This window comes from Oryctolagus cuniculus, chromosome 8 (genome assembly GCF_964237555.1).
Source record: "Oryctolagus cuniculus chromosome 8, mOryCun1.1, whole genome shotgun sequence".
Taxonomy (NCBI): domain Eukaryota; kingdom Metazoa; phylum Chordata; class Mammalia; order Lagomorpha; family Leporidae; genus Oryctolagus; species Oryctolagus cuniculus.
In genome coordinates this window covers 31,762,761-31,906,939 of record NC_091439.1, presented here as the reverse complement: position 1 = coordinate 31,906,939, position 144,179 = coordinate 31,762,761, and the positions used below count along the sequence as shown (strand labels likewise).

Genomic DNA, 144,179 nt, shown 5'->3' with positions numbered 1-144,179 from the left:
TCTCTTTGTCACCTTTGCTTTCAAATAATATTTTTTTAAAAAAAGAGCATCTGGCTAATGTTCTTTAGAGCATTTATTATTCTATGAAAATAATGTTTACAATCTGTTTACTTATTTATTATCTCCTCCTAAGAGAATGGAAATTTTCTGTAGAGGAATGAATTAAGTGGGGTGGAGGAAGAGAATATTTCAGAACTTGACCCCTTGCAGAAACATCAAGCCCACTTTTGAGTATAAATGAATCAATTTTACATCCCCTTCAATGGATAATGGATGATGGATAAAGAAAATGTGGCATGTTTATGTGATGGAATATTATTAAGTCTTTAATCCTGTCACTTGTGACAATATGAATGAACCAGTAGGAAATTATGCTAAGTACAATAGGTCCAACACAGGAAGACAAAGTGTTCATGATCTCACTTCACTTGGACTGTAAAAGAGCAATACTCAACGATGCAGACTAGAATGCTCTGCTAGGGCCTGGGGCAGAGCATGCTGAGGAGGTACCTTGTTTCAGCTAAGCGGGATGAGTAAATCCCTAGAGAGCATGATGCCTATGAATAATAATACTATGCAGTAGTCTCTCCTTACTGACGGCTTCACTTTCCATACTTTCAGTCATCTGTATGCAAATGACATCTGGAAATATTAAATGGGAAATTATGGAGATAAGCATATTTTTTGAAAAAAACATTTATTTTATTTATTTAAAAGTCAGAGTTATAGGGAGAAAGGGAGATATAAAGAAAGAGAGATCTTCCATCTGCTGATTAATAGCCAGGGCAGCATATTACCAGGGAGCTGTATAGGAAGTGGAACAGCTGACCTTGATTGAGTGCCCATATGGGATGATAGCTTCACAAGCTTGACTCAATACACCAAAATATCATCTCCAACAAGCATGAGTTTTAAATTGGACCACATCCTTTGTGGCATGATGGAATCTTGTGCAGAACTGCAGTCCTGTCCTAGATGTGAATCAGCCCTTTGTCCAGTGTTTCCCACTACATATGCTACCTGCCCACTAATCACTAACTAGCTGTCTCAGTTATCAAGTTGCAGCATTTTTTAAAGATTTATTTATTTTACTTGAAAGGCAATTACAGACACACACACACACACACACAGAGAGAGAGAGAGAGAGAGAGAGAGAGAGAGAGAGAGAGAATATCTTCCATCCACTAGTTCACTCCACAAATGGCTGCAATGGCTTAGGCTAGGACAGGCTGAAACCAGGAGCCTAGAACTCCATCTGTTTCTCCTATGTGGGTGGCAGGGGCCCAAGTAATTGCACTATCCTCTAATAATTTTCCAGGGAGCTAGATGGGAACAGCTGGGACATGAATGGGAGCCCTTATGGGAGATGCTGGCATTGCAGACAACAGCTTAACCCGCTGCACCACAATGCCAGCCCTGACTGTAGCATTTATTTTACTTCATAATGGCCCCAAAGCACAAAAATAGTAACCAGGAAATTCAGATATGACAAGGAGAAACCTATTATTTTTTTTAACTTTTATTTAATGAATATAAATTTCCAAAGTACGACTTATGGATTACAATGGCTTCCCCCCCATACCGTCCCTCCCACCCACAACCCTCCCCTTTCCCACTCCCTCTCCCCTTCCATTCACATCAAGATTCATTTTCAATTATCTTAATATACAGAAGATCAGCTTAGTATACATTAAGTAAGGATTTCAACAGTTTGCTCCCACACAGAAACATAAAGTGAAAAATAATAGATGATTTTTTAAATGATGATGAAATCAGATCAGACCTATTGTCATGTTTAATCCCAGTGAGAGTCAAGTTGGGAATTGATAATTTCTTTTTTTTTTTTTTTTTTACAGAAGATCAGTTTAGTATGCATTAAGTAAAGATTTCAACAGTTTGCACCCCCATAGAAACACAAAGTGAAATATATTTTTTGAGTACTCGTTATAGCATTAAGTCTCAATGTACAGCACGCTAAGGACAAAGATCCTACATGAGGAGTAAGTGCACAGTGACTCCTGTTATTGACTTAACAAATTGACACTCCTGTCTATGGCATCAGTAATCTCCCTATGCTCCAGTCATGAGTTTCCAAGGCTATGGAAGCCCTCTGAGTTCTCCGACTCTTATCTTGTTTAGACAAGGTCATAGTCAAAGTGGAGGTTCTCTCCTCCCTTCAGAGAAAGGTACCTCCTTCTTTGAAGACCTGTTCTTTCCACTGGGATCTCACTCACAGAGATCTTTTTGCCAGAGTATCTTGGCTTTCCATGCCTGAAATACTCTCATGGGCTTTTCAGCCAGATCTGAATGCCTTTAGGGCTGATTCTGAGGCCAGAGTGCTATTTAGGACATCTGCCATTCTATGAGTCTGCTGAGGAGAAGCCTATTATAATAGATATGTATGTGTAGAAGAAAAAAACTTGTGTGTGTGTGTGTGTGCATGTGTGTTTCAGAATTTCTGTGGCTCCAGGCACCCACTGGGTATCTTGGAATGCATCTCATGTAGATAAGGACTAATTACTAATTGTGTAGTTGAGATTTTCTAAAGCAGTCAACTTTAAATGTTTCACCATGTCTAGAAAAATATAGTAACTGTGTGAGGTAATTGACATATTAGTTTCAGTGTGGTAATCATTTCACAATGTGCACATATATGAGTATCATATTATACACCACAGTCTTAAGGCATGTACAATTATTATTTGTCAAAAATAAAAGTTCACAAGATGAGGAATCTAATAAATTTCATATTCTCAATTACTAAAAATACCAAAGGGAGAAATGTAAGTATTTATAGAATACACAAAAATACTTTAGTGGTGTTCAAATGCTTAATTTAAAAAGTAAGCCCATTTATGATTAAATCATTTAAGGAATTAATTACTTCTAATTTCTGGAACACACTTTCTTTAAAATGATTCTACAAAGTAACTACTCCTTCTGTCATTTCCTGCTCCTTCTGCTTTGTAATTCACGGCTCTCCATTCCACACACAGTTCATATATTACCTGATATAAGAAGTACTTTCTGGCCTAGAACAATCTGATTCAGCTATCTAGTACTATGAAATAGACATGTATGATCCTCAAAGCACTTTTGTTATTTTTGTCATATAAAATACAAGTTAAAACATACATATATGCAACCATTTTGATAAAATGATAGACTTTCATTTTTTATAGTTGAATAGCATTCCATTGTGTGTGTGTGTGTGTGTGTGTGTGTATTTGTATCATTTTTCTATCCATTCACCTGATGGTGAATATCTTGGCTGATGCCATATTCTGGTTATTGTGGATAGTGCTTCAATAAATGTGGCAATGTAGGTATCTCTTTGATATAATACGTTCATGTGGTTTAGATATACACTCAGCAGTGGGATGCATGGGTCATATGGCAAGTCTATTTCTAGTATTTAAAGAAATATCCAAACTATAGGGGCCAGTGCTATGGTGCAGTGGGTTAATGCTCTGGACTGAAGCGCTGGCATCCCATATGGGTGCCAATTCGAGACCTGGTTGCTCCACTTCCCATCCAGCTCTCTGCTACAGCCTGGAAAAGCAGTGGAAGATGGCCTAAGTTCTTGGATCCCTGCGCCCGCGTGGGAGACCCAGAGGAAGCTCCTGGCTCCTGGCTCCTGGCTTTGGATCGGCACAGCTCTGGCCATTGTGGCCAAATGTGGAGTGAACCATCAGATGGAAGACCTCTCTCTCTCTGCCTCTCCTCTCTCTGTGTAACTCTGACTTTCAGAAAAAAAAAAATATATATCCATACTCTTTTCCACAGAGGATGCACTAATTTACATCCTTACCAACAAGAATTCCCTTTTCTCTACATCCTCCTCAGAATTAGTGGTTCTTTCTGATAACAGCCATTTGTGACAGGCTCTTGAGGTGACGTAATTATAACTAGGATATATGTTTCCCTGATTGTTATAGTGAGCATTTTCATATATTTTTGAACATTTTCATTTCTTGTTTTGTAACTGTTGAGGTCCTTTACCCATTTCTTAGCTGGACTAGTTGTTTTATTGTTGTTGTTGTTGCGTTTTTTGAATTGCTTATGTATTCTAGTAAAATGAGATGGCATAAAAATATAAATACAGGACAGGTGCTTTGGCACAGAGGGTAAAGCCATAACCTGCAGCTCCGGCTTCCCATATGGGTGCCCATTCAAGTCCCGGCTGCTCCTCTTCCAATTCTGCTCTCTGCTGTGGCCTGGGAAAGCAGTGGAAGATGGCCCAAGCACTTGGAACACTGCATCCATGTGAGAGACCCAGAAGAAACTCCTGGCCCTGCTCCAGCCATTGCAGCCAGTTGGGGAATCAACCAGCAGATGGAAGACCTTTCTCTCTGTCTCTCCCTCTCTCTGTCTATAACTCTACCTCTCAAATAAATAAATAAATATTTTCTTAAAAAAAATACAACCACGGGCTGGCGCCATGGCTCACTAGGTTAATCCTCCTCCTGCAGCGCCAGCATCCCGTATGGGTGCCAGTTCTAGTCCCAGTTGCTCCTCTTCTAGTCCAGCTCTCTGCTGTGGCCCGGGAAGGCAGTGGAGGATGGCCCAAGCACTTGGGCCCTGAACCTACAAGGGAGACCAGGAAGAAGCACCTGGCTCCTGGCTTAGGATCGGCACAGCATGCTGGCCATAGCGACCAGTTGGGGGGTGAACAAATGGAAGGAAGACCTTTCTGTCTCTCTCTCTCTCTCATTGTCTAACTCTATCTGTCAAATAAATAAATAAATAAAAATACAGCTACCACATGTCCTCCCCTACAGGTGGGAGCCAAAATTAAAAACAAAAATCAGAAAAGCAAAAAAATACATGTGCGTAGCAGTTTTGTTGCAAATAGTGCTTTGTCAAATATTGTTTTTAATCTTTGTCAAATTAAGAATTATATGCTAGTTTAGTTTTTTAAAAAACAAACACAGAGCCTTGTGTTTCAATGAATATGGTTGATAGTTTGCTTTGCTTATAACTAAAAGGTATCAAGACTGCAGCTTCCATTGAAAAACCAGTAAATGTGTAAATATTTTAAATGAAGTGAGAAGATGATACAATTTCCTAATCCAAATCCAAGTAAAAGTAACACCCAAAGGGGCCGGTGCCACAGCTCACTAGGCTTATCCACCTCCTGCGGTGCTGGCACCCCGGGTTCTAGTCCTGGTCCGGGCGCTGGATTCTGTCCCGGTTGCTCCTCTTCCAGTCCAGCTCTCTGCTGTAGCCCGAGAGTGCAGTGGAGGATGGCCCAGGCCCTTGGGCCCTGCACCCCATGGGAGACCAGGAGGAAGCACCTGGCTCTTGGCTTCGGATCAGTGCAGCGTGCTGGCCGCAATGAGCCGGCCGTAGAGGCCACTTGGGGGGTAAAGCAACAGAAAAAGGAAGACCTTTCTCTCTGTCTCTCTTTCTCACTGTCTAACTCTGCCTGTGAAAAAAAAAAAAAAAAGTAACACCCAAAGAATTAAATTACTCCTGAAGGTAATTTTGCTACGAAGATATTTTCTAATTGAAGGAATTTTTCAATCAAGATTTTTCTGCTTTAGAAGCAAAACAACAGAAACCAAATTCAGAATAGGTTCTCTATGGGCTCTAGAGTGGAGATATATTTAGCATAAATGCGGGATCCCTAAGGATATCACTCTTGTACTATATAAACCAAACTAAGTGGCTCCACCACTCATTACCAGGTGTCTGCAAGGAAGTGTCTTACCTTCAGCAAATCTGCAGGCAGGAAAAACAAGTTCCATATAAATTTTAGCTAACAGACTTATTCATTACTTTGGCACAGACCATGTCCTATTAACTTGATATTTGTAATAATCTAGTAAGTAAAGTTCACAGAGAGATGGAAAATATAAATAGATAGGGTAAAGTACTCTGCTGAATGTCACAGAGCTAGCAAATGGCAGAGTTAAAACCATCCAAAGCAGCAATGCTTCTAAACTATTAATCTGCCTCCGTGTTTCATGTTGATGCCCCTGATATCACTTGAAAATTCTGATTACCAAATTCATCAAGAGGATGAGTCCCTATCCCCCACTGAAAGTTCTCATTGCCAAATACATATTTCAAGGATGTTTCCCTATACTTACATCAGCGTTTATGGAATTAGAATGTCATAGCAAGGATGTGGGGGGTGGTACTTAAGATGTGTATTGACTTTCTTTCAGAGCCCATGATGATTTTCTTCTGCTAAATTAAAAGACTATACATTATATAGATAACATTTACAAAATAAAATGCTCTAGTTAAGATAGTTGAATTAATAAAACATTAAAAATAGAGGACATATTAGATATCTGATATTTTTCCATTTTATAGATAGATATCGATAAAACAATGTATGTTAATATACGTACACATGTGCATGCACAACATTTGCTGAGTGTAATCACAATGCTTTTAAGGATGTCATACTTTTGTCCATATTTTTAAGAGAAAAATTCTAAATCTGTTTTAGGGGAATCTATTAGTAGGAACATTCCAATATGGATATGTTCTTACAGAAGAACAGGAAAAGGATAGTCTCTGCTGTGCTAAATGACGACCTTACTCATCCTCACCAAAATATGTGTTCACTTGGACCTCAAATAAGAAGAGTTCCATTACACTGGTAATGGGAAATAATGCCAGTCAAGAGATTTTAATCTGATATTTCAGTATTTTTAAGATTTTATTTATTTTATTTGAGAGGTAGAGTTACAGACAGTGAGGGGGAGAGACAGAGAGAAAAGTCTTCCTTCCATTGGTTCACTCCCCAGATGGCCACAATGGCCGGAGATGTTCCAGTCTGAAGCCAGGAGCCAGGCACTTCCTCTCAGTCTCCCACATGGGTGCAGGGGTCCAAGGACTTGTGCTATCTTCCACTGCTTTCCCAGGCCATAGCAGAGAGCTGGATGGGAAGTGGAGCAACCAGGTCTCGAACTGGCACCCATATGGGATGCCGGCGCTTCAGGCCAGGGCATTAACCCACTGCACCACAGCACTGGCCCCTATAGTTTAGATATTAGAACCAGTGCCCACACGGCGCTGCAGGTGGAGGATTAACCTACTTACTGCGCCACAGCGCTGGCCCCCTTTAATTCTTGTGCAACAGAAAGTGAAGGACAAGGTGTTGTAGCTGTAGCATATTAGACATGTCAACTGTTGAATATCTCTTTCATGCAGGGACTTCTCCATTTACCTTGGTCATGTTTACTTGAACTTTTCTTTAAATGACCTTGTCGTGGCAAGCCAATGTTCACAACTCTTTAAGATAGATAGATAGATAGATAGATAGATAGATAATCAGGTAATAAATAAAATTAGATACCAAAAGAAGATTTTCTCAGTTTCAATTACATATTTACTTTATGTAAAAAATGTTTACTGCTCATTCCTAAATCCTAAGCTTTGAGTTTCTTGCTTGGGATAAGACAAAAATAAAGCTTCCTTGGGGAATTCCTAATCAGGTAGAGAAAGCAGATATCAGGCCTGTGATAGGTACTTTGCTTAGGAAGTACAGGCTGCTATGAAAGCAAATAACACGAAGTCCTAACAAGGCTAAAATTCCTAGAAATTGGTCTTAAAGGGTACTATATGAATTTAATCTGAATGATGAATAGCAGTTAGGTACCGAGAAGGCATTGCTGAAATGGAAATAATATATATAAAATCTGCAAACAAAATGTCAATATGCTTTTCTGGAAATAAAAGGAAAACAAAGTTCGTGTGGAGCACAGATAAAAGGGGAAAGAAATCTAATCAGATAGGATGCATCAGGCCAGATGATTTAAGATACCAAGTCATGTTAATGATTTGTGGTATTATACTAAGCATAATGAAATGTTTTTTAATCATTTTGATTCAAGAGCTGATATATGATAGATCTGCATTCATCAAAGATCACTGGAGTTTCACATCATAAATTGATGAAAAGATAAATAGATGATAGATAGATAGATGGATAGATGATTGATAGACAGACAGATGACCAGCCACAAAGCTACTGGAAGGGCCAAGTTAAGAGTTGAGTATTGGCACTGGAGGGAGAAAAAACTGGAATAGATTCAGGGCTAACCTAGAGCAAGAATAAATTAGTATGGTGTTCATTTAGAAGTAAGATTGAGATAGGCTTGATGAAACTAAAAATAAAAGTATTAACTTTGGATAAGAAGTGATTCTTCCCTCTCTTATTCCCACTCTTACATTTAACAGCGATCACTTTTCAGTTAAGTTTCAGCACTTAAGAAGAATTGTGTATTGATTACAGTATTCAACCAAAAGTATTAAGTAGAACAAACAAAAAAAAATACTAAGAGGGATAACATATTAAGCTGCTCATCAACAGTCAGGGTGAGGGCTGATCAAGTCACCGTTTCTCATAGTGTTCATTTCACTTTAACAGGTTTCCTTTTTGATGCTCAGTTAGTTGTCACCTATCAAGGAGCACAAGTGGTATTTGTCCCTTTGGGATTGGCTTATTTCACTCAACATGTGCAATTCGGGACATGCTCAAGCTGACTTACCTCAAACGGTAGTTAGAAACATACCAGGGGATTCGAATTCAATCCCATCGAGGTGGCATGTACCAATGCCATCTCACTAGTCCCAGTGATCAATTTCTGTTCACAATTGATCATAATGATAGGACTAAGAACCAAAGGGATCACAGAAACAAGAATAGTGTCTGCAAATACTAGCTGATAGAATAAAAAAGGGAGAGAATGATCCAACATGGGGAGTGAGATACACAGCAGACCCATAGAATGGCAAATGTCCTAAACAACACTCTGGCCTCATAATCAGCCCTTAAGGCATGTGGATCCGGCTGAAATGCCCATGAGAGTATTTCAGGCATGGAAAGCCAAGACACTCTGGGGGGAAAAAAAAATAAATGAAAGATCTCTGCGAGTGAGATCCCAGTGGAAAGAACAGGTCATCAAAGAAGGAGGTACATTTCTCTGAAGGGAGGAGAGAACCTCCACTTTGAATATGACCTTGTCTAAACAAGATAAGAGTCGGTGAACTCAAAAGGCTTCCATAGCCTTGGAAACTCATGACTGGTGCATAGGGAGATTACTGATGCCATAAACAGGAGTGTCAATTTGTTAAGTCAACAACAGGAGTCACTGTGCACTTACTCCTCATGTAGGATCTCTGTCCTTAGTGTGCTGTACATTGAGATTTAATGCTATAACTAGTACTCAAACAGTATTTTTCACTTTATGTTTCTGTGTGGGAGCAAACTGTTGAAATCTTTACTTAATGTATGCTAAACTGATCTTCTGTATATAAAGAGCATCGAAAATGAATCTTGATGTGAATGGAAGGGGAGAGGGAGTAGATAAGGGGAGGGTTGCGGGTTGGAGGGACGTTATGGGGGGGAAGCCATTGTAATCCATATTCTGTACTTTGGAAATTTATATTCATTAAATAAAAGTTAAAAAAAAAAAAAGAAGTGATTCTTCCACTGAAAGAAGTGCTAACTGTAAAAGGTGATAGAGATGGTGGCATTTGTTGGTAAATCCAAAGAGCTTGTTAGATGGTTTATATTTTTTCAGGGAAGTAGAGAAAGATGATATTAGAAGCATATACAGGCCGGCGCCATGGCTCAATAGGCTAATCTACTCCACCTAGCGGCGCCGGCACACCAGGTTCTAGTCCCGGTCGGGGCACCGGATTCTTTTCCGGTTGCCCCTCTTCCAGGCCAGGTCTCTGCTGTGGCCAGGGAGTGCAGTGCAGGATGGCCCAAGTGCTTGGGCCTTGCACCCCATTGGAGACCAGGAGAAGCACCTGGCTCCTGCCTTTGGATCAGCACAGTGCCCTGGCCGCAGTGCGCCAGCAGTGGCGGCAATTAGAGGGTGAACCAACAGCAAAAGGAAAACCTTTCTCTCTGTCTCTCTCTGTCTCTCTCTCTCACTATCCACTCTGCCTGTCCAAAAAAAAAAAAAAAAAAAAGCATATATGGACTTAAAAACCAAAAGTGATTAAAGAAGCATGTCTAAATTTTAGCTCCTTATTTCTGCATTGCGCTGGAGAGTTGGTAAGTGAAAGGAATTAGGGAAGCTACAAGGTTAGACGTGAGAGAGTCAAGGATCTGAAAAGTAGATTGATGTATAGAATTAACAAGATTAGTATTAGTACTTTCGATGGACAAGATTATTGTTAACAGAGGGCAACATTTTCAATAAAGTGGTTGGTACTATAGATGCATATGATAAAAACATTTACCCTAATATTATGTGTGCAAAATGGGCAAGGGTTTTTAAAGTGTGGATTAACAGCAGCAAGGAAGCTGCTGCAGGACTGAGAAGGGCATTTACCATGCTGCTTGCCAGTTATGTGCACAGAGTAGAGAAGAACAAACTCCACCAGGAAGCTAAGCAGGGAAGTAGTCCCCTCAGGATACAATAAGAGTTTTGTTAATACAATATAAGAAATGTTAGTTGAAGAAATTAAAGAGGTAAGAGCCTTCATTAATCCTGAGAAGTGAGTTTAGAAACAAATAACAATGCTAGCCAATTTTGTAATTAGATTATCAATTTTTGCTTAACATTTTATTTTGCCACAAATACAGGTGGACACAGCACTTTATCAAGAGGAATATAACCTATAGTATGGGTATGAACCCTTTAGTGAAAAATATGAACTCTATAACTTTTGTTGTTTTGTTTTTCAAATAAAAACCAAATCCCTTATCAAATACTACATGAGATAATATGTGAGAAAATGGGTTTTTATAGCAAAACACCAAAAGATATAAAGCATGTGGCTGCCACAGTCTGGGGTGATATACCTGGCCGACTGGTGATAACAGAGCAGGTAAAGCATATAATTTACTTATATGAACCTTAGACAGCGAAGTTTCTGATGCAAAGGTAAAAGCTTTTGGCTTTCCAATCTTCACAGATTTAGTCAGGTACTGATCATTCTTCTGCTATCAGTAACTAGTATTAAACACTACATGCACTTGGATTTTTACACTCAAGTAGAGTGCATCAAAGATCCTTTTCTCCTTTCCCACCCAGTGTTCAAGCTTACATAAGATATCATTACTGAAATTATAAATATACTACTCATTATTTAGTAATAAGGGCATATTTTCTATTGGGCTTTAATAAAAATACGTGGTAGATACCAAATATGCTATATATCTTGCTTTTAGTTAAGCGAGAAATGTTGTAGAGCTAGGAGTTCTTATTTTCCCATTTAGTATAAGAACAAGATGTGAAGGTAAATTATGATGACTACAATATTTTTTAAAAAAATTTATTTATTTATTTGAGAGGCAGAGTTACAGATGGGGGTGAGATAGAGAGAGAGGTCTTCTATCCACTGGTTCACTCCCCAGATGGCTGCAGCAGCTGGAGCTAGGCCAATCTAAAGCCAAGAGCCAGGAGATTCTTCCTGGTCTCCCTCATGGGTGCAGGGTCCCAAGCACTTGGGCCATCTTCCATTGCTTTCTCAAGCCATTAGCAGAGAATTAGATTGGAAGAGGAGCAGCCAGGACAGGAGCTGGTGCCCATATGGGATACCAGTGCCACAGGCAGGGGCTTAACCTACTATACCACAGTACCGGCACCAGACTACATTCTAATTTTAAATAATTCTCCAAATTTCTACTAATAATATAATGCTGAACTTCATAAAATCTAACTTTTAAATAAATGCATTGCTTTATTTTTGTTGAATTTTTTAAAATTTTATTTAAGGTATATAAGTTTCTATATTTCATAAGTACAGATTTAGGAACATAGTGACAGTTGACATATTTATATAACTTTGACATTTTTCTAATTTTCAGATAAATATTCTGATGGAAAAAATTAGCACTGATACTTTAAGCCATCTGCCTTATATAATCACAAATTGTGGGTCATTTATACAGAAAAAATTAATGACGGCCGGCGCCGCAGCTCACTAGGCTAATCCTCCGCCTTGCGGCGCCCGCACACCGGGTTCTAGTCCCGGTCAGGGCGCCGGATTCTGTCCCAGTTGCCCCTCTTCCAGGCCAGCTCTCTGCTGTGGCCAGGGAGTGCAGTGGAGGATGGCCCAAGTCCTTGGGCCCTGCACCCCATGGGAGACCAGGAGAAGTACCTGGCTCCTGCCTTCAGATCAGCGCCGTGCGCTGACCGCAGCACACCAGCCGCAGCGGCCATTGGAGGGTGAACCAACGGCAAAGGAAGACCTTTGTCTCTGTCTCTCTCTCTCACTGTCCACTCTGCCTGTCAAAAAAAAAATTAATGAAGACTATTTTCCACTGTATTTTCTTTTAAATTTTTAATACTTCTATAAATTTTAGAATTAGTATTTCAAATTAGTTCTAGTAATAATACTCACATTTGATAAAAATAAAAAAAAACTTAAACAATTCTAATTCAAAAATCTTTGAGAGTCTACAGTGTGCAAAGCACAATGAAAGATACCGGAATTACAAAGAATCAAAAATAGACAGATTGTAATTTCCGAATATTTGGAGTTTATATTCCAGTAATAGAGGATATAAGTAGGAACACTAAGTTATGAAAAGTGCTATAGTAAAATGTATATATGAATTAATGTTTAAAAATAGGTGGTGTATGGTGGAGACACAAACATGTAGTAGAAAACTGAGCTTAAAGCATAAGTAGGAATTGAGCACAGAAAAGCACAACTATTAAAGCTAGAACAAAGAGAAAAGGATTTAAGAAATAAAAAATGGAGATGATAAGATGTGTCAGTTTCCTAGAGCTCTCACAAAGTAGGTGGCTTAAAACAACAGAAATTTACTCTCAGCCCTGGATTCTGGAAACCTGAAATCAAGGTGCCAGTGGAGTGGGTCCTTCTGAGGACTCTGAAGGAGAAACTATTTTGAGCCTTTCTTCCAGCTCCTCCTGACAGCTGGCAATGTGGGGTATTCCGTGGATTGTAGATGCACCACTACAGTGTCTGCCTGCCTCTTCACATGGCATTGTCTGTGCAGCTCAGCCTCTTCCTCTACAGTCACCACTAATACCGGCTGGGAGACCTACCCAACCCCAGAGTAACCTCACCCAATTACAACTGTGACAACTCTATTTTCGAACAAGATCACATTACAAGTTGCCAAGGGTTAAGGCATCAATGCATCTTTTTGAAGGTGATACAACTAAATGAATAACATGAGAGTGAGGGTACTTCAAAAAATTTGTATAAAATGGAATTAAACACATTTATTTTTGTGCAAATTGTTTTTTAAATCTATGCATAATTCATCCATCACATGCATTTTTCTTGAATATAAGATGCCTCTTCTATGCATGAATTTCAAAATGTTTGCACCAAAATGAATTTATCCTTTAATTCCATCTTCCATGAGCTTTTTGGAGGACATTTGTACAAGAGCTAACATTTATTCAGTAGCAATGAAGCATTATGTATACATTAAGTATTTTACATTCACGTTATCATTGGTTGTTAATATATTCTTAGTTTTATGTATTTATTTTCTAACATCATTGAGAGAGTTAAGTGGGGTAGTCATCTTTCACACACCAAAGCCAATAAAAAATCCCATATTTTAGCCATTATGCTTTCCTGCCTCCCCAGTAATCCAATTTAGTTAGATCTATGCATGGCACATGGCAATAGAAGAGGTAAGTAAAGAAAGAATGGCATATCTGAAAAATATGATGGAACTTGTACTTTACTTGAACATAAGCATACATTGTGTGTTAATGATGATAATCAGATACACGTTTTGTTTTAAAAACTGGTAGAAATATGTACCTCAGTTTTGGCAAGGAGTGATGCAATCAAGCCCGCATTGCTATGGAATAGGAGACTACTTGATGAGAGTTATAATTAAGAGGGTGCTTCAAAAAGTGTAAGGAAATTTTTGAAATCCATACATAGCTTTTTTCATAATGTGCATTTTCCATAAAGCTTTCCTTGTACACTCATATACATTACATAAGAAGAACAGCTCAATGAGAGATGCCAAGTTTAACAATCTAAACCATGTTATTATTTTTTGTTTGTTTCTTGTTTTAAGATTTATTCATTTATTTGAATGCAGTTACAGAGAGGTGGAGGCAGAGAGAGGGATAGATATAATCTACCTCCATCCTACCTGTATCTCTACCTGTATCTCTCGATTGCTTTTCTAAGTAAATAAAAAGAGACTAGCAAAACCTTAAAAAAGAAAATGTTTTAAATCCAATGAAAAAATAAAGCATTAATAAGAAAAAGACCATTGGTAAAATAAGACAGAAATTAGTCAAAAATATTTTGAATCTAGGTTTTCATAATAAGCTAACATATCTAATATTGCATAATATTTTTTGCCTTTCCTACATATTGTGTGTTATGGTATCCCAGAAAAAGTTAATAGTTAGATATACTGCAATAGTAATGTGTCTACTAAAATGAAAACAATACAGATAATATGGCTTATATTTTGATTGGTGAATATTTTAATTTCTATTTCAAATATCAAGAAAATATAACTTGTCATATTTTCAAAAAGACTATGTGGATATAATGTAAGGTCATTGTATGAAGAAATAGAAAAAAGGCTGAGTTACAAAACTAATTTTGTTGTTCATGTAGTGATTTCCAATATTGCTTTTGACACATCCTAAAATGAGATAGTTTCATTTCAGTTATTTTTCACAATCCTAACCTATTATCTTCCCATGGAATCTGTTGTAAATAAACTATGATGCGAATTTTATAATATGAATTATTACACCAAAACCTTAATATCATTAGGAAATATGAGTAGTTCTCAACAGTGTTTATGATGTCCAAATTGTTCTACATATAAATCTAACTCTTAAAAACCTACAAGGTAATATGTCATCTCAATTGTAAAATGACATAGGATGATTAAGTTGATCAACGTTACACAGCTAAGTGATACAGTAAATTTTTAAACCCAGGTATCAGTAATATTGCAGATCAAGTCTCCTAACAGTTTGGAGCTAAGGGTTCCTTTTCTGTTCTCTTTTTTGCTGTGAAAGTCAAATTCAATAAAGAATCAATAAGGACAAACTTAGGTTTGACATTGCTGACATCCAATTCCATAGTTAGAGGACATATTCTGGAGATTTGGAAATGCAGAGGAATGAGACACTGTCATTTTATTTGCCTGCCTGTCTCATTCAGATTCCCAAACCTGATAGTTATATACATAGTAACTTTTCTCTACTCCTATCTCTAATTATCACAAAGGGTTTCACAGAATTATAAAATAACAGTAATTTGAATTTTAAACACTTAAAATAATTATGTGTCATATAGCTTTTGGGTACAGAAAGGAACTTCACATGATCAGATGTAAAGTTGGAAGTTTCAGCCCATCCAAAATGCCAGGAATAATTACTACAAAATTTCAAGCTGAAATTAATGAAAAGCAACACTTCTCCCATTATATTTGATAGAGTAATTTGCAGGAATCATATAAAGTTTCCATTCAGTGCAAGAACTCTTTTTAAAATTTAGTACAGAAAGTGTTTATAACAGAACCAAAGTCCTTTGGCAAGATGTTTAAATAGAGTGTAATGCTTAAGCCAATGTTCATGCACTGTGACAGGAGTCTTCATTTGATATGTACTTTGCCATTCATTTTCTAACTGGAAATATCAATATGGAGACTTTATCATGCATGACAATGTTCAAAAAATGTTTATTACTTCTTTTAATAGCAACATATCTTGAAAGGCTAGAATAAACCATTCAAATGTCCTTATTATAAAATGTAGGACTAATTCTTTGACCTATTAATTCTCTTGTGTTTAGAGTACATTGTGTGGGTTCAAAATGTTTGAACTTGTAAGTATCCTGCCAGTTCTGTTTTTTTCAACTCTAAAAGGCTATTCAGTACAGGGAAAACTTAACCTCTCAATGGAAATATGAGGGAACTTCAATTTCAAATCCATGCATAGTTTTTTCATAACGGACATTTTTCATGAACTTTTTGAAGATTCATTTTATGCATGATTTCAACCTTTTCTGCACCAAAATAAACTTATGTTTACTTCCATTTCCCATAAAATTTTTAAAGTCACCTCCTATAGTAATGTAAGCTAAAAGACTGGAAGAATTGTACCACAGTACTTCTGACTTTAGTGTCAATACATAAACAACTCCGAAGTTGTCACTGCTGCCCTCACAATAGCAACAGTAACAAAGAGGAAGAAATAGAAGGACAATGCAGTTTCTTAGCCGTATCAAAGAACTGGTGTTGCAGGGTAAAAAGTCACTGAGATACTGGGGAAGAGCCATGGATCCACAGAATCACAAGTAAGATGTGCTGACGTTGAACAGAACCCACTGAAATCATAACTGGTAAGACAATTAATGATAATAGTTAATGGCGATTTTAATAAAATACTGGAAGTTAAACACGAGCTAATATGAGAGTGAGAAACTTCGGGGTGGGAGACAAATTCCGAGAGAAGCACAGATATATTTGTGGGTCTATTTCCAGGAATACCCCGTCATCCCATTTCTCGCAGCGGAGAGCCAAAACTGATGCCTTTGGCTCTGACAACAGTAGAGGAAATCTAACCTATTCTGAAATAATTCGAGAGCAATCTCCATCACAAACCTCTATGCTCCAGAGGAAAACACATTTTCTGAGCTGTGCTACCCACAAGGGAAAGACATTTGCCTAACCCCAGCCTCCTCTAGGCTTCCTGTGTCTCCTAAGGGGAGAAAATCCTAAAGAACTTGGAATTAATCATAAGATTATACACTTTCCTTGCCACAATTTTTTATGATTCATTTATTATGTCAGAGTTACAGAGAGAGAGAAGAGAGACAGAGATCTTCCATTTGCTGGCTCAATTCCCAGATGTTCGCAATGGCCAGTTCTGGGCTAGGCTGAAACCAGGAGTCAGGGTCTTCATCCAGGTCATCCCTGCAGTGTGCATGGGCACAAGGACTTGAGCCATCTTCTGCTGCTTTCCCAGGCAATTAGCAGGGAGATGAATTGGAAGTGGAGCAGCTGGGACATGAACCAGCATCCACATGAAATACTGTTGTTCCAGGCAATGTATCAAACGTTCAAGAAAGAAATAATATCCATTTGACACAGTATTTTCATAAATAATAAAAGAGGTCAACAAAACAGAATAGAGAATTCATAAATAGCCAAAAATTAAATATGCACTTATCACTGTATAAAAAAATTAAAAATGGACCTTATACCTAAATGCAAAAATTAAAACAACATTTTTAGAAGAAAATATTGGAAGAAATATTTTCCATTCTTGTTAGGCCATTTATTTACTGTGATATCAAAGTCACAGTCATATACATATATATATATATATATATAATTTGAACTTTATAAAATATTGGCTTTTATATAATTTGAACTTCATAAAAATATCTGCTTTTCAAAAATTATGGCTAGGAGAATAAAAAGACAAGCTATAATCTGATAGAAAATATTTACAATTATATATATAAAGATGGGTTTTCTTCCAAAATACGTATATAATATGTAACAATAATTAAAAAGAAAGAAAACAACTCAAAGAATAGATGGATAAAATATTTGATTAGATACTTTGTCAAAGAAGGTATACTGATGGCAAATACTCAAATAAAAAGATGTACAACATGACTGAGAAAGTGAAAACAATAAGATATCTTCACAGAAATATTAGAAAAGCAGATTAAAGACTGACTATTGCAAGGATTTGCAAGGACTGAAGGAACCAGAACTCTGGCACATGCTGGTGGGAATGTAAAATGGTACCACCACTTTGGAAAATGGTTTGATAGTTATAAAGTTGAACATCTATCTCATGATTCAGTCATTCTACTCCCTGGTATTTCCTAAGAAAAATCAAGGCATATATCTATACAAACTGTCTTATGCAGATTTTTATAACATTTTTTTTGTTTTTTATCTCCAAAACTGGAAATGATTCAAATGTATATACTTGCATAAGTTGAAAAATACATTGTATTCTACACATACAATGGATTATCAAATAGGAATAAATGGAATTAATCCTTAATATACAAAAGGGCATTCTCAAGAAAAGTATGTTAAATGAAAGAGACCAGATAAATATACTGTATGTTTTTACTAACATAAAATTTTAGAACAGTAGTTACCTGAGGATGGGGCAAAGGGTTGGAGAGGAGGAAGGAGATGCTACAGGGGTATGATGAAATTTGGGAAATAATGGCTGTGTTTAGTATCTTGAGAGTGGTGATTATTTCACAAGAGTTATCTGTACTCCTTTCAAATTGTACACTTTAATTATGTGCCATTTATTGTAAATCAATTATACCTCTATGGTGCTTTAAAAAATACTTTGACAGGGAATTCCCTTTTAGTTATAAATCTAATTTTCTTGTCCTCTTCGTAAGATTTATATCTTGGAAGAGCTGGTCTTTTCTTTCTGTATTTCTTTCTTCACCTGTGCTTATCCCTCAATCCATGACAATCTGGCATCAGCACTCAGTTTCTGTCTAAACTGATCCACTAAACTAACTGATGCCCTCTACATTATTCAATACAAATTACTTTTTCCCTTTCTGTCTCACGTAACTCCTGAAGAGCAGTCAACCTTGTTGTTCATATCCTATCTTCTTCAAACACTGTATGAATTTCTACTATAAAAACATTTTCATGAGATTTGTCAGCCAACATTGTTCCCTCCCCTTCTCCAGTAGTGACTGAGTCGTCTTACCCTATTGATTGAACACTGCTCTTCTTATGGATTAGTGTAGCTCACCTTTTGTTCTGTCCTATAATCTTCATTTGCCTTTTTTCACTCAGCTTCCTTCTATTGCAAATTACTCCAAAATACATTTTCATACCCTAGAAATCTCCTCTGAATTCTAATCACATCCGTCCAATATGTCATATGATATCATCACTTGGACACACAAAGATAATTCAGTTATTCATCATTTGCTTCTATCCACTTTGTTCTCCACAAAGTAGGCAATGAGAGGTTTTAAAAACACAAACTTCATTTGCCACCCACTCCTTAAATCACATCAGTGACTCCCCAATGATCTCAGGTTGAAATTTAAGTATTTAGCATGACCTAAAACCTAATCCTGCCCTTGCCTGCTCGTAGACCTCATCTAATATATTCTGAATATATTACTCTTACTCAAATTATTTGGACATTGATTTCTCTCAAAGAAAGTTTTTTTTTTTTTTTTTTTTTTGACAGGCAGAGTTAGACAGTGAGAGAGAGAGAGAGAGACAGCAAGAAAGGTCATCCTTCCATTGGTTCACTCCCCAAATGGGCGCTAAGGCCAGCGTGCTGCATCAATCTGAAGCCAGGAGCCAGGCGCCTCCCCCCGGTCTCCCATCCAGGTACAGGGACCAAGAACCTGGGTCATCCTCCACTGCACTCCTGGGCCAGAGCAGAGAGTTGGACCGAGAAATTTTTAATATGCTTTTCTCACCACGTGCAACTCAGCACAAGCCCTCCCTACTTTCCATCTTCTTGGACTGTCTTCCTCACATCTCAGTTTGACTGACTTCCTGTTACTGGATCCAGAAGCAGCCTGTTTCTTTTTCTCTTGGCATTTTGAATATGATTGGATCATAAATGTATATATTTGCTTTGAGGCTACTTTACTCAACCAACCTCAAAGACCAACTGTGGCTATTTTATTCATTTTTGTTTACTCATTGCCATGTACAGTGTTTTACACATGGAACAATAGTTATAATAGTAATATGAATTAATAATTTAATATTATATGAGCTATATCAAGAAAATATCAGAGTTAACCCTTTTAAAAACTCACATAGGATATTTAATAGTACTTGTATAGTTTAAATAGCACAGGCTTGGAGATAGTGTGCCTGATAAAAGTAAGCCTCTACCAGTGCTTTAATGTGTGACTTTAAACATTTTATTCAACCTTCTGAGAATAAATTTTCTCACCTCTATGAGAGTGTAATAATAGTTCTGCCTTGAGGTGTTGAGTACATTAAATCCAATTATGGAAACACATACTTCCAGTGAGAACCTGTAGCATTGCATACACAATGTTTTAAATATTATTACAAGGATGTATAGTTGACACAGCAGTTAAGGAGCTGCTTGTTATGCCCACATGCCATATTGGAATGGGTTGGATCAACTCCCTGTTCCAGTTCCAATACAGCTTCCTGCTAATGTGCACTGTGGGAGGCAGCAAGTGACTGCTCAATCACTGAGATCCCTGCCAACCATATGGGAGACCCAGAAGGAGTTCCTGTCTCTTGACTTTGGCCTGGCACAGTGCTCACTGCTGCAGGTATTTGGGGAGTAAGGCAGTATTTAGAAAATACTTCTCGGCCGGCGCCGTGGCTCAATAAGCTAATCCTCCACCTTGTGGCGCCGGCACACCGGGTTCTAGTCCCGGTCTGGGTGCCGGATTCTGTCCCGGTTGCCCCTCTTCCAGGCCAGCTCTCCGCTATGGCCAGGGAGTGCAGTGGAGGATGGCCCAGGTGCTTGGGCCCTGCACCCCATGGGAGACCAGGAAAAGCACCTGGCTCTTGGCTCCTGCCATCGGATCAGCGCGGTGCGCCAGCTGCAGCGGCGGCCATTGGAGGGTGAACCAACGGCAAAGGAAGATCTTTCTCTCTCTGTCTCTCTCTCTCACTGTCCACTCTGCCTGTCAAAAAAAAATAAAAAAAAAGAAAGAAAATACTTCTCTCTGACTCTATCTCCCTGTCTTATTCTGTCATTCAAATAAGTAAAAATAAAAACTTTAAAAGAAATATCATTACACATATTAATATATTTAAAGAGAATAAGAGACAATCATTCTTTCATAATTTTCAGGAAAGATTTTTTTAAGATTTTTATTTATTTTATTTGAGAGGTAGAGTGACAGACAGTGAGCGGGAGAGACAGAGAGAAAGGTCGTCCTTCCGTTGGTTCACTCCCCAAATGGCCACAACAGCTGGAGCTGCGCCAATCCAAAGCCAGGAGCCAGGAGCTTCTTTCTGGTCTCCCATGTGAGTGCAGGGGCCCAAGGACTTGGGCCATCTTCTACTGCTTTCCCAGGCCATAGCAGAGAGCTAGACTGGAGGAGGAGCAGCCGGGACTAGAACCAGCACCCATATGGGATGCTGGCACCACAGGCAGAGGATTAACCTGCTGCACCATGGCGCCAGCCCCCAGGAAAGATTTAAGTAAATAAAAATTGGTTGTGCTTTGCAATGATAAATGCTTCCCCATAAGTAAATAACTGATAATGTATATTTTCAACCATTACTAATGGTGTTTTGATGCATGTATTCAGACAAGCAGATGAAACAAATGTTCATGGAACAGTAACAAGACTGCCATTTCCTTGGCCCTGGAGTAAAAGTTGTGTGAAATTTTAATTAATACAGTACTCCAGAAATACAATATAAAAACAGAAAAGAAACGAGAAAGAAATGTTTAATGTAAGTAACATATGAAATGTGTAAAACAATACCAAGAATTAAGAACATGGTGGTAAAAAGAATATTTTAAAGCATCTCTATTTTTTTCCAACAGCAAAATTTTCATTTCATGGGCTACAATGAATGTCATCAAATATGCAATTATAAAAAGTTAATTAATACATTATTATTTGCCTTCAGTGTGTGTGATTTAGAGTATATGAAACCCAGAAATGAGTAATTTCACATACTAGGAGGGAATTATAATTTAATCACTTTAAAGTATAAACACAAAGTTAATTCTATTGACATCAAAATGACCTATAATACAACAATTTAGTAGCACAATGAATTAAAATGGCCACATATTCTTGGCCATATCTCAAAAAGAAATAGAGTCCATTTCCCTTCCTCTTTTCTGGGTTGGATCTACAATTTTCCTAGGCTGCTACTGAAATGATACTGTACACGAATGAGGTTGAGTTCTAAGAGATGTGCAGTTAATGTTTTCATTTGTTGCAAAAGCTTCCTTTTGGAACCTACCTACCATGGCATATAGGGAGACCACATGGAAGACAGCCAAAGTGGATGGCTCCAGCAAAGCACCCAGCCAGGGATTACCAACTACCCATTATGTTGAATGAGTTGTGTTTATCTTCTAGTCCAAACTTCCAGCTGACTATAATCCTAGCCAACAACACATAATGCAGAAGATCAATTACCTGAATTCAGTCATTCCTGCAATCTCTTAAGAAATGCTAATCCTTAAGTTTGAGGTTTGTTTACTAGGCAGAAGAAGAAACTGAAGCCGATAGGGAAAGTTCAATTCTGATTTTAAATGAATAGTGACTCTGGATGACAACACCTGCTTTTGATACTTGCAGGGACAGCAGCCACATGACTTTTGCCAATTCACAATGCACTCCATTTCTGAGTCCCTGTCTCAACAGTAATCACTCCATGAGATCGTTGGGAGAACTAAAGAGTTCTTTTTACAGCATTTACGTAGTAACTGGAACTTCATAAAAAGTTCAATACATATTGGCTATTTCTGTGTTGTTGCTACTGATGTTAATATTAACTTGGTTTTTATGAAATATTACATATGAAATTTCACTCCTCTGAGGATTTATGGTCTTGAACAAGGAGTGGAGAAGTAAAAGACATGATATCAGAGAATGCTTGTGTCCAATGAACATATTTCAGAGGATATTTTTTTGAAATAGAGTAAATAGGGGCCGTGCCGTGGCTCACTTGGTTAATCCGCTGCCCACAGCGCTGGCATCCCATTTGGGCACCAGGTTCTAGTCCGGGTTGCTCCTCTTCCCACCCAGCTATCTGCTGTGGCCCCAAAAGGCAGTGGAGGATGGCCTAAGTGTTTGGGCCCCTGCACCCGCATGAGAGACCAGGAGGAGGCACCTGGCTCCTGGCTTCGGATCAGTGTAGTTCCGGCCATGGCGGCCATTTGGGGGGTGAACCAACAGAAGGAATACCTTTCTCTCTCTCTCACTGTCTAACTCTATCTGTCAAATAAAAAAAAAAAAGAAATAGAGTAAATAAACCTGTGATTTATCTTTCATAAATGATTGTTTCGGGTAAAATCTATTACCATTTGCCCATTTTTTGCAGAAATATTTAAATGGATGCATTTATTATGTGATAATGAAGCTTGACTACCTAAAATTAGTTGCCTATCTATGGTTTGAAATGATGATAGGACTGATGTTGCTTTTTACCTAATTAATTGATGTGGCTCTTTAACATAAAACTGAAGTATATCATCCCAGAAATATGGCATAAATCACTGAAGTTGTATATTTGTCTCAATAATATTTCATTACATGCCCCATTTTCTTCTTCATTTCTTAGATTACATTTCAGTTCCTGACAGAAGCTCATTTGTACAGGGCAGTCATAAAACTTTTCATTCTATTTATATCTTTAAAATTCCCTGTAAGTATTTTTTTAGTTCTACATTTCAACTTCACATTTAGAATGGTTTTCCCTTGTTCTTAAAGAAAAATAAACACTGAGTTGATATTAATAGGTAGGTACTACCTATTTGTGTTATCCAAACAACAGGGTTTTTTGTCTTTATGTTTATACAATTGCATATTGTAAACCATTAACTCCACTTGCAAAGAACCAAACTTGCTCTGCATTCACACTTTCCAGCTCAGCAGGTCACCTCTCTGCTCCAAACCTCCATTACAGACTTTAACCAATAGAGAGGAAAAGTCATTCTGACACATGGTTGTGGAAAACTCTGTTATTGCTCCATGCTGATTTTATTGATCTGTCCACAAAATTCCATGAGCATCTAACTTAATCTTATCCATTGAGATTAGAGTTTTCTCTTATGCTTAAATACTTTCTATAGGAGTCATAATATTAACATCAATTTAGAAGGGAAGAGAAAAATACCAGAGGAAGAAAAGGGAAAATTATATTCCCGAAGAAAATGTAATTTTATTCATAAAGTTGATTAAAGAGAACACATATATGAGGAATCATTAAAAAGTTTATTGAAAATGCATTTTATGAAAAAACTGAGCATGGATTTAAATATCATTGCAACATAAACAATATTAATTTTAATTTCTTTTTTCAACAAATTTTTGTAGGATCGCCATATAAAAATAATCCATTATTTCTGAAGAACATCATCTTATTTAATGTAGAATAAAGGTAGCTACTAAAGCCAAGGTCATGTTTTCTATTTGTCCTTTTACTCAGTTGGCCTTTTCAGAATTATCTTGATAAATATGAAGCAGCATTCAAATTCTATTTTCCTCAGTTGCATAAATTAATGGGCAAGATAACAGTAAAATTCACAGAATTTGTCCCAACATTTTTCAATAGGTAGGAATTTCTGACATCAGAAATGTAATAAGAGAATGCTTTAATAAGGACTCAAGGAGAAGTTAATTGACCAATGCCAGCTAGCAAATTGATAACTAATTTATAAGACAAAGTTTGTGCTTTTAGATTTTCAATATTATACATATGTTCTGGTCTTTTCATATTATTGTCTTTAAATCTTAATGTGAGTTATATCATTTGGAAAGCACTGTGAGGATACTAGAACAGAGAAGCTTCTTCAGTTGGTCCATCTGTGATGGAAGCAGAACCTCTGACTTAATTTTTGCTAACTGGTGGTAATCTTACATTGAATATCTGTACCAAAAAATAAAAAGGTGTACTAGCAAGAAAGAATCACGGTGTGGCTGGTCACTGCTTAGGTTGCTAGTGTCTCATACTGGAGAGCCGGTTGAAGTCCTGGATGCTTCAATTTGAGTCCAGAGTCTTGTCAATGTGACTGTGAATGCAGCGGATGATGGCCCACGTATTCAGGTCCTTGTCACCCATGTGGACGAACTGGACAGAGTTCTTGGCTCCTGGCTTTGGCCTGGCCTCGCCCTTGCTGTTACAGCCATTTCAAAAGTGAACCAGTGAGTAAGTGGAAGATCTCTTTGTCTCCCCTCTTTTTCTGCACTATGCCTTTTAAATAAGGAAATAAATATATCATCAAAAAATGAATCATGGTAAGTGTAACTTAGATGTCATAACAAAGTCACTTACGCATGGCAAATATGTCATTTTTATTTAATTATCAATTTTGCCTTTCTTGTTTCACAGAGATTCATACAAGGACTATGTGACCTAAGCCACCCATTATCAATCAGTACTCATAAAGATAAACACAACTAGTGATGGGTTTCAAAACATGACACCTTGGCATACTGAAGATTTTAAGCAGAAAGAATCTGAGAAATAGCATGTGCTATATCCCTCCCCCACTCCCTGACACAGCCACAAAACCTTGAAGGATTTTCTGACCTTCCCCAAAATTAGGTTGGAAGACTCTAATAGGCGAGATAGCCTTCCTATATCCAAGGAAACAAGTATCCTTATCTCCAAAAGCACAGGGACACAAATCAGTATCTGAAAATGCCCTGCCAAGTTTCCTACAATTCATTATTATTAGCTCACACCCACTTTGTCATTCAGTATGTGTACAGGACTCTTCACTCTTTATCAAACCATAATGTACCCCAATAATAACATTCATTGTTTAAATAAATAAATAAAATAAACTGACCTTCAGGTTTTACTGCTTCTTCAGGCCTTCATTTCTTTATGAAGCTCCCCATCTCATATAAGACTACATTAAGTAAATTTGTACTTTTCTCTTGTTTCTCTGTCTTCCCTCCCAGGAGCCCCAGCCAGCGACTCCAAGAAAAGTAAAAGGGAAGGATATTTTTCCTTCCCTACACTGGCTACACTTCAACACCACATGGAGGTAGCATCAAAAGAATGGAATCCTGGGGCTGGCACTGTGGCATAGCAGGTAAAGCTACCACCTGCAGTGCCGGCATCCAAAATGGGCACCAGTTCAAGTCCCAGCTGCTCCACTTCTGATCCAACTCTCTGCTATGGCCTGGGAAAGCAGTAGGGGATGGCCCAAGTCCTTGGGGCCCTGCATCCACATGGGAGACCCTGAAGAAGCTCCTGGCTCCTGGCTTCAGATCAGTGCAGCTCCGGCGGCCATTGCGGCCAACTGGGGAGTGAATTGGGATAGAAAACTCTCTCTCTTTGCCTCTCTTTCTCTCTCTCTGTAACTCTGGCTTTCAAATAAATAAACAAAATCTTTTTAAAAAATAAAAAAAAAAAGAATGGAATCCAAGGAGGCTCTGCAGTCACAATTAAATAGTATGAGGAACCACCTTACATTCTCTGTTCCCTCTTATATCCTGATTTGTTTCCTCTAAATCCCCAACTAAGTCTGCAAATTTAAACCAACTTATAGACAGTACCTTGCGGTGATGCCTCCAGATACAGACTGCCATAGCTGTGTCAAAAGATTCAGATGACTCTAAAGGACCATGGAGATGTCCAATCCTTGAAGTAGGCAGAATTTCATACAATACATTTGGTTCTCCATGTGACCTGCAGGAGAGATGGCCAGAGACAGCGATATAGAAAGGGAAGTCATTTTCCTTACCCTGTCTTTGGCAGGTAGAAGATGGGGAGTTGGCCTGTGAATGGCTAAGGTTCTTCTTGCTGAATATATGAAACTTAAAATCTGCATAGAGACAGAGACATGTTGGAGATTATTTGTGTCAATCATGGTGGAGTCAATTGCATATGAACTGCAGTAGCAACAAAAGAGTCAACTGAATATGGTGATGTTGTAATCAGGCAGTTTCTCAGAGTGGAGCTGTTGACACTGATCTTGTGCAACCTTAGTTCTATGGCATTCCATTATGTTACAGACACTTTTTAAAAATTTACTACTTTCTTCATGGTGACTAGAATTAATTTGTACATAGAAATCAAGAAGTCTAGTATTTTGTCATGGTACTTCTGTATACTGATGGTGTCACAGAGATTCTTTGGTTGACTACTTTCAGACTCCAGACCTTTATCTTATACCCATCTGGGCACTTCTTTGTAGAATGTAGTTTTAGCAAGAATCCTGTTAAGTTCATTGAACAAGGATACCCCCACCCTTGAAATCTTATCACCCTAGTATCTGATCAGTTCCTCATCCCCCACCAGCTTCCAGGTGCTACCTGACCACCCTGTCCTGCCTCCAGCAAGTATTCTACTAGGTACATTCAGACAGATTCTCTTTATCTGTTTCCATTTAGTGATTTTCTATCCACTGACCCTACAGTGGCCTTTGGCTATAGCTTCAAACTAGCCCATGTTATATGAGCCCAGTCTCTCTGCCCTACTGTAAAATCCCCTTACAATGGTCCACATAACCATAAATTCTTTCTTTAGCATAAGAATGAAGTTTTATGCATTTACAACTGAGTTTATTTAAAACAATCTTGACTTCAAACATGAACAGTTACATACAAATTTGTTTTTGTATCCAGATTGACATTTTATGATCACGTTTTACAGATAAGATAGATATAACAAATCTCTATGAATTACAATGTGTCAAAACATTGCATATTTTACTAATAATATATGTGAAACAAATAGATGTGTAATGAGAAAATTTCTAAAGTGCTAAAAGAATTATATACTAATTAACATATTGTATCTGCGATTAATATGCTTTATGAGAAAATATGAAGATTTTTCAGCACATTATTGTAGTTCAAACAGATGAAAATTAAAATTTAATCCATATATTTTAATTGATTTTAATATGAGAACTAGTCAAAGTTTACTAATGTGTCAAATCTGCAAAATAATTAGTACACAATAAAATAAAAATTTTAAATGCATAACTGGAAAGCAATAATAATGTTAACTTTGTTTTTAATAATCTATGAACTAATTACTGCTTCTCTTTATTCATATCTGGCTCAAAAACATAAATCAACTTAAAGTCAAATAAGCTGCTTTTTTTTTCTTCTTCTGATCTTCTGGGTTTTTGTTGTTCGTCTTTTGTTTTTAATATTTGCAGGGGCCATGAATTCTTTAATACCCTGCTGAACCCCTGCATGGAAAACTTAATTTAAAAGTTATGGGCGTCATTTACCATTTGTACTATTATAATTAAGGCTGTTAAGTGGTCCAAGGCTGCTCTGTCTGAGTTCCTCTTTGCTTAGAGGACTCTAACATGAATACTGAAGACATCTTTCACCAATAAAGAAAGTATCATCAAAGGGAGCAAGGGACTGAAAGGAAGTGTGGTTGCTACAAATGTCAATGAAGCCAAAAATAGTCCTTTAAAAATCAGCTGTGCTGCCAGTGAATGCAGAAAGGGCAAAACTTATGAGTCACTGAAATATCAAAGTAACACTTAAATAGGCTACTAATGAGTTAATCACACAAACTACAATATCCCAATGTTTCAATTCGTTTTCACATATTCCATTTGAGGAATACATTCCAGGTGTGTAGAGACATAACATTTATGTAACTACACATGTTTACATTTTCTACCTATTTTTAAGAGAAAAAAATGAAAGTGACATAAAGCAGGCATCAGAACCTCACTCCATACTAATACATGGGGCACTACAAAATACAACAGAACATTTTCTTTCTCTCCCCTCCAAACGCATATTTAATAAGAATAATGTAACTGATGGATGTCCTCCACTGAAATCTCCAGAGGTGATGGCCCAAGCCCAAGTTGCTCATAGGCACTTAATAAATGAGGCTGGGAGAGAGGAGAGAGAGAAACAAAGACAAAATAAGAAGATGTTTCAGAAGGTGATAAGCTATAGGTTTTTTTAAGCAGAAAGACATAAAGATGTCAGAATTATTTTAACAGTTTGTTACATAAATATGTAAAAAGGTCTCCCCATATCTCAAATAAGATAATGCCTTACCAACATCCTTAGGTCAGAATTTATGCACTGATTTTATCTAATCCAGAATCTAAATTTAACAAGGCCTTTACTCTGATTACATACAGATGCAAATTAGTTTAGCAAAGTTATGACAAAATATAAGCTTGTAAAAATCTATATGTACATACTAGTGTTGTCTTACAAGCTACCTTAATGAGTGTTGTGTACAATATTGATCCACAAATTCAAGTTATAACAAAAAAAATTACTGCCAAGCATCTCTATGAAAAAATAAACAAAAAACATGAAAATTTACTTTTTTTGAAAATGACTACTGCAAGCGATGAGTAATTTTCCTTAATTATAATGTCGAAGAATTTCATGAAGAGAAAATCCAATCTCTGCTTCATATCTAAAATCCATCTGTGTGACATATACAGAAAATGTAGAAAGACTTCTATTTTATCTTTCTTTTGCTGCCAGCATAGAAGCCACAAACCCCCAAGCTAGGAAGTAAACTCCAAAAGCTTCTGGTGTCCCATTGCTGCAGATTGTCAGTTTTTGAGTAAGATGCTCTCTTACTGTCGTTCCTAGCTTCCTATGTCATGAAGATATATAATTCCTCTTATAACCAAACTATTCTAGACAAAAACAGAATTTAAGGATTGGCAGTATATTAGTTTCCTACTGCCGCTGTAACAAATTACCAAATACTTACTGTCTTGAATGATGTAACTGCCCATAGTTCTGAAAGTCAGAAGAGTGGCACAGATCTCACTGCACTACATACAGGTGCTGGCAGGCTGGATGCTTTGATGAAGGCACTAGGCGAGGACACATTTCCTTACCTGCTCCGAGGAAGTTGTCTGTTTTCCTAGGTTGCTGGCCCTCTTCAGTTCTCATAGCCAGCAACGACAGGCTAAATATGTCCATGACATCACCCTAATCTTCTTTCCATCCTCACATCTACTTTTCTGACTCAGGCTCTGATGGTTCTACTTTCTTTTTCCACATTTAAAGGACCCTTGTGGCTCCACTGGCACCATTAGTATATTCAGGATCAAAATCAAATTTTAAAGGCAACTGATTAGCAACTGTCAGCAAACTTAATTCTTCTTTTCTATGTAACCTAGTTATAGTCTCTAGCCATTCGAATGTGGACATCTTTGGGGGTTGAGGGGTAATTTTTCTGCCTACCAAACAGCATAACAGTGTTTGCTGAAATCTGTTTAAATTATATAATGGGGGCTGGGAAAGTGGCATAATAGACTAAGCCTCCACCTGTGGTGCCAGCATCCCACGTGGGTACCGGTTTGCATCCTGCCTGCTCCTCTTTTGATCCAGCTCTCTGCTATGGCCTGGGAAAAGAGCAGATTGCTCAAATACCTGGGCCCCTGCACCTGCATGGGAGACCCAGAAGAAGCTCCTGGGCCCACCTGCAGCCATTGTAGCCATTTGGGGAGTGAACCAGTATACAGAAGACATTTCTCTCTGTCCCTCCCTTCCTCTGTCTGTAACTCAGCCTCTCAAATAAATAAACAAATAATAATAAAAATCATATGGTGAAAATAAACTGAAATATTGGGAAGCATAAATTCTCCAGATTATATTTTCTGTGTTCAGCAACAATATCTTGTTGAAGTAATATAAATATAATACAAGAAATCTACTCTGGCCAGCAAAATTCCTCAAGATATATGCCAAATAAATACCAAAATGAAGCTATGAATAAGATGTCCAGGAGAATGTTACACTGAGCTAATTTGAAAAGTACTTCCACAATCCAAAATGAAGCATTCAGATATTATGCATAAAATGTAACATAAAAATTTTGAATAACTACCTGACATCAAATAGAAGAGAAGGGGATAGTCAAAAAAATATTTCTCCACCCGCCCCCCCCCACCAAAAAAGAAAGAAATCAGCAAAGTCAGAAGTAGAGCAGAAATCTAAAGACTGATGAGAAGGTGCTGATAATGGTGACCTGTAGGATTTGACTTCATATAAAAATCTTAGGAGCAAATGTGTTCTTTCTTTTTTAAAGATTTTATTTATTTATTTATATATTTGAGAGGTAGACCAAGGGAGACCGAGAAAGAAAGGTTGAAAGGTCTTCCATCCACTGGTTCACTCCCCAAATGGAGCAGTGGTCAGAGTTGAGCCTATTCAAAGCCAGGAGCCAGGAGCTTCTTCCAGGTCTCCCACGCAGGTCCATTATCTGCTGCTTTCCTAGGCCATAGCACTTGGGCCATCTTCTATTGCTTTCCTAGGCCATAGCAGAGAGTTGGATCCAAAGAGGAGCAGCCAGGACTCGAACTGGTGTCCATGTGGGATGGCGGTGCTCCAAGTGGAGGATTAACCTACTATGACACAGCACTGGCCCCAGAAATATGCTCTAATTTGATTATGAAGAGTGTCAGCAGGGCTGAAACTGTAATTTAGAGGGTAAAGCAGTCACCTGTAGTGCCAACATGTCATTTGAGCACTGGTTCGAGTCCTGGCTGCACTACTTCTGCCCCAGCTCTCTGCTATGGCCTGGGAAAGCAGTAGCAGACAGCCTAAGTCCTTTGGTCCCTGCACCCATGTGGGAGACCTGGAAGAAGCTCCTACCTTCAGATCAGCTCAGCTATGGCCATTGTAGCCATGTGGAGAGTGAACAAGCAGAAAGAAGACCTCTCTCTCTTTCTCTACCTCTACCTCTCTCTAATTCTGCCTTTCAAATAAATAAATAAATCTTAAAAGAAAAAAAAAAAAAAAAAGAGGGTCAGCATCACCTTCAACAAGCATGAGGTGCCAGATGGAATCAGAGAGTTACACAACACCCTAAACGGTGTCATTCAAATTTTTTTAAAAAGACAGGAAGAAAAAATCTTTAATACCCTCTCTTAATAGGCAAGAAGATGTTTAAAAGTATAACTGAGAGAAAATAACACAAGTCTTTTTTTTTTTTTTTTTTTTTTTTGACAGGCAGAGTGGACAGTGAGAGAGAGAGACAGAGAGAAAGATCTTCCTTTGCCGTTTGTTCACCCTCCAATGGCCACCGCGGCCGGTGCGCTGCGGCCTGCGCACCGCGCTGATCCGAAGGCAGGAGCCAGGTGCTTCTCCTGGTCTCCCATGGGGTGCAGGGCCCAAGCACTTGGGCCATCCTCCACTGCACTCCCTGGCCACAGCAGAGGGCTGGCCTGGAAGAGGGGCAACCGGGACAGAATCCGGCGCCCCGACCGGGACTAGAACCTGGTGTGCCGGCGCCGCAAGGTGGAGGATTAGCCTAGTGAGCCGCGGCGCCGGCAATAACACAAGTCTTGACCCATGTACAAGTGTGAAGTCTGAATTTGAAATGAATTTGTAATGCTGAAACATCAATGTATGAAATTAGCATAAAATCCATCTGGGAAAGGTGAGAGACCAAGGACTTTGGCCAAAAAAAAAAAAAAAAGTAACCATAAAACAAACAAAAACCAAAAGCAGAGCTTTTTACTAAAGTTCTTACCATCCAAGGAACAAAGGACTACCAAAAGTAAAATACTCAAATGAAAAAGATATATAGAAAACATCAATGTTTACTATAGAAAATGAATCACTATGACCGTATGTCATCTGATATACCCATCGGATTACTCAGAAATCTCCTAAAGGTAAGTGATAAAAATATGAGACCATGAAATAAATATTTTAGATAAATAGAATATAAGAAATACGTACTTTATTTTTAAAAAGGAAACTATAAGAAAGTTATTTTAACAATAGCAAAAATAACTTCTACAATTCTACAATTAAAAATGGATTTGGTATGAAATATAAAACTAAATATGTTCTGGCACTGTGGCACAGTGGATTAAAACCATGGCCAGTAAAGCCACCACCTGCAGTGCTGGCATCCCATATGGGTGCCGGTTTAAGTCCCAGCTGCTCCACTTCCGATCCAGCTCTCTGCTATGGTCTGGGAAAGCAGTAGAAAATGGTCCAAGTCTTTGGGCCCCTGTACCCACATGGGAGACACGGAAGAAGCTCCTGGCTCCTGGCTTCAGACCCGTGCAGCTCCAGCCATTGCGGCCAATTGGGGAGTAAACCAGTGGATGGAAGTTCTCTCTTTCTCTCTCTACCTCTCCTTCTCTCTGTGACTTTCAAATAAATAAAATAAATCTAAAAAAAAAAAAAAAAAAAAAAAAAAAACGCCCTGGCCTGCAGTGCCAGCATCCCATATGGGTGCTGTTTCGAGTCCTGGCTGCACCTCTTCCCATCCAGCTCTCTGTTATAGCCTGGGAAAGCAGTAGAAGATGGCCTGGAAGGTCACTCTGTCTATCACTGTCCCTCTGTCTTTGAAATAAAGTAAGATGAAAATAGATAAGTATTTTCTTTTAGAAAAAAGGTTACATAGAGATACAGAAACATAGTGACTAGAGTAACAAAGTTAGTCAGAATTAAAAAGAAATTTATTCACAATCAGTGTGTTCCTTCTCTGAATAGAGTGAGATAGCTTTCAGCAGATATATTATAGAATAAAGACAAAAATCCAGACTGACTTGGGAAAAATATGTGTAAGAGGATCAAAAGGACTCCAAAGAACAAGAGGACCAAGACTCTGGGAAGAACACCATGTAACACTGAGTTCGAAATTCAGATCCACATTTTTCAAGACATATTTATGAAAAGTGGCCTTAGTACAGAGATTGAAATTTAATACTTAACCATACAGAGGGCCAACTAGTACCAAGGGAAAGAAGTCAACAGAAAAATCTTAAACAGAGTCCAGCGCTGGATATTTGAACAGCACAAAACAGGCTGCCAGATTTATCTTCATTTCTTCAATCAGAATGTCTCTGAAACATTGTTTCAGAGTGGTGAAAAGGTTACAAAGCTATTATGAAAGTGTCTTTTAAAATGGGAGCTTTCTTTCATCATTTAACATCGATGGGATAAAGATTTAACTTCTGGGCCCAACAAGAAGAGTTCCCAAGGAATATTCCAGATCTACTGTTGCAATATCTGGCAAGCTACACCCAAAGAGAGAGAAAAAAAAAACTATAAACACTACAAACTTGCTTCAGTGTAGCTCAATCCTTGACTAATTCAAGACTAAAATGTATCTTGCAGAGATGGAAAATCTTTCCATCATAATATAAGATACTATTGACACTTTCAATGTTTTTTTTAACTTTTATTTAATGAATATAAATTTCCAAAGTACAGAATATGGATTACAATGGCTTCCCCCCCATAACGTCCCTCCAACCCACAACACTCCCCTTATCCACTCCCTTTCCCCTTCCATTCACATCAAGATTCATTTTCGATGCTCTTTATATACAGAAGATCAGTTTAGCATACATTAAGTAAAGATTTCAACAGTTTGCTCCCACACAGAAACATAAAGTGTAAAATGCTGTTTGAGTACTAGTTATAGTATTAAATCTCAATGTACAGCACAGTAAGGACAAAGATCCTACATGAGGAGTAAGTGCACAGTGACTCCTGTTGTTGACTTAACAAAATGACACTCTTGTTTATGGCCTCAGTAATGACACTTTCAGTGTTTTTGACATTTGTACCAATGATGCAAAAGCAGTGGTGGTTGAAAGTGTTGGGGGCTCAGCACAAATGCAACAATGGTATCAAGCTATACCAGTGCTCATTGCATTATAATCATTGTAGTTGTCACAGTTTGCACTCAAATTTAAAAGAAAATTCACTCACAGGATTTTTTTTTTTATTTATTTGAAAGACAGAAATACAGAAAGAGAGAGAGAGGAGAGAGAAAAGATCTTCCATCCACTGGTTCATTCCCCAAATGGCCACAATAGCTGGGGCTGGGCCAGGCCAAAGCCAGGAGCCAGGAGCCTCTTTTGTGTCTCCTACATGGGTACAGAGCCCCAAGTATTGGATCATCTCCCACTGCTTTCCCAGGCATATTAGCAGGGAGCTGGATTACGAGGGGAGTAGACAGGACTCAAACCAGCAATGATATGGGATACCAGTACTACAGGTGGAAGCTTAACCTTCTACGGCACAGTGCCGACCTTATTTTTTTTAAGATTTATTTATTTGCTTGAAAGGCAGAGTTGCAGAGAGGCAGAGGCAGAGAGAGACGGGTGGGGGGGGAGAGAAAGAGAGAAAGGGGGGGGGAGAGGGGGATCTTCCATCTGCTGGTTCACCCCCCAGATGGCCTCAATGGCCAGAACTGTACTGATCAGAAGCCATGAGCCAGGAGCTTTTTCTAGGTCTCCCACATGGGTGCAGGGGCCCATCAATCACAGGGGTCACTTCACCTCACCTCCCCCACCCAAGAACGAGGGCCATAACAGTCCAGAGGACTTTCTCCTCCCACAGTGCAAGCTGTGCAGCCAGGGGAAGCCCCGTCTACTAGAAGCTATTAACCTCTCCCACCACTATTGAAATTTGAGCTGGGTACCAGTAGGCGGAGTTCCATGTACCTGAGCTACAGTACCCATGCCCACCATACACAGAGTCAAATCTGGAAATAGGATGGAGAAACTGCACTCACATTGAACTTATCCATCCAAAAATCAGAAGAGAGACAACGTTTATCTCTGTGATCAGGATGAAGTAGAGACAAAGTACGAATAGAGTTCAAAAAAGTCATGGAAAAGTGGAAGTAAAAGATAAGCTTATTTTTAGTGAAACACATTTTGAAATTCTTGCATTTCTTTTTGATAATACCCACTTTCCATGAACCTTTTGAAGACCGTCTGAGGATTGGTAAGCAGCTAGCAATTTCTGCATGAATAGCCTCTTTTATGATAGACACTCATGTGTACCCTGTACCCACAGACAGCCTATACTCACCGATTCCCCTAATTTCATCCATTGACAATAACCAACTCAAAATTCAGGATCTATTGGTATGGAGCAGTCCCTTCCGTCATGGCTGGTGATGGTTGCTGTGGGTCTGCAAAGTATCATATGAAAAACAAAGTCAGTATTTTAAATCAGTCCTCCTTGTCCCTGCACTGGGGACAATATAACTAAAGTAGAAAGTTATATATAGGAAAAGGAAGCCCCAACAGATAGCCTGTACATGACAACATTGTGTGGTCTGCCAGTAAGGCCTTGCCATGCACCTCCTTCTCAACTCTACATGCTTTGCCCTGCTGTTTGGCTATAGGGAAAGTTCCTCAATTAGACTCACATTCCTGATCCAGAGTGACACCTTGTTAGTTGTTCTCCATGACTACATGTTCTGCTCACTGGGATACACATATTTGTCCATTAGCTTGGGAACTGTGCATCTTGCATGGGCTATTTCCTTCTTGTGGATGTTGGGGGAGGGGGTTCTAAGAATTATTTTGTTTTAATATTTTCCCCAGCTCATGATTTCTTCGAAAAATCAATTTCTTTAACAATGTAATGGGCTTTGGGTGTATTTCCTTCTAGTCAGTTGCATATTTTAAAAACCATCAGCAAGTTCCTTCTTAGCCATAACTCCAAGACTAATTTTTTACCTCCTTTGCCAATTTAGGTAGAGAATTATTCCATTAACCATGGCTACTTAGAGGCCAACTTAGAAAACAGACTTGAACATGAATGTCACACATTGAATCTCATTACTACTGTAAAGTCCATTCCCCTTACATGAGAAATCTCAAGGCTTTCATATTAAACTCTTTTCTAATTTTATTTAATAATTTTTTAATCTATAAGTGGGAGGTATTTCAGAACCTGTGAAGCACCTAATATTTCTCTATTTACTCTCATTTCTTCTGGAATTTTGTCAATGTTTTTCTGACAGCATGATTTTCTTGCAGTTGCTTGCTGAAAAAACTACAAAGTAGTTCTCTAAAATTAACACAGCAAACAGAAATGCAATAGTGACTAAAAGAGATGCATTTTTGCTGAATTGATTAAAAAAGGAGAAAAATGACTAAGTTATATTAAGAAAACAGGAGATGGAATAATTAAGATATTTAAATACATATAATCAACTAGTAAAATGAATAATTCTTTATTGACAATTTTGAAAAGTTAGATAACATTGACTAATCCCTCCAAGAAAACTAAACTGATTAAGAACAAAAATGAGACTTCATTTGAACTATAATTATTAAAGACTATGCCAATGTAGATTTAAATATTCTCACAAAATACCGGGCTAGGTACATTAAGAAGCAGATTCAAACAAATTTTCAAGGGTAAGAACATTTCAATATAATCAAGCAATTCAGAGACTAGAAAAGAATAAACACCGGCCTATTTTTAAACTGATACGAGACTTGTCCCATTCATAATGCCTCCAATTGTCCTAAACATATTAATAAATCATATCAAGAAATGTATACATAAACATGACCAAGCTGAGTTTGTTGGGGAAGGTGAAAGAAGATCAGATAATATATAAGAATATAATTAACAATGTATGAAAAGGAAAAAAACATAAAATCTCAATAAATTTAGAAAATATCTTCATTGAAGTTCAATTCAGTTTTACATTGTTACCAACAACAAGCAAAATGTTAACACACTCACAAAAATAAAGGCACTGAATTTGACAGAAATAATATTCAAATAATCACCGTAGAAGTTGTCAGGCTCAGGACTGGTGGTGTGGTTTAGTGGGTAAAGTGACTGCTGGAACTGCTGCCATCCCATGTGGGCATGGGCTCTAGTCCTACTTCCCATCCAGGTCCCTACTAATGTGCCTGGGAAATCAGTGGAAGATTTCTCAAGTGCTTGGGCTCCTGCACACCTATAAGAAACTGGAAGAAGCTCCTGGCTCCTGGTTTCGGGTCTCGCCCAACCCTGAGACATTGCGGTCATTTGGGGAGTGAACCAGCAGATGGAAGATCTCTCTTTCTCTCTCTCTCTGTAACTCTGCCTTTCAAATAAATAAAACAAATCTTTAAAAAAATATTTTATGTATTAAATTCTTACTTCATACATTTCATATATTCAAATTTAGGAACATTGTGATTCTTCCCACCCTACCCTCCCACCCACCAGCATTCCCACCCTTCTTCCTCCTCCTTCTCCTACTCCCATTCTTATTTTTTCTTTAAGATTTTTTATTCATTTATTTGACAAGTAGGGTTACAGACAGTGAGAAAGAGAGTCAGAGAGAAAGGTCTTCCTTCCATTGGTTCCCTCCCCAAATGGCCACAACAGCCAGAGATATGCTGATCCAAAGCCAGGAGCCAGGTGCTTACTCCTGGTCTCCCAGGTGCGTGCAGGGGCACAAGCACCTGGGCCATCCTCCACTGCCTTCCTGGGCCACAGCAGAGAGCTGGACTGGAAGAAGAGCAACCGGGACAGAATATGGCGCCCATATGGGATGCTGGCGCTGCAGGCGGAGGATTAACCTAGTGCGCCACGGTGCTGGCCCCTCCCATTCTTATTTTTTACAAACATCTATTTTCAGTTAACTTTATACTCATAAAATTAATCCTACAATAACTAAAGAGTTCAACAAATACTATGATGAAAAAAATAAACTCTTCCTCAACATTAGAGATAAGGGCTATTCAAAATCATCACCAAACAAATGCTAAATGTATTTTAAGCAACAAGCAGCTAAGTGGTTTAAGTAGTATAAACACCATAAATAATATAAAATAATAAAAGAAGCAGAGTACAGCATATGTTAAGACACTACTGAAAGCCATTTAAAACCTCCTACTCTTGTCTATATTCATGGAAAAGAAGACCTACCATTATGAAGACGCCCACTCTTCCCTCTCAGAGAGATGTATAGATTAAACACAATCCAGTCAAATCACATTAGATTTCTTCCTTCTGTAACTGGATAAAATATTCTAAACTTTATCGGAAGAAAAGCGAAGTGTCGATAAAATAGGCAAGACAATCTTGACCAAAACAAAGTTAGGAATGGGGTCTTAGTCTTTTAATTGTCAGAGTTCTTATAAGGCTGCAATTGTTAAAACAATATATCAATGATGAAAAACAACCAATGAAACAGAAAGAAAAAAAAAGAAAAACACAGAAAGGTATGCTCATGCTATTGTGGAACTGGGTCTCCAGCTGAATTTATTCCAAGCTCTTGCCACGGTGGGCGAGACGAATTCAAAGCAGTCACATAGATAAAGTACAAGAATGGGAAGAGGATCTGTTTAAAAAGATCAGAGATTGTCCTCACTCAGAAGTGAATGCTAGTATCCTCCTTCTGTGTGGAGAGAGAGGACCGTTGGCTCTGCTGCAGCCACTGCTGCTGCTGCCTCTGAAGTTCAGTAGCCTCTTTTATGGGAGGAGACTGATGCTCTAACTGATTATACAAATGGGGGTGCGTGGTTTGGGTGGGGCTCAGTGTGATCTCTGGAAGGTTTCATGGCATTTCCATGTGGAACTCAGAATACACTTGGTCATCATGATGCTTCATACATGATGGGGGAGTGAGTCTCAAGTGCATCACCAGCAAGTGTATGTGCTGAGCCTGTAGCCATGTTGGATTGGCACAGAAGGGGCTGGCGTTGTAGTGGTGCAGCACTGAGGCAAGTTCCTTCATTCACTAAGTAGGTGTAAAATAACATTTTACATCAGTGGAAAGATGAGCTCTCATTTTGCAAATAGTGCTAGAACAACTGATTACCCTTATGGTTTTGGGGGTGGTTACACAATTGTTGAAATCAAACACACATACATTTTTTGTATAAACCTGTGGTTATAGTAATATGTGAAAAAATCCTAAAAGATGTTTGGGACATGCTCAGGCTGACTTGCCCCAAGTGGTGGAGTTGGAAGCATACCAGGGGATTCCAATTCAATCCCATCGAGGTGGCATGTACCAATGCCATCTCACTGTTCCAGGTGATCAGTTTCAGTTCACAGTTGGTCATGGTGAAGGGACTGGGAGTCAAAGGGAACACATAGACAAATCTAGTACCTGCTAACGCTAACCGATGGAGTAAATAAAGGGGAGAGTGATCCAACATGGGAAGTGAGATACTCAGCAGACTCATAGAATGGCAGATGTCCTAAATAGCACTCTGGCCTCAGAATCAGCCCTAAAGGCATTCGGAGCTGGCTGAAAAGCTCATGAGAGTATTTCAGGCATGGAAAGCCAAGACACTCTGGCAAAAGATCTCTGTGAGTGAGATCCCAGTGGAAAGAACAGGTCTTCAAAGAAGGAGGTACCTTTCTCTGAAGGGAGGAGAGAACCTCCACTTTGACTATGACCTTGTCTAAACAAGATAAGAGTCGGAGAACTCAGAGGGCTTCCATAGCCTTGGAAACTCATGACTGGAGCATAGGGAGATTACTGATGCCATAGACGGGAGTGTCAATTGGTAAAGTCAACAACAGGAGTCACTGTGCACTTACTCCTCATGTAGGATCTCTATCCTTAATGTGCTGTACATTGAGATTTAATGCTATAACGAGTACTCAAACAATATATTTCACTTTGTGTTTCTATGGGGGTGCAAACTGTTGAAATCCTTACTTAATGCATACTAAACTGATCCTCTGTAAAAAAAAAAAAAAAAAAAAAAAAAAAAAAAAGAAATTATCAATTCCCAACTTGACTCTCACTGGGATTAAACATGACAATAGGTCTGCTCTGATTTCATCATCATTTAAAAAAATCATCTATTATTTTTCACTTTATGTTTCTGTGTGGGAGCAAACTGTTGAAATCCATACTTAATGTATACTAAGCTGATCTTCTGTATATTAAGATAATCGAAAATGAATCATGATGTGAATGGAAGGGGAGAGGGAGTGGGAAAGGGGAGGGTTGTGGGTGGGAGGGACGGTATGGGGAAGAAGCCATTGTAATCCATAAGTCGTACTTTGGAAAATTATATGCATTAAATAAAAGTTAAAAAAAAAAAAAAAAAAAAAAAGAAAAAATCCTAAAAGAAAGAAAAATATCAATTATTTTACTGACATAAATAGCATTAAAAACAAAAATAGCATAAGAAAGGAAGCTTAATTCAAAACTCATGAATGGGGTTGGTGTTGTGGCATGCTGGGTTAAGCCATCACCTACAACACTGACATCCCATATAGGCCTGAGTTCAGGTCCCAGTTGCTCCATTTCCAACCAATCTCCCTGCTAATTGGGAAGCAGGAGAAGATCGCATAAGTGCTTGGGCCTCTGCAACCCATGTGGGGCACCCAGAAGAAGCTTCTGGCTTCTGGCTTCAGCTTATCCAAGCCACAACCATTGCTTGCATTTGAGGACTGAAACAGTGGATGGAAGAATATCGTTCTCTCTGTTTCTTTCTCTCCCTCTGTAACCTTGCCTTCCATATAAATAAATAAATATTTTTAAAACCTTATGGGCAAAATTAGCCCTCAAAGGATAAAATGATCACCTATAAATCAATACATGTTTAAAATGGGAAATTGAGCAGTGTGTGAACAGCCTATTTACACAAAAAGAAATATAGAGGGCCAGTATTTATTTATAAAAGATGCTCAAATTTATCAATCACCAAGCAAATGCAAATTAAATCAATAGGGATATTTTTCACATATTGACTGACAATATAACTAAGGTCATGTACTAAGAAGAAGTTATGGAAATGTGCATTCTCATACATATTTGATTAGAATGTCCATTAGTAAAATCCATTTGAAGTATAATTAGTTGGCGTATCATAGAGTTACCTTTAGACAATGCAATTCAAATTTCTGGAAATTTGTCCAAAATTAACATTCACACAAAAACACACAGGTATACATTCATTTGTTCATTCATTTAATCATTTTCATTACACAATTACTTAGAAGTGTTTCCACATACTTATACCTATTCTAAATTTTGAAGAACTATCAGGGAATAAAAAATAAAGGATTTACCCCAATGTTCTAGAAAGCTTACATACTAGAAGCATAGACATGATAAATCAATAAAGAGTACAACAATTACCAGGGTCATGAAAAAAACAAAAGATAAAATGACTGGGAGTTTTCATTTTCTGAGGCAATGCTAAATATTGATGAGGGGAACAACATCATACATGAGGATATTTATGGCAGCTGCCCTATAACAGATACTCCAATGGAATTATTGACAGCTTATGGTGGGAAAAATGAAATACCAGCTTAGAAGAGGCTAGGTGAGTAAAGCCTCTTTTATACAACTAACACAAAAACCATAGAGCAGGAGTGAGTGGTAACCAGCGTAACTGACTTGCAGGGAGCTGAAGCAGCCTGTGCACCGACCTCAGCTTACTCACACACATCAGCTCCCTGCAGCCAACTGGAATCTCTGCAGGAGCAGGTGGCACGTCTTTCGTTCTTGTTTCTCTAAACCCAGTACTTGGCACATCTTGTAATGAATATATTTATGTATTTATGTAATTAACTCAGATACTGTTTTCTGATTATTCCGGATACAATTCCAAATGCTTCAAAAATAAAAATCACAAACGCATTCACTTGTCCCTCGTATCACTTTTATACCCATTTTGTACTTCAGGAAATGAAAACACATGAGAGTAAAGTAAATTGATCAAGGGCACTGTGGTACAGACAGGATTATAAACCCAGGCCATCTACCTACCAAGAACCTTCTCTTAACCACAATTCCATGTTTACTGAATTAACAGAATGAAGCTCTTACTAATAGGTTTAACTTTCTGGAACTATCTTGACTTGATAGGAATCTTTCATTTTGAAACAGGGTCTCTGCTTAAGTTAAAGATCCATGCGATAGATTCCCCTCCCCATAAATGGGTGAAGGGGGTGGGCAGAGGGCTTGTCTCCCACACTGCACCACCTAGACAAACTATTTGCTGATTGGAGGTGAAAGCAAACAAAGGCAACTTAAAGCCTCTAGATGTGAGGTTTTAAAAAATGTTTGCTGTCTTAATTTACCTTTAAAAAGAACACAATTACATTTATGTTATCTAAAAGAAGCTGCAACTAAATTTGGTGAAAGTTTTAATGAAGACCCTATTAAATTTTCTGAGAGTTGAAAAATCCTCACTAGCCAGTGAAGCATTTTTCTTTCAGAGTAGGTGAGTGATCTGTCTTGGGAATAATAGTAAATATACCTCACATTTATTTTAGGATGTCAGAAAACAGTCAGTTGACAATATTAATAGAGTGGAAAATCCATGATCAGAGAAGCTTTCGTGTCAAATGTGACAACCTTCTAAATTACTTGTCAAAGTTGACCTGAGCACATCGTAGATGAACTAAGCTAAGCAAGTTAATAGTGAGTGTGAAAGTGAGATAAATCTCAGAATTTAAATGATACTTATCACTGTCCAAATCTTGGAACTGAAAGAACCACTATTCAATAGAGAAAATGGAGGAAAAGCTCTCTATTCCTGTGACTACCTCAGAATGAAACGAATACCATTCCAAATTCAGAGAAGAGACTTTGACCACATATTTAAGGTTATCATGCACACAGCACACAATGGGGGTTGTTTTATCATATGTTATGAATATTAATAAAATGCCAAATAAATCACATGTATGGTAAAAATCAAATTATAAAGATGGCATTTATATTGATGTTAACTTACTTCTTAATTACAGAAATCTGTGTCCCATTCTCTGAGAATCAAATAAAGTTTTAGACTCTGGAGAGAAATTAGGTTGGGGAAGGAGATTCTCCCAAATAAGAAATATTAATAATAATAAAATGTAATAAATAAATAATAAAATGTAATAATAATAATAATAAAACCCTGTGGTTTTATTAAGCTAAGCAATGACAATACAAATGTTTCATTTAAAGGAAATAGAACTTCGTTCACTTCTTGGATGCAGACTGTAACTAATACCAGCTCAGTTTTGAAAAATAAAAGTATGTGTGAAAAATATGAAAAGAAAGACAAGGAAGTGATTTATATATCACAGAGAAAATGACATCCCAACAAGTTTTGAAATATGTGTAAAAGCTCCCTTGGGTGCAAAGCTAGGGCTATCTCTAATGCCACACTTCCACCTCAGTGCCTTCAGCAGTCCATTAGTGTAGTACTGAAATATAAAATTCAGTAACTGGTTTTAAGAGATATGGAGTTAAGATAAACATAAAATGCATTGAATGAACAAGATAATATTCTTAACAGCGGTGAATCTCAAGGTGTGGTCAAAGGACTCCTGGAAATTCTAATAATTTTTCAAGGGATCCACAAGGTCAAAAGTATTATTCCATTAGTAATAAGGCTTCATTTGCCTGCCTGTTTCACATTCTTTTGCTCTCACAAGAATTCAGTGGAAGCTTCTCAAGTCTGCATGATACACCATATCACAACAGACTGAACAGAGAGGCCTATATGAAAACCCACCTATGTTCCATTAATGCAGACATGGAAGAGACTATCAAAAATCTAAAACAATGCAACCTTTCTTCACTTTTTTGTTTTAAAATAATTTTCTCAATAATATATTGCTTATGTTAACATGTCATAAAAGATTTTTGACAATGCTTTCTTTTAATTTCTAATGTGGTAAATACCATGAGCTAAGAGTCACAGAAACAAATAAATCTTTGTAGATGGTCTCCACATCCTTTAATAATGTGAAGTGGTTTTGAAATAACAAGTGTAAAGATTTGTACTGAAATCTAAGAAGAGCTAAATATATAGGCTTCTCATTTCTTAACTTTTTTTTTTTTAATATTTGAAAGGAAGAAAGATACAGAGAGGAACAGAGAGACAGACAGAAATATTCCATCTGCTGATTCACTCTTCAGATGCCCACAATAACCAGGGCTAAGCCAGACTAAAGTCAGGAGTCCAGAATTCCATGCAGGTCTCCAATAGGTGGTAGGGATTCAAATACTTGAGATCAGAATGGGCATTAGCAGGAGCTGGATAAGAAGTATTGTTCCCAGGATTCAAACCAGGTGCTCCAATATGGAATGCTTGGATTCCAAGTGATAACTTAAGCAGTTGAGTCAAATATCTACCCCCACTTCCTGTTTCTCAATCCTAAAATAACAACTACAATGAAAGAGAAAACATGAATCATCAACTCGACTGTACAGAGCTGGTATAGGAGAAGGGAACCTATACAGTGAGATGAAGAGGGCCATGGAGACAGGTGATATACATTTAAAATGAAGCTGAAAGATAATATAATAGTTTTGTTTTTGAAAAAAGAAAGTACTCAAATGGTAAGCAAATATATCATGTTTGTTAACATAGCCCCCACCATTATTACCAAGTTTGTTTTCTGACTGACATCAGTTTTGCAAAATAAGAGGAACAAGTCTGTAAGTTAGTAAGTGGACGTGGATTAGTATCTAATGTAAAAATTTTAGGTTGAGTGTCATGAAGAATCAGTAATAATAAGGGAACATTTAGCTTTTAGTGTCCAAAATAAATATTTTTGTAGAGTAAGAAAGCCAAAAATAGCATATTCCAAAAGTTTGTTAGGAAGCCATTGTGAGGAAAATTATTGTTTTTATATATTTGATACCAATGCAAAATTAGTATCAGATTTAGTCAACATTTTTAAAATGTATTATTATTGAATATGACCAAATTTTAGGATAACAATTTTAGAAATATTTCCACTGGCTCTAGTTATTATATAGTTTAATAATGCAAGGACTCTTTCACTTAGTTATATATAATTACTAGAAACTGAATTGGAACAAATATTGTTATTTGCAGTGATTTAACAGCATAATAATGAAAAAATATATATTTAAATCAAACAAAATGCAATAATTTTGTTGAATTTGCTGCTTTGTAAAAATGCTCATAAATAATTCAATAAAATGTTTACACAAAAATAAATATAGTAAAACAGCAATGAGAAAAATAAATACATTAAAACTACACACCTATTTGAATGGGCACAATCCAGAATGGTGACAACACTAAACACTGGCAAGAATAAGAACAATAGGAAATCTCACTTGCTATTAGGGAAGTATAAAATGGCACAGCCAATCTGAAAGACAGTTTGACAGTATTTACAAAACTAAACATACTCTTAGCATGCAATACAGCCATCAGTAGTATTTATCCAAGGCAGTTGAAACATACATCCTTGCAAAAACATACACAAAGGTGTTTATAGCAGCTGTACTCATAATTTCCCAAAGTCGAAAGCAAGCGAAATGTCCTCTGATTGATGAATGGAAAACTATTCAGTACTTTAAAAAAAAAATAGTGCTATCAAACCATGAAAAGACATGGAAGAAATTTAAATGTTTATCAATAAGTGAAAGAAGCCAATAAGAAAAGATTATATACTCATTTGTTCCAACTAAATGACTTTCTGGAAAAGGTAAAACTATGGAGAGGCAGTAATAAAAATCAGTGGTTGCCAAGGGTTAGGAGTAAGGAAGGATTAAACAGGCTGTGGGGAACCGCAGGCTGGCCACCTGTGGGAACTTCCTCACTTTGCTGTTTGCATGGCCTGTTGTAACAACTTGTGCAAAACAAGTTAAGGAAGTGCTGGCTGCTGAGAAAAACAAGTCAAGGAAGTGCTAACCACAGGATGTCCTGAAGACACAAACAACCCTGATGGAGCAAGATGAACTTTCGTCCTGAGGCACTATGTGCCCTTTGACTTGATTGGACTGTGCCTGCATGGACTGCATGTGAACAGACTAACCATTGGCTGGGAGCATCCTGCTAGGGGAACCTAGGGTATATAATGGGGATAGGATTGTGTAGGAGGAGGAGGGCTTGGCTTCTTTTCTTTTGCCTTGCATCTGGATGAATAAAGTTCCATGAGAACCGAGTAAGCAGGGATCGTGTCTTTACTACGCTGGACTCTCACAGGTGAGCATCCGGCACAGGCAAAGCTCAAAGGATTTTGGGGGCAGGCAAACATCTCCGTATGAGATTATAATGTACATACAAGCCAAGATTAATCTGTCCAAATCCGTAGAAGGTACTACACCTAGCCTGACCTGTAAACCATGGACTCTGGGTAATAATGATGTGTCACTATAATTTCAACAAATGTAACAGATATGTCACTTTGGTGAGAGACAGAGATAACAGGAGAGACTGTGTTTGGGGGAGGAGGAGATGTATCAGAAATCTCTTTAACTTCTGCTCAATTTTGCTGTGAACCTAAAACTGCTAAAGAAAATTGGCCTATTAAAATAAATCTACAATTACAAGTGAAAATTTTATCCTATTATACTAGGTTAGAAATTGTACTATATTCTTATAAGCCCTTAAGCATAAACTCAATACCCTCAATAATAACATTATCTACTATCAACAAGGAAATTAAAATTAAAAGAAGAGAGAGGATGATAATTTTGCTTTTACTAATGATTATTGTGTTAAGAAAGGGGATGAACTTTGGCTAAAAATTATAATTCTTTGTTTAAAAGAAATACCAACTAAGAATTACCTTTGATTATTATATCATAGTATTATATATTTGTTTTAATACTCCCATACGTTCAGCCTACTTCAATGATAGATATTTCTAAAATAGTAACACATAAATGGTGGTATGCAACACTTGGATAATAAGAAGAGAGTATGATAACACAATTGTGTGGTTGTTTCAATTTCACATTTTTATTTGCCAATAACGCACTTGTCATTTCCCCTGGAACAAATTCTACCATGTATCTTAGGGAGTATGTTTTTTAGATTTAGTTCAGGGAATACAAATGACATATTGAATCTTACATTGTTCCCTTTCTAAAATGGACCTTTCATTCTATGATATCTTTTTTCTACCTTTTATTTTTGCTATATTTTGTTAAACTATTCTCACAACATTAAAACACTATAGTACATCCTTAAAAACTATTATCAGAAAGAGTAAACAAGAGCTACAACAATCTAAAAAATCTCAACTAATTCAACATTTGTGAATGACTTGCACGATAAAAAGCTTCCTCAGTGTTGAGGAGCTTGCACCATCATCCATCAACACAGGAATAGCGACCACCCGGTAATGAAATGGCCGATAGTGGCATCAAAGCCAAGAATATATACTAGACTTAAAAGCAAATTGGAAATATAAAATTCTTTCTACAATGTGAAGTGACATGATTTTTACTAAAGCATAGAAGTAGTAGGAGGTTTTTTTCCTCTTTTTAAACTGTGAAACATTGTTTTTTCTTTTAAGTATTTTGTATCATAGATCTCTAGTGCCACAGAAAATTGTTAGAAATGTTGCAAGTTTTTATTCTAAGGATTCATTACATTTCTTTCTTTTTCTGATCTATACATGACTTCTAACAATGACAGGCAGTAGAGCAGAGACTGCATATTGTCTACCAAAAATAAATTTTCCCCTTCTCGGCAATAATAGAAGCAAATGCACTGCATGTACTAGCGTTCTTTAATTAGATGTAACAGTACAACCACCTTATTTCAAGGGAATGCATACAAAAGTGACATGCTATTTTCGATCTGGATCTCAATATTACACTATCTTTTATCTTCCTGTGAAAATAAGCACCAGTGCACCTCCCTCAGACTTGGAGAAATAAATTACTTCTTTATCTTAACCATAGTTAGATATGGCTAATTTTGGCCTCTTTGTTATAGCTGCTAGCAGTCCTTAAAGCTAACCTAAGAAAGAAATGCTGCATCCTTGTCCCCGTGCACTTTCAAACTAGATCAGGTAAAGATAAGGCATCTTTCCTGTAAATACCACACACTCATTCTACTACACATTCTACTACACACTCATGATTCTAGAGCATCCCAACTGGCTTTGAAAACTAAAATCACCAATCCAATCTCAAGTCATATCATAGAAAGGAAGTGAAATCGTATTTAAAATAAAGAATCACCATTTTTTAACAGTGCTAGTCAGGATTTTTTCAATTACAAATGTGTAAACACCAACTCAAATTAGTTTAGCTAAATAATAAACTAAGCCTCTCTCTCTCTCTCTCTCTCGCTCAGTCTCTTGCTCTGTCTCTCTAATGCTATTGGTCTAAGATCCACCATCCTAATCTCCAATCTTTATAGCTGGGCAAGTTGTCCAAGTGGTGACATTACCATGGCAAAGTCATCAGGGAAGAAGCAACCTTACCATTAGCTCAAAAAAATCATGACTATTCCATTACTCTAAACAGTGATTAGCCTAGGATAGGAAGAAGAAATTCTAGAAAATAAGACATGAAATAGAGTATTCCTGTGTGCTGGGATGTCACTGGGAATCATTTCTCTCATAAAACAGATGATAGAGACTGGCACTGTGGCATAGTGGGTAAAGCCGCTGCCTACAGTGCCAGCATCCCATATGGGCGGCAGTTCAAATCCTGGATGTTCCACTTCAGATCCAGCTCCCTGCTAATGGCCAGAGAAAGCAGTGGAAGATGGCCCAAGTGCTTGGGAGACCTGGAAGAAGCTCCTGGCTCCTGGCTTCACATTGGCTCAGCTCCAGAAGGAAGTCTCTCTCTCTCTCTCTCTCCCCCTCTCTGCCTTCTACCTCTCTGTAACTTCGTCTTTCAAGTAAGTAAACAAAATCCAAAATCTTTAAAAAAGACAGAGATGGATGACCTGTAGACACCACAAAGTGATAGGTCATTATGAACACAAAAACTTACATATTTGAAATTTTAGAAGAAATGGGCAAATTCCTAGACAAGTACAACTTAATAAAACTGACTCAAAAATACAAAACCTAATTTTTCTATGGCTATTAATTCATTCTGTTTTAGAGTTAAATAATCATAGCAGTCATTCAAATAAAAATCTTCCAATAAAACTCAGACTTGAATGTCAAACCCTGACAAAGATAAAATCTAAAATAAAAGGTGTAAACTTAATCTTCCCATGAACACAGATGAGAAAATTTTGAGCAAATCTGAAAATGTAGAATGTGAGTCATATAAAAATTGAGTGTAAATAATGACTAAATAGGATTTTATGCCAAAAAGAAAAGTAATTTAGCATTTAAATCTCTCTTTGTATCTTGCCATCTTCATATATTGCAGGAAAAAAATCACATGAACATCTCAATACAATATATTTGTTAATACTCAATAATAATTCATTTAAAAATGCCGTTGGTTCACCCTCCAATGGCCGCCATGGCTGGTACGCTGCAGCCGGCGCACCGCGATCCGAAGGCAGGAGCCAGGTGCTTCTCCTGGTCTCCCATGGGGTGCAGGGCCCAAGTACTTGGGCCATCCTCCACTGCACTCCCAGGCCACAGCAGAGAGCTGGCCTGGAAGAGGGGCAACCGGGAAAGAATCCGGTGCCCCGACCGGGACTAGAACCCGGTGTGCCGGCGCCGCTAGGTGGAGGATTAGCCTATTGAGCTACGGTGCCGGCCCTGAGGGTAATCTTATAGACACAGTATTCAGTGACACTACCACCATAATCCATCTCAAAAATTTTGTTACATAAAATTCCAATCAGGCAAAACTAAACTATATTACTTAGGGTTGCATACATAGATTCTAAAATTCTTAAAGCAACAACACTTTTCCCATTTAGTGGGGAAATTGCAAAAACTGGGGATCAAGTAAAAGCAAGCACCCCACATGTGCTCAGAAAGAAAAACCGGGCGTCGCTGCCTCCATTACAGCTACAACATGTGCTCTCGGTGATCTATGAGGGGCAATAATTATGCTAATTAATTTGTGTTTGATTTGTATCATAGTTTTAGCATTGCGCCATAATAAAATTTTCTGTTTTCTGAAACAAATACCAACACATACACAAGCACATGCTGCATTTCTTCTACTCACATAAGAGTTACCAAAGAGCTTCCTACAATCATTATTCTTACACAAACCAAAATGGTAATTGGTATTTGAAATGAACATAACTACATACTTCGCAGGTACAATCCCTTTCATTGCAAAACCTATCAAATAATTCTAATATTGAGGTTAAATTTGATGAGTTTGTTAATGCTGAAATGAAAATATTCTTTGTGATTCCTCATAGAAATGTCATATAATTCTAGACGGGAAAGAATAAAAACAAAGTGATGCTGTTTGTGGTTAACCCCAAGGAGATCTTAGGTACTGGATGACCTAATACTTTAAATGTAAAACCTATTTCCTCTTTTGAAAGTCTCTGCAGAAGTCATGACTGTCTGGAACTCTTTGTTTTTTTTTAGGGAACATCTTGATTTGTGCAGCACAGCCTCTTGCATTCACTAGGGTATTAATGTTCTTATTGAAATTTTTACTTCCTCACTCTTAGTTAGCTATCCAAGTTTCTTGCGGTAATAAAATCCGGGATTGTCACTAGAAGAGTAATTCGATAATTTTGTCACTGTTAAACCGCTATCATAACACGTGCTCATCTGTGATGGCAATGAAATGGTTTATATCTACAGAGGTTATGCTTTCTTTTTTCAGTTTTTTTTTTTTTTTAATGTATTGCATTTGTTTGAAAGGCACAGTTACAAGGAGAAAGATGGAGAGAGATGGAGAGAGAGGAAGAGAGGTATTCCATTTGCTGGTTCACTCCCCAAATGGCTACAATGGTCAAGGTTAGGCCAGGCCATAGCCAGGAGCCAGGAGCTTCTTCTGGGTCTCCCACAGGTGCAGGGGCCCAAGGACTCGGGTCATCCTTTTCTGCTTTCCTAGGCAGCTGGATCCGAAGTTGAGCAGCCAGGACTTGAATAAAGGATGGTGGCGCTCCAGGTGGCAGCTTAACCCCCTATGCCACAAGGATGCCCCCGGAGGGTTTATACTTTGTTCTGCCTTTGCTGCAAGTCATCAGAGTTGCATGGCTACACATACACACAAAAGCAGGGCAAGGTGTCTCTCTAACTCTTATTGAATAGAGCCAAGGCTCACAAGCATAGACTTGGAATTTTCATATTCCGAATTCTTCTTTCCTTTACCCTGTATTTGTCAGCCACTGTGAGCAAGATAAGAGAGTGCTTGCTTCACCACTGGACACTTTACAGTTGATGTGGCCAGGATGGTGCTGATTTAAATTTCAGAAAATTTGCTCTTTTAAAAGAAAAAGGAAAAATTACCCTAGCAATAAACTTGTACAGGCATTTCAAATCTTTCATTTTGCTGAAAAAAAAAGCATGAAAAGTAGTTTTTTCTCCTTGTCTGATTTCAGATAGGTCTAACTCAAAAAAAAAAAAAAAAAAAAAGAAAAATCACTAAATTGATGGGTGTTTTTGTCAGCTAGAAAAAAACAAACATTTTCTGAGACTTTCTCTCCTCTCTCTGCTTAGTTTACCCTATCAAATTTTATAATAAAATAAATCAAAAAAATGAAAAAGTGATATATTTTATTTCTTCTGATTTTTGAGGAAAGACATACCTAAACTTTATTGGGATTATTTAGTTGCTATAAATTTTTTGACACTGATGGCAAATATATTAAAAACCTCCTCTGAGATGAGATGGTTAATAAAAGCACAGAATTTGACTTAATTTGACTTCAGATTTGGTTCAAGGGAGCTTAATAACTGAAAAGATTCCACCAGTCACCAGGAATAAAGGCTTTGATCTCTATCCTAAAAGGATAGAGAGCCTATTCTGTATCATTTTATCTTCTGCTATTCAATATAATTAAACTTTATATTTGCACCCTTTTATTTCTCTATTTTCCCATAGTCTCATCATTTTATTTTCCTTTTAAAACCATTTTTTTTTCATTTGTTTTCCCCTTCTTTTCATTTATGGCTTATATGAGAAGAAATTTTGAAATATCATAGATTAGGGCTCAACAAATGTCCCTCCATTCTTCCTTTTTTATCTTTTATAAGAAAACCAAAATATTTCTTTAAAAGCACTACTTTGATACACAACCAATTTTTCTTTCTTTATATAATTTATGGCTTGTTCATAAACTTTATGATATGAGAGCCCATTCCAAAACTGACCTTTAATTTTGGCACTCGGTTAGTAATCTTATGCTTGCAAAAGTAAACATTTTCATTTTCAATCATGCGTATTTTAATATACTCTTTAGCCACATTTTCTTTGGGAGCTTAATAGTGCACTCAGGCTCACCATGAAGAGTGCCATTAGCCTTAGAACAGCAGAAAGAATACATGATTCAAAATTTAAGACACTCCAAATCCATTTCACCTGTGGGCAAAATTGTTATTGAATACTTTCCATGGTAAGAATGCCATACATTTTCTTTAGTGCAAGATTGTTTTACATTTACAGTGTATTATCACTCATTTGTATATGTTTTAGCCCAAAAGATTGAAAGAGTAATTTATTATGCTGTATCTTCAACTGTAATAAATAGTCCACAAAATTCAATTTGCTTAAGGAGATAGTACAATTAAAGCATAAAGACTGAACTAATCAGGCTTGGTTCACATCCAAAAGACAGTCATAAAAAGCAGACTTTGGAACCACCGAATGCCTGTTAAATCCCTGGCAAATTGTTTTGTCTGTCTTCAAAAGAAATACACACTATATTCACTTACGACATTTAATCATGGACATATTAAAGAGGAATGTTTGTATATTTTATGGAAAGAATACCTGTAAAAGAAAACTTCATTAATATACCAAGACAATAATTCCATCCCTGAAACTTCTATAGTATAACATTATTTTATATATTTTTCCAATTGCTAACCTTTAGATACAAATTCTTTTTTCAAAATTACTAAACAAATTCATTGACAAGAGTAACTGTAATAAAATTATGCTTCTGAGCTACACACCTTGAATAGTGTGCCATGAACTTTCATTTCACAAATGCGAGACATCTCAGCGTCTTTTACTATCAAGTTTTAAGAATTCTTTTTTTTTTATTTAACAGGTAGAGTTATAGACAGTGAAAGAGAGAGACAGAGAGAAAGGTCCCTCCCGTTGGTTCACCCCCCAGATGGCCGCTATAGCCAGAGCTATGCAGATCCGAAGCCAGGAGCCAGGTGCTTCTTCCAGGTCTCCCATGTGGGTGCAGGGCCCAAGCACTGGGCCATCCTCCACTGCCTTCCCAGGCTACAGCAGAGAGCTGGACTGGAAGAGGAGCAACCAGGACTAGAACCCGGCTAGAAGCCAGCATTGCAGGCAGAGGATTAACCAAGTGAGCCACAGCGCTGGCCCAAGTTTTAAGAATTCTTAAAAGGGCATGCTTTTAGCATAGTGGTTAAGAAATCAGTTGAGACACTTGAATCCTACACCACAGAGCCTGGGTTCAAGTCTTTGCATCCTCCCAATTCCAGCTTCCTGCTAATTTAGACCCTAGGAGGCATGAGGTGAAAGCTCCTGGCTTCGGCTTCATCCAGCCCCTTCTGTTTCTGGCACTTCTAAGTGAAACAGTGGATGGAAGTTCTGTTTGACTTTCTTTCTGATTCTGTTTCTTTCTCTGTCTTGCTTTCTTCTTTTAAATAAACATTTTATTATTTATTTATACACTTAAATAATTTAAGTATATTATTAATATACTACCTACATAATATATTGATTGTATTTAATTAAATATATTTATTAAAACTATTTCTAGAATTCTTAAAGAGACTTCTAGAAAATGCATTATTAGGTCATTTGCTATGAGTTCTTAGAGTAATTCTTCAGTATTTCATTGGGAGGACAAAGCCATAATTCAATTAATAACCATGGTTTTATAGTATTCATTACTAAGCATAAGGAAATTTTTGTAGGTATACTACTTAAATCCAAAAGTAGCTTGTAAAATTTATGTTTGAGATATGGCATACATAATTATTGGAGTACTTCCAAAATTTCAGGTAAACATGGATTTAAAAGATAAGTTTATTTTGATGCAAAGGATCTTGACATTCATACAATCAAATGCTCTTTCAAAAATTCATGAAAAACTATATTGTTTACAATCTCAACACACTCAGGAGGTCCTTCTCATCTGAACCCATTATTTAGAAAACTCAATCACACACAGAGAGGAGTAGGGGCTGGGAGACCAGGATTCTACTTTGTCATTTAAAACAAATCAGTCCATCTATAAAGCCCAGTTATCGCCCATTTAAATGGGGAAATGGATTAAGTGATCTCTGCAGGTGTTTCTAGCTCTCTCTAGGATTCTGATTCCATTCTGACTTCAGAGCAACTTAAGGGACTTCTGCCCAATGACACCATGTCCTTTATTCATGGGAAACTTACACTGTCCCCCAAGAGCTGCACGGTTCATTTCCCCATTTCATTCATGGCTCTGTTGAAATGTCCCTTCATCAGAAAGGCCTTTCCTGAACACCTTATTTAATCACCCACCCATCATTCAATGAACATTATATTTCAATGTTCTTTCCATCAATGCTTGCCACCAAATATTTTCTTTTAATATTTTATGTTTATTAACTCCCTCTAGTATAAGCTCCATGAAAGAAGTTTTGCTTTGTTTTGTTTTTAATATAATATGGTGTTTCCAATAGAATAGACCCTATCTTAAAGCAGGTATTGATGGAATGACTGATCCTTTCAACAATAACTAGACCCACAAATACGGATCACGAAGGTATACTGACATTATATAGATGACAGCAAACCTGGAAAACAGGCTGGAACATGGCCATGGAAGAGTTGGTGTAAACATTCTAAGGCAGGAGTGAAGTAGGCAGGCATACAGGTTAAAATTGATTAGGTTTGTGAGCTGGAAGACCACGCCTTCTCCACGCCCCTATGTGACCTCACACCCTACCTGATACCTTCACCACGCCCCTGTGTGACCTTATGCCCCTACCTGGCCACACCTGGGTGCCCGCCAGCCAATTAGGCTAATTAACCACTCCTCTTTGTAAGTGAGTTAAAAGCCTGGGACATGGTGTGTTCCAGCCCTTCCCTTCTTCCCTGGCCTCTTGCCAGGAGGGGGCTTGCTGCGGCCTTCGGGCCACCTGCCCTAGGCTTCCTAGCCTAGATGCTTCTCCATGTGGCTGGTTCCTGGTGCTCCATATGAACCCAGATTTACCTCTCTCTCTTAGATAAAGCTCTCACTCTCCTATGCATCTTTGGCACTAAATAAAAGCCTAAAATGTACCATGCTGCCTTGTTTATCTGTGCCAGTATTTAGAATTCTTCTCTAAATATTAGGCAAGAACCCTCTCAGGCTTATTAATATTGGGGATTTATTAATAAGCATATGGTGATATCATACGGCACCCCAAATTTCAGTAGCATATGTGGCACCCCAGATGGCACTTCTGGGGAACTTCAAGGGGCCACATTTTTGTATAAATTTTAGGGGGTCATTCCCGATATCAGGAGTATCGATAGAGCCTTGTCTGATGAAGGTATTCTAAGTCAGCACTATCACAGGTGGCTTTTTAGTATTTGAAATTACACTACTGTGATTGAGGAACTCAATTTCTTTTATTTACTTTTAATTAAGTTCACTGAACTAAGATGGTGACAGTATGAATGGAAAGAGAAGAAGTAGAGGAGGAGACTGGGAAACATCACTGAGGTAAAAATCAAGAATTTTTTTTTTTTAATCCATGACTCTATGTTTATGGCTGGACCATCAGAGAGATAACACTTCCACTAATAAATGAATACTGGTAGTTCAGCAAAACCACACTAGTGTTAGGAAAAATTTTCTGATTAAAACTTCAGCTCATGTTACTTTTTTAACTCCAGATGCCTGAGTCACCAATTACAACTTTAAGAGATTTATTAATTTCAAAAGGTAAACAAAAAACTCTGCTTTCAAGTCGGTCAAAAAGAAATTCAAGGAACATTTGTAATCAATTCAAATTTGACAGAGTGGTATCTATTTCTAAGAGTTAATATTGGATGTACATCTGTGGTGTGCACCTGTATATATGTGTACCTATAATATATGTACACAACCACTTTGAAAAATAATTGAAGATGTTATTAAATAAGTCCACTCTTTCTGGTTCTTGTAGAAAGACATCCTAGGCAAGCAGGCCCATCATGTGTGTGTGCGTGTATGTGTGTGTGTGTGTATGGGGAGAGGGTGTACTTTTATTTTAAGTTCACTTTTAAACAGTGAAATCCTTTCAATCACAACACAAGGAGTTCTGCCATCCTGGCAACTGTTTTTATATGGTTGGCAGGTTTTAATGGGTATGAATATGAATAAAATCCAGCTACCACTCTAGATAAAAAGCTCATGAACTTCTGCTTTTAAAGATGAAATAGAAAATAGCTGTCAGATGTAAGCAAGCCAAAAAGTGATTTAATATTTTCATCAACAAAGGAGCCTTGACCCTCATTTGCACTATTAAAATCTTAATATAACAAAGTCATATAATGGAACAGTTAGAATTTAGAAGCAAATAAAATTCTTTGGCACACTAAGGATTTTTGCCATCTGTATCTTAAAGCAGGAGGAAACATACTCTGTGTTTGGCTCTATAATAAGTAGATTAAAGTCAAAGGTGCAGTTATTTATCCCAAGCTAAGTAAAACTGAAGAGAAATGCCTACAGGACTCATGTTCTATATTTTGAAAGACTCCACTCTCTATGGATTTCTGTTAACGATCACAACAGCAGATGCAGCCAAAGAGACAAAGTAAATTGAAAAGCGTGATTTTAACAGAACCTCCCGACATTCAGTACAATAATGTACATTTACTTAGGTTTTAACCTGTATCAACTAGTAGGACTTAGAATTACATTTTGACAACAGCTGTACGACCTGAAATCATGACAGGGAAAAATTCATTTGAGAGATTGATACGGGACAATTATCCTCTCTACTGTTTTCCTGAAAATGATGCAATCACTGTTATGAAGCAAAAGAAAATATTTTAAAGGACTACATGTGTACTAGGATTTCAAATCTAGAAACCAATGAAAATTTTAAATGGAGAAATAATATAAAGATAAACTACACAGAGGAGCATGTGCAAAAGATGGCTTACTACTAAGTGGTTAATACCATTCTTACAGGTTAAGTCTTATTTTGAACACTCATATTTTCACTAAAATTCATTACTGTATTTTATAATTTCTTTTTTTTTCTTTTTTCTTTTTTTTCTTTCTGGACAGGCAGAGTGGACAGTGAGAGAAAGAGACAGAGAGAAAGGTTGGTTCACCCTCCAATGGCCGCCGCGGCCAGCGCGCTGCGGCCAGCGCACCGCGCTGATCCGATGGCAGGAACCAGGTACTTATTCTGGTCTCCCATGGGGTGCAGGGCCCAAGCACTTGGGCCATCCTCCACTGCCTTCCCGGGCCACAGCAGAGAGCTGGACTGGAAGAGGAGCAACCGGGACAGAATCCGGCGCCCCGACCGGGACTAGAACCCGGTGTGCTGGTGCCGCAAGGCGAAGGATTAGCCTAGTGAGCCGCAGCACCGGCCTTGTATTTTATAATTTCTAAGAATTAAACAACAAAGCATCCAAAGCACTATACCAGAAAGCAACTGGACATTAGAAAATCTCACAATTGCTGGCATAGCTATCCAAGGGTAATGTATTAATGTAGACAACACATTTTAAAATTTTTCTTATAAATTTTCTCCATTAATTATGTTTTCATCTGTTTCTATAAAAAGAGGCAAAGGACCAATAAGCTGCCTTTTTTTCAACTTTCTGAATCCATCTCATGACACCAGAGGTGACTATGTATCCTTCACCATTCATCTGCAGCTAGCAGAAGCATTTGGAATCATTGAATCTACTTAAAAATCTTCTGTGCTGGTGTAGCAGCCTAGTAGATTAAGCCCCTGGTTATGATGCCCGTATCCCATACTGAAGTGCCTGATTAGAGTCACGGCTACTCTACACTTTCCATTCCACTTCCTGTTAATATGCCTAGAAGGCAGTAGATGATGGCCCAAGTACCTGGGATGCTGCCACTCACAAAGGAGACCCAGATGGAACTCCGAGCTCATGGCTTTAGCCCAGCCAAGCTATTGGTGTTGTATACCCTTGGGGACTAACTCTCCTATTTAGACAGATAAATAAATAAATCTTAAAAAAAAACTCTGAGACAGAAGATTTTAACTTGTCTATTATAAGCTTATAAATTGGATTTTCAATGTTGTGAAGCAATGAGATTTATATATTCTAAAACTCTTATTAGCTTAACTTGAAGTAAGTATCCTCCTAGGAACACACTTTCAAAAGGGCTATCATAGGTATTTGGTATTGCAGAAAAATAGTAAGTGAATTTACTTTAAGATCTACTTATTTATTCATTTATTTGAAAGGCAGAGGTACAGAGATGCAGAGGCAGAGAGAGAGAGAGAGAGAGAGAGAGAGAGAGAGAGGTCTTCCATACACTGGATCACTCCCCAAATGGCCATAAAGGCAAAAGCTGCACCCAGCCAAAGCCAGGAGCCAGAAGCCTCCTCCAGATCTCCCACATGGCTAGGCCATCTTCTACTGCTTTCCTAGGTCATAGCAGAGAGCTGGATAGGAAGTGGAGCAGCTGGGACCTGAACTGGAGCCCAAATGGGATGATAGCACTGCAGGCGGCAGCTTTATCTGTTACGCCACAGTGCCAGTGCCGGCCCTCTAAATGAACTTTTCTAATTGGATCCTTTCTCTTTTTCTTGCTCATATTGACCTTATTTCAATCAACTCACAAATACACTAAAAAGCAAACAGGGAAGAAATAAAGTCCATTTACCTAAGCAATTTGTCCTCTAAAAACATTCTTTACCTGCATAACTCCTCAAGGAGAAAGAAAATGCATTGTATCAAACTACCAAGTAAAACAATAGGAATACATTTCCAAAGGATTGTAAAAGTAAATAACTTTACTTGAATTTATAAAGACAAAAACGCTCATGTGAAGAAATTTGAACAGTATAAATTAGAGCAGGGACCATTCATTTCCATTTAAATGGGTGATATCATTTAAAATAAGTGAATTTGTCACTCTAGTGTTGAAAACTGCATTTAAGGAGAGACATCAAAAAGAACTGGAAAATAAACCAAGAGCAAGTTCATATTTCAGCCCATAACTTCCTAGCTTATCCTTGAGTATGTTATTTAATGTCTCTGAGTCTCACAGTCTTCACCAATAAATTTATCATAGTTATATGTGCTTAGATGATTCATTGAAATATCATATGTAAAATATTTGGTAAAAATTAGATTTTTCATCCAATCAAATACCTAAGTATATGAAGTATGGCCAACAGTGAAATCTATTGGTAAAGGGTGAGCACTTGGTACAGTGTTTAAGAAGCCACTAAGGACATTCACATACTATATCAGAGTGTCTGGTTTTGAGTCCAGCTCTACTTCTAATAAAGCACAGGCTAGGAAGCAGCAGGTAATAGCTCAAGAACTCAGGTCCCTGCCACTTACGTGGAAGACCTGGATTGAGTTCCTGGCTCCTGGTTTTGGCTTGGCTTCCAAGTTATTTTGGAAAAATCAAATATAAGCATTGTTCAACACAGCTCAAAAGTAGCAGGATTATTCTTAAAAAGCAAGACTTGATTGCAATCTAGATTTATTATCACCTCTAAAAAAGGAGTATGCAAGTCAGAAAAGGATTTAGCTAGTAACAGGTGCATGGGGAAAAAAAGGAATTGCAAATAGAAGCATTTGTAGTAAAGGTTACAAAAAAATTTTTAGTATTAAAAGCACTGAGAGGCCGGCGCCGCGGCTCACTAGGCTAATCCTCCGCCTTGCAGCGCCGGCACACCGGGTTCTAGTCCCGGTCGGGGCACCAGATTCTGTCCTGGTTGCCCCTCTTCCGGGCCAGCTCTCTGCTGTGGCCTGGGAGTGCAGTGGAGGATGGCCCAAGTGCTTGGGCCCTGCACCCCATGGGAGACCAGGATAAGTACCTGGTTCCTGCCATCGGATCAGCGCGGTGCGCTGGCCACAGCGCGCTGGCCGTGGCAGCCATTGGAGGGTGAACCAACGGCAAAGGAAGACCTTTCTCTCTGTCTCTCTCACTGTCCACTCTGCCTGTCAAAAAATAAAATAAAAAAAAAAAGAATTTATGCTGTTCAGTTGGCCCTGGTTACAATTCTGATTCAACCATTTACAAGTCTCTAATGATTCATACATTTTCACCTCAGTTTTCTCATCTGTAGAGTGAGAAATAAAATTATCAACCTCTAATTGCTTCATAAAAGGTAATTAAACCATTAAAAGATCTCACTACACTGGAACAAATAAAAGGCCCAAATAATTACACACATTTAAACCTTTTCTCCACAATGAGCCACAGTCATGGTCCATTCTTCAGGTGAGATCATCATATGAGAAGATGAATGCAATGTATAGTTTTAGCTGATACTATAAAATAACTAAATTTTATTTAATTAAATTTATTTATTTGCCTTGGTTTCACTTCAGGAACACCAAGGAACTGGTCCCAGTAGGGGCTCAACTAAATCAATAAGACTACTCCAGTAACATAACCCATTATCATTCTGGTTTCTGGTAATTATTTTTCTTTGTCTTAAGTACATACTACTAACTTCCATGAATCCTGCACCGTTGGTCAATGTAACATGACAGAAGAGAAAAAGAGACCAGCTCAATGTATTCAAAAGATTCTTATCTCTAATCCTGGGTGTTGAAATATTCACTTGAATAAAAACCTTTGGAAACAAACTACTGGCCATCCCCTAAGAATAAATCACACCCATGTTCTAGTCTTAGTTGAAACTATAATCTAATAACATGAAGCTAAAGAACAACATCTCCCCCAAAACATAGTCACAGCTATACACAAACTTGCATGGTACCTCTCTAATAAACATCATGGCTTTGATAATTATACTTTAAGTTTCAAATGATGAGAGAGCAAACAAAGTAGACAAGAACAGATGTTAAACCTGAGCACTGATTCCCTTTTATTAAGGTGACTGTTATAGCTCAATCAACACGAACAGTGTTGATTTTACAAATTAATAAATCAGTAAATATGATAATCAGGCCATTCTCGACTTTAATATTTTTTCCCTTTAAGTTCCATTACGCCTTATTCCCATGCCCCTTTACCCTACCCCATTCTGTACCCATTGCTCCTTATTCTAGGCCTCTGGGATACCTATGCTGAGAAAGAACCCATCCCTGGAATACCTGAGGCCCTGGGCCCCAGTAGAAGGCAGAGGTATATGTGCCCTCCTGGCTGCTGCTCAATGAGGACTCCATAGAAACAACATACTCTATAGAAGATGTCTAACAGTAATACAACTCAGGAGAACCTAGAAATTAATCATTTAAAAAAATGGTGGGAGGACCTGTAAATAATGTTAAGTTTACAGGGTGGGCATTTGGCACAGTGCCTAACATCACTTAGGCCTGCATTCCACATTGAGGGCCTGGTTTCAAGTCCCAGCTACCCTGCTTCCAATTATGCTTCCTGCTAATGAGCGGCCTGGGAGGCAGCATGCGATGGCCCAATTAGAGGGGTCTGTACCACCCACATGCAAGATCCACATTGACTTTCAGGCTCTTGACTTCAACTTGATCCAGCCCTTAGTAGATGGAAGATCCCTCTGTCTCTCTGCCTTTCAAATACTGTGAAAATAAGCAAATAATTTTTTATGGGAAAGGCAGTTACGGGGGGAAGGGGAAACAGAAAGAGGGATCTTTGACTCACTGGTTCATTCCCCAGATGTCCATAAGAGCTAGAGTTAGGCTAGACGAAAGTTACCATCTTCATCTAGGACTCTTATGTGGCTACAGGAGCCCGAACACTTGGACCATCTTGTGGGCTTTCCCAGACACATTAAAAGGGAGTTGGATCAGAAGTGTAACAATCAGGACTTCAACCGGTGCCCATATGGGACGTCAGCATTACCAGTGGTGGCTTAGCCCACTACACCACAACACCAGATCAAGCAAAATGTTTTGAAAAGGCAAGGTTATATCTTATTCTACAGGTAAGCAGGATATTGAAAAAGAAACGGACAGAATCAGTTTATGTCAAGAGACACAGAAGTAGATACCAAATCATAGTGAGGCTAAGAAAAAGAGCTATGTCCTATTGCAAGCTGAAGTTAGTAGTTAGTACACAGGCTGGGAAAATATGAGGAGTTGCTAATGGGCTGCTAAAAAAAAAGTCTCAAGGAAGATATTGTCCAGAACTCCATTATTCCACTGTAATAGATACAGCATGAATTTCTTGTAAATACAATAGTACCCCTTATCCAATGAACACATATCCCAAAACCTCCAGGAAGTGACTGAAGCACCAGGTAGTACTGAACACCAATGGCTGTCTACACTGCTTCTTCCTATGTACAGATACCCTGATAAAGTTTAATTTATAACCTAGGCACAGTCAGAAATTTATCAATAATAAATAATAACACTATAGAATAAGCATAACAGCCTATAATAAAAGTTAGGTGAATGCGGTCCCCATTTTCCTCTCTAATGATGTATTTTCTGTACTCACCCTTCTTCTACAGCTGATGTGAGGTGAAACAATGCCTACAGAATGAGTTGTAGAGATGTGAATGATGGAGGCATTATGCTACTGTGTAAGCATTACCTGCACACAAGCACTATGATATCACAACTGTCAGTTCTACAATAGGGCTACTAAATGACTAATACATAGGTGTCATATACAGTGTGGATACACTGGCCAAAAGGATGATTCATGTCCTGGACAGGAAGGCATGGGATGGTGTGTGATATTTCATCACCATTACTCAGAATAGAATGCTATTTCAAATTTATGAATATTTTAATCTCCGGAATTTTTCATTAAATATTTGTGGAACACAGCTTACCATGGGTAACTGAAACTGAAAACTTAAACCATAGAGGGGACACTATTATACCCACAGGACAGAATTATGTGGCTGAACTCAGAACAGGAGATTCTGGCTTTTATTAATAATAATCGGGGCCAGCCCCCAATATGGTCAACAGTTACCTCAATTATCCTAGCAGCCTAGTTTACAGCCCAGGATGCCTAATTAGCAATAGGCAACTCATCAAAGATTGGCTGGAGTCCAGCAGCCCCAGAACTGGGACCTGCTCAACAATGATAGAATCAGCTTGGTGGTGGTGGGAGGGGGGAACAAATGCGAAGTCTAATGATTCATACACTCCACTGCCTTCTCACAAAGTCCTAATGAGCAGTGTCTGGCAAAATGTGGTCTAGCCACTTTTCCAGAAATCCCAGCTGGTCTCTGCAAGCCAATCTGTGCCAGGAAGCCTCCTAGTTGGGGGCAAAGCAGTAAATTACAGCATGATACTTCCAGCTCAGCCAAAAGTCCTGAGCCCTTCCACACACTTTCTGCAACCCCCTAGCCATTGGCAATACTCACTTTCTCAATCAAGCGTGGATGTCATGAAACTTCATGTCCCAAATGGACTTCTGCCCTTTTCCATCCTCCCACTATCTAAGGTCCAGTGAACTCACTAAATATCACAGCATAGACCAGCAGGAGTAGAGGTCCAGTGCATCAGTCAGCTTTTCACTACTACAGTGAAATACCTAAGTCAAGCTACTTAAGGAGGAAGAAGGTCTGTTTTGAATATCCATAGTTCAAGCAAGCAGGCCCTATTGGTTCAGCCATCTGGTGAGGCTAAAGAATGGCAGAGGTGGAGTTGTTCAGAGGAATAAACACGTGGTATACAAGAAGCATTGTATATAGGAAGCACAGAGAATGACTAAGCCCAAACTAATTTCCAGGCGTTGTGGCATAATGGGTAAAGCCACCGCCTGAAGTGCCGGTATCCCATATGGGCACCAGTTAGTGTGTTGGATTCTCCACTTCTGATCCAGCTCTCTGCTCTGGCCTGGTAAAGGAGTAGAAGGTGGTCCAAGTGCTTGGGCCCCAGCACCCACATGGGAGACCTGGAAGAAGCTCCTGGCTCCTGGTTTTGGATCGGCCCAGCTTTGGCCATTGCAGCCATTTGGCGAACGAACCTGTTGATGGAAGATACCTCTCTCTGCCTCTGCCTCTCTGTGACTCTGCCTTTCAAATAAATAAAAAAAATTTAACAACAACAACAAAAAAAAGCAAAAACTATTTTCCAATGACACCTCTTCAAAGACCTAAAGACCTACTAATTCCACCTCCTAAGCACCACAACTGATTAAATTCTATTCTATTGGTGCCACTGGATTGTGACTGGGGATTAACTGCATGTCATTGGGAAACAAGTCCTATTCATTCCATAGCACCTAGAGACTTCACAATCTTGAGAGAGCAGCCCCCAAGCCAACACAGGGATGAGAAGAAACCCTATCGCATCTCCTACTCTGCCTCCATCATCCTGTCTTGCCATGATTCCTCAACAACAGTTGCACCAGATTCAATCCTCTATTCTCCTAACTGTTACACAGTCCCACTGGCCTGGGGGTCCAACACAAAGTGATGGGTGTTGCTGCCTCTTGGGTCAAGCATTCTAGTATAATCTGTTCATCTTCTCTCCCTTGTTTTACAGCCAGTGAACGTACAGTGGTGCACCAGGGACAGACTGGACTGAAGTATAGATGCCTGGATAAGAGACAGGCACTTATATATGCCTCCACTGATCTGGAGGTAGGAGACATTGCACTGGGGTGAGTGTTGAAGTTTGCAGATCTCCCTGGGGAGTTGACACATCATGCTTACTGAGACAGAAATTGTTTCATTCAGCTAGTCAGATCTGGCACCAAGATCCAGCAACTCAAGAATACTCCAGGGCTTCCTGGTACTGGCGGGGAGGGGGCGGGGAGGGGACTGGAGGGAAAAGATTATGGCACTGCTGAGAATGGCTACCATGAAGATTTTACTGCCTTACACACCATTCTGGTCATGTTTCTCAGAGCTCCGTCTGCCTACAATGCCTCCTTTCACCTCAAAATTTCCATGAGTCATTTCAAAATTGAGTGACCCGAAAAAACTATGACATGAAGATCATGGACCAAGATACCTCCAAGTAAATGGACAACAAGGGAAAGAGATAGGCACAGTAGAGTAAGGACATGATGGAAAGGGGAAAGGAATTGTGACAGACCATGGATACAGGCAGGAAATAAGGAAACATGCTAAACAAGAGCCTAAGGCATTAGCAATGAAAATGGAATTGGAGATGGGCACTGATACTGGTGCTAGACTTCTTCCTTACTCCCTTGCCATAGGTCCCTTTTTTTTCCCCCCAATGACTTTTTGCTTTTGTCTCTTTCCTATCATTTGCTATCATATTTTAATCTCTGTTCCCACCATGAAATTATTTTCTTTCATATTTTTGGTTAGGTGGTATTGCAAGAGGTCCTACACTCCCCTACACTTCTGTTTCTTTACTATCTCAAGCTCCCGTTTCCTTTGTGACCTTTATGAGATCTTTACATTGACAGAATTTAGAAAAACAATACAAGGACTGGTGTCATGGTATAAGGGATTAAGCCATCATATATAACACTGCCATCCCGTGTGGACCCCAGTTCAAGTCCCGGCTGCTCCACCTCTAATCCAGCTCCCTGCTAATGCTCCTTGGAAAGTAATGAAGGACAACTCAAGTCCTTGAACCCCTGCACCCTTTTGGGAGACCCAGATGAAGCTCCTGGCTTTGACCTGGTCCAGCCCCAGCCATTGCAGCCATTTGAGGAGTGAACCAGTGCATGGAAGATCTTTCTCTCCCTCTCTCTTTCTCTTCCTCTCTCTTTCTCTCCCTCTCTCTCTCTCTAACCCTTTCAAAATAATAAATCAATCTTTTAAAAAAAAGAAAAAGAAAATGGATTTCTCCTTTCTCTACTGTCTAACTTCTCCCATCTCATCTTCCCAAACACTACAGTGTTAAAACCTGAACCTCCCTACAATCTTCAGAACACCTGCATATTGTTTAATGGTCATGATGCACAAGCAGACACATTGTTTATTCACATATATGAACATTCGTAGGGCATAAACAGTGCAAAATTTACTTAATTTGGTTTCTTATTTGTTTGAGGATTATTTAAATATTGGTTATATTTTGTTCAAATTTAATTAATTTAACCAAGAGGCAGAAATAAAGACAGAAGGATACACAGATAGCTCCCATTCATTGGCTCACTTTCTAAATGATCCCTATGGCCTGGCCTGAAGCTGGGAGCCAGGAACTGAATCCAGGTCTCCCATATGGGTAGCAAGAGCCCAATTACCTGAGCCATTGCTGTTACCTTCCACTGTCAGTATTAGCAGAAATGAAGAGCTAGAGCCAGGAATCAGTCCTAGGTACTCCGATATGGGAAGTGGGCATCTTAACCACAGGTCTAAATGTCTAGTCCTGGTTGTAGTTTTAAGTATAGGAAAACCTCTGCCACTGGGGTAAAATAAAATGATTAGCTTCTGCCTTGGAAAGAGAATGTGTACCTGAGTCATTTGATTTAGCTTCCTGATAAAATTATTAAATGTGTCACCATTTGAAACTCACTTGTACAGAATACTTTTTAAAGCTCATAGAAAAATACAATTAACATAAGAGTTTATTTTTGTAGAAAAAATTTGCATGGCTTTTCATATACACATTTTCCGTGAACTTTTTTGAACATCTCTTGTATATTACCTGACTAAAACCCTCAATTCTCCCTACTGAGCTTCTCTTCTTCTTAACTAAAAATAAACAAAATGGAAACGTTATTAAGTTGGATGGTGGTTAAGCATTAAGCTCCTTCCAAACTAATAAGAGGTATGACAGAGTGAGTTTATGAATTGAGATTGGGACACAGATTAAATCGCAGTCCTAGTATTTAGCAGCTTTGTTTCCTTATTTTTTCAACTTTTCAGGCCTGAGTTTTTCACTTCCAAAATGAAGAGATGATAATAATATCTACAGCAAAGGATGGATATACATAAAATCATCCAGTAGAGAATGCCTCACTCAATAGCTATGAGTAGTCAGCGGCCTCACCTGTCTCTGACTCTCCTCCTTCAGATTTATTTCACTTTCCTCTCCCTCAAACTCTAAACCTCTGGGCTACTGTTTTGTCTCTGTCATCTTTCAGCCATGGTTCTTGAATGATTTTTCTCTACTTCCATTTAGAATTCCCAATCTTCACTCATTGCTCAAACCACAAAAATCTGGCTTAAAAACAATTTTAATATAGTTGGTATGGTTCATATACATCTATATTTAAAAACATAATCCATGTGCCAGTGACTTAATTTCTAACGGGCTTGTGCAAATTCCACGTTGTAGGCTGTTATTTTTATCTCAAACAGAAAGCTGGTTTTTAGCCTTTCATGTTACTACAAAGAATAAAAGACTATCTTCCTGCCTGAGGCTTCTTTGTAGCTTGGTGAAATATGATTAAATTCTTTCCAAAGACACGTAAACAGACCATACTGAAGGATGGCTAAGTCTCTTTAAAAGGAAAAGCAACGCCTCTTCCTTTCTCCCTCCACTTTGCTGCTGGGGATACCAATGTCATGGAGTGTTTGTGCCAGAAATTTGAGAAAAAGCGAGAGGGGCGCCACACCTTGGGATATAACACTGGAAATCAGGAAGGAGCCTGTTTGCAGAGCACACATAGGCGTGAACTGCCTTCCAGTGTTCTACCACTTGCGTGAAATAAATTTCTGCCTCTATAAGCACCTGTGATATGAGCATATCTCTGTTCTGTGTGGGCTATCACAGGGACAGACGGACAGAGAGCTGCCATTCATTGGTTCACTTTCCAAAGGCATCCATTGGCCTGGCCAGCAACGGGGAGCCAAGAATTCTACCTAGGTCTCCCATTCAGGTAGCAGGAACCCAGTTACCTGAGCCATCATAATTACATCCCAGAGTCTGCATGAGCTGACCTGTAGTTCTATGTACTTGACCCAGACATGTCTGAGGAGTTCTAGTCCTACATTGCAGGCTGCTTTCAGTACTCAAAGAGCTTCAGAGTAAACCTGTCTCAACAGTTCAACATGTCTCTTCCAAATGCTTCTTTCTTCTATTTCATGTCAACTAACAATGCCAATGTCTACTCACTTATGCAAGAGCTACAACATCCTCATTTGTAATATGAAATTGTCAGCAGTACCACCAGTAAATATATTTATTTTTTAAATTATTATCATCCTTGAATTTAACCCCATATTATGATCTTTTAACTCCATCTCGAGTATAGCAACTAAGTGTTACATGTCAACATGTTGACTGAATTTTAAACATTTCAGCAGGACAATTTAGGGTAGGGCACTTTGGTACAGGAGGTTAAGTTGCTGCCTTCAATGATGGAATTCCCTAAGGGCACCAGTTTCAGTCCTGACTGTTCTATTTCCCATTCAGCTCCCTGCTAATGTGCCTGGAAAAGCAGCAGAAGATAGTCCAAGTGCTTGCACCCCTCCTACCTGTGTGGGAGACCTGGATGGCATTCCAGGCTCCTGGCTGCAGCCTGGCCCAACTCTGACCACAGTAGACATTTGAGGAGTGAACCACCGAATAGAAAATCGATCTCAATGTCAACCTCACTCTCTGTCTCTCTCTTTCTTCCTCTCCACCTTCTTCCCTCTCTGTAACTCTGCCTTTCAAATAAACAAATAAATCTTAAGAAAAGTAGAACTTGTATGATACGGGGCTATGTTTCTAATATTGTGATAGATATCAGTGATGCCTAAAACTCATAGTCAATGACAGTAGCAATTATTCCACAAATAGGCTAAATACAGACTGCAATACTAGTGATAATATGTTAATGATATCTTAGTATTTGAATTTAGTACTATGGAAAGACAATTAAATACTCTGGCATGTTTGGTGATATTTCTTTATTAACTAAGGAATTCAATCATTATGTAGATGTATTCATTTTAAAATCAAATTTTTTCCAGGAAAACAAAGATCAGATTTGAATTCCATAGCTAGCGACTAATAATTTCCACACAAGAATATTTTGCTCTCTCTGTCAATGCAAAGTGTCATTAATATGAATTCACTAAAATGAAATCAATTTTTGAATCACAGAATAGTTTTACAAAATTGAATTTGCATTATTTGAGTTCCAGTTGAACATAGTTTTCCTCTGTTGCCTCTCAAAAACTACATCCAAGTGACAGGTGAATGACTACAAAACACACATCCGCGTAAGCACAAGAGAAGATGTCGGCAGATGAGGGATAGAAGAGTTGTTTTTTTTTTTTAAAGGACAGTTGATGGATACCTGGTAACTGGCACGGTACAGTGAAGAAGAAAGTCAATGCCCAAGTGGCCTCAGGGGAAAAACAACAGGAAACACCCGAGTCCCTCCTTGCCAATGAGAAATTGGAGGCACCAGTAATTTGAAAAGAAGTAAATATGGGAAAAAATAAAAAAAAATAGCTTTGTTGAAAGACAGGATAGCACCAATCCTAAAAGAACCCCTCTTTCCTCAATGTACATTCACTTTACGGAGATGTTAAGCCATAGAGGCTATTAACCTTGGCACCAAGACACAGCTAACATAGGTAGAGGGGGAAAAGGGAGATAAATAAAAATCATGAATTTAGGTGTTGGCAACACCAGTATCCCACGCTGCTCTGCTTCTGATCCAGCTCCCTGCTGATGTCCTGGGAAAAACAGCAGAAGACAGCCCAGTGTTTGGGCCCCTGAACCTAAGTCCTGGCTTGGATTGGTTCAGTCTTGGCTGTTGCAGCCATCTGAAGAGTGAACCAGCAGATGGAAGATACTCTGTGTGTGTGGGGGGGGGGGGGGGTGTAGCTTTTTCAAATAAATTACACTCTCACTTGGAGATTATCAGATTCTGCTCTAGAAAATCAGTTCAGGTTAAATGAATCTAGATGCTGATCCTCAAAAATTCTTAATGGAACTACTACTGCCGGTACACGGGGTTCTAGTCCCGGTCCGGGCGCCGGATTCTGCCCCTGTTGCCCCTCTTCCAGGCCAGCTCTCTGCTGTGGCCCGGGAGTGCAGTGGAGGATGGCCCAAGTACTTGGGCCCTGCACCCCATGGGAGACCAGGAGAAGCACCTGGCTCCTGCCATAGGATCAGTGCGGTGACCATTGTGGGGTGAACCAACGGAAAAGGAAGACCTTTCTCTCTGTCTCTCTCTCACTGTCCACTCTGCCTGCCAAAAAAAAAAAAAAAAAAATCATTTGTGAGCTGGCTCATGTACTAGAGCATCCAATCAACTCTTTTATTCTGAGCATGAAAGAATTTTACTTCTGCGTTTAAAGCTAATGGTCAATGAGTAATGCACATTAAGCAATCCTCTAAATGAAAATTGGTCAACAAAATAAATAAATAGAAAATACAGAAAATAGGATCTTGAAGGAATGAGAAGAAATGTAGGACATTAATTCAAAGGACAATATTAATTTAATATTAATATTATACATCATAAAGATAATGCATCAAAAATCCACTGAGAAAAATAATAATAAAAAATCCATTGAAAGGGGCTAGCACTGTGCCATAGCAGGTAAAGCCATCATCTGCAGTGCCTGCATCCCACATATGCACTGGTTCAAGTCCCAGGTGCTCTGGTTCTGATCCAGCTCTCTGCTTTTGCCTGGGAGAGTAGTGGAAGATGGTCCAAGTCCTTGGGCCCCTGACCCAATGTGGGAGGTCCAGAAGAAGCTCCTGGATCCTCCTTCAGATCAGCCCACCTCTGGCCACTGCGGCCATTTGGGGAGTAAACCAGCTGATGGAAGAGTTCTCTATCGCTCTCTCTCTTTGCCTCTGCCTCTCTGTAACTCTGCCTTTCAAATAAATAAATATATCTTTTTTTTTAAATAATCCATTGAGATTTTTTAAAAAGATTTAGTCATTTATGTGAAAGTCAGAGCAGCACAGAGAGTGGGAGAAAGAGAGGGAGAGGGAGAGGGAGAGGGAGAGGGAGAGGGGGAGGTAGAGGGAGAGAGGGAGAGGGAGAGGGGGAGGTAGAGGGAGAGAGGGAGAGGGAGAGGGGGAGGTAGAGGGAGAGAGGGAGAGGGAGAGGGAGAGGGAGAGGGAGAGGGAGAGGGAGAGGGAGAGGGAGATCTTGCATCTGGTGATTCACTCTCCAGAGGGTCACAACTTCTGGGGACTGGGCCAGGCCTAAGCCAGGAGCTTCTCCCAGGTTTCCCATGTGGGTGGCAGGGGCCCAAGCACTGGAGCCATCTTCCACTGCTTTTCCCAGGCCATTTATCAGATAGCTGGATCAGAAGTGGAGCAACTGGGACTCAAGTTAGTGTCCATATGGGATGTAGACATTTCAGGCTGCAGCTTTACCCACAAAGCCACAAGGCCAGCCTCCAGGGAGATTATTTAATAGTAAATCCAGAATTAAAAAAAGAGAATTTTTAGAAATTAAATATATAACAGAAATAAAAATATCTAATAGAAGGGTTAGAAAATGAAGTTGAGAAAATTTCAGAAAGCAGAAATTTCACAAGGAGATTGGAAACAGACAGCAAAAGATAATAGAATTAGGGCACTGATTTGATCAAGAAATGTTTCGGGGAGTGAGTGTTTAGCTTAGATATTTAGACACCCGAGTCCCATATCAGAATTCAATTCCTAGCTCAACTTCCCGACTCTACTTTCCTGCTAATGCAGACCCTGAGAGGTAGTGGCAATGGTTCAAGTAGTTGGGTTCCCGCCATCTACATAGGATACCTGGATTGCGGTCCTAGCTCCTAACTCCAGTCTCAGACCCAGCACTGTCCATTGTGGGTATCTGGGGAACAAACCAGTAAATGGGAGCACACACTTTCAGTCTATCAAAGAAATTTTTGAAGAAAGTGGTTCAAGGGGAAACAAAAAAAAATTAAAAAATTATCACAGAAATACCAAAGTATTTCTAAAGAATGAGGTGGGCATTTGGGCTAGAGTTAAGATGCCATTCAGGATACCCACATTGCACATTGTGCCTAGGCTCAGGTTCTGCTTTGCTTTCAAGGCAAGCTTCATGCTAACGTGCATCCTAGGAGGCAGCAGGCGATGTCTTAAGTACGTGGGTCACTGCCACCCACATGTGAGACAGAGTTCCTGGTTTCTCGCTCCATGTTGGCCCAGACACAGAGTTACCCTCATCTGGGGAGTGAAATCTCCCGTGGGTGGGAGATTTATCTGTTACTGTCTTGCTTCCTTTCTTTGACTCTATGCCTGTCACATAAATTTTAAGGATTGGGCAGTGGCACAGTGGTTAAGTTGCTGCTTGGGACACCAACGTTCCATACATGCTTCTTTTGAGTCTGGGCCACTTTGATTCTAATACAGCTCCCTGCTAGTGCACACAGTGCGAGGCTCAGATACTTGGGTACCTGCCACCTATAAGGGTGACCTTGATAGAGTTCTATTCTCCTGGCTTTGGCCTGACCCAACCCTGGCTGTTGCAGGCATTTGGGAAGTGAATAGCAAATGGAAGACTCTTTCCATCTCTATCTCTCCATCTCTCTACCTTTCAAATTAAATGAAAATAATGAAAAATAAATACCTTTTCAATATATATTTGGAAATAAAGAAAGCTATTCATTTTTCTGAGTGCAATAAGTTACACTGAGTTCTCAGATCTGTCAAATGTATGTTTCTGTTTTGCATTTTTGAGAGAGTGACATAGAGATTGTATTATCTTGAAATTTCTGAATACCAAGGGTACAGAGATGATCCTAAAATTTTCTGGAAAGATAAACACATAAGATTTTTCAAAAAAATATTAGAAACCAGAAGAAGTGAGATAGTTTCAACATTTGGAAGAATATCAATTTCTTAACCAGAATTCTATCTTCAAATGTGGTGTTCAATGACTTTAGTCTTGTAGAATCTCAAAAAAGTAATGGGCATGGTTCCATTCTTGTAAGTTTCTCAGGAACTTTTTTTTTTTTTTACCTAAAATTAAGGAAAACCCTAGAAAGAAGATCAACTAAAGGTCAAACACAGGAGAGAGGCAGAAAGAATCTGTGAGCTGTAAAGAAAGTTTAAAAAAAATTCTCGGTTGGCAGCTGGGAAGCTCATCTAGTAATGGCTGTTGCAGAATAGAATAAGAAGTTGGCAGGGGAAGAGGGAGGGAGAGAGAGAGAGAGAGAAATGACTTCGATACATTTAGACAGAGTTTTGTATTGTGTCTGTGGAGTGCTGGGGGATAGGTATTTAAAGATTAAACAAGTGATAATACAAGTTAGTAGCTCCAGATTAAAACAGTCGCACAGGAAAACTATTTTATTCAAAGCAGCTCAGATCTAGCAAGTCTATATACTCAAAATAATGTAAAGAATGAATAACATTTGGATAGCAAAGCAGAAGTCTCTACACCTATGATTAGATAGTTGACAGACACTTTGGGACATTAATAGATACATGTAACCTAAAATGAAAAATAAAAAAGTCACAGAAATAACAGCATGCTATAGAAATGTAGACACAAATACCAGCAACAACAGCCTACAAAGCTCAAATTACTTGCCTCTGGGTTTGAGTGTCTTGCAGGAGGGTGGGAGCAATGGGTCTCAGTTTTTACATGTTGTACTATTTGATTTATATTCTAACTTACTACAATTGAAACAATTAGATTAAAAAGTTATTATTTTTAAGAAATTGTAATAATCTTAAACATGTTAAGGTCTAAAATAATTTATATTTTAAGAGGATAAATCACTTTACTAGTGAACTGTAAATGTTACCTAAAGTGATTGGACAATAATGCTTTGAATATTATCAAATATTTTAAAACTTTGATAATTTCTAAGTGTGTACACTTTTTCCATCTAATGTTTATATTTCTTTGTTTAGCATACCCTCTTTTACACTATCAAAAAGTTCAATATTAGTCTTAAATTTTCAAAAATCTGTTAAGGAAATTAGAATATATTCACTAAAATATCAAACACTGCCATAAATACTGCATTTGAATCCATGTCAACTGAAAAGTAGCAAAATTGAAAATAGCCTCCATAAAAATCTAATATTTAACAGTTGAAAGTCTCTATTACAGGTAAAGAAAACAAAGTGACAGTTTCCACTGCCCACCTGTGACTGAGGTGGGATCATAAGCAAACAATTTCCCCTTTTTACCACCCATGCATTAGCAAAAGACTGCAGTTCTGCAATTTATATTCCAACTGTCATGTGTTAATTTGCTTAAGAAGTTATCCTGGGCTTTTTTGCTAGGGAGGGAAATGAAAACATCATGGAACTGGCCTGGTATAGGGCACTTGTAAAGGTGAAACCTTAAAGTGAAATCAAATGGGACACAGGAAATCAAATGAGCTTAAGAATTTTACTATAAGCATGAAATAAAAGGTTATTCAGTTTTGCAAATTCAAAGCAGTCTCTGAGAAGTCTAATTAATGAATAAAATTCTTGTTTCTTTTACAATAGACCTTTAAACTATTTCCACTCAGCAGTCTCAAAATGACTTCACTAGGAGGTACTGGAGTTATTGAGCTGAGATGGCAGCTGCTGTTTTTCTTAGTTTTCTTTGTTCCATAAAAGGATCGGTAACTTACATTTGGCTTCAAAACACTTCTCCGCTGGCTACTCCCCTCTGCTTTGTTTGTCCCCCAAAACCATAATCTAATTTAGACTATTCAAAAGAGAAAGATTAGGTTCCCTTTCAAAGTAATTAAAAGCATGATGCCTTTTATTCACTGGTTTCTAAACGAGGTCTTGCTTTTCAAAGAAATATTAAGCTGAAAAAAGTTCACCTTAGTAAACACAATGATCTGGGGACAGAAGGATCCATAGGTAACTCCAGCTCTCCGTACCTGCGGTGTAGTGATAGCCACAGGAAGTGAAGATTAAGCAGCTCTAAAACTGCATTTTGAACGCTTCAGTGGGTGTCAATGCATTAAATCCCTTACTATTAAAGGCAATAAGATATATTTTCGAATGTGAACATTTCTTTATTGTAAAAAAATATTCAAGCCTTTCTGGTAATAAAAATGGGGTTGACTCTGAGCCTAGATTTATGTAGACAGAAGCATAGAGTCAAGAATATTTTGTGAAGAATTTTGGAGTGAACAAAATTAAACCAAAGAAGTAAGAAGAACCTAAGTGAGCAAAAGAAAAAAAAATTTCAGATTCAATTAACTAAGGGCAAGCTCCCTCACACTTTTCACTAGGAAGGATTCTTCTGAGGATACAAATAGGTTAATTAAATAGGTAATATTATACTTCTTAATTACTCTCACTTCTCCCAGAAAGATGTTATATGAAAACTAACAATCTTTCTAAAGAGATTAAAGCACATATTTCCAAATTATGTGATGGAATTAACTTAGAGGCGTAACATGTATAGGTAAGTATGTATCAGTCCATGTATGTTCTACCAAAGTAGAGCTCATGTATACATGAAGAGAACAGTTTCAAAGTGATTCCTCAAACATATACAAAGATGATCTTATATTTTAATTATAAATATACTCAATCGCATTGGACATCTACAAACAAGAAGAAATTCTTTACATAAAAAACAAGTTTGCAACACAATGGGACTGGAAAATCAGGAAGTTAAATATATATAAAGAATTTTTTTAAAAATAGATTTTACACAATTTGTAATGTATAACTCACGCATCAAAGTCTAAAAATTAAGATAATGCATACAAAATAATTTTCTTCACAAAACAACTTTAAAAATAACTAATCAAGGATTTCAAATACCAATGAAATTTTCATTAATGAAATTTGTTATTAATTTTATATTAATGTGGATCAACTGTGTTGAAATTATCTCTTCCTAATTAAAAGGAATATAAGCAGCAATATTTGTTTTTCTTTTTCAAAAATACTTATTTATTTATTTGAAATGCAGAATTACAGAAAAAGAAAGAGAGGGAGAGATCTTCCATCCACTGGTCAACTCCCCAGAGGTGCCAGGAGCTCCATCTAGGTTTCCCACGTGGGTATACGGGGCCCAGGTACTTGGACCATCCTCTGCTGCTTTCCTCAAGCCATTAGCATGGAGCTGGATTAGAAGTAGAGCAGCCAGGACATAAGCCTGCCCCTCTATAGGATGCTAGCATCACAGGCAATGGCTTTACCTCAACACCACAATGCCGGCTCCTAAGTTTTCCTTTTCTAAAAAATGTGTCATCATGATGAGCATCACACATGTGGCACTTAAGTTCTGATACAACACCTAGTGAGACTTCACCCACATCCTCACTATCATATATCTCACCTTTTCAGCTTTGTAACCTAGAAAGAATTAAATGGTGATGGAGAGAGCAGCTACTCAGATTAGCCCTAGAATTTTCCCACTTTTCCTATAAGAATTTTTTTTTCAGAAAAACGTATCTGTAAGCATCTAGCACAATGTCCCAACCATAAGTACTAATTTCACTGTTGTTGATTTTTGTGTGTTTTTGTTTGTAAATGACTAAGTTCATAATACTAGTAAAGAAATAAATAAGTAAACTTTGTAATGGGCATTCTGATAAAATAAATCTGACATTTTGAGGACAAAATCTTCCGCAGCATTACAACAAAAAGTAAGCATTTTGAAATTACAGATTTTGCAGGTATAGCAAATGACTTGTTATAAGACTTGGCTTATCTAATTATATAACTGAATGACTTCAAAAAAAAACCTTGCAAAGTATGCAACAAGGAGTATTCCTATACTCACAGTACACTCCAGAAGTGCCCATCATATTGACAGCCAGCATACCACTTGACTACAAACTGTGTCTTTGCAAATGCTAGTCAATGGACTTAACAGGTCAAGTTTGACACAGCTCACTGTCATGGGTGTCTATGTGAAACTGGCTTGTTCAAATGGAAATAACTAGGTTTTTCTGTTTCTCATTTCTTAACTATTGTTAAACTACTCCCCATGGATGGTATACGCTTTGTTAAGGTAAGGGATTTGACGTCCTAAAGTAATGTTTTGTTTCCATTGGACACATTCTTAAATACTACCTTGTGTCTCTGCCAACAATAAAAGGCACCTATAAAAAAGGGAAAACTACTCTGTATCCAGACAGCCATTTACTTTAAAAGCCTTCTTACCATTAGAATGGCAGGGTTATTTTAGTGGTTCTCCCACTAATTTAGTGTTTGGGGCAAATTGCCTAGTGGGAAAACATTCAATTTAGTGGCTAATGAGAAATCAACTTTAAAGCAACTCTTGAAGAGAACCTTTCAAAAACTGCCAAATGTTCAGTTTTTTTTTTTTTTCCTCTTCTCATGTTGTAACAACCACAGTCACTAATAACCCACTTGAGCAAATACCACACACACACAAATAAAAACAAGAGCCTGGTTCACTAATGTGTCCCAAGCATCTTAGTATTTTGTAGGTGCTCAATATATATTTGTTGACTGAATAAGTGAACAAATCAAGAAATCTTAATTCCTTTTCAGTTTTCATTTCAAAATTTCTTTTCATTTTAAATTAAAATTGCAAGCCATTTCAGCTGTATAGTATATGAATTTTTTAAAGATTATTTTTATTTAATTTACTTGAAAAGCAGAGTTACAGAGAAGAGATATATAGAAAGAGATCTCCCATCTACTGGTCCACTATCAAAATGGCTGCAATTGACCAGCTTTGGCCACACCAAAGCCAGGAATCAAAATCTTCTTCAGGGTCTCCCACATGGGTGCAGGGGCCCAAGAAGTTGGGGTATCTTCCAATGCTTTTTCAAGTCAATGAGCAAGAAGTTAGATCTGAAGTGGAAGAGATGGGACTGAAACCAGTGACCATATTGGATGCTGGGGCTACAGGTAGCAATTTAATTGTTATACCACCACATTGACCCCATAATTTTTTATAAAGTAAAGGGTCTGATATTAACATTATCATACAGATGCATGTACAACCTAAATAAATGATTTTTCCCAGGCCCTAAAAAAAATGCAGAATCAATCAGCTGTACTTACACTGTAACACCCACAACTTGAAAAAAATTAATTAAGCCTAGGCATCAGTACTGAAAAGGATTAAAATCTGATCCACTGTATTTAAATTATTTTTAATGGATACATATCCAGTGGGAACATGGCAGCTTTAGGGATAATATTTGCTTCGGCTGAAAAGATGCTCATTCCCAACATACTGTTTGATTCAGGAGTTATGGAGGAGAATAAATTATCCCAAAATGGGGAAGGTATATTAATTAATTCTTCTTTTTTGTAACTAAAATACCTGAGAGGGGCTTCTTTGGGAAGCAAAGATATATTTGGCTTGCAATTTCAAGGTGCACAGTTCAAGATCAGGCAGCCTCAGTAGCCTGGCATCTGGTGCAGAATGGCTATGGAAGAGCACATGTGGAGAACTGAACCACGTGGTGAACCAAGAAGCAAACAGAGAAGCCCAGCCAAACAGCTTAAATAACAGATCTTTCAAGAACTACCTTCAAAGGGCAAGCCCCAATGACCTAAGAAACTCCCACTCAACCCACTCCCCAAAAGTCTTAATTAGATCAAATCTCCACCCTGATCCATTAACCATTAGCATTAATCCAATAATTGTGAATGTTAAGTGTTGGGGTTTAAATGACTGTGCGAGTTTGGGGAGCCAAGGGCTGTTCAGTCCATAATGGAAGGTAAAATCTGAAGCCTATTCCATCTCTTTAATCCAAAGAGGAAACTTCAGATTGACCTCTTATTGTCAGGTTCTCACAGTTTCACTAAGTTTATAATAAACTTAGCTCAATGTATTTAATTAAAATCTCCCGGGCCAGCGCCATGGCTCACCAGGCTAATCCTCTGCCTTGCGGCGCCGGCACCCTGGGTTCTAGTCCCAGTCGGGGCGCCGGATTCTGTCCCAGTTGCCCCTCTTCCAGGCCAGCTCTCTGCTGTGGCCAGGGAGTGCAGTGGAGGATGGCCCAAGTCCTTGGGCCCTGTACCCCATGGGAGACCAGGATAAGTACCTGGCTCCTGGCTTCAGATCAGCGTGGTGTGCCGGCAGTAGCACACTGGCAGCAGTGGCCACTAGGAGGTGAACCAACGGAAAAGGAAGACCTTTCTCTCTGTCTCTCTTTCTCACTGTCCACTCTGCCTGTCCAAAAAAAATAAATACATAAATAAAATAAAATCTCCTTGGGTTTCCACAAGTCTGTGACTATGAGTGTACCTTCAAAAAATTAATGAAAAAAATGGAATCAAGTTTATTTTGATGCAAAAGGCTGAAACTCATGTGTGGGTTTTCCATAATACACATTTTCCAAGAACTTTTTGAATATCCTTCATATTTTAAAGACAAACATTGAAGTATGTTCAGACTTCCTAATGCAGGAGAACCAAACCATTAAAATTCATGGAAAAGTACTGAAGAAACATAAAAGTTTTAAGAATCTACCATTTAGTGACCTTGAAAAACAGCAGGAAAAATTCTAAAGATGTAGTTTTTATCTGTCTGCTGATTTCATATTATAATCAATATTAAGATATTTTCTTATGTTAACCAAATTATCCAAAATGATCAGCCACCATGAGTATGAACACGTGCAAACAGGAATACCTATTTGAAAATTATAGACTGCATATGAGCCAAAAATAGCAAATCAATAAGCATATTTAAAAACTAAAGAAATTATGGTGAGTGAGGAGACAAACAATGCAAACAAAAACTCACATTCAAGAAAACACACACACACACACACACACACACACAAAAAAGCAAATATTGTGTATTTGTTGGAGGTGCTCAGTAATGATAGCCCTCTGCTGATAAGAGCCAGTTCTCAATTTCCTCCTCTAGAAAGGAGAATTTGAATTAGATAAGAAGACTTCAGTTTAAAACAGAAAAGGGAGTGAAACATTTCACACAGTTAGATAGGTAAAGCAAAACAAACCAGCATTTGCCTTACTTGCCCCTTTGACCCTTGGGCTACAGCTCCCTCTGCCCCACACTCCCATCCCACATGTCTTCATGATGCCTTTGGAGAACACACTGTGGAAATCCTGGAAGGACTACGGTCCATGGACTGTCTGATGCCTAACCTTCTTATTCTCTGTGAGATGCCACAGTACAGTTATTGGTCATCAATTTAAGATTTATTCTGTTTCTGGCTTTTTTATATCAAATATAATTTTATTAGCATTCTTGTGAATATAATGCTTTCAGGGGCAGGCAAGGCATAAAGAACAGTAAATTTTTTACTTAACTTTATCAACGAAAGATATCATACCCCAGGATAGTAAATCAGGACAGCATTGCATTTTTACAACATAGCAATGAAGGCATATTTGCTTATAACTCTTAAAATAGAAAAATGAAAGCAACAGAAAATAAATTCTCCATCACAGCCTTCATATGTACTTCGAAGAGTCCTTTCAGCTTGAAATTCTCATTGCAGTATTAACTTGTTTGAGCAGTGAATCATTTCTAATAAACTCTTCCCAATGTCTTCATTTAGTAGATTCCTTTAAAAATAGCACTTTAAAAATTCCTTTAAAAATTATTTGCAGAATAAACCAGAGATTTAAAATAGTTCTTAAGAGCACTTCCTTATTTGGTGCTCTTGTATTAACAACAAAAAGGGAGGGGGGTTGGGTAGGGGGCTAGAATGATAATAAGCTTAAAAATGAAATAGTTAAGCAACTGGAAAATCTTCCATCCACCTGCTGTAACACATAGAATTTAGCTGTGTATACTGCCACCTATAATTCACAGAAATATAACACACTTCTCTCAGATAAAAGGAGAAAATTCACAAGTGTTGCTGAACACAATAAAAATTCTGCACAGGGACAGTGTGACCAAAAGCCACTTAAGACAACAGCACCATATTAAATAGATGTCCTGAAATACTATGGCCTTTATTTTTCCTTTTCCATTTAATACACAATTGCTAAAGTTAAAATAAAACTCCAAGATGTATTACATTTCAGTTTTTACTAATAGAACTCTTCTTAAGATTTTATTTAAGAATAAAGAAATGAATAAAGGAGTTCTTATTACAGTCTACAACCTAACATTCAGATGTCTTGCTCTCAAGTGTGCCTTATTTTAAATATGAAATACTACATATGCTACAAAATGTCAGCTAAAGCCAAAGTAATTAATTTAAAGAAGACAGAGAGGACCACTTTTAAGGGCATAATTCATTTAAAAATTATGAATGTGGGTGGGCATTGCAGCACAATGAGTTAAGCCACCATTGGAACACCTGCCTTCCATACTGGGGTAACAATTTGAGAGCTAACTACCCCACTTGTTATCCAGCTCCCTGCTACTGCACCTGGAAGCAGCAGATGATGATTTAGGTGCTTGCAACCTTGCCACCCATGTGGAGACCCAGATGGAGTTCCAGGCTCCTGGCTTCAGCATGTTCCAGATTCAGTTGTTGTAGCTATTTAGGGAGTGAGCCAGAGGATGGAAGATCTCTGTCTCTTTCTCTCTGTCTCCCCTTTTTCTATATCAATCTGCTTTTCAAATAAATAAAATACATTTTTTAAATTATAAATGAATTTTCCCATTTCAATATAGTTTAAATTCTGACATGCTACTGAAAAGAATAACAATAAAGATCAACAGACATTTTAGATAAGCAAACCATGCATTCCATGTTGAATAGTTACTCATTATTCACTTTTCTGAGAAAAAGCATAGTCTTACATATCTGAATTCTAGAAAAAATACAATCAGATAAAGACTAATATACTAAAGCACAAATAAATGAAAACAAACAAAAAAAACCTTTTAGAAAAATTCCAATGTGAATATTGGTAAGAAACAGATAATGATTAAAATATTCAGTAGAGGTGGGTGTTTGGCACAGTGGTTAAGTTGTCCTCATCCCCTGGTTTGAGTCCCAGTTATTCTGTTTTGGTACCGGTTTCCCGCTAATGTGTGCCCTGGCACGACACAGGTGATATCTCCAGCACTTGGGTCTATGCCAGACACCTGGGAGACCCAGGGGTTCCTGGGTCCTGGCTTTGGCCTGGCTAGGTCTAGCTGTGGCTGTAGCAGGTATGTGGGGAGTGAACAAGTGGCTGGAACATCTCGCTCCAGCTGTCTCTCTCTGTCCCTCTGCCTTTCAAATAAAACAAAAATGAATAAATAAAAATGGAAAAAATCAGCAACTTAGTTTTCCACACAGAGCTATCTGTGTATGTTAGAAATAATCTGTCAAGATTCCAAAAAAAAGTATTCTTCACTTGGAACCTGAAAACTGGTTTACTATTTATCATCTCACCAACTAAAATCAACCCCATCTGAGAGTTTTGAGGATCTCAATACCAAAAGCTGGGATTTTAAAAAATTCTCTGAAGAACATATTGAATTGCTGATCATTTTAAACACATTTCTTTCCACATCAATGTCAAAAGGGACTAACATTTTAAGAGAGACTTGGTATAGCGGTAACACTGCCACCTGCGATGCTAGCATCCCATATGGGCGCTAGTTCTAGAATTCTTCATTAAAGTCAATTTCTACTATATGTGGAAGTTTACTTGATTTATAATGGAGAAATTATGCATCTCTTGTAAAAATGGAGGTTCAATACACTGTTTCCACAATATACAAAAATGAATTCCCGATAGATAGGAGCATTAATTAAAAATATAAAACCAGGCCAGCTCCTTGGCTCAATAGGCTAATCCTCTGCCTGTGGCGCTGGCACCCCAGGGTTCTAGTCCCACTTGGGGCACTGGATTCTGCCCTGGTTGCTCCTCTTCCAGTCCAGCTCTCTGCTGTGGCCAGGGAGTGCAGTGGAGGATGGCCCAAGTGCTTGGGCCCTGCACCCGCAGGGGAGACCAGGAGAAGCACCTGGCTCCTGGCTTCTGATCAGTGCAGTGCGCCAGCTGCAGCGAGAGAGAGAGAGAGAGAGAGAGAGAGAGAGAAAATGTTCCAAATCTTTCAAACCTCACATGTCCTTTTTCAGAATCTCTGTATGTTGCCACTAATAGCAGCTTCAGATCATCAGGGCTACCTAGGAGCAGCTCTAAAGAGAGGATTATTTCCTAGTTTCTTGTACCATGGGAAGAAATTTCAAGTTCTACTATTCTTCAGATATTTCTGTTTAATTGTGTTGTGGCCCACCTTCAGGGGTATACCTGAAAGTCACAGTGTTAAATTTGTTTCAAGATATTTCAAGATATTTATATCTGGAGTGATATAAATATCCAGTTCTATGTAGGTATGGTTTTTCTATGGTTTTATATTTTTAATTAATGTTCCAATCTATCAGGAATTCATTTTTGTATATTGTGGAAATGGCATATTGAACCTTCATTTTTACAAGAGATGCATAATTTCTCTATTATAAATCAAGTAAACTTCCACATATAGTAGAAACTGACTTTAATGAAGAATTCTATTTCACAGATCTGCTTATATTTTCTTACACTGAAAGCATAGCTTTAGTTGCAATGCCTCTTTTTTTTCTTACATGTGTGTATATGTGTGCATGTGTCTTTCATTTCCAGTACAACCCATTTCATTCTTGCCATCTAACCCAGGCTTTATCAGCCTTTATAAAACCTCACATTGCTACCCTGAACCTTACATGCATAAAATAATTACTAGCTAAATGAGAGAGTTAACTATTTACACACTCTATAATATTTAATCCACAAATGATATGGGTCTGTCAGAACCAAGAAGAAAAAGGCAAACACACTACGGCGAGTAACAGCCCTTTTTTGAACTGAAATATCTCCATTTCAGAAGGTCAAAGAACAGAGAAACTAGAAGCTGAATGGTGTCCCCTCTGGCTCAAAATTCAAGGCATTGCCTGGAATCTACCAGCTCCATCAATCTTTCTCTTTAACTTAGCCCAGCCACATGCTTCAAAATTATAATACCTCCTGTTTCTACCCAAGGCAGCAAACGTCCTCCTAACATTGCCATCTCTTAACATCACCACTGTAATTTCATTCATTCCTAGCACACCATCCTGACCTTAAAAATGGAATAAAATAATACAGTAAATGTACCACTGTACCTACTTTATTCATATTTATGTATTCAGCATGCTATGTTTGAAATATGAAGACTTGAAAACAGAAACCAGAAGCTGATACATCACTTTTGAGCTTCAGTAGTTTGGAGAGATGCTTTTATGTGGTTGTAAGTGAGAGACCGAGTGTTTTTAACACACTAGTAATAATGTATGGTGAATTTTCCATCTTCAGTAAAGGTTCTTTGAGATAATCAACTTAAAGTGATCTTTCCCAAAAACAGATGATTAAGAACCCAGTTTGTGGAATTAAGATTCTCTCTTAGAAATATCTTTTAACAATCGTAGAAAGTTAAAAAATCAAGCGATCATTTACTCTGCACATCTTTCCTATGCACAAAATGTGACCATTCACCCGAATCCCAGTCAGATGCCTTAGGTTTAAACAGCACATCTGTCACTTATCCTTTCCAGCAGAATATAAGTATGTTCTTGTCGAATTAGATACTTGGTTAGGTAATCTGCTTAGATAAGGTTAAAAAAACGTTTTGAGAACATCAGCAATCAGCATTTTACCATCAAATTAATAGCAGCAGCCAAGTTTCTCAAGTATGCTAATGAATAGGCAATAATATTAGATTTTAACATAATTCTAAGGCTAAACATTGGCTATTAGCCCAAGACATGCCCAGAGCATTACTTGGGTGTGAATGCTGAATGAGGGTGCCACCTTTCCCTCTAACCTTGAATTTAGCCAAGCTGAAGGTGGAGTTGGGGGTTGGGCTGCAGATATATCAAATGAAACAAAATTGAAGCTGCCTGGATTCACAGATTTAAGGAATTTGGTCCAAATTCAGGATATTGGCCCATAACGGAAAAGATTTATTTACTGTTTTTAATGATCTCTATAGAAAAGCGTTCTGTGATTCCTGTCTTCACTTTACTGTAGAAGTCTCTTCAACCTGTTTTAGATTATTTCTGTCTTATAATCTATGTTATTGCTGTCTTTAAAACCATAATGAAAACTACCAGTCTCTATAAATCTTTGCTTATTTTGTACAAGTACTTTCCTTATTCCTCATAATGCAGAGTCATAGTCGTTGCATGATTCAACAAGTTTTTCTTATTGTTAAGGAAGTTACTTAACCCTCTGCGTGCTTTATCAAAATGATCATAAAATCCTTGATAAATACCTCCATGATTTAGTTTTATTTTCTTTTCTCTCTGTATCCCTACAGCTGCCTCTCAAGTTGTAACAGTAGCTAAAGAGAGTGCTCATAAGAGTAACACTAGATAGAAAGCAGCAAGCAAAATCTGCTGAAAAAGTCGAAAAACAATTGTGGGAGGACTGAAGCTCCGAAATAGACATTCTAATGAATTTAACTCAATTTTAGGTAATGGACGTTTCACCCATTTGTTTTCAATTTTGAGAATTTCAGTATACACTGGCACGAATACAGTCAAGTATTTAGACTCACAGAACTGGAAGAAAAATAAATGACTAGCAAGTAAGAGTCCTTTAATAACCATTGCCTTATCAAAATGATTTTAACTCTATCTACATATCACTTTTATCATATAAATTTTAACTTATAGAAAACATAAATTTATCTGGATGACAGCAAATAAAATGTTAAAATAAAACAGGGTTATGGAAAAGGATGATAATTTTTGTTACGGTTTTAAAGCTTAACTAAAATGAAGAAGTTTAGTCTTCTTCATTTATTATTTTATCCACTCTCTAAAATCATATTACAATTTCCTGAAAATATGGAAACAATGTAAAATTAGTTTTACATGTACTTAATAAAGATTTTGTATTTGCTAAAGGAAATAATACCTCCATTAAATTAATGTCTATAATTCTCAATAAATTTCTATTTAAGGACTATCCCATTCAAAATCATCTCTAGTTAAAGTTAACACTTACTAAGAATCTACTATAACTTCAGTTTAAGCCTCACAATGACTAAATCAGATCAATATACCATTATATTTTAACATATGTCTAAAATGTCTGACACACTTTAACAAAGGGGTTAAGTAATTTGTCCAAGTTCAAATTTTTGGAGAAGGAAGGATTTGAGCCCTATTGGGTTTAATTCTCAAATTTATGATCTTTGTAATTTACTGTATCATCTCCTGCCACAGTTGGGTGCCCTCAGAAGTGAATAAGAAAGATGTATAACACACCCTATAGAACCCACATTACATCTACTCTCAATTACTGACCACAGTTCTAAAAGAAATAGAACACTTTTCCTTCTATGATATCTTACCAAAAATATTAATATAAATTTTACTTGCAGTAAGCAAGCATGATGCCATAATCATCTTCTTGTGGTTATTTACAGCTTAAAATTATTTTAAGTTATTTCCATTTTTCCCTGGTACAAATAAATTTAATTGTTCCAAAAATTTCCAATTGAAACAATTTTTCAAAGCATCACTGAAGAAGAAATTAGTGCAAAGAAAGAAAAAAAAGAAATTAGTGTAAATTAATACTTGAATTTCACTTCCAAAAGAATATATTTAACCCTTTAAATCAAATACCAAGTTATAAATACACACAAAATAAATAGTGTGTACATTATGTGAAGTGGGCACACTAGTTGTCTTTCCCTTGCTTTTAATCTCTGATAAACTAGAGAGAGCAGGGATATTACTGGGATCATTTGATCAAGTGATGGTTTTCAGGAATGGAAGAAGCAAAGATGCCTTCCTCTTGGACATGCTTTGTTTTTGTTTTGTTTTTTAATCAATTGCCATGTTCTATCATTAAAATCTAGATTCCAATTGCAGGATCTTTATACGAGAAAGTAATCGTTGCTTACAATCTTCATTATTTTCTATGAAAATACATCCAAGTTTTGGTTTTCTTCCAGACCTGATAAAAACCTCAAAAAAAAAAAAAAACCAGCAAACATATTTATGAATTCCTCCATGACTCAACTCAGTGATGTACTAGACACTTTTAATTAAGATAAAATCAGCATTCCTGTCAACCCAGAATCTGGATGAACCACATCCCTAAATTACTTCACTTTTTGCTCTCCCACCTAAGTGAACCCCACACATGCAGGCAAAAGAAGCATCACAGTGTGGTAAAATGAGCCCGGACAGGAGCATCAGATGACTCAGATCTGAATTCAGTATTAATCTGGAGAGTTACTAAATTGTGAACAATTTAATAGCCTTAACTATAAGGTTAGTTATAGAGATAATACTACCTATGGAGATGGGGAAGATCAAACACCATAACTTATGTAAGAATTCTGGGCTACTTAAATAGTATTAGTCAAGGCGATATTGGGGCACAGCAGGTTAAGTTGCCACTTCCAACCCAGGCATCCGGTATCAGAGTGCTGGTTTGAATCCCAGCTGCTCCACTTCCAGTAAACTTCCTACTAATACACCTGGGAAGCCAACAGAAGACCAGAAGACAGCCCAAGTACTAGGGCCCCTGCATTCACCTGGGAGACCGGGTAGAGTTCCTTGCTTTTGGCCTGGCCCAGATCTGGTTGTTGAAGCCATTTGAAGAGGAAACCAGTAGATGGAAGATTTGTTCTTCTCTCTTTCTCTCTCTAGCCCCCACCATAACTTTATCAAGCATGAAAGAAAGAAGAAAGGAGGGAAAGAAAGAAAGAAGAGAAAGAAAGGACTATTGTCACTTTCACTTATAACAATGTAAAAAAGCATAATAAAGTATTTTGTAATATGGCATTGCCAAGCAGATTTGAATAACATATTATGCAAATCAGGCTTCTTATATAAAAGAGTAATAATAATCAGGCAGTGAAATTGAGAATGATTTTCTTTTTTTTTAAATTGAAGTGTCTGGATTGCTGTTTGTTCTGATTTACTACTGTAACTCCAATGTAATTCTAATTACTGATACAATTCTCAAGCTATGCTTGATATTCTTTTTATAATTTTGTTTCCAATATTATTTTTAAACTCTTCAGAATATAGTGCTGTGACTTCTAATCTCAATCACAACTTCAGTAATTTCACGCTATAAAGATCAAGAGGCTTCCCCTTAAGAAAAAATTTATACTTGCTGGACAAACACCAGTTTGATGCTGACTCTGTATCACCGACATATAAGAAATAAAACCACTGGGGAAGAATGAAAAAGAGCTCTTTGTGGACAACTTCTCTCTTACTCATATAAACTTAATCAGAACTTGCAATTAATTTTTGAAATAGTTTTATATCAAACTCAATGTGTGAAGCTTCATTTACTGCCTTTGGGTCCCACCAGTAAAACCCACACATCTCCCTGATAGCAAAGCAGCTGGCTTTTCAAATGTGAGGTCTTGTAGTTCTTATTTACAATCCCAGTCACATCATTGATTTCAGTAATCTTGCAGATATTAATGCTGTCAAAAGCAGAAACTGGGATTCAATGTTTTTTTTTTTTTCTATAAACCTGTGTAATTAAGATTAAGCCAAATAATGTGACTCAGAGGCTTCTGGGTGATTAGTAGTTTCCTGTGGTTGTAGATGCAACAAAGCAAGGGCACTACCTCCACTGAAAAATTCCATACATGTCCCAAAAAATACCTACCTAAACAAGCCACAAACAGTTAAATAAAAGTTCCAGGTGTAGTGACTGGTCATAACACAGAAACAAGTAGACTTTTGTATTTTTTCAGGCTCAAAACACAAGCATCACATAAAGTTTTCTTCTGTAGAATTTCTTACGTAGTTTAAGATAGCCCATATGTAATATTTTGTCTACTGAAGCCAAACAGAAAAAAAAAAAAAAAAAAGAAAACACACAAACTTTTTACTAATCCAGGTGTGCCCTAACATACTAAGGAATAAAACAACATTCTGACAAAAGATAGGATCAAACAAATATGAAGAGGTTCAGAAACATTTTTTCAAAAATATTTTTCAATAGCCAAAACAATGTAAAAAAGGGTAAGTTGAGGTAATGCATCTTGATTTTCAGAAAAATAGGTAATGAAGAAATAAAGATTGTCATCCTAAATCAGAGCTATTTATTTGCATTCTGAAAGATGGTATGGAACAAGCTTAAATTTCCAAAGAACTATTTACACCAAGAGACAATCTATATGTGAAGGTTCTGACAGGAATGTGTCTTTAGTGTTCATGATGCATCCTCACTCCAATACCCAGGACACACACACACACACACACACACAACCTGTATCAAAAACCAGTGCCTAATTTAAAAAAAATTCCTGAACCTCTTATTGATCAGTGTCTCTTATAGAAAGAAGGAGGATATAGGATCTGAACTCAAACAGCATTATTAGAAAATGATATCGTGAGCATTAGGATGTATAATTCATGTTGCTTTCATTTGCTCAGACCATTGTAAAAATCCATAAATCATTTTCTTGGTCATGTATTGCTTAAGTGCAATTTGTCATTCTGCATTAGAGGGCTGCTTCAGTTCATTCGCTGCTTTTAATTCACTGTTTAGAATTTAACAAAATGCTGGCCCTGGTTGATAACCAAAAAGACACTGAAATGTGAAGCCACACCAATATGAGCCAGGTTAAACAAAATGGAGAAGCACTTCTCTGTTGTGAATATCAAGAGAATGATGCTTAATGGAATTTCTAGTACTCTTGGTCCCAAGATTGGATTGTTCTCTGTTAGGGTCAAAGTATTAGAATAAAGTGCATAGAGAGCTACTGAATACTTACAGTGGCATGTGTTGCAAATCTTTCCAGAATTTCTAGTCAACATTTACTGTTGATCATTAATGAACAAAAACTAACAGTGTCTGTGGCACTGGCTTCAAAGCCTTGCCTTCCCTCCTCTTAAGTTCCACTACGACAAATAAATCTACTTCATGGTTCCCCATAAAGCGTGCAATGCAGTCCGGGTCCATTGCCTTGCTCTCTGTGCTGTGCTTGCTGGGAATTTCAAGTGCCAGCAACCATCTTACTCAATCCTGGTCCAAACTGGCACTGGAAACACTCCTTATTGATTCATTATTTTTTTCTTCTAATTCTCAAAAAAAATTTTTTTCTTTCAAGGCTTTGCTTACACTGCGATAAGATTTAGAAGCAGATTGCTTATGAGCTATGTGAAATCACGGCGAACACTCATTTATCCAAAAAAGGCTGGTTAAAGTTGCTGCCCTGCCTCTTTTTTTCAGCAAGGGGTGAGCAAGAAAAGTACCCCCATTACCTAGCACCGAATTTGCAAGAACACATTTGTGGGAAACTCACTACTACTCTCTCTGCTGCTCTTAAAGGCCAAGCAAGCAAAGGAAAATGCCTCATCACTCTCATGTATAGTCTTAAGAATTTTAATGAAACTTGATTTTGATACGCCACCCCTGATAAAAACTTTGCCCCGTCCCCCCTCGGTCTCCAGAGGTCCTGGGTTGGGTGGGAGGGAACCGTGGACAGGAATAAATAGGCTTGTGTCTCTTGGTTCCCACAAACCGCTCTGCACTCCCAAGAGGTCGTCCACCTCACCACCGAGTATGAAATTATCACCTCCGCTGGCGGCAGTGTGAATTGAAGAAGAAAAAACGAGAGAGAGAAAGAGAAAAAGAATCTGCTTGGTGACCACTAGCGAGACAGTCAACGTATTCCACGTAAGAGTTGTTTTTCAAATGCAAATTAAAAGTGTTCTGTTTTGTGGGCCACCTAGTTGGTTATTTTAATGGCTCCAGTGTAAACAGGCAGGGGCGGCTATTAATGCCAATAGCTACATCTCGGCTCCGAACAACATGGTCTCGCAGCTGCCTTTGGCTTGGAGCTATCTAGACAGAGGCTGGGGGGTGCCAGGCTCAGCTCTCTTTTGCTCGGAACAAGACCCCCCCACACACCCAGTCGTCACCCGGCTGCACCCGGGCCGGCGCCGGAGAGACTCCGAGTCAGAGAGGCGAGACCTCCGGAGGACCCGGGCCCGACGACACAGGCCTTAGTGACCCAAGAAATCCCACGCAAGGCTCCAACAGGCGAGCCCGGCAGAGCCAGGGCTCCAGAGCAAAATTCCCTGGCTTGCCCTATGCCGCTTTCGCCGCTAGGAGACGCCTGTCACCCACGTTTGCGGAGCGAGTTCCCCTTCACATCCGCTATCCAAAAAAAAAAAAAAAAAAAAAAGCAGCTCAAGTGTTACAGTGGATGTAGTGATTATTTACAGGCAAATCTGGCCATCTCCACCTCCGGAAGCTCTCTGGCTTTCGGCAAACGCCTCAAGTCGGCTCCAACTTCACGCACGCTGCGGGCGCACGGAACCTCGCTCCCTCACACCCCTCCTGGATCTGCATTGTCATTCAGCCGCCAGCCTCGCGCGCGCAAACACGCGCGCACACGCAAGTGTTTCCACGCGCACAGAGGAACACGTTAGAAAAATTACCGTCCTTTTCCAAAAGGCTGCATGGTTCTGATGAGTCAGCTCCAAGAGCGCAAAACATGGCCTTTCCATCCCGCAGACCTGAAGAAAAAGACAAGGGGGCTGGAAGGGGAGAGGGGAGAGTGGGCAGTACAGAGGCAATACGGTGTTAATATTCAGATGCGCTACCATCTCCTTTTCATTGATCCACAGGTCGTTTGCTGCCCTGCCGCTCGGTTCTCAGCCGCAGACGTGGCGCTGGAATCATTTTTCACTGCAGCGGTTTTCGCTCGGCTTTGGCCAGCCATCGGGTTACTGCAGCTGGAAAAGGATTAGCCATTTTCGCTGGCATCTTTTCCTTCTACCCGCTCCAAAGCAGGACCCTTCTCCCCGGAAAGAGCCCAGTAGCAGCAGTTGGGGGGAGGGAACGGGGGGACGGGGCAGTAGACACGCACTAGCGGGGCTGGCACCAGCACGCCTCGGGCGACGAGCAAGCCCCTGGACACTTGCCCTTCTGAATTCCCTGCCCGCAGGGGATGGCAGTATACCTACGGGAGAGGAAACCCGCCACTCCTTCCCCCACCCCCTGCAGGTTGTGTTGTTGCCACTCTTGGGGTCATTTCTTCCCAGAGGGCCGCAAGGGACCGTCCTATCTAGTGGCGTAAGAAAGAAACTGGACGCGCGCTGCTGGAGTGGATGAACCACCCCCGCCTTTCAAACAGCTCCTGAATTAATATAAAAATTCACATTCGTGCATCTTTCCGGGCAGAAGTGGCCTTAAGTCCGCTCTCCAGCCTCGAAGAGGTCGCACTGGGCTTTAACTTCCCAAGAGCGAGGTGTGTGGCTGCGTCGCCGAGCCCCTGCGCCGCCTCCGGAGTGGGCACTCACAGCTGGCCGGGAGCGTCCTGTGGAACCTCGGGGCGGCTCCACTGAGGCTTTACCTATAGACAGACCAGAGCACGGAGCCGGAGCGGACTCAGCCGAGTGCCCGTGAATGTGCGGAAACCCGCAGCGGAGCACACTCGAGACGCGCGCGTGTGCAGCCCCCCCCCCCCCCCCCCCGCGCGTCGTTCCACAAACCCCGGCCGCAGTCCTCCTCCGGACTGCTGACTCCAGGCTGGGCAGGAACAGGTGCCCCCGCCTAGCAGGCGAACCGGGGAGGGAATCTCCAATTGTCAAAAAAAAAAAGGGGGGGGGGGTAGGGAGCAGAAAATAGTCGGTGCTCCCGGCCGCTGTGTGGCACTCGGCCAGCAGAGGCGCAGGGATACGGGAAGCTCCTTGCAGCGCCTAGCGGTGTAGCCACCGCATGGGCGCCCTGGTGGCGGGCGTCCGCACGGCGGGCTCGCGGGCGGCAGCGCAGATAAAACTTCGGTCCTTGATCCGTGCACCCACACAGCTCGAATCCAGGTCTCCAAACGAATGCATCCATGCACGCATGTGGAAGAATTTCGTGCATATACTTTTGAGGGAGGAAACGGGCACGTCGAGCGCGCGTGCACGTCCACGGGAACTGCCAGCCACAGCCCCTGGAGCGAATCCCTCCGCTTTTGCAGAAGCAACTCCCGACCACTTCGCCTCGACCCTCATCGCCCCCGCGCTTAGACTGGCACCTGCCACTCACTCCATATTATACCCACGTTTTTAAAATGTCCTGCTAATCTCTGCCAGAAGCCCTTAATTGGGTAACCCCTGCCAATTAGCCTGCTCCTAGGCAACTTTTTCCACTTTTCATGATTTGTTTCCATGACCCGTAGCAAGGAAAATACCTTAAAGGAAAAAAAGAATGCTTTAGCATCATCGGAAATCCCGCTCCTAGGAGAGGATGCCACGGCTGCTGCTGTGTTTTCGCATTTGCTGATGCAAACAGGGGAACCTCTGTATTCCCTCCCCAGTACCTGCAGCTTGGGGACTGGGAACTTTCCGCGGCACAGTCCCCAGCGAGCGCCTCGGGACCTGCCGGGCTGCTCTCGCTCTCACACTCACACTCACCAGGGCAGCCCGGGCCCGGGTTCCGTCCCGCCCCGCCCGGCAGCCGCGTGACGCGGGTGTTTGACGGCGGCCCGGGCCAGTCAGTGGCTGCTTGGTGGGTGGTGCTCCTCGGCGATTGGTTGGCAGAATGAGGGCGCTGCGCAAAAACAGAGAAGCCGAGCGCTCGGAGCTCAGAAACTGCCAGCCGAGATCACAGGCGCGGAGGCTGAAGCGGGAGGAAAGACTGAGGGAGAAAAGAGGTTAGAGGGAAAGCGGCTTGGGAAGGAAACAGAGAAGAAACTGCTCCTTACACTGCCAGAGAGGCAAGAAACGGTGGCCACAGGGACAGAGCGAGAAGAGAGGATGAAAGCCAGAAAATACCCGTAAGAGCCAAAGAGGGGGAAAAAAATGCCAAGAAGAGCATCCATCCGGAGAGATGAAGAGAATGAAAGTTTTATGCTGCAGAGCCGTTCCGTGCCTCCCCGGCACGAGATCCTCTCGCTGTTTGTAAGCCCTCTCGCGTTTGCCAGCCGTTGGCGTTAAGAGGCATGTTCAGCGGTGCCAGCAGCATCTCCTCGTCCTTCTCCTCTTCCTCTTCATCTTCCTCCTCCTCCTGTTTCTCCTCGTCCTGCTCCTCATTCTCCTCCCATCGGCAAGAAGACAAACCGAGGCCAGTCTTCAAATACCGGAATCTCCTCCTTGGGATTTGCCAACGCCGCGTTGCGCCAAGACGGTCGGAATAAAGGACGCTGACTATTGTATTCTCGTTATTTTATTAATTGGTCAGCGAGAAGATCGCAGATGAGGAGAGGGTCGCCTCTCACCCTTCCTGCGCTAAGATCTGAAAAATGAGGCTGGGCCGGGGGCTGCTCTAAAATGAGGCAAAAGGAATAAGATTTTTAAAGACAGAAAGCCCCAGGAGCCCCTCTACCGTAGCGCACTTTTATTTGCATTATTCTTATTATTATTTTTTCTTTCCGATTTTTTCTTTCCGTGGTGGTGGGGGAGGTGACTGGGTGGCTGACTGGCTACGGGAAGCTGCTTCCTTTCCCTTTGGAGATGATTGTGCTATTATTCTTTGCTTTGCTCTGGATGGTGGAAGGAGTCTTTTCCCAGCTTCACTACACGGTGCAGGAGGAGCAGGAACATGGCACTTTCGTGGGGAATATCGCCGAAGATCTGGGCTTGGACATTACAAAACTTTCGGCTCGCAGGTTTCAGACGGTGCCCAACTCACGGACCCCTTACTTGGACCTGAACCTGGAGACCGGGGTGCTCTACGTGAACGAGAAGATCGACCGCGAGCAGATCTGCAAGCAGAGCCCCTCCTGCGTCCTGCACCTGGAGGTCTTCCTGGAGAACCCCCTGGAGCTGTTCCGGGGTGGAGATTGAGGTGCTCGATATCAATGACAACCCTCCCTCTTTCCCCGAGCCGGACCTGACTGTGGAAATCTCGGAGAGCGCCACGCCGGGCACCCGCTTTCCCTTGGAGAGCGCCTTCGACCCAGACGTAGGCACCAACTCCTTGCGCGACTACGAGATCACCCCCAACAGCTACTTCTCCCTGGACGTGCAGACCCAAGGGGATGGCAACCGATTCGCCGAGTTGGTGCTGGAGAAGCCTCTGGACCGAGAGCAGCAAGCGGTGCACCGCTACGTGCTGACCGCGGTGGACGGGGGAGGAGGGGGAGCAGGAGGAGGAGGAGGAGGAGAAGCAGGAGGGGGAGGCGGCGGTGGCGGGGGAGCGGGCCTGCCCCCCCAGCAACAGCGCACCGGAACGGCCCTGCTCACTATCCGAGTGCTGGACTCCAACGACAATGTGCCCGCTTTCGACCAACCAGTCTACACTGTGTCCCTCCCAGAGAACTCGCCCCCGGGCACGCTCGTGATCCAGCTGAACGCCACGGACCCGGACGAGGGCCAGAACGGAGAGGTCGTGTACTCTTTCAGCAGCCACATTTCGCCCCGGGCTCGAGAGCTCTTCGGACTCTCGCCGCGCACCGGCCGACTGGAGGTGAGCGGCGAGCTGGACTTTGAAGAGAGCCCGGTGTACCAGGTGTACGTGCAAGCCAAGGACCTGGGCCCCAACGCCGTGCCCGCGCACTGCAAGGTGCTGGTGCGAGTGCTGGATGCTAACGACAATGCGCCGGAGATCAGCTTCAGCACCGTGAAGGAGGCGGTGAGCGAGGGCGCGGCGCCCGGCACCGTGGTGGCCCTGTTCAGCGTGACCGACCGGGACTCGGAAGAGAACGGGCAGGTGCAGTGCGAGCTGCTGGGGGACGTGCCGTTCCGCCTCAAGTCTTCCTTCAAGAATTACTACACCATCGTGACCGAGGCCCCCCTGGACCGAGAGGCGGGGGACTCCTACACCCTGACCGTGGTGGCCCGGGACCGGGGCGAGCCGTCCCCTCTCCAGCAGCAAGTCCATCCAGGTGCAGGTGTCGGATGTCAACGACAACGCGCCGCGCTTCAGCCAGCCGGTCTACGACGTGTATGTGACCGAGAACAACGTGCCGGGGGCCTACATCTACGCGGTGAGCGCCACAGACCGCGACGAGGGCGCCAACGCCCAGCTGGCGTACTCGATCCTCGAGTGCCAGATTCAAGGCATGAGCGTCTTCACCTACGTGTCCATCAACTCTGAGAACGGCTACCTGTACGCCCTGCGCTCCTTCGACTACGAGCAGCTGAAGGACTTCAGCTTTCAGGTGGAAGCCCGAGACGCCGGCAGCCCCCAGGCGCTGGCGGGCAACGCCACGGTCAACATCCTCATCGTGGATCAGAACGACAACGCCCCTGCCATCGTGGCGCCCCTACCGGGGCGCAACGGGACTCCGGCGCGCGAGGTCCTGCCCCGCTCGGCGGAGCCAGGCTACCTGCTTACCCGCGTGGCTGCCGTGGACGCAGACGACGGCGAGAACGCCGGCTCACCTATAGCATCGTGCGGGGCAACGAAATGAACCTCTTCCGCATGGACTGGCGCACCGGGGAGCTCCGCACAGCGCGCAGGGTTCCGGCCAAGCGCGACCCCCAGCGGCCTTACGAGCTGGTGATCGAAGTGCGCGACCACGGACAGCCGCCCCTGTCCTCCACCGCCACCCTGGTGGTTCAGCTGGTGGACGGCGCCGTGGAACCCCAGGGCGGGGCCGGGGCCGGAGGCGGAGGGTCCGGGGAGCACCAGCGCCCCAGCCGCTCCGGCGGCGGGGAGACCTCGCTGGACCTCACGCTCATCCTCATCATCGCCCTGGGGTCGGTGTCCTTCATCTTCCTGCTGGCCATGATCGTGCTGGCTGTGCGCTGCCAAAAGGAGAAGAAACTCAACATCTACACGTGTCTGGCCAGCGACTGCTGCCTCTGCTGCTGCTGCTGTGGCGGCGGCGGGGGTTCGACCTGCTGCGGCCGCCAAGCGCGGGCGCGCAAGAAGAAACTCAGCAAGTCGGACATCATGCTGGTGCAAAGCTCCAACGTCCCTAGCAACCCAGCCCAGGTGCCCGTGGAGGAGTCCGGGGGCTTCGGCTCTCACCACCACAACCAGAACTACTGCTACCAGGTCTGCCTGACCCCGGAGTCCGCTAAGACCGACCTGATGTTCCTTAAGCCCTGCAGCCCCTCGCGGAGTACGGACGCTGAGCACAACCCCTGCGGGGCCATCGTCACCGGCTACACCGACCAGCAGCCGGACATCATCTCCAACGGAAGCATTTTGTCCAACGAGGTAAGGCTGAAGCGAAAGGACCACCATCTCTCATCTCCTCCATCCGAAAGCCTCCTCTAGCTCGGCCCTTGAATCTCTTGGTGCACTGTGTATTCATTTCTAGGCTGTTAGCTAATTTGTATCACTGCGGGGCGGGGATGGAGGGGGTCACCCTCACGCACCCCTTCCTGTGTAATCTAACTTTCGTGGTGTTCCTGATTTCTCTGCGCCCCATCCCTCCACATTTATTCTCATTCCCTCCCCTTTGGAGCTTTGCCACTTGGAGGCTCTCTCTTTTCTCCTTCCACCTTTTCCTTGGATTTCCCTAATGCCCCACCCCACCCCTCCCCACCCTCCCTTCAGTCCTTACCCCTTTGAGAAACCTGGGGTTGAAAGGAAAATTGCGCGGTCGGAGGGGAAGGGAAATGTGGGGGGAGGGACTTTCTAGCTTTGGCAAAGATTTTTTTTTCCTCTTCTGCGTCTGTCCCAGACGTTAATAAAGTTGATTCCATTTGGTTTTGTTTATCGATGCTTTCAGTCGCCTGTACAAGCAAGCTCTAGATTGTTGAACTTTACACAGTTGTCGAAACTCGAATGCATGTTTTAGCGAATAAGTTATCAGATCCTTGTCATCTGAACTCGGTTGCAAAAAAAAAAAGCCTTCAGTTCTGCTCTGGACAGCATTTACAGAAGCTCTTGAAGCCGAACGCCCACACGGTGTGAATTTGAATGAAGTTGTCTTGGCACAGACCCCTGTGAGAGTAAACTAAGGAAAGGCTGAAACAATTGTTGTCTTAAACATACCTTTTAGCTACGAAATCACCTTATTGCCACTGTTTTTGATAAATCACCGCTGTTGGCTTTCTTCATCCAATAATTTGGCTTGTCAATTCCAATTTCACTTTTAAAAGGTGGAGAAGTAGCAAAACTTGAGGGTGGGGGTTGGGCTGGGGAGGATAGAATGGGTTTATGTAAAAGAAAGGTTGGACCCGAAAGGGTGTGGGTGGTGGAGGCCGGGAGGAAGAACAGAGGGCCTGTGGAGGGGAGAAGGATTATGAAAGCCTTTCTTGGCAGGTTATCATTTTATTTATTTGAGTCTTAGATATTATTAATTGACTTTCATGAATATTTGTACAGCTCATTTGTATCTCAAGCACATTTTGAAAATAAACAACAAAATAATTCCATAAAATATCCAAACTTTTTGCTTATTGAGCGTGCTGTTTTTCTTGTGTCAACCAGTGTGCACCCAAACACTTTTTTAGGCCACTGAAGGGAAAAAAAAAAAAAAAAAAAACTACAGAGTATAACCAGGCTAACTCCCTCAGAGACAATAGTTTATGAAAGCTAGCTTTCAGATCATTTGCATTCTCCTAAAATAACACACTTAAAGTTGGCTGGTCTTTCTTTTCTTTTTCTTTCGTAACCTTTATAACTGACTGAAATAAATATGGATCCAAATGTTTCTGAATATCATCCCTGCCCTTACCCAGCAACCACTGGACTGATGTCTTAGGCAGACTTGGAAGTTCATAAAAATGTACACAATTACTTAGGCTAGACGTAGTACCTTACCACAAAAGTAGACTAGAAGTTAAGCCCTTAGCATTCAAATACTTTTGATTGATTTATTTTTTTTCTAGACTAAACACCAGCGAGCAGAGCTCAGCTATCTAGTTGACAGACCTCGACGAGTTAACAGGTATGCACTCTTCTATTCCCTAACTTGATGTATGGACAGTTTTCCTAGTAGAAGTAGGAAGATGGTGTATTATTTGTTTTTAAAACATAAAACATATGGAAGTATTAGTCTTTAGGGCAGAACATAGATACTTAATATATTGCGCTACTTAGACAATACATTTTAAAGAGTGTGCTTCATTTACACACAACATAAGGAACATATTTGAATAATTTGTCAATTTACACCCCTACCTGGCTTCCAGATGTGTACTTATGTCTGTTTTATGAAAATGACATAAACATATACTTTGCTCCTACCATAGAATAATGCCTAAACTTAATATTCCTGGAGTGCTTAAACTGACTCTGAATGTTCAATTTTTAAAGAGTGAGGCTCAGATGAAGAAAACTAGCTCTATGCAGAAAATAATGCCAGCCGGGAGGTCTTGAAAGTCTGCAGCACCATCTGTGTCCATGTGGTGGCAGAAGAATGTTTTCTGTGTTGCTTTACCTTTTTAATTCTAATATTCCAATTTTTGTACTTCTAGTTCTGCATTCCAGGAAGCCGACATAGTAAGCTCTAAGGACAGTGGCCATGGAGACAGTGAGCAGGGAGATAGTGACCATGATGCCACCAACCGCGGCCAGTCAGCTGGTAAGTGTGATCCAAGGGCAAGCTGAGTGCTGACTCTTATCTTTGTATATTTTATTTATTTTTTAATCTAGAAAGGAAAGTGTCCTAGATAATTTTCTGTCAGTTCAATGCTAGTAACTCTACAGAAAGACAGTGCATCCTGTGTTGATAATTTTACACTCAAATAAGATTGTGAAAATATAAAATGCCTTTGGAGAATTCAAGTTACAAATTCACTGTGGAATATGTTGGAATATGAAATACATCTTCCTTATGTAATATGCTTTGATGAGATTTTATTGCATATAAAAAGCTATAAATCTCTCAACTGGGCTAGTCCCCGGTTTTCTTTCATTCCTATATTATTAGATTTATTTATGGATAAAGTAACTGAAGATGAATGAAATTGACCTATGCAAGGTCACAAGAGGATAAATGGATGTTTGGGCAGCTAGAATCCAACTTTCTCAATTTGTAGGGCAATGCATTTTGTCTACCTCCAAGTACTGAATGAGAGAAAGAATGCAGATTAAACAGTTACCAATGGGTAAAAAGCAGTTTTCCAGTCTAGGGTCCTAGGGTTTCATGACATTAGTAAACATGTACTTTCTGAGACATCCTAGATTTCCTCATATTTCCAACAGGGTTCATGATCTCCCAAACATGGACTTCTGGGTATATTTGTATGTGGACTTCATGGTTGTCACTTGATGGAGGTTGCAACCTGACATACACATATATATATATATATATATATGTATGTATGTATGTATATTTTACTTTTCTCCATATAAACTTAACTTTTACATTTTATAAGATCTTGATAATCCTAATGATGGATACTCAAAGTAAATCCTTGCAAGAAATAAAATATGTACATCGTTTCCTAAATATCTGGTTTTTGTTTCATTTGGATTTCACCCATGAAGGGTGCATGTTGAATGTTTTACTTTTCTATCCCATTCTCTGGAAATAGAAAGGTTAGTCAACTTTTGTGACTGTAAAAACATCCATCGTGAGTCTTTTGCTGGGTTCAATTCTGCTCACTTGCTATTGACCATTCTTTAGGTTAATAACATAACCATGGAATGCTGGGGTTCTGATTCTCAAGGTAAAACTCATGCTTGTGAGCACCATTCCTTAGCACACTTGGTAGACCTCTGGGCAGTGCTGAGGCAGTGTGTCGAAGGGCAGTGTACACTCCATGGTGGCCTGCCAGCCGTGGTTGCTACAAGCCTCTCACTTGGCTAATGTGTGCTGTGTCTGTGGCTGCCTTAGCCTTGGGAAACCCAGGCAGGAGGAAGGGAAAAAAGGCTGCTCAAGGGTCTCTTTATATTGCTGCAAGTCATTAATATGCAGACCTAATGAGACTTGAGAACTGCCAAGAATCCCCGGAGGTCCCTGCCCCTTGCGGGCCTTCACGCTAAGTGAACAGAGCATCTATTTAGTGTCTGGGAACCTGACAACAAACCAGACCTTGCCAGGAGTTTATATGTGAGTACAAAGTCCCTTTCATTTTTGCCCTATATATGGCATATGATTTATTGTTATCTCTTAAAAACTGTACATTTAGAATTACTCATTCCCATTTTTCCTTCAAAAATTCCGATTTAACCATAAGCCTTTTAAATGTTTCAAAACAAAATATTGAATACTGAAAGTCTCTCCTGCATGCATGTTTCTTTGAATGCATTTTATTCCTTTCTGACCCACCCCCTTTGTTTTTTTCTGTAGCCTTCTAATCTCACTGAACATTTCAATTAGCTTAGTCCCCCTGAGATGTAATGATCCATAAAAACCTAAGGAAAGAAAGAGAAATGAGTAAACATCTGCAAAAGAGCTAAATTTAGAAGATAGATGGGAATATTTTCCTATCCATGTGTCTTCCCAGTAGCTATTTTATTTCAACAAACACTCAGGGTTGCCATTTTCATAATGTTTCTTTCAAATTATTTGAGATGTCAGCACATGTAAAAGGAATATTAAAATACAAAAACGTGTTCTGGAGAACATTTTTTAAAAGCAAGGCAGTTTGTATTTTTCTTTATCAAAAATGCTAAAGATTTTTTTCAGTGTTTAAGTTCTTAACTATGTGAATGGATTCCAGAGTTACCAATCCATTTATTTGTCACACCAGTAGCTAACAGAGAAGCCACAACATACTGGGCACAATAACAGCTGTTTGAGGATTGTATTAAAGCACTTGTACTAAGAAGTAATTGCACCTGTGTGTATTGAACTGCAATCAGATTTAATATGTCTAATTTTATTGTAAAAAGACTTTTTGAAGTGTTTTCTTTTTAAGTATAAAACATTAAATGCAGAGAATTAAAATGCATTTACTTAAGGGCTTTTCTCAGTGCAAACTGATGTGGTGTATTATAAACCTCATACCAAGTAGCAGGAATACTCCAAAAAGTTATGCCCATTTCAGATAATTCTGTTACATCTCTTTGCAAAGCCAGGTATTAGTGATCTGATTTTGCGAAAGTAAACAATACTTGTAGCATATATATTAGTATTTCCAGTTTTAGCATATATTTTTAAAAATCATACTAATAAGTAAATCCCACTAAAGTTTTAAAGAGAAAAAAGTATTAAATGATCACCAAGAAGCATCATTGGAGAGAATAAAATCTGAATTATTTCTTTGTAAGAAGTTCCATACTACGTTACACACTCTCTGCACTTTCTGTAGCTTAGTGCTTCACTCTGTTTAAACTTTTAAACTCTTTCTTTATTCTCACTTTCTGTTTTATTTGTGGAGATATGGCTTCTATTTATTCTTTTATGAATAGTTTTCTTTTTATTCTTTCTTTTCCCCCCTTCTTGCTTCCCTCCTTTCTAAGCCTTTTGCAGTCACCAATCTTGTTCATAGAAGGGCTTTAAACACGAAGGCAGCTGCACAGAGAAGCACATAAGCTTTTTCAGTTTCCACTGCACCTGGCTCCGTGTGTGAAGTTCTTCGACTTGACCACTGCTCTGTGGCACTCTCTTTCTGTGGCCTTGTCAAGGTGCTTTCCATTTTTTCCTCAGTATACTATTGATATATTGGTTAGATATGGCAGGCTTCCAGGGAGATGTGGTGAATGTACGCATAAACCATCCACAAGAAAAACTGCTTAACCCTAGCTTCAACAGCAACAAAAGTAGACTTTAAAGAAAATATTTCCAATTTTATTTATTATGTCATTAGAATAAAATACAAAATATCTTTTCCATTTTAAGATAAGGATACATTCATTTTCAGTTGTATCTTTTTAAGCATTTTGAATATTATTGGAGATATATCTAATGCGGTCTGTTGATTGTGACACTTTTCCCATTATTAAAAATCCCTATGCTATAATACTACAATTAATTTTGAGTTTCTTTTTAATAACTTGTTCCAATAAGTGATTGATTTTCTTCCTATACTTTACCTGAAAATTGTCAAAATCTGCCTTGTAAACATTTCTCTTACTTATAAGAGAATTTATCTTAAATAGGTTTAGTTTTTAATTATTATTAGAATCATATATCATAAATGGTCAAAATTTGGCAGTACATTTAGAAACTAAAGTGATTTGAATTGTCAGTATTTTCAAATGAGTAGATAGTGTCGTGAAATGCATTTAGTCATTGCATTGCTATGGTATCAGCGAGGATTCTTGGTTAAAATAAAACACAAACATCTGTTTCCCAACTCCAACAATACTTTGCATATTGACAAATTAGTGTTTTGCTTTATCAATAAAGTAAATGAATACCAATGTTTACAAAAGCTTATTCAATTTTCTGGTAAATGTTTGAGCTACAACTTGATAATATAGAGAGATTTATACTTGCAAAAATTCTTTTAGACAAAATGTTCAGGAAAATTGGAGAGAATTAGGAACATTTTGAAAGATGAAAGATAGGGAGAACATCTTGCAATACATTTTTTGGGGTGAATTATTTTGAGAAGCATCTGCTCCCAAACCATATTTTCATAAAAACTATGGTCAGTTTTGTGATTACTCTCCTAGTAGTTAAAGGAACATGGGAAATTTCCTCAAAAAGTGTTGATTTTCTTTAAAATTAATTTATAGTATTTGGGGAAAAATAAGCCTTTTACAAAGCACATTACCTAGAAATAAATGTTCATGTCATTTCTTATTATTACATTCACCAGAAAATTGAAATCAGTTCTAATACTTTTGAAATCACATTGTGTTCTCACAGGAAATATCCATTATCTCTTTACTATAACGGCAAGTTACTTGCCAGTTGAAAAATATGTATTTTAAAATTTGTCTAAATATATCTTTGCATAACAGGCAGTCTACCACGTCAGCTGTCATGCCTTGCAGAACAGACTATTTCTCAGAAGAGGAAATATTAAACAACTAGAAAGAGAGGTTGCAAGTAAAAAATATGCATTAAAACATTTCTTAGACATCAGTAGCATTTCAAAAACAATGTATGGCCTGTATTTTTCTGTTGTACAAATCCCATAGGCTCTATAGCAAGGGCACTTGAGTGAGAAAAAGAAAATCCAACTTATTAACTCTCAAGCCTTCAGTTTGAGACATTAAAAACTTGTGTGAGCAGTTTGAAGTCATGTATTTTAATGTGTCACAGGTACTATAATATTGACATCCCTGTACATAATATAGTCACCACAATAAAAGTAAAATATACCTCTGCTTGTTGGGTAGTGATAGTAGCATATTTAGTGGGACCTAGGATAAATGAGAAGAGATAATATTAATCAAACAAGGCTACCTAAGGTGAGGATCAGTAATGGGATAAATTTCTTTGACTATCTAACTGTACATAAACATCTAAAGGACAAATGAAAAAAAATTCAATTTCAATTAATTTTTCAGGTACCTAAACTTTGTTGATTATTTTTTTAGTTTCCATTTCTATGTCATATTTTTCCTCATCAGAGACAGATCTGCTTGTTTTATCCATAAAGCTAGTGAAGCATTCCTGACAATTAGAGCTACTTCACCCTTCATTCCGGTTATGTTCAGCTGTATATTGTTACTCAGTGAATTCTACCTTAAAATTGTTAACTCATAATTTAATGAAGAACATCATTTACAAGGCTTTTTCCTTTTGTCAAGTTATTATTATTATTTTGGTAAAAAACATTTTTATACTCCTCACTTTTTTGTTATACACAAGCTGTATGTTTTTATAACGATTCTTAATTCATGCAAATTTCATTTTATTATCCATGGAAGTTTTAATTGAATAATTAAAAGAAGCTGGAGAGCCATACACTTGAAAGAGAAAATGGGCACATTGAGTATAAATTACCCACAATCACAGCCAAATGCATCTACTAATATTATCAGTTTCTTAATTTTAACATGTTGACATGCTTGATCAAAATTTTCAGTCTGACATCATAGTTAGGAGTACAAAGTTATTTTGGCATAGATGCAGAGAAAGATATGAAAAATTACGTGGTCCTATTTAGTATATTTAAACTAACATTTATCTGTCCTCTGAAGAAAAATTGTACTAGTTAGAAAATTTGTATCAGTACCTATTTTTATCAAGATCTAGTAAAAGCAATTCTATTTTAATATTTTAACAAAATTCCACTAACTCTTCACATTTAATGCTAATATAAATTTAGTTGATAAATAAATAATTGATCATAATTTTACCAATGAAGACAGATTCTTGCATCAAAAAAGCCTTTTTCTATCCATCATGCTATTAAATAGGTAGACTGTATAGTACAGTGTGTTAAAATGCAAATCTCCTCTCTGTTCCATTGCCTGTACCCATGCACTACATAAATGTGTATCAGGGCAATTGTTATTTACTTTGTCTTTTTGTCTCTACATAGCTTCTTGCAGGAATGGAATATTGAGACAGCTTCTCTGATGTCTGGTGAAACACCTGCACCTTTTCTATGCTGTTCTTAATCTAATCCCTTAGTCCCAGCTTCAGCTCACATTTCCATTCCTCAACATTTCACTGTTCAGTAATTCATTTTCAGGCTTATGCATGAAAATAATCACTGGTATGTTATCATCAAAGTCAAACTTAGCAGTATACAGAGTTGAATTTAGAATAAAAAGTCATTATATAGTGAGATTAATACATGATATGAAATGGTATTATTCCTTTTAAAATAGTTTGTGTAACTGCTTTACTAGATACCTGTGGATTATCTAGAAAATTTGTAACTTAAAAAAATCTTTTTGACTATTTTATATGTACGTATATTAACAGGGATGCACAGACACACATAAATCAACATATAGAAATACCATTAAGAATTTAAAAACTAGAACTTACTCCCAAATCACTCATCATATTTGTAGAGGTAACAACCAAGTGGGTTCACTAAATACATGTTTCTCTGTTGCGTTAAGAAAAATAAAAACACTGGATGTGGATCCTAGGGGTTGAGATGCCCACATTCCACATCAGAGCACCTGAGTCTGATTCCTAGCACAAGCTCCTGACCCGTTTCCTGCTAATGCTGATGCTGGGAGGCAGAGGTGAGGGTTCTGTAACTGAGTTCCTGCCACCCATGTAAAAGACCTCAGTTGCAATCTGGGATCCCTGCTTCAGGCTGCCTGAGAACCTGTTGTTGTGGGCATTTGGGGAGTGAACCAGCAGATGGGAGTGCACACTCACTCTGTCTGTCTGTGTGTGCGTGTCTCCCACTGTTTCTCTGCTTCTCAAGTAAATAAATAATTTTTTTTAAAAGCCCTAGTTTTTCTGACTAGGCACGCTTTCAAGAGTTTTCTTCTGTGCAGACTAATCATACTTGTTTCATATTGATCCTGTCTTAAAACATATTCAATAAATATGCTATGCTTAGAAAAACATTAAAATGTTATTTTTGTTCATGTGCTTGTTTTCTGCGTAGTGCTATAAATAAAAGCGGAGATCAAATAGTATTCTGTAATACTAAAAAATTCTTATACTTTGCTTAAGAATTGAATGAACTTTCTTGATTACAATCAAAGGATCTAAGGATGACAATAAAATTTGAAGTCCTTTGAAGCCTTTGTATTATAGAATTGGCAAGCAATGAGTTCTGTGTTGATCGGGACAATTGTTTTCCAATATAGAACAAGTAATAAAGTATTTGTCAATAGTATCTGCAGTTGATTCACACTGCTTTTGATTGTCTTGGCTTCAGTAATTACAGTAATTTGTTCTGGGTTTGTCTAAGTTGGGAAATGATAAGCAGTGTATCGTAATATGGAATACCAGAGTGTCAATGAGAATTAGCTTTAGGAAGTTGTTTCATAGGAATCTAAGAAAGCATGCTCTTGGTTGCACATGAAATTTTGTTTCATTCTTATTATTCACTTGTTTATCAATGTGTATACTATATTTCTGTTGGATTCCACTTTGTTTCATGTTCGGATTCCATAATCTAAATATCACAGTTAATGCTTGGCATACTTCTTCCATTTTTGTCTCTAAGATAAAAACAGTGGTCAGGTAATTTATCTTTGTTACTGATTATGGGCTATGAAACCTTTACTCCTAATCTTTTTCTCTGTTAGAAACTTCAGAGGTGATTTTTCAAGGTGTTTGTTCATTTTCTAGTCACTGTTTCCTAGTTATTTAAAGAGTGAAGAGCCAGCATTTTTTCCCAATATCCTAAGTGTTCTAGAAACTGTTATCTATTGCCAGAAGAGGCTTACCCTTTACATTTGCAGTTCGTTTCTCTTTGTAAAGTGATGAGCGAAGTGCCGAGTCGGTGATGGTGCGGCCGAGGTCCACATCTGCAGTTTTCTCTTGGTGCTTGCAGGTATGGATCTCTTCTCCAACTGCACCGAGGAATGTAAAGCACTGGGTCACTCCGATCGGTGCTGGATGCCTTCTTTTGTCCCCTCTGATGGACGCCAGGCTGCCGATTATCGCAGCAATCTGCATGTTCCCGGCATGGACTCTGTTCCAGACACCGAGGTGTTTGAAACTCCAGAAGCCCAGCCTGGGGCAGAGCGGTCCTTCTCCACCTTTGGCAAAGAGAAGGCCCTGCACAGCACGCTGGAGAGGAAGGAGCTGGATGGACTGCTGTCTAATACACGAGCGCCTTACAAACCACCATATTTGAGTAAGTATTACACAAAAGGCTGTATGAAAGTGCTGTCTTTGAGGAAATAAAGTTCAACATGCTACTACTCTTCTTGGTAAACATTGCATCAAGGTTGATTTTAGAATCAAGGATAAAAGTAACTTTTGGATGCAGGCACCACTTAAGCATGGACAAACTGATACATTTAACAGGAAGACAGGTTCCTGTGTTAGGACATCATTGTTGGTAACAAAACATGACTTTTGCTTTTGTTGAAGAAATCTTTTTTTCAAATATTCTTCATATCTTCTTGAATATTGTACTTTTGCTTACCTGATTTTCATGTGTTTTGAAGGATTAAATTAAGGTGGAAGAAATGTCTTGAAAGTTGAATCACTGAATGACCTCATTTTTCTTATTTCTATCAGCTTTATTGCCGATTCATCCTTTTACCGTAGTGACGCTAAACACTTTAGGTCTTATCCACAAAGCAGTGTAGCCATCATTTTTGCCCTTCAACGTGATTTAGGAATGTGGTGGGAGACAGTCAAATCTCTCATCAGAGTTACAGGAACTCTGTCAGGGAAGCTGTATCAGTACAGTAAGCATAGCAGAGAAATCAACTCACCCTCTTTTGCTCTTGGTGAGCACTAATCATGGCATAGTATACTTACATATAGTACTGGAATTTTAATCATTCAATTTGTTTACTAAATAAACTAGAGGTTCTTCTAATATTAAGACATTTATAATTGCACTAAACTCTTTCGATATTGGGACTATATTCTCTAAGTGAATTATTTTATACAACCATTTTAAAAAATAAAAATGCTCTGTGTGTGATTCTGTAGAATATTTCCTTTGAAGGTCTTGGTAATTAAATTTTCCTATTTATTATCTGCAATATAGGAATATTTTCATTTTAGTTAATGGATAAATCTTACTGATAATTCCCTGTCTTTATGAAGCACATAAATATGTGATAAAGATGGCACTTCTAACAAGTCACCCAAATGATGACTGTCACATTGTGTTGCAAATCCACCCTACATGATTCTTTGTTTCGTCTACTAATACCAAAAGATTGTGGAACCGTAAGCTAGAAACAAAAAAATTGAGGTAGGTTGTACATGCACCATTTCTTTGATGACTAATGAAATAGATAGGAAAACATTTTTTTAAAAGCTTAAAGGAAAAACCTGATGAACGTATATTTTATCCCTTAAGAATAGAAAACATGAGTAACGCAGATTGAATGCATTGAGATTATGGTTACTTGTCTGAACTCTGATGAAGAGAACAGACAAGTGTCATATGATTGAAAGGATGAACCTTTCATCAGATTGTGATCCCAACAGTGATCATATGGTTTCATGAAAGATTGTGTACAGCTTTTTAACTTGTTTAGAAATGTTATTACTCCACCAATGTACTTTAGCACTTTAAATACACTTTAGTCACCCTGTAAATCATTGATATTTATATTTATTTATTTTTGAAGTTATAATGTACAAAGAATGCACAAATACCTAAAGAAAAGAGTCCTTAAATGTCTGTAATGTAACTTGGATGCTGATGTTGCCATATTTAACTCATTTATATATATATTAGTGACTCAAAGAGACTTAAAATCAAAGTTCAATAAGAACTGGGATCCAGGTTTTGCTCCTCAAATTGAATTCTGGGTTTAAAATTTTATTATTGAAAATAAAATGTTTCTAAATTTTAAACAGCAAATTTCAGTTTCTTCACTTAAGTGAAGAATATACTTTTTTTACATCTTTAAATTTTAATTTCATTTAAATTGTATAAGTTTCATATATTTCATATATACAGATTTAGTCATATAGTGACCCTCGCCCCTACCCTTCCTCCTGCCCACATTCCAACCTTCCTCCCCTTCCCTCTCACATTCCCACTCTTAATTTTTACAAAGTTCTATTTTCAATATACTTAATGATCATATAGTTAACCCTACAAATAGTATGAAGAGAAAAACAAAAACAACCAACCAAAAAAAAACCCATTGTTCCTCAGTGGAATAGACAAGGGCTATAAAAAATCATCGAATCTCAAAATTTTTATTTCACTCCATTACATTTCAGGTACTCTATTAGTTACCTCAAATCAGGGAAGACGTAGGATATCTATAGGAACTCATTATCAATGATTTCAAGGCAAAAAAAAATGTGAAAGGGCACATGATTCAGAGTAATGCAAGTTTGCGTTCCTAAGGAAATGTAAATATCTGCGTTTAGCATTTGTTAACAGGTAAATCTATTTCAGATAAAGTAGAAAAGTCAATCTGCTCCATTTTACTCTTAGTACCAATTGTGGCAAGTTACACATACATATGGACCTGAATTTTAAACAGCTACAAGTATCTCTTCTCCACTGTTTTCCTTTTATTCCAAGGATTAGCATACTGGTTTTTATTAATAAAATATTAATACTGCATATGTTTTAGTAAAAATTTCTCTACCTCTTAAGATTTTTTTGCTTAGAAATTTGATCTCAAGAATTATGCAATTTATTGGCAATTATGTGTAATGCTAGAAATCAAAGAATGTGTCTGTTGTTTTACCAGGAAATATTTAGAATTTGGTTGCATATTTTCCAGATGTAAGTGTTGCAATAAATTAGTTCTAATAACTTTCATTTTTCCTTCTCTCTCTTAACCAACTCACACTAACTAAAATTCAGAAATGGGGTTAAGGTGTTACCTGGTGAAGAATTATAAGAAGAATAACCAGTTTGTTATTTTTAGTTTTGTTCACCTTAGGTCTTCACACAATTTCAATTATGTTAAAGTTTATTTTTTATTAACTTTTAGGATTTAATGTCATCAGAGATTCATGCAATTATCTTTAAAATTACACCATAGCTCTGACATAATAGGCATAGTCAATTTTGTGGTTAATCTAATGGTACAAACTATAAACCAAAACTATACCTGATTATTTCCCCCCACTAAATCCATATGGTGATAGTCTTAATACTTATGTCATTTATCATCAGGAAAGAAAATATGCTCATCTTCTAAATTAAAAAGCACAGCCCTTACGTAATTAAAGAAGCTAAAAATTGACAGTAATTACTTGCTTTTAATCAGAATGCTTAAATAATTATTGAGGTTGCAGTATTTCTTTTGCTAAACATGCATTTATTTTTAAAATGAACATAATGTATGCTTTAATGTTCAAATAAATATCTGCATGTTTATTTATTTTTGTAAAGCCCTACAAAAGCATAATAATTCTATCATTGTCATTTATACAATAATAAAACAAGGAAAGGGTGATACGCTTAAAAATACAAGTGAGATCAGTGTCTATATCAAGAACTGAATTTCTACACCTGTGATTTTTTGAAGTTAAATTAGAAACTGCAAGATACCAATTTTATACGAAACATGTATATACACACCTTAAACAAATACAGCTTATGATATTTAAAAATACCTATAGTCACTTTTTTTTTGTTTGCAAGAGAAGATTCACGGAGGGTATACATTATACATTTCATGAACTTAAATGTCCTTGTTTAAATCAAGAATAATTTTGAACACAGCTATCAGTACTTGTGGAGTTAGCTATGAACACTATGAGGTCCCTGTCCTTTATTTTTGTTAAAATGTTATAGTTTGCTAATACTTGATAGAAAGCCAAGTTTTACACTGAAAGACCAGGGAAATACAGTTAAACATGAAGAACATGATCCTATATTTTAAATGCCATAGTTAAGTTTACCATATTTAGATTTATCTTAGCTTTATCTTAATTCTTATTAAAGTATTAAAAATGCTAACATACTTTACCTTTCAATTAAAATAATTGTTTTTCAACACTTCAAGTAATATTAAACAGAACATCCTCTCTTTATTAAAATAAACAGATTTTTAATCATGAAAATTTCAAGGATATGTTTAGAATTTGACTTGAAGTAGTTTAGTTTTCCAGAACAGCCCACATAATCTCAGCAAAACACAAACAAAGGTAATTTTAGTAAAATTATTTTTTTGACAAAGGTTTGTTATTCATATAATTTAGAAAAGCCCCTTTATTATTCTTGGTTGTGTTTTTACATTTCAACATCATCTCTTAAGACCTTTGTCATTGAATTAGTTTATCATTCAGTTCCAATCAGCCTAAACAATGCAGAGATAAAGACATGAGGATTTACTGTTTGAAAAATTGATTTCTTGCCAATAAACATAATCACTCCCCCCAAACTAAGAGAATCAATATAAACAGCCAACAAAATTTCACTTAAAATACATTTGTGAAATTCTTATTCATTTAATATATCATACAATAAAAACTTACAGTGAATAAAGTGAAAAATCTATTGATATAATGCCATTTTAAATTTCTAAATCCATGGAATTTTCTAGAATAATTAAAGAGAGCACTATGCCATGGTCCACCCTGTCCTTACATCATACAGCATCTAGACTAGTCTGTGTAAAAGAAAAGATCATTCTGGCTGCCTCCTGTGCTAATTTTACTTTTGCCAAATTTTGATCCCTTTTGAAATTTCAACTCAACCTAAACTCATGTCATAACAAAAGAAAAGATTTAAAATTTGTGAAACGTTTCATTTACAAACATTGATGATTCTTTATGTAGACCTTGTTTCAATAAACCTCATTCTTAGGGAAAATTTTTCAGGCATTTCTATTATTTCTATGAGAATTGCAAGTTGTTGATTAGAATTGTAGAACATGTTTTGTTTGGTAACATTTCTTCCAATCCCTTCATTATCTCAGTCTGCCTTCTGTGAGTTTTCATAATTTGTTGAACTCAATAGTGTGGTAAGAGCAAATATAGAATTCAAAATAAAATGACTTTTCTTAATGGTACACACTACTCTCATATTTAAATACTCCTGTGAGGTATTTTTTCTAGAATTTGTATATTCCTCTAATGTCACAAATAATGGCATTAGTAGCCAATGTTTAAGATCACAAATAAGTTTTTTAATAGAAAGTTTTTTGAAAGCTTCTGTCATATAGGCCCACTAAGTGAGTGGACATTATGTTTAGGATATTTTTTTCTTTTCTACCAGATGTGTTAATTTATGTTCACTTTCCCTCCAAGTTGTATTACTTATTTGTAACCTCCTGTTCCTGAATTATTTTTGTTGTTGTTCCATTATATTTTTTCAACATCTAGATTTGTAAACCTAATCTTCTGACTTTTTAGCTTTGTCTTTATGACCAAGATCTGTTCTTAGAGTCAGAGTCATTCTATTTTTCCATTAAATGCTTTAATTCAGAAAGTATGGATAAATCTCTCATAATCAAAATAGTTTACTGTTTTCAACTCTCCAAGAAAGAAAGAAATGATCAATCAGTATCTGAAAAAAGGCCCAACCTCTGTTCATATTCTGTGTATCCACTAAATTAATGTTCACTGCCTTCTTATTGTATTCTATTTCTTTGAAAAATGGTAGTCTATTCAGAGTTCATATCATTACTCCAGTTAACTTATATGATATTTGACTGGAACTTCTCTAGAACTACATAACTGAGATGGTACAACATTATTTTGTTTCTTCTTTAGTTGTTGAGTGATGGACTGCCGTCATTGACCAAGGTGATATAGAGTGAAAACTATCAGAATCTTTTTGAGCTGTAGATAGGAAACAGCAGTTCATTTTATATCTTTACATCTGGCCATTTCTGTTTGCGATTTGTTTTTTTTTATTTTTCAGACAGCAGTGCTCATCTGTGAGTTACCTCATGTTTAAATTTGAGCCTTTGTGTTATTTGAGATTAGTTAGTATTCAAGAAATTTCTCTTCCCTTCATTGAAGAATAGTTTCTTAGTTTCTTTTATCAGTATACTTATTATCTTCACATTCTAGAAAGGCATACATGACTATTATAAAATACTATCTTTTGCAAGTAATTTCTCACCATTTATTAACTTTGCTAACATCTACTCTGCTGTACCAAGTTTTGTCTTAATACGATCACTCTGTTGGCATATTTAGACTCATTACCCAGTCATGCTATTATAAATTCTAAATAATGTGACAAAAAGTAGATGAATAGGCACTTCTTTAATTCTGTCATCATTCAGTTGTTTACAAACATCTGTACGCATTCACCTAGTTTTTAGTTTTTGATATATACAAGCAAATTATCTTCATTTCTTACAATTAGTTTAGTGTTTTAAATCAGTTGTTTTCCTTGCTAGCTATTACTTACATGTTTTATAAAGAGAAGTAAAAATGAATTAATTGAAGATATTGAAAGGCCCCAGCCAGAATGTTTTATACAATATAATGGTGCTTTTCAACACCTTAAGATTCAAACTTCTTTTGATTTGTTCTAAGAACTTATTTCATACTCCCAGGTAGGAGTTAAATTGTTTCATATTTCTTGACACTCTTAGAACTGTAATCCTTTTTGCATACCTAGCTTAGGAGACCAACTTTCTTCCATATATTTTATTAACCAAAGGTTTACATATGAAATCTCATTTTTCACCTTTTAAGAAAGCTAATGAGCATATATTGTCCTCTGGTTTCACCACTTTTTTCTGATTTAAATCCTGTGAAGGTGTTATTTATTTTCATATTCTTAACTAAATATTTCAGTTCACACACACATGAGTAAGTAAGATATCATTTTAAGGGTATATACAGAAAAATTAATTGATAAGTTCTTTATTTTTATTAAATATTTTATAGTCTTTTAGTATCAGTTTTAGCTATTATTCAAAGAAGTATATTTCATGAATACTTTGCATTTTATTGAGTCAACATTTATAATATTAATATTATTTATATACTTCATTTTATATTACAGATTATTTCCATCCTTTTTCTTATTTTGTTCATTGGAAGTAAATCCTTCTAAGCATTTGTCCATCATATGAGCCTAATACAAAGAAGATTACCTATTAAAACACAAATAGAATTATTCATTGAGGAAGGAATACCTACTTGGAAATATTTTTTCTGTCTCATCATACTGAAGATTTACAAGTCAAAATTTAAATGAATTAAGTTATAAAGAGATTGTAAATAAGTCTGGAATATACAACTTCAAATGCCTATAAATACCATTAAACATTATTCAATACTCAATGTGCCAGACTTTTTTTGGGTGAGCTTGTATTTTCTGAAATGCTTTTAATAGGAATTAGATAGTGCCATTTAGATAATGTAGCTTGACATTGTTTCACACTGCGCAATTCATTGTTCAAGATTAAATAGTACTACTGAATGAAGACTAAACTCAGCCTAATGTGAGTCATTTTTATGTTTTCTAGAGTAATACAAAATCTTCGAAGTTTTAGACTGAGATTCAATAAAACTTACTAATCATTGCGAAGCTTGGCTTATTTCATTTTAAATGGGGAGACTGCAGATGATTTGAAAACATTGAATCTCAAAGTGGAAGACCAAAGGATATAGATAGAAAGAAATTGTAAGGTATATATTTCACAAGTAAAAATTGCCATTTTATTTTTGATTCTATATAATTGGTATATGACTTCATACATGTGTACATTATTTATGTAAATAGCAAGGCACTTATATTCTGCCTCCGAGAAAAACTTTATAGACTGAAGAAATAATATTTTAACTTAATTGTGATAAGATTTCTATAAACGTGCACTAGAGTGTTAATTATCAGTAACAGCTTTAACTCATGAAGATCAACAATGTGCTTTCTATGTTCATGATTCAGTTGTGTGGATGCATCAACACACGGATACATCGCATACAGAAACTATATCTTTAATTAATTTAATTAATCCATCAGTTACCAGAGAAAGACAGACCAAAATAATGTTAAATAAATATATTTAACTTATGGCTACTTCATTATTAAAAGCTGTTCAAGTGAAAATATAGTGCTCATTCAGAAACATATAGAGATATAGTTCATTTTAATCAGTTCCTTTGTTTTTAAGGCACTTGTCATATGTCTGTGAAAGCAATTCACAATTCAATGCTGTTTAAGTGTACAGAAATTAACCATGATATTGTAGAGGAAATAGGCGTCTTGTTCCAGTATTAGTGTATTATGAGTAAGACATTATTTTCTGTTGCCAATAGTCGGTAGGGTTTTTTCCATCCATTTTAAGCTTAATATTAGCCAAATCTTACACTGGATTCCAATAGTATCTGTATTGGATATTTAATTATCATATATTTTACACAAACTAGGAAATTGTCTTTAGTTTATCATCAAGGGTTTTAAGGCTTATATATATGCTAATAAATATATTTGGGCTAAAGTTTAGATAGTTAATACTTTATTACATAAAAACATATTTGTAAATGTTTTTGTTTCAATTTTAAATAAGTGTCTTTTCAAAATACTATTCATAAAAATAATATATGACTAAAATAAATATCAAATATATATTTCTGTTTACATTTTGAGTCACCTTAGATGAAGAAATTGTCAGAATAGATGAGTTTTTCTCTTACACCTTACCAAACATGTCACTGAGTTTGTTTCTTAAAGTAGAGCACATGTAGAAAGTTTTGTGTGGACAATGACACAATGGGCAAGGTATATAAAATAAAGTTACCCTGATGATATGGAAGCTAAAATGTTTCATGTGTAGATATAATCAAAGCGGTGGTAGGAACACATCTATTGCTGTGGGAGTCAGTGTGGTAGTTTGGCATAGCCGTGAATTGTATGCTTAGAAAATGTGTAGAAAACCTGGAAGCAAACCTGAGAATTTAATAAAAAATTTAGCACCATTATTAAGTCTGATCCTAGAATGAGTCCCCTGTTAGTCACTAACAGTGTGGTTTTGAGGTTTATGTCCTTTGGCTTACCCAACAGATGACTGTTTGAGGTCAGAAAATTTAGGTATGATTTTGGTAGCTACATCCTGATTCTTGACTTACCTCAATCTTTTTGATAAGAAAAATGGTCATAGAGGATGATATTACAGAGAATCCTTAAAGTTCAACTAATTGTATTTTAAGGAATTCAAAAATGATAATTTCAAAAACACAGGAAAGTAGAGAAAAGAGTGTGCTAAATCTTCCAAGTTTTCTATCACTCAGTTTAAACAACTATCAACTCTTGGCCAAATTTGTTTTATCCAAACGCTAACACAACTGCTACTTCTCTTGAATATTTTAAAGCAAATCCAGATATCCTATTGTTAATCCATTAACATTGCAACTGCATTTATTAACTTATTCTAACATACCAACAAGAACAATGTTCCTTCTTAAAAAATGGATTTTCTTACTGTCATTGTTTAATTATTGTTCAAACTTTGATAATTTTTCACAAATGTTCTTTTTATATACAGTTAATTTGTTTGATTCCTGATTAAAATAAGCTTTGCAGAGAGAAACCGATATTTTTTATTGTTGGCTTTTATTTTTAAATTTATCAAGGTATGCTATGTATAAAGAGAAGCACAAAAGTCATAAATCTGTAGCTCAACAAATTTTAACACTATGTGCACATCTGTGTAAACAGTGACAACAGTTCTCAGTACTGTGTCCAACTGTCAAAATGTAACTAGTAACGGAAGAAATCTATCATTCTGCCCATTTCCAATTCCTATAACCCCCTGGAATTCAGCTACTGTGCTCTTGAACCAAAGATCCATGTTTCTGGGTTTTTAAACTTTATGTAGTGGAAAAAAACGGAAATAATGGAATGTGTTTGAGTTCCACTAAAATGTAATATTACCAGAGAGTTATCTGTCTATATACATAGGCAGAACTATCAGCAGAGCCTCACATGCACTGATGTGTAAGCCAAAAAGACAGTTTAGTTATGTGTTTGCTAGCACAGATCTCTCTTACCATCTCTGGAGTTTTCTTCATGTTTAGTCTATCTAAAATGCTTGATACTTTTTGTTATCTCTTTCTTACTATTTGAAATGTAACCTGTTAACTTCCTAGTTTTATAAAAGCAAATTCTTAAATGTGTTAACTTGAATACTGGATTCTAACAAGAATCAAAAAACTGAGATGTCTCTATTTCATATTTCTTTTGAGCCCAGATTAGATGACTGGGGCAAATTGTAGATTATGATGTTTAAAGGAGAAAAGTAAAGAGATTAACATTTTGGAAGATAACATATTTAAGGAGCATTTAAAAGGACTGAGGATCTTTAAGAAGAAAAGAGGAGAGGTGACATAATAAATGTGAGGCATTTAAACAAATGCTAAACTGATAAGATAGGGATCAGTTCATCTGCCTTTCTGGAGAGCAGAAACCAAAAAATGTACCTACTTTGCATTCTGAGAGGCTTAAGGTACACTTTATAGGAGAGAGCCTGACCCTGACTCTCATATTTGCTCCCAAGGGATATGGAAACACTTTACCTAGTAAGCTTTGCAAACTATAAACGTATGCATGTATCATCTGTAATTTGGTGGAATAACACTTTGGAGCCCTTTGATGTGTTTTTTGCAAGATGCTTTTCTCAAGATGGTTCTGGCAAAGGAGTAAAGAGGTTCAATTTACTCGAAGGATAAAAGAGAAGCAATTGAGAAATCCTTGGTTTTGCCTATTTCCCTTCCTTCCGGTTTCTCTGTGGGTGGATGCCCTCTTTCTTTCATTGGAATTTTGAAGAGGAGTAAATTTGGTTTCTCAAAGCTTTATTTTAGTCACACACATTTGAATTGAAGGAGAAGTAATATGTCCAGGAACAAAAATATAAAAATTTAGAAAAGATTTGGGTAGTTGTGTAGTGTGCAAATTAGTATGAAAATGTCAATTTATACACACACACACACATGCAATAAGTAACTTAAATTTTATATATTAAAACTAAGCATCAGATCTTCAAAATTTAAGATTTCTTATTATATACAATAATATTTTATAAAATGAAGACAGATGATTACTGATTTAAAATAGCTTCCTTCATTAAATATTAAGTCTTTCCTTATAATCAGGATTTCCCACTTTTGTTATAAATTTTAAAGAAAATCCATTTTGTCAGTGTGAAATGACTCACAATTAAATAAAACTGAAACACCCTCAATTGATGGTTGAAGGTAAAGTTGTCTTCTATCCTTAAATCCAGTAGCAATGTATGCTTTGTTCATTATTTTGGGAAATATAGCAATCAAATCATATATGCTACAAATGAACATTGCATTTCAAATTAATATTGTGGAGAATAAATTAAAAGGTAGCACTAGCTTTCTAATGAGAAGCATTAATTACTCACAGATTTAAAAATAAAACGAAAGGGAAACTAACCAAAAGGAGAACTGTGTTGGCTGAACATTGATGCTAAATTTAATAACCATAGTAACTTATTGAGAGGTCTTTCTAGGCACGACTAGATGATGCAAATAATAAAGACACCAGTTCCATAAATTGTTACAGGATTATGGAATAAGCCCTATGAAATTCAGGTTATAGTACATAATTTTGGAATCAGATAAAGAATATTTTATATAATTATGTAACATAGTTAATTTATACAGGCAAAATAATTATTTGTATAAGACAGTGTAACCTGTTGACAAATAAGAGAAAAGTCTAACAGATTAGGGTTTGAATCAAGCTAAAAATTTGGGAAAACTCAATTTTTAATTTATGTTATGGAATGAAAATTATTTATCAAGTTATAATACTAAAAATGACTTTTATCAAAATTAGTGGGAAAATTATTTTCCTTTTTTTTTTTTTTGAAGATTTATTTATTTATTTGAAAGTCAGAGTTACAAAGAGAGAGGAGAGACAGAGAGACAGAGAGAGGCCTTCCATACACAGGTTCACTCCCCAGATGGCTGTAATGGCCAGAGCCAGGAGCTTCCTCCAGGTCTCTCACGTGGGTGCAAGGACCCAAGGACTTTAGCCATCTTCTATTGCTTTCCCAGGCCATAGCAAAGAGCTGGATCGGAAGTAGAGCAGCTGGGTCTCGAACCAGCACCCACATGGGATGATGGCACTTCAGGCTAGGATGTTAACCCGTTGTGCCACAGTGCCCAGGGAAAATTCTTTTATTTATTTTTTTTTATTTCATTTTTTTTACAGACAGAGTGGACAGTGAGAGGGAGAGACAAAGAGAAAGGTCTTCCTTTGCCGTTGGTTCACCCTCCAATGGCCGCTGCGGTCGGTGCGCTGCGGCTGGCGTACCGTGCTGATCTGATGGCAGGAGCCAGGTGCTTCTCCTGGTCTCCCATGGGGTGCAGGGCCCAAGCACTTGGGCCATCCTCCACTGCACTCCCTGGCCACAGTAGAGAGCTGGCCTGGAAGAGGGGCAACCGGGACAGAATCTGGCGCCCCGGCCGGGACTAGAACCTGGTGTGCTGGCGCTGCAAGGCGGAGGATTAGCCTAGTGAGCCGCGGCGCTGGCCAAGGGAAAATTATTTTCTAATTCAAACTTACATTAGAATTATTTTTAGGAAATATTTGACATTGACTCAATTAATTTTCACCTCTCCATTAAATTTGAGATTGCAACATAATTCTTAATATATTTAATTGCTCCATTGGTAGTAATTCTTCATAGAAATTATGTTTTATAAGGTTTACAAAAAGTGTGCAAATCTATCTAATGTGGAGGATGATCACCTTCCCTTTCAATAAAAACATTTAAAATAGTGACAAAAGACCTTTCATATTGTTTTGAAATTAATTTTAAGTCTATCTCCTTTTTTTCTAATCTTTTAAAGTTCTTCACATTTAATTTTCTTCATATTTAATTTACCTGTCTTTCTAATTCCAGAGGGCTATCAATATCATCTATTATTTTTATCACTATTATTTATTGTAAAGGAATGTTATGTATGATCTTCCATTTTTTGGCCAAAAATTACGTTATATAAATGTATGTTGTCAAGACCCAGTGTTTAAAAAGTTATTACTGTCCATGAACTAACCATAGACTGATGTGTAAGATACAAAATAATGAATACAAATATAATAACTCTACAAACTGATGTACTTCTGAGAGCACTTTGAATTAATGTTTTGAAAAAAAATATTTTTCCAAGAAAAAAAACAAAAATACTATCAGAACTCTGGTTAAAAATATAATGGGAATGGTATTAATTTAATTAGTAGTGGTCATGAAGGACTGAATGCAACTTCATTGGATGGAAGTGATCTGCTCATACTGCCCAGATCAAAACAATCCCGTCAGTTCATCCCAGTGTCACACGCTGTAGGTTATCCTAGAAACATGGAAAAGCATTTTTAATGATTCTATCACCCTTTCTTCCTCCAGTGCTTGTCACAACCACCATAATTCCTTTGAGACTTTTTTTAGAATAATAGAATAAACCAAGCTTTGGCATTTTATAGTACTAGTGAAAAGTTTTCAACATCCTTGCCAAGGTACATGAAACACAATCTGCTCACTTAGCTGGATTTTGGTATTCTTTGTAAATATTCAAAAAGTACTGTGCATGTAGAGCTTTTAGAATAAGCTTTCCCAAGCATCATTAAGTTCATTTTGGCCTTATTATAATTTGGAATTCAAATATTAGAAGTTAATCATTTTTGAAATTTTATTTTCAAAATACACACTTGCTTCCTTCAGAATCAGAACCTATAGTGGATTTTTAGGAGGGGTCTTTGTACACACCCTATGTTAACTGTGGAACAGTTTAAGTATCCCATTATAGGGCTAATCTGCTGTGGAATAAATACTGATCCAGCCAGTTACTAGCTGTGTGACCTCTGTAATTTCTTTAACCTTCCTGTAACTGGTTTTCCTCATCTGTGACATTGATCCTCAAAAGCTCATTGTGGAGATTAAATTATTTAACATATTTAAAGCAGTGAGTGCCTGGTCCAAAGGAGCACTCATTAAGTGTTCAAGGCAACCATATATCCAGTTAAAATTGGAACAATGACATCACCCTAAGTATGGACAAAATTAAAATTCTGAGCTTAAATAGAACTAATTATCCTCTCTTTTACTTTCAAGGAAAATCAGACTGCAAATGTTCTTTTCACAATATATCACTATTTTACATCTGCAATATATATATTCACATAATACATGTTTTAAAAGTACAGTCTTTTTATTTCCTTACTTATCTATGAAAGCAATGGACAGATATTATAGAACCAAACATATAATGCCCAGTAATGATTAAGCTTTATTCATTTTATGTTTATGTTAGTCTTAATCCATGATTACAACATTTGAAATTTCATATTTTCATTATTGTATTTAACTTGAACATTCCCTGTGAATGAAGATACTTGATTATGTACAACAAACATTGAGCATAATCTGCACAAGAATACTCATTTTTGAAGCAGCAGCTTTTATTTCAGTTTAGGAAAATGCATATCAATTGATGATTATAGAAAAAGAAAGGATTGTAGTACAGCAGATTAAGCTGCTGCTTGAGACACTAGCATCCTGTTAGGGAGGCACGGGCTCAAATTCCAGCTCTTCCACCTCTCATTCAGCTCCCTGCTAACGCACCTGGAAAATAGAGGGTGATGGCTCAAGTACTTTTGGGTCTGTGCCCCACACGTGGGAGACCTAGGTGGAGGTCCAGGCGTCTGGCTTCAGCCTTGCCCCACCCCGGCCATTACAGCCTCTGTGGGGTGAATCAGAGGATGGAAGATTGCATTAACTGTGTCTCTCCCTCTCTCTTTGTAGCCCTAGCTTTCAAATAAATAAGTAAATAGATAAATAATTTAAAAAACAAAGAGAAAAAGAAAGGATTTATATTTATTTAAGCCAAAACATTTAAGAAGTGTTACTAGTCCACGTCCGTATATAAGTTGATTCATCTGTATATTGAAAATTGTACTTGCTTATTAGTCTAAATTCTGGCCTTGGAATAATGTGACCTCAAAGAGTCCTGATATTGTGTGAGAGACACACATACCCTGAAATCACTAAAGCATGTGAAAATAATCTCTTGGCACGGGAAATTGTATCCTTTTGTAAGATACACCAAAATAGCTAAGTCTGCCATAGAGCCGTATATGAATGCACAAAAACACAAATATTTTGCTCCCACTGTTTTTCTTCACTAAAACCTTATTATCTGATAAACCAGATTCTTTCAGTGAGCTTTATATTTGTATTTTTGTACTTTTGTCTTTCAAAGTCAAACATAACTAGCAAATGATGTCACAAGCCTATTTGAAAACCACCTAAGAAACTCTCCAGACTTTGCTTTTTGCTTATGGTTTATTCATTGGACTCTCTGTGTAATTCTCATGATTTTATGATTCTGTGTGTTTTTTGTCTTCCACTTTCTACATCTATTTTGCATATAAATATAACTATTTTGCCTCAATAACAAGAGTTCGGGTGTCCAATTTCATTTCAGAATCACAGTATTCTCATTGTTTGAGTTCATTTCTCATATTAAAGTAAGGTTTTTTTCCACTTTGTGTGTGTGTGTGTGTGTGTGTGTGTGTGAAATGGGAAGACTCCCTGCATCTAATAATGCTGTTTTGAATTATGGAAGAAATTAAATTTAAAGCAGATTTTCTTCACTTAATATGTTTGTGAATGAAATTGTTGTTGCCCACTGCAGTTAAGCAGTTGACCACTTCTCAAAATGCACTACTAGTTTCGAAGGATTCTTGTTGTTTTGAGTTTCACACCTCATTAACAGAGGGATAAGGTATGCACTATATTAGAAGGAAATGTTTTTTGGATATCAAGGAAAGAAGCCTTACAGTATAATCAAGGAAGGCTTTACAGAGCCAACTTTGGGACCACTAACGTTGCAATATCCCTGATTTTAACTGTTAAAGACAAAGGACATTCTAGGTGTACACAAATGGATGAAGGGAAATGCAGAATTAGAAAATAATAAATATGGAGAGGTGAACATTCTAGAATGCCAGGTCTCTAAAATCCAAAGATGTAGTGGGAGTTAAGATTTTAAAGTTATAATTTGAGTAGATTGTGATATGTTATTAATGATAGCAACAATAATAGCAGCTAACAGTGAATTTATAAGGTACCTAGCACTATCCTATGCATTTTCACATTTGAATACATTAACTCTTATCAAATGAAGTACTTTTATAGTCTTCAATGTGCAGAGTTTAGAAGTATTATTTTGAGATGTCTGGTAAGTTCTACATTCTCATTGCTTGTGTAGGAGAGCCATGCTTTTTCAACTGGGATCATATAACCCTACAGTGGATTTCCGTCACCAATTCACTGCTTGATTTTTGGCTGAGGAAATGTGATACCTTTCAGAAGGCAGTTAGGAAGGATTCGTTGCTTTGGTTGCGTTTGTATGTGTGGGTTGTGTGTGTGTGCATGTGTTTGTATTCATAGAATATTGCAGTTGTCAAGGTCTGGCAATTAGGCATGAAGAAGGATGTTTTCAGTGGAAAGGGAAAAATAATTCCTATAGAATATATATTTAAAAGGGTTAGAAAGCTAAAGGTAGCAATAAAAAGTAAGGAAAGTGGTTATCAAGGCTAATCCTCCAGTCATAAGACTGGAGAATTGAGAAAAGATGATAATGTTGATGATGATGATAATAATAATAATAAAGTTTCTTGTGCAGGTAAAGAGTATATTTTAATTCTAAAAGTGATAGCCCATTGGAAGACTCTTGCAAGGACATTTTGGTAGAATGTAAAGGGTAAGATGCTTAGTAATGTCTGTATATGTGTGTGTGTGTGTGTGTGTGTGTGTATGCATAAGGGTCAGGAACAAGTGGGCTTTCTGTAAGATTTGTGGAAGTGAAAAGTAGACAGAAATAAAGATCATAATTGGAAATTCTAGTAGATTGAGTTATGGCAGCAGTTACTTTTGCATAGGAAAGATAGATCAAAAGCATATGACTTTTAATCACTTAAAATATGTTATCTAAAATGGATAATTAAAATAGTCCCACTGTCTTCACTAATTCTGAGTTACAGACCAGATATTCCTAGGGTGAAATATACTTGTGAGAGTCTCTATGAAAGAATGAACCCAGAAGCAATCTTATATATATATAAGATTCAGTCTCAGAGTTATAAAGTGAATTTAATATTAGTCTGTGATCATTATCTCCCTTATTTTTTCTTCGTTAAAAGTTATGGATAAAATGTGCAGTGCTCTTCCATAGGTCTCTAGCTTTTATTGCTGCTGACATTACCCGAGGCTTGAGACAGTGGGATAGAATCGCTTCTTAGAGCAGCTCGTTTCACTACTTTTTTTCTTTCACAATTATGCTTAGAATTGAGTTAGCCAAGCATTCTTTTTCCAGGATGTTTTGACACATTTTGATGACTTAGAATGACAAAATGCAGATGCTTTCCAGATGTGTAAAATACAATCTCTGGGTTGTTTGCTGGGCTCTGCAAAGGTACACAATACTCTTTTCTGTTCTGCATACTCAGTCCTTCCAGCTTTGCTGAGCAAAGTCATTGAAGACCCGTCTACTTTTCCGTCTGTCTTCTGCTGTCAGCCATTTCCAGTATTCCTCTAAAATGCTGGACTGTAACATCCTCTTCTTTTAACAACTTTTAGGGGCTCTCTGTCACAGCAACAGTAATGTTCCTATTTACACTGTCTTTTCAGGTCTTTATTTAAACACTGCCCACTTTCTCTGTTCCTTTTCATTTAATGATCTGTCAGTTTCTCAGTGCACCACTTTTTCTGAAGTCCTTATAGCCTTCTCCTATTTTGTTCTTCTGGAACGAGTGGTGTCTCATCTACCTTCATGTCCACCTCCTACTTATTAATCAAAATTCAACTCATGTTTTTCTTTGATAAGTTTCCTGAGGAGATCTATACATTGTTTCTATAACTTCTCAAAAATGCTTGTACATGATTGCTGTCTTTAAAATCGTTGGTAAACCAATTGCCCGTTGAGCGTAACATCTTTCCCAGCACAATCTATGTGCATTCATTGTAGAGTCCCATGTTCCAAAACTGCGTCTGGAGCAAAGCAGACACACATATATGCATAGAGGCTACATTAGGGAATCAGTAAAGAAAACATACTGAAAGGGAGGCGAGGTGCAGTTTTGTCTTCTAAGAAAGTTACTGAAGCACCTACCCCGACATAGATAAATAATATAATTACAGAAGTCTTTGAGAGCTGTCCTCCTTCTCCCCAGATCAAAGAAAAAGAAGAGGAAAACGTTTCCAGTCCTAAATACTCTCCCCTGAGTGTCATCTTCTTTCACATTTCCTTGACTTTCATGAATTTTTAATTCTGGCCTTAAAAATGCTAGTTCTTTTATTCTTTTATATCATACATCATTTTTTCACAGCTCCCTAGAGCTCATGTTCACCCTCACCTACTGCTAATTTCATCAATCTGTTTCTTTTCACTCGTGTACAATATATCATTACAACCATATATGTAAATATTAGGAGGTAATCTTAAATATAGAGGAGGTGCTATTGTGGCTCTGTGGAGTAGACAGGAGGTTGTTGACAGTACTGGACAGCTATGGCTGGCAGCAATTGACTTGACTTGACTTTAGATTTCTGAGGTTTCATGAAACATGATATTTTTACATATTATCATTATTGCATAAGTTATATTTCACTTTTTATTAGATATTTGCTTGTTTTGATTTATGGGACTAGACCAGCAAATGGAGGTCTCAGATGATGTACTTAAAATAATGTAAAATTTTTATTTTTCTTGTGAAAACTTTATTATCAGATATAAAGGTAAGTTTGTACATCTGTTACATTTTAATAATGATACAGACTTTTGTACATAAATATACATTATCAATATTGCTTAAAAGAATATTGCTCCCAATATTACCCAATATTTGAACTTGTCCCTGAAGTACTATGGTACCTTGTATAGATAGTAAATGTTTGAGTATAACACAATGTTTTTACTTTAATACGTGGTTAAATATTTGCAATTATTTGTCTAACACTATGGAAAGTAATAAAATAATTTAACAATAGAAATCTTGGCACATAACTAGAGTATAATTAAAATGAATTTGAATTTTTAGAAGCACAATATAAACTGGTTTCAACAATTTACCATTTTTGTGATTTTTTTAAAAGCTGCCCATAATTTTCAAATTGTTAAACCAGAGGTTAAATTGAAAGAGGGAGAAGGATGTGGTTTAATGAGTTTCTAAGATAAAACTAAAGTATGTATTTAGGTCTGGAATGTAGAATAAGTACTTAAAACATGTTTATTATGCAAAGGACGTTTATTTAATGTACTACATCTAACTCATAAGAACAAAGATTTCACTCAAACACCATGGCTTAATGTTAATAACAACATGAAATGATAATTCAAATAATGATTAAGATGACATTCATGAATGATGATCACATAATTAATAATTAAATGTCATTTTACAGGAATGAATTTTGTTTTTAACACCTTTAAACTCAGAGATCTTTTAAATTGTTTTTGAGAAAATAAGTAAACTTATTACACAAACAAGTCTTAACAAAATAATGTGAAAGCACAGCATGATATTTCCCTTGCTTATTGGTAAACAGTGCCCTCTGTGCTATCATGAAGCAGATTCCTTGAGGACTGGGTTACCAGATTTCACAAATAAAAAGAAATACATGGCACCTAAATATTGCCCAGGGCATATGTATACTAATTAACTGAATGCTGTTTATTTGAAATTGAAGTGTTACTGTATTTTATCTGGCAACTTTACTGCAGGGTTTAGTCCTGCAGGTCCTAATTTGCTCAGTTACTGGGTGTTTTTTCTGCATCCCCATCCTATGGTCAGCCTTGTGTATGTCATTTTCAATCCCTGTTCTGAGCCCGCGCTTCCTGCTTTTCATCAGCTCTTTGCATTGACATAGAAGCAATTGAATTAGGTAAGGGGAAATCTGATCATCAAGTCTACTAAATAGTCATATATTTTACATGCAGTCCGTAACTTGTGTGTGTGGTGTGTGTTTTTGAAAATATGCTTGAATAATCTGTACCATAAACAGAAGAGTTTCCTCTTATTTTCATTGCTTAATACGCTAAGGTTCTGGAGGTTAATAAGTAAAATACGTGACCACATATTTTAAGAATGAAGGCCTTATCTATTCATGTTTTTCCATTCTACATTGCTGGAAATTACGCCTTATTTTCATATAAAAGATAAAGTTCTGCACATCATGAAGAGTTGGGCTAAATATTGTGATGCAGAGATTGTTTGGTGTGAAGAGGTGAATACAGAATAACTAATTCCTGTATTTACAGCAGTGATCTGTACCATTCAGGTGTTTTTCATGCCTTCTGCTTTGAAAATTAATGCTAATTTCAACCTTACAGGAAAATAGGTGGGTTAATCTTTATAACACATTGTTTTGCAAGAAGCCACTTAAAAAAATAAGTATCTAAATGGCAGTAGAGATTATCAGGTCCATGATTCTCAAAAACAAAAGGTGGAGGCTGGCTCCATGGCTCACTTGGCTAATCCTCCACCTGTGGCGCTGGCACTCTGGGTTCTAGTCCTGATCGGGGCGCCGCATTCTGTCCCGGTTGCTGCTCTTCCAGTCCAGCTCTCTGCTGTGGCCCGGGAAGGCAGTGGAGGATGGCCCTAGTGCTTGGGCCCTGCACCCGCATGGGAGACCAGGAGGAAGCACCTGGCTCCCGAAGCGCTGGCCATGTGGGCTATTTGGGGGGTGAACCAATGGAAGGAAGACCTTTCTCTTTGTCTCGCTCTCTCTCACTGTCTTAACTCTGCTTGACAAAAAAAAAAGAAAAAAAAAAGTGACCATTTATACTTTAAGTAAATACAGGCATATCTTGTTAGAACTTCACATGCACAAAGTATAGGTATTTGTCTAACTTAAATTATTCGTTGTTGTTAAAATAAGGTAACTGAATTAATTATCTTCAAAAGAAATTTCAGTGTTTTTCTTGAAAATGCAACGATTCTGTTTTCAAATATTTCTGAAGCAAATTGAGCTCTCCATTTTTGGTGGCATATGTCAAAAATTTCAGAAAAATTTTCAATACATTATAAACATGAAGAGTAATATATGGTAGATTTTCATTTCTTAACTATATGCCAATGTGAGATGAGTATTTAAAAAAATAATTCATTTCCAAATGAGATTTTCAGATACTGATGAGGCATGGGGTCTTGGCAAAGAGAGGCTGGTATAGTGGCCAATGTGCCCTAGGTAGAGTCATGTCATTATTTTTCTCCCTTTGGGGAAAATTTATTAAGCTTCAAAGCAATATTTTTATTTGAACTAGATCCTTTCAAGCTTTACAGTTCTATGTAATCATATTGTCTTGGAATTCTATAGAAATATTTTAATATAAAAATTTAATATTTTTGATGGTTACAGAAACATCTTCAGAAAACTGACAATCTTCTTCTAGATGGTAAAGTTATAACTAGTTACTGTACTCATATGGTCTTGGATATTTTGCTCAATCAGTTCAGATCAGAATATCTCAAGTGAGTTGTATAAAGCAGAGAATATGCTATCACTAATTATTGCTAAACTTCAAAAAAATTTGTCATTAATATAAAAATTACACTTTTTGAAAGCTTGCAAAAATATTTTTAATTTTTATTTGAGTGTTTGAGACGAGCATTTTGAAACCAAACAAAATTGAGTTACCATCACTGTATCTATTCTGTTATTGATATTAAAGGTAGTTGATATGGCTGCAGTCCCCCACAATATAAGAAATTCTTATTGAACCAGTTGTAAATGTACTGTCATTTTTGTGAGAAGCTTCTTTTAATTTACACACACATGCAACCCATATACATATACATATATGTGATTTGTTTTACATTATATTATAATTATATATACATTATATATAGTGTATATAATTATATGAATATATAATGCATATATAATTATATATAATATATATAATACATGTTATATATAATGTAGGCTCCTCTGTCTAGATATAATCCAGAATGTTTCAGGGACTCACTTCAGGCAAAGCCATGTGACAGTCACAGTATTCCCTTGTATTTGTGAACTACACTTGTGACAAGTAGAAGCCTCTATTTTCAAGGCTGTTAAGTCCTTTTCAGAGCAAGAATGTTTGATTTAAAAATAAGCATTGAAGAATTCTAAGTTTTGAAATTTTCGCTGGTACTAAATTCACAGCTTCGCACTGCTGTCAGCTCTTCTTGGTCTTGAGGATATCTTCCTGTGATTATCTAATATATTCCTTCAGTGTACCACCCTGCCAGGTGAGAAGAGGCTTAATTCCCCTGTAATCCATAGTCTCAAATTGGAAAGCAGTCTGGCACACTGACAGCATTAGTTTTGAGGGAGAGATGGCTGGTTATTTAACAGTGCTGGAGTTGCTGGCCTTGGATTTTCCATGAGGAGAATACAATGTCCAACATGCTTCTCTCTTCTTTTAGAAATGTCTCATTTTACTCATTCCTTGATGCACATTTCTATTTCACAAATCTATACTTGCTAATGTTTTTATTTTTGAGAACATTCAAATATTTATATTCTAATTTATAAATATTAATTGCAAACCATATTGAATGCATTGCATACCTATCTATACTAAACGAAAAGGAAACGCTTGGCTTTACTAAGTATTTCTTATAATTAATGGCCTAAAGAACCACTGGAGTCATTTATGTCACAAAGTATCCTTTATAAAGACTAATAATTAGGGAGCCAGCACTGCAGCAAAGGCCCATTAGTGTCCCTGCTGCTCTACTTCTGATCTAGCTCCCTGCTAATGGCCTGGGAAAGCATCAGATGATGGCCCAACTGTTTTAGCCCCCCCCCCCCCCCCAACGTATGTGGGAGACCTGGATGAAGCTGCTGGCTCCTCCGTTCAGCCTGGTCCTATCCTGGCCATTGTGGGAAGTGAACCAGCAAATGGAAGATCTTTCTCTCTCTCCTTTCTGTCCCCCTCTCTCTGTAACTCTGACTTTAAATAAATAAATAAATCCTTTAAAAAAGATGAATGTGGGTGGCTAGTGAGCTTGCAGTGCAGAGCTGACCGAGATGCTCGAGGCTTACATCATCATGCCTGGGCTCCACACCTGGCTCAGATTCCGACTCCAGCTTCTTACTAATGCACACCATGGGAGGCAGCACCGGTGGCTTAGAAACTGGGTCCTTGCCACCATCTCGAGACCTGGACTGAGTTCCTGGTTCCCAACTTCAGCCTGGCATAACTCCAGGCATTTGGAGAAAGAAACAGCAAATGGGGGTGCCCTCTCCCTTTGTATCTCAAATTAGTTTTAAAAGTGAAATAGTAATTAAGTTTAAATGTGTTGTGTATTGCGACCTTCTCCAAGCTCCCATTTTCCACATAGATTTTATAACTCTTAATAGAGTCACTCTAGAATATGAAGGCACACTATTTCATGGAGGGAGAAAAGTGAACTTAGCAATAAGATAATGAAATATCCCAAATGAAACATAAGAACTAAAAAATAATACATTATACAGACAGAAGACTTTCAGTCCTTTTATGTTCTATAACAAATCACAATAGTTAATTAGGTACACACACATACACACACACATAGAGAATGCATATATATAAGTGTGTGTGTGTACATTTTAAACCTATCTTTAAATTTTTGGGGAAGAGAAAAACATGATTTGCCATCTGAACAATATAAAATTGTAGTTTCAAGCATGAAAGTATGTAGAAGAATGTTCAAATTGTAAGATAAGGTAAAAGTCAACCTGGTGCCCTTTTTTAACAGTTTAACACTTCTATATTCATTTCTGGACATGGGGTTAAATAAAAAAAAATCTTTAAAAAGATTTTAAAGAGAATCCTCAAAAATGGTTTAAGAATAAGACAGAAGGAAGTTAAAAAAACCCGATTATTCAACTGGGCACATCCTTAATTGGAGGCTTACTTTTAAACTGTGATTTTAGGATAGGCTATTACACAGAGAATCAAAGGGCAGGCGTTTCTTACTTCTACAGGGAGTTACAGGCTCAAATTCTTATATGATAGGTTCACTTTATATATAAAGAAATGTGCTGACTGAGAACTTCATTACAGATTTGAATGAGCACCGGAGTAGGTTACTGATCTCAGAGTCTGGAAATTGTCACTGGAGTGCAGCCTCACGCAATCACGTAAGCTTAGTGTAGGCTGTTCCTTCTTTCACTTACAAAAATAGATCGGGCAGCTTCACAAGCTTAATTTATTGCTTTGCCTTCTGTGGTTTATACTGTCATAAACTATAAAGAATGGTTTTTTTCCTACTGAACAAGTATGCAAATATGAACATTTATAGTTATTAAGTGGTCATTTTAATGTATTATCTAAAATAATTTTGAACAGAAAATTGCATGCTACTTGTAGTATACCAAGAATTACATTTTAAATAATTTTAACAGCATACATATCAATTCATTCTTGTCATTAATTTAATATAATAAATTTTTAAATTGTTTAAATGTCCACATTTTCCCCCACAGATTAAAAACATACTTTGCAAATTATAAAAAATAAGACTCCACAGTATTAAATTTATATGTCACTTTTATTGAAATTATATATATGTACTAAATTATAAGAAGGTAGCTATTTGACTATTTTTCATTAAAAATACTTTTTGATCTATAGCTCAGACATTAAGAAAATTGGCTTACATCTAACATTTCTGTGACCCACTAAAATGATTAAATACAGTGAATGAATAAAATTACAGAGAAACACAAACAGTCCCTTTCGATTATTCATGATTTGATTAAAAATATTCATTCATATCATTACCAATTCCACACATATGTTAATTCATAGCTAGAAGAAATGAATTTTTGAAATGGAAAAATAGAAATTATTAAGTATACATTAATAATTTCAAAACACACATATATCAGAAAATTCAGCAATTCAATGTATTTGACCCTTTCTCTCTAGCCTGAAAGCTTCAGCAAATGGATAGCCACAAACCTAACACTGGAAAAATTGTCTTTAGCTCTACCTCTAAGATATAATCACAGTTTTTAAAAATAACATCTGCTTGCAACTTGTCTGATATTAGCCATTCAGCTCTAAAAGCATTCAGTATTCAAAAGTTTCTTTTTTTTTTTTTAACTTTTATTTAATGAATATAAATTTCCAAAGTACAGCTTTTGGATTACAATGGCTTTCCCCCCCGCCCCATAACTTCCCTCAAAAGTTTCTTAACAATTTTGAAATAAAGCGGTTGTGACTATAATTTTAGTAATTGTCTAAACTGTTTCTTGCTGGCAGTAGCAGTATATGTGATGAATCTTCCCTCTCCAATTTGTTACAGCCTTTAATGTCTGCTTTTCGATTTGTCCTATATAAAATCACATAATTTAATTAGCAGGTAGATGAGAGGGGTGGATATAATCAAAGATGAGAGTGTTATTCAGACAACCATTGGAATGGGTGGGTCACTTTATTATTTTTTTAAGATTTATTTATTTTATTTGAAAGACAGAGTTACATTGGCCGGCGCTGTGGCTCACTAGGCTAATCCTCCGCCTTGCGGCGCCGGCACACCGGGTTCTAGTCCCGGTAGGGGCGCCGGATTCTGTCCCAGTTGCCCCTCTTCCAGGCCAGCTCTCTGCTATGGCCCAGGAGTGCAGTGGAAGATGGCCCAAGTACTTGGGCCCTGCACCCGCATGGGAGACCAGGAAAAGCACCTGGCTCCTGGTTTTGGATCAGCGCAATGTGCCGGCTGCAGTGCGCCGGCCGCGGCGGCCATTGGAGGGTGAACCAACGGCAAAAGGAAGACCTTTCTCTCTGTCTCTCTCTCTCTCTCACTATCCACTCTGCCTGTCCAAAAAAAAAAAAAAAAAAAAAAAAGACAGAGTTACAGAGAGGCAGAGGCAGAGGCAGAAAGAGAGAGAGAGAGAAGTCTTCCTTCTGCTGGTTCACTTCCCAGATGGCCGCAACTTCGGGATCTTTGCTGATCCGAAGCCAGGAGCCAGGAGTTTCTGCCAGGTCTCCCATGTGGGTGCAGGAACTCAAGGACTTGGGCCATCTTTTACTACTTTTCCAGGCCATAGCAGAGAGCCGGATCAGAAGCGGAGCAGCCAGAACTTGAGCAGGCACCCGTATGGGATGCTGTCACAGCACACAGCAGCCTTACCTGCTATACCACAGTGCCAGCACGATGGGTCACTTTAAATAAAAAACAACTCACATGTAACTCTAAGCAGCAGCAAAAAATATATGTCTTTTAGGAATGCTTCTCCTTAAGATGATAAGTCTAACATGTACTCAATGTATGTTCTTTCAACTGAACCATTTTAATAATGTATTTTCTCTGTGCATCGTGACTTATTCAAAAGAGCATAGAATATCTGTTGGCTTCTCCCCATACCTATCCTTTTAACCTGATAATATTTTAGTGATATAAACATAGAGCTTAGTTGACTAATTTCTGTATGTAGTTTTCCATTATACTAGTTTTTTCACGTAATGAACTAGTTGATAGTTTGAATTTAGGTCACTCCTGAGTTTCTTTTGCCTTTAAATTACTAAAATGATGTTTCAAATAAATGAATATTTTCTAATTTATACTACTAAAAGTTTTCTACTTGCAAGGAATATTTTCATATTAGTTTAAAAAAGATAGCATCACTCGTAGGGTGATCATATTTCTTGCCTGGTCCAGGAAAGAACAAAATCTTGTGCAATTATTAGCAATGCTCCCTTTCACTCATCAAGGGGTCCAGTTTGGAAAATAGATTATTTTGGAACAAAGTAATTATTTCTTATAAACTTTAATTGTCCATTTCTTATAAACTTTAATTGCTATGATTGTACCATTCCAATTTACTGAATAATTTCTAATTCTGATTGGTATAACCAAATATATTTAAACCATTGATATTTAAGTTTATCATTAATTTTAATTGAAAACATTTAATTCCATTTAAAAGAGAAAGTTTCTATTTGTTGGTTAAATATTATCTACAGTATCATAATCAGGTAAGTTGTAATAACTACCATGTGGTGCATTATGGTAGCTAACTCATTTTGTCATTCATAATTTCATATGATATTACAAAACAAGACATGTTTGATTACTTTAATACTGGTTACTACATAATACTTACAAATATTCATTTCACTTTAGTTTCTTTCAGTGTGGTTCCTGAACTTTTTTTTTTTTTAGGATTTATTTATTAATATGAAAGGTAGAGTTGCAGCAAGAGGAAAAAAAAAAAAAAGAGAGAGAAAGAGATAGAGATATTCCATCCACTGGTTCACTCTGCAAATGCCCTTAATGTCCAGGGCCTGGAACTCCAGCCAGGTCTCCCGCGTGAGTGCAGGGGCCATCCTCTGATGCTTTCCCAAGTGTGTTGTCAGGGAGCTGGATCAGACGTGGAGCAGCTGGGAGTGGAACCAGTGCCCATGTGGGATGCCCATGTTGTAAGCAGTGGCTTGATTCACTGTGCCACTGTACTGGTCCCTGCTTTTACAGTTATATTTGATATGCCTGCTTAATGATGAATTAGTTAATAAATGTTTTATTGGTCAGCAAGTGAAATTTTGAAGAAAAACAAGTTGGAAAATTAGGGAAAATAAATTAGAAAAATGTGATAACTAGATAATCTACTTGAAATGAGTGGAAATACTAGAGGAGAAGAATTGATCTGATTAACATGTTATCATTTCATAAATTAAAAGCTACCATTATCAGATTAAAATGCTCAATTATACTGTTGATGAAACTCTTAATTTTTAATGAGATACACTTACTTGCGATTTCGATTTCAGTTTAACTGTCTTGATTTTCAGAACATTTTATTATATAATTATTTGTAAGATATTGATTCAGGGGAATATAGTTTCTGATCTCATTGTATAAATGGTTAATATTGTATAGAATATGGATAAGTAGGAAGAAATATTCTGCAACATTATAAATAGATAATGAATTTTAGCAATTGAATCTAAGCACTCTACTTTATTAATCCGAATACTTATTAGACTGGATTAAGCCCACTAATTTTTTAAATTCCCTTTGACTTAAACCTCTTAATGAAAAAAACTGCAACCTTTTAGAGATTAAATTTACTTTTTTAAAATAATGTGGGTCATAAAAAAAACTTGCTTTCTATTAAAAACAAGAAAATGGGATGGGTACTGGAATTGTGGTATAGTGGTTAGAGCCATGGCCTGTGGTGCTGGCATCCCATATAGGTGCCAGTTCCTGTCTCAGCTGCTCCACTTCAAATCCAGCTCCATGCTAATGACCTGGCAAAAGCAGCAGCAGATGGCCCAAGTGTTTTGGGCCCCTGGCATCCACATGAGAGACCCAGGTGAACCTCCTGGCTCCTGGCTCCTGGCTTCAGCCTGACCTACCCCATCAGTTGTGGCCATCTGGGAAGTGAATCAGTAGATGGAAGATTTCTCTGTCTCTTTCTCTCCTTTCTTCTCTCTGTATCTCTGACTTTCAAATAAATAAATGTTTTCAAAAAATGAGATCAAATAATCCAAGAAAATGTGAATCATTTCAAAAATTTTAAATTATCTACACACTTTCTGGTACACTTATCTATTAGTTTTAATACACAATATTTAGAATTTGTTAAATTAAATATGTGTCAGGTTATTCACAGCTTTTTCTAAGTACTTGTGTCAGAAATGTAAGGGTCACTTTTTATGCTTCGATTTTGCATAAATAGCGAAGTAAAAATAATTTTGTATTTTCACATAATCGATGTTTGGTATATAAAATTACATATACTGTGCAAAGCTGATTTATGTGTCAAAACTGTCATTTTCATAAAAGCAAATGTTAGCAAGATGATTGTGACCACCAGAACCCACAGCAGCACTGAAATATTTTAACCCAGTGTAGGTCTGGGGTGGGGATACAACTCGTTTGCAATAGTACTGATTGATTTTCCAATAACATGCAGTGAGAAGCTCCTAAATTCCACCACTTTTTCTTAGAGTATTTTTTTTTCTCTTCACAGCACGGAAAAGGATATGCTAGTCAATTCTACAGAACTTACCTGAAGCAGCATGATTTGCACAAAGTCGACCAACAAAAGCATCAACTTTTCAACTTCATTATCTTGGCCATCCAGTTAGTGTGTGTAACTGAGTATTAGATTTCCAGCGGAGTCATCGTGGCCAATTATAGGACCTAATTGCTCTCAGCAGGCCTGAGAAATGAGTTGAAATGTGCAGAACTGTAGAAACTTTGGAGGCAACTGACTTTTGCCTCTCCGATCAGTGTGTGCCTGTTTACAGCACTATATATCTTTCTCTCTCCAAATGTCACTGAGCCCTTTAGATGTTTATATTCACCACGAGAAGCCAGTCATAAAGATAAAGGAAAATTTGTGCATTATAAATGCAATATCACTGTTTTAAACTTGACTGTTTTATATTATTTTTGTGTGATCAAGTGTTCCCCAAACTATTCCAACTTTACAAGAGAGATTGTGATTATGTTCTTTTCACCTGTGGGTTATAAAAAATGTTGTATTCTGAAGACCCACAAAATATCAAAGACATTCTGTAGTTTATACACCGTGTTGCAAAGTGTTTACTGTACTATTTCAAAGCTTCTAAATAAATATAAAATATATATATTATATTATATAATTTTCCTAAAATGTGGTACAACTCAGTTGGTTTTTAAATGGATTCATACAGTCCACATCATACAATAAAGTAAAAGGTAATTCAGGGTCCCAAAGATAAACATAGTAAGAAAGAAAATCATAAGTGGTGTCCTCCCAGTTTTCATATGTTATTCAACCCTGTTTTTCCTTGTTTAAAAGAAAATGAAGCTCTAAGCTACGAAATTTTGTCGAGAACTCATATACGAATTTTCAATGCCAAAGATGTAGCTGTCAATGTTATCAGACGGAGCACTGAATATGTACTATCAAACTATCTAACAATCTACATAATTCCAATTCTATTTCTATGGCTTTGAACTTAGAATCACTTAAAAGCTTTTATAAAGAATCTATAAATTCACCTGTATTTGTTGTTAGAAAAAAAAAACTGGGTGTCTGTACATTTTGTGGTGTAAAATATGTATTTGAAGATGACTATTTTAAAAGGTCTTCAATCATAGATTCCATGCGGAATTTTATTTTACGTAGTTTTACATAGATTTGTGACTTTTAATTACACATGGGCATAAAATCTATTTATAACTCTATATGAATATATAGAGACATAGGAATACCTGAACTGGTAAAGAACAACTATATGATCTAGCAGATCTCTAAATTTATGACAAATTAAATAAGTTTGGAGATAGAAACATGGTACATCATTGTTTCGGTATTATGTGTGAAAAATTTATATTTGAAATAGAGTCAGTGTTATTAATTAGAAAATTCTTTATGAATCGACTTTGAAAAGTTAAGCTTGTCTTTTACTTTGATGTTACAGGACTAATTATTAAATTCAGTAAGACGCATTTTCCTTTCTTTCACACATTTTTTTTCTAGTGTTGGTTATTGCTTGTTGAAATCCAAATAAGAGAGAAAAAACTAAAGAATGTGAGCTGATCTTCCCATCAACAAGAACAACAAAAACAAAATTGTTAAGCGTCCCTCTGTGATGTCTTCAACATTATATCAAAATGTTTGCCCACTTCCAATTATAGACCTATTTTGAAATACTTCCCTTAATTTTTAACTGATTTTATGTTCGATGATAGATTGAGCTGTGCTATGTTATTAGAGAATAGACTAACATTTAACACAAGTATACTTTACATTAATTTTATGTAATGTAAATGGAAAATTTTTTCTTAGGTTTGACCTTTAAATGCATACATATATTCATAGGTCTTGGATGTATATGTTTAGAGTGATTTGTTGACAGTTATCAAATTAGATATTAACATGTCATAATCCCAATCAGTTTATATGTCAAATTATTGTGTGTAATGTTCCGGTTTTTTGGGGACCCTTTAAAAATATATAAAGCTAATCAACCGTATGTAATACAAAAAGCACATATATTCACCAAGTGCAGCAGTAACATTTTCTCAAACTCGGCATTACTACATTAGTATTTTGAAGGATAGACTATTTTAGTAAGGAAATGTTTATATATATAATTTAAGTGGAAAAAATCTGTTTGTTCTAATTGCTTTTTAAACAAGAAAATACTTTTCTTGTTGAATCACTCGACTTTAATTAAAACCTATCAGGCACCATTTTTCATGGGGGAAAGTCTACATCCATCTTCCTCTTTATATGCACTGAAAATAAGATTATATTCACTTCATATAAAATAGCTGTACTAATTCATCTGACCTAAAATTCACTTCATATGTGATAGCTACATTAATTCTTTTCATTTATATTAATTTTCTTTAATTATTTGATCATTAATATTGTTGTATATAATCTCCTAGGCACTGTCTTTTCAGGCCATGTGTTTGTGTATTAGTTGTCTTACATTTCCTAGTTATTAGTTACATTAATTTTCAATTTAGTTTTTAAATTATATATTCAATCTGTAAAAACAAGAAAAACAAAAATATTACCCAATTTATGGAACAACTTTTTTTAAAAATAAAATACTAATTCTTGACATCATCAGTCATATTTTCTCCAGAATAACCAAAAAGTTACAACACAATAAGGATATGACTTTAGTAAATTGAGGAAAAATGTTATCAACCAATGAGGGAGCATATAAAATGGAAAGGGCAACCAATGAATAATGGGAGTTTCCAATAAACATTTACTAGATTAGCATGTCAAGAAACTTTAGAATAGATTTTCTATTTCATCTGATCATCCTAATATCTGATCGTCCATAATTTTTATGCACAGCAGAGAAAAATAATATCCAGCTGATTAGGTAGTATTTCATTAGTAAACTATTTCATAAAACAATAATTGTGGCAGTTACTTCTTGTCAACATCATTAATTTTAGAGCAGTAAAAATCAAAAAAGAATTTTCCTGTGGAAACAGTGTATTTAATGTTTCAAAGGTATGTCAAATGACAATTTGTAGAAATGTTTCATCCATATGTAAAATTATGATTTTTAACTTGTGACCATCATTTGTAAAATAATTTTTACTCAAAAATTTCAATAATACATCAGAATTAATTTACAGATACAATGATGTGAATAATACACGTGTACCATCTTTTCTTAAGTAATGTTATGGAAATACATATAACTTCTTTTATAAAGATATTAAATGCGATGCCTTTATCAAACATTGCAAATTAAGAACTATATTGAAAGACTTAAATATCTCAGTTACTCCTTCTCTGTTGCATTTCTTCATTGTGTTGCGATTTGCCATGAAATATTCTGTAATATAGAAGCTCTCCTGCTTCTGCAATACGGGGAGAACAGATCATCTTTACAATTCCCAACATAAATTTTGGTAGCTGTGCACTTACTGTATCATTTCACCTTTCAAAAATTATTATTAGAGTTTAATTAATTTTCTATAACTACTTAGCCAGAATGTGGCAAATGTTAAGCAAGATAAAGAACAATATATGTGTTATTTACTGATAATAGCACCATTATTTGTCATGACATGTGTTCCTCCCCACACACATATTTCTAAGTGTGCTATTAATACCCAAGGAATTTAAAAACACTTAAAGCATTGGTATACTTGATGATTTTATTGAAAATCTTATATTTTTCATATTACAATTTCTTGGGTTCTTTATCTTTTTCAACTCTAATTTTGTAGCGGTAAAGGCTTTGCACTTAACATCCTTTTTATGTTCCTTTTTAACAAGGAAAAACAGAAATGATAAAATTCCATATTTTTTACACCATGGAGTAGTAAAATTATTTTATATATTGTTAGGATTTCAAGGAGTATCCCTCTGCTAAGTCAAACAAAATCCTTATACAGTAATTTGTGAAACTGTTCAGTAGAGTATTTTCTTCAAACTTGGTATAGGTTTTAGATTATTGCATTCCCTAAGAATGCCAGTAGGTGGGCGCCGCCAGAGTATTGCAGGCAATAATATGACTAAAATTCTAATACCTTTCGTGTGCATGCGTGTATTTCTAATCATTGTTATTTTATAAGTATTTGTAAAATTAGAAACATGGCTTTTCTTTCTTGAAATCTTGTCACATTCTTAGTTTGAACTTTTACTCTCCAGAAGTTTTTGAGTTGCATGAAAATATTGCATTCATGATGCAAAAATATTAAATTTTCATGAGGCTCAAAGATTTCTGAAGGGCAGAACTCGGACTTCTAATACATCCAAACATCCTCGAGCTGAAGGTAAGCAGGGAATTTCAGCTCTAGACACATTTTTGAGACAGTTATCTGTGAGTGAAAACAGGGTATTAAAAGATGAGTTTCAATCTTAACTATAGTGTTTGTTACTGTGAATGCTATAATAATACATAAGTAAAATGAGTGTAAATGTAATATATTATTTTATACTGCTGTATACATATGAAATAAATAAAACTAGGATACATATCATGCCATTTTTCCATGCATGGATCTTCCACTGACGCCTGTGGGAGCTTTGAATACAAATGAGTGGCAAAATATGGCTCTAGGTCTAAAAACGATGATTTAGTAATTTTAGAGTTAATGTAACAGGTCTAAGGGGACATCTGTTCAAAACTGAGTATTATTTGAAGCAACATATGTTAGATTTTAAAGGCTTTCACTGTATTTATAGTTTGAAAGTAGGCATTTAGTTTCATATGATTCCCATAATGCCAACAATGAACCTTTTAAGTGTATGTTTTCACATGATGCTGCTTTAATTACTTTCTTTTTTTAATTTATAGTATACCAAGCTTCCACAAAAAAGCGCGATATTGTACATCAGATAGTGGTGCCTTCAAATAATAAAAGGAAAATACTTTATCTCAAATTTTAGAAACACATCATTTCATATTTGAAGTTGATAGATCCCTAAGGAAAAACATAAAATCTATATGGGTATCATTTTCCAAGAAGCAAATATGAATTAAGGTATAGGCTTTATTTACATTCTAAATATAATCTGTGTTAACTCTTTATAAGTTTAGATTCTAAAATAGCTGGAATGTAGTAGACAAAAAGTTGTATTTCCTAATCTCATCTGTGGTTTGTGTAAATGGTTTTCATAAGGTCAAACTACACCATCTTGACCATGATTCATTTTACAAGGAAATAAGGGGAGAACTGGTGTTCCTCTCACTTTGAGGATCTAATGAAAACAACTCTATGATGGAAAGGCACTAAATGAAATATATAGGAATGACAGTTCCCAAGGAAATGTTTTCAGCTGTAATTGTGGGTTGCCTTGGTTCCCCTGCAGATCTCAACCTCTTATTCCTGACTTTTATTCTTCCTGGGAATCATACCATTCACCGTTTCATTCAACCAAGATTATTATTTTTAGAAGTAAAATTAAACTGTATTAGATTACACACATTTACTGAGACCTGATAATGAGGAAGTATCAAAATTATGATAGTATCTGACTTCAAGGAAATTCTAGTTCATTTTGGGAACCAGGGGAACTACAGGAAAGTATCTAAAAATTAAATGACCAAATAATAAAGTATCAACATTTGCCATCAAAATCCATCAGTGAATTATGAAATCAATTTAATGTATCAAGATGATAATGTAAAAGCAAAAATAAGAAGAATAAGGTAGAAAAGTATCAAAAACATCATTCATGTAAAAGCAATAGCTCTTTGTGCAACTTTTTTGAGGTACACGTGTGAAATAGGTCAGAATGTGAAATACGTTTCTTACTGTGAATCATTTCCCAAAATGTTTGAAAAGCACTGCACCATATGATCGCTATTTCAAATTTAAACTTATTTAATGCTGTGGAAAGTCAGAGAAGATATTTTTGAAAAGTTATTTCACATCTGAATCTTAATCTTTACCCTTCGTAAAATACAGATAAGTGCAACTGGTTGCAGGATTTTTTGAGAACTACTTGAGCTGGGTGATGTAGAAATGTGTGGCACACTGCTAAACATAGTAAGTGGTATGTGTTATTATTAATATCATTTTGCATCACTTTTCCACTGTTCTTGGTTACTGAAAGTACACAATAAAGTTTACCCATGAGAATAATCCCTTTGTCAAAAATTACAGACTGCTGTAGGGTTGTATCTAAACAGTGCCAATTTCGAAACATGTAGGCTTGCCTTTCATATCCACTTATCAGCCCTGTTCACAATTACATCTCCATCTATCACTAGCAAAGATTCCAGGAAATAAAACAAATCTCACTGAGTGCTAGTCATCTCACTGAGCTCTGCTTTGCAACTTTCACTACTACTGAAAAATACACAGGTGTGATTGCAGCAAGACACACTTATCTGATTTTTCTACTGTCCATTCTGCATATCTATTTTAATACAGGTAAATATTTGTTGAGAATACCACATATTTGGCAGAATCATAATTTTTGGCAAAACTATTATAAGAGGGAATATGGGCAATTTTTAGTGTATGCTTGATAGAATTTGATTGTTTTAATGATTCTGATTGTAGGCTTCTTGAAGTTGCATTCCTTAGTCTGACAGACCCTGGCTCCTAGACCTAATATTTGGCCTTTGAAAATTGCACAGTTATCACTTTTCTTTTGAGTCAATTAAAGTTCTATTTCCTTGTCATAAAAACTAGACTTTAAACTTCCCAATTAAAATAGTCTATATTAATATATAATTAAGTGAATGCTTTTAAGAGAACATTTATATTTTAAAAGAAATTTATTAATTTATGTAGGAAATTAATTCATGTAGGAAATTCTGAAAATATCCTGCAGGTTGAAGATACATTTTCTTTTCTTTCTTTTTTATTATTATTTGAGGGCAGTTGGTAATCACTGGGTAATTCTTCAACCAATCTGTCTTGGAGTAACATTCAATTAACATTGCGGTCAGCTAAGCTGGAACAAAATTCTCATCCCTGTGTATTTTGGTCTTTGTGAGGAACTCCTCTTGAGTGTTAAAAGGAAAGAAAACAGGCATTGGCATGGTGAGTGGAACAAGCCTACACTCCGTATTCTTTTGCAAAAGTGTGAGAGTTCTCTTATTCTTAGTTGTATTTTCTAATTAATACTGGAGGAAATGGCCAATTTACAAGTTTTCTGGCAATGTATTTCTCTCAAAACACACCTGTGATTGTGTAAAGTGGATGGATATTAATAGGCAAAAAGAAACTCATATGAAGGAATACCTGAAGAATGAGAATCATCCCACTAGCAAACCCCTACAATTTGTGCCCCTCTTCATTAGTCTTTAGAATTTCAAAATGTCTGATTGGAATGCAATAACATTTGATAGTCAGAGGGCTGGCTTGCACTTTTCAGCACTGTGCAATAAATGACTGATTTCTTTTGACATTGAGGAAAATCCACTCATATTTATGACATGGCTACAAGGAGTACAGTGAGACTACATAATAATTATATTAATAAAATATCTCAAGTGAAACTGAATTCGACCAAGGGAGCAAGATGTTGCATGTGAGAAAGGGAGTTAGATTTCAACACATGTGAGTTAAAAATAAAGAGAAAAATAATGAAAATAAATGGTAGTTGGGTGATTCTAGTTAAAACCTGTCAAAAAATAAATAAATACAATATGCTGTAGAAAAAATAAAAAAGATGAGGAACAGTAAATTTTATTTTTAAATACAATATCAAACCATCCAATTGGGATGTCTTTGAAGATGTGTATTTTGTTTCTGTTGTTTCTTTCACAAAGATATATGGACTCACATGATATATTTGCAAGTATACTCAGATCCAAGTTGCCACGCTGATCCTAAGATAAGATATCTGTAATTTCATGAATCAGAACAGGAAAAAAATTGGCAATACCTGAGAGAGAGTGCCCAGTCGCTCGGACTGGGGGAAGAGTAAGGTTACATGGATGAGTGGATTACACCTGGCCAGGCCAGTTGGGTGGCTCAGCATGGAGGCAGAGGGCTGAGCATGCAGTCTGGTTGAGGCCAGGGGTTTTTAAGGAGATGGGTCTTTGTCTTCACACATCTCCTCCTGAAACAAAAGA

At 37.5% G+C, this 144,179-nt stretch overlaps 1 protein-coding gene and 1 long non-coding RNA gene across 3 annotated transcripts; one reads left to right on the top strand and one right to left on the bottom strand.

Annotated features, from left to right (window-relative positions):
• Positions 1–23,858: 23,858 nt before the first annotated feature.
• LOC127483321 (uncharacterized) lies at positions 23,859–92,345 on the bottom strand. 2 transcript variants are annotated; one of them, XR_007909518.2, is made up of 5 exons: positions 92,077–92,345; positions 91,354–91,650; positions 35,425–35,527; positions 26,173–26,305; positions 23,859–24,856 (listed from the first exon to the last, which is right to left on the bottom strand). It is a non-coding gene; the product is annotated as an uncharacterized lncRNA (long non-coding RNA). The 2 variants fall into 2 exon arrangements; XR_007909517.2 differs by having other exon boundaries at positions 91,354–92,343.
• A 1,126-nt stretch (positions 92,346–93,471) lies between these two features.
• On the top strand, positions 93,472–141,028 carry PCDH10 (protocadherin 10). Its single transcript, XM_008267965.4, is given in 8 exon segments — positions 93,472–94,677; positions 94,679–95,704; positions 95,706–96,216; positions 96,219–97,012; positions 98,635–98,693; positions 99,223–99,329; positions 107,071–107,376; positions 136,139–141,028. Coding segments are annotated over 8 exon segments (3,144 nt in total). The 5' UTR covers positions 93,472–94,356; the 3' UTR covers positions 136,159–141,028.
• The last annotated feature ends 3,151 nt before the right edge of the window (positions 141,029–144,179 follow it).